Genomic DNA, 144,179 nt, shown 5'->3' on the forward strand with positions numbered 1-144,179 from the left:
TATGCTCACAGCCACCCCAGTGTCGACCTGCTGGGCTCCAGCCATCCTTCCACCTCAGACTTCCAAGTAGCCGGAACTACAGGTGTGCGCTACCATGCCTGTCTAATTTTTTGATTTATTGTAGAGACACGGTCTTGCCAAGTTGCCCGGGCAGGTCTTGAACTCACAGGCTCAGGCAATCCACTTGCCTCAGCCTCCCAAAGCACTGGGATTGCAGGCTGAGTTACCAATCTGGCCTCTCACAACTTTTTATCAGTAACACCTGGGAGAAGCATGAATCAATCTTGCCATAGAGTTAAGAGAATTAACAGGGCCTAAGATATCATATTAACATCATATTAATAATTAACATTGTTACATTGTTATATGAAAAAGCTATACAAATGACAAGACTTATGATTACACTGATACAAAAGTCATTCAAATCACAAGACTTATGACTACATTGATACAAAAGTCATACAAATCACAAAACTTATATTATCTTGGTATTGTGTTATTCAAACCTATGACTCCTAAGGAAAGGGAGTAAATAGGATTTTACATCTCTCAATTATTTTGGTACAGTCTGCAGGGAAGTTAAGTGTTCTTTGAAGTTACTTACTAGGAATGCACAGGAGACAGGGGAAGGCACTTTTGTTAGCTCTCAGGAATGCACAGGAATGCTTGAACCCTTGCCATACCTTTCTCTAGGGGCTGTGGCAATATGGACAGACATTAGTGGATCTCTATATCATGCCCAAAGTTCAGCTCTGGGCATTTACCCTGAAAGCGACTTCCTCTTTTTACTGCTCACGGCTGAAGTTTCAGTTCAAAATTTAAAAACGAAAGGCAAAAAATTCCATATATTTATGTCATTCATTCTCACAAAATCTCTGTGAAGTAGAAATAATCACCTGCCTCCTCCCATCAGCCAAAGGAGGAAATAAGGCATTAAAGGATGCAAACTGCTTCAAAGTTACAGCCCCAGTTAAGTGATGGAGTCAACCTTAGCTGCCTCAGTCCAAAGTGAATGGTTTTTAACCACTGTACTTTCCTGCCAAGTCCTCTCTTCAACAGGGCATCAAATCTTCATAATGAAATGCCTAGGAGTTTACAGATAATACGATGAGATTTAAATTGACTGTCAGTATGAAATAAGCTATGTATGAATTGATATATGTGTTCTAACCTATCTACTAACTGAAGACAAAAGTGGATCGAATTCACAAGCTGTATAGTCTCTGGGGTGGACTATAGCTGTGCACTGCTGTTTCTCTTCATTTTAATTCACTCTTTGGGCTCCCAACCATCTCTTTAAAACATGACTGTCTAAGATGGCATAAAGCTAGCCATCCTTGATACACCATTGCCCTATTTCTCACCAAACTGTGGAAAAACACATTTTGCCACAGTACTGGGAATTAAGGATGTCAACAGACCATCTGCCAGTGTCTGGGAAATTTTCCACTAGGTAAAAGGTTAAAATGAGTTACATGGGTTTTAGGTTTCAAAGACATACTTATGAAGAATCTGCCTCCTTTCTCTCTCCAACTCCATTTCTTTTTTCTGCAGCTCTTTTGTCTCTGCCCCTCAGGCTTTTTCTTTCTTTCTCTCTCTTCTTTCTTCTCCTTTACTTGCCCTCCCTCCCTCTGTGATTTATTTTTCCTTTATCCCTTTCAGTTTAGGTAGTCCTTGCTAAGGATGACATGGTTGACAACCTTAAGTCTTCCCCTTGTTCTTCATTCCATGTCATGGAGGGAGTGGTGGGGTCTGTAGTTATAGGCCCTCTCAGCTGCTGACCCTCCTGAGGGAAATCTCTCTTCATATGGCTTCCTCCCTTGCAGCATTTGAGTTTGTGTCTTACATCAGCATTCCCTTGGCTCCATGTTCACCTGTTGAGGCTTGTTTAAGAAGGTGAAGTGCACCAGTTGTTTAGCAGTGAAGCCACCCTTTGTTGCATCAAAAGTTGCCCTTGGTTGAGTTTCCTGGAAACAGACTCTAGGATGATAAGTTGCATGCAAAGTTCCTGGGAAGTACTCTTGGGGGTTACACACGTAGGGAGGTGAAGAAGGCGCAGACAAGAAATCGACATACATAATGGCTGCAACTGAGCCTCAGTGTATCTTGTGGGCAGTTTGGGAACTGAGATAGTCCTTCAGAATTGTCCCAAGTCAAGATGAAGGGACAGGTCTTTGAATCCGTCAGTCATCGTGATGGGGAATTCTCAGGGAGTCATTAGCAGCCAGTATTCCCAGCTGAGGGATGAAGGCATTGATAGAACAGAGGGGATCTAGGTGACATTTGGAGTGATATCCAGAGGGTATGCATAATATGAGTGTTATGTCTTCACCCACCTAGTATATTTGTTCCTTTGCAGCCATGATGATGAATGAGACACAGGTTAATCAGACATGAATTTGGCCTTCATACAAGATACAAAGAGATAATGATCAAAATAATAAATAAATAAATAAAAACACAAGAAAGGAGGGAAATCATCCTTAGTGGACAATCTAGGAAGCTTCCCTAAGTAGGTAACTGAGCTGGATCTGAAGGAGAGATCAGAGTTTGAAGGGTAGAGATTAGGGGCAGGGCAGCAATATAGACAGAGGTCATCTTTGTGAAGTACAGTTGACCCTCTATAGATGATCATAGATGGGTTTCACATCTATGGATTCAATCAACCTTGGGTAAAATATGTAGTTAAGTCTACAATGTTTGGTCTGTACTGAAAGCATAGAGAGTTTTTCCCTGTTATTATTCCCTAAGCAATACATATAATAACTATTTACATGATACTTGCATTGTGTTAGGTATTATGAATAATCTAGAGATAATTTAAAGTATACAAGAGAATGTGTGTAGGTGATACACAAATACTACACCATTCTATTTCAGAGATTTGAGTGTCTGCAGATTTTGATATCGGCAGAGGGTCCTGGAACAAATTCCTCATGAATATTAAGGGATAACTGTCCTCTGAAGTCTGTACAGGCCTCCGAGCTCCAGAGTATTGCGATTCCTTAAAATAAATATTCCTTGAAGGCCTAGATTAAAGCATAGAGAGTGTAGAATGGAGTGGAATTAAAACCCAAATGACCTTGCCCTGATGGTGTTTTCATGTGTTAATACCTCAAAGATGGTGGGAAGCTGCTGGTGTGGAAGCATTCCCTGGAGACATTTCTACTTTCCCCCATGACTTTAGCATCTTGTATTTAATGGAAGTTTGGTTACAGAGTCATTTTCTGAGTCTTATGTTTTCAGATGAGGCTGAAAAAGTTCTAAGGATTGTAACAGCGGTTGCCTTTAAATATCTGAAGGGTGCCATGAAGTTAGAGAGTTGATAACATTTAGTCAATGTGGGTCCAAAAAGCAAACCAAGTCACTGAATAGATGAAATAGAAAAATAGGTGGCTCACCTCATTGAAAGAAAGAACTGAATGAAAGACAGTGCTTTGTCAAAATCCAGGAGGTTATGAAATACTAAGTAATTATAGGAGGAGGTATTCAAGCATAAGCTGGAAATGTGGAGAAGATTATAGAAGATTCCTTCATTGGAATGAGTAGTTGACCTAGATAATCTTTAAAGCTCATTTTAGGTCAGAAATAATATAATAACTACTAACATTTATTCAACATTTACTATAGTAAATATTAGTCTAAGAACTCTGACATACTACACCATTTAATCCCTATAGGTTTATAAAGTGGCTACCATTAATTTCACAGATGGGAAATTGAGACCTAGAAAAATAAGTCATTTGGTCAATTGTTACACAATCAGTTAGCAGTGAAGCCAGGATTTGAATGCTGACAGGCTGATTCCAGAATTCACTGTCTTCATCTCTCTTGTAAGATCAGTGTCCAAACCTGTGTCATCATGGCACAACAGATGTGATACCAAGATAATCAGTGGAAAAAGCCCAGGAAAAACAGTGATGGACTCATGCGTTAGCAAATTTTCCCTCCACTTGGTGAATTACTTAGTTCACTACTCTATGAAATGTCTGCAAATATCATTACCCAAGGGACACATCACTGCCTTTTTCCACAGAGTGAGAATGAGATAATCATGCCCTTGACAGTCAGTTTCTAAGTAGCAGGTTACTTAGCATGTAGAGAGTAAATTTGGAGATGTGCCCCTTTGCTTCTTTTGTGAAGTTAGAGGGCATGATGAACATGTGACATAGTTTTCCAATCTGATTGCAGGGTTCCTGAGGGCAGGACGTATAGCTGTGCTTCTTAGGGTACAACAGATCTCTCCGTGCCCCCTGCAAGTCACCCTGGGTTCACAAGCAGCAGCACTAAGTCCATGCAGTTCTGGCAGACACATTCCCTGCTCTTAAGGAGCTTGTGAACCAAGGAATTGTTGTCACAGTCACAACTTACTCATTCACAAAATATATGGCAAATGTAATAGAAGTACCAGAAAGGGTTTTTAGTGGCCTAGAAGAGAGAGTGTATTCCTACAGGATCAGCGGAAGAATCTTCCCAGTGTAGGGAGGATTTTATTTCATTCATTCAACTTCAACTTTCTTTGATGCTTTACTTGATGCTGGGATTGTATCAGTGAGTAAACCAGATGTGGGCCTCTGAGAGCTTACCTTTTCTTAGGGTAGACAAATAATTAATCCTGCCATTACATTGCCTATTGGTTAAGAGAGTGGATGCTGCCATCAGGCTGCCAAGGTTCAAATCCTCCTTTTAATCTCTTGCTGGCCAGGTGACCCAGGGCAAGTTATTGAATTACTTCAAGGTTTATTTGAGTCACACATGAAAGGTGGGAAAACAAGAAACTATTTCACAGAGTTGATATGAGAAGACAATAAAAACTCTTAGCATATATAGGCAGGGGAACATAGTACCTCTTAATCATACTAGATGCCAGTTCCTTTCAGAAGCATGGGTCTCAGAAGTCTGAAATACAATTCAGTCAAACAATGACAAGAAGTTCAAAGAAAATAGTAAAGGTATTGCCTAAACTGTAAAGGGTGCCAAAGTTCTTAGACAGTCAGCCATGGGTTAGCTGCCCTGGAAGGCAACACTGGGGTTTGTATGACTCAGTCATTGACTCTGGTGCAGATTTGGCCTGTCTGGGCTGGAGTGTTTATCTGATTGGGCTTTCTGAACTCATTCCCCTTGGGGACTCAGATAAGGGGGCTTTATGTCCCTTGGCCTTCTACTTGGTGTGAAAGCCATTTCCCTCCGTGCAGGGTTTACCAGGTCTCCCTGAGCAGAGGCTTGGCTCCTAGAAGTTGACATAGGGGAAGTGCAGCTCTTGGTGCTGCTGTGCTAGAAAACCTGTAGTAAGACTGACCTCACACTTCACCTGCTGGCTGGTCTCCCTGTCCAGGGACATTGCCAGTTCTAGCCTTGGGACTTACTTTCCTATATCTCTTCCAGGTTGTGTCTGGCATCTTGCCACCCTAGTCTTGAAGTAGGTGGGGCCTATACCTATCTCAAGGGAAGAACCTGCCTCCGGGGTGAGTAGATGGGGGTTCTCTCTCCATGGAGCTTCTCTCCCTCATTTGTACAAAAGTTAATCTTGGGTCCCAGGACAGAAAATATCTGCTCTGGGACATCAAAGAGACAAAGTGGAGTTTGAGGAGTCCTTTACCTCTCTTCTCCTGAATCACTTAGATCCTTGAAAGGTCAACATGGGATTCCAAGATAAAGTGAGAGCAGTTTTTGGTAAAGCAGTGGACTCAACAACGAATGTGAGTACAGTGAAGGATGCACCTGGTTGTTCCACTATCTTTTGTCCTGTTTGCATGCTGTACATGACCCTCTGATTTCATTCACTTATGTCAAATATTGCAACCCAAACATTACATAAAAGCTTCCAAATTACCCTCCAAACAAAAGCCAGTCAAAAGTCAGGCCTTGGAAATATGAAAATGGGAGGGTAAATCTTCCCTATTTTTTTTTCACTACATTCAAAAGCCACCTTTCAATAATTAATTTCTTGTTGAGAAGTTGGACAATAGATCATACTATCCAACAATGCACTTGCTCTTTAGTCATTCAACAAACATTTATTGAACATTTACTACATGTCAGCAATAGTCTAGATGTTGGAAATCACTGTGGTCTTTTATTTTTATCAACACTATAAAATTTAGAGACCATTATCCTAAGGGAAGTAATGGAAGGATGAAAAACCAAATACGGCATGTTCTTACTTATAAATGAGAGCTGAGCCAAAGGTCTGCAAAGGCATCTAGAATGGTTTAATGGACACTGAAGACTCAAAGGGGGAGTGTGGGAAGGGGGGCAGGTATGACAAACCATCTATTGGGTACAGTGTGCACTAGTGGGAGTCATGAGTAAACTTAAAGCCCAGACTTCTTCGCCACTATGCAATATATCCATGTAACCAAAAATCACTTGTGACTCCTAAAGCTATCAAAATAAGGTGTTAAATTAAAAATAAAAAGGAAGCTTACCTGAACATTGGTGTGAGAGAGCAAAGTGAAGTGCAGTTTGTCCCGTGTCTCCACAGCCTGTAAGCATTCAGCACATAGGACCTACTCAATGGATGGATGTTATGCAAATGGAATTTATTTAACTTTTAAACTTTTAAAAACTTTTATTTAGCTTTATAGTTCACCAGGATTGTCAAATTTCTTTAATAGAATATATTTTTGGTCTGAGAAGCTAGGCTCCTGGTTAATAGACCCATTTCCTATGCTAATTACCTACTTATATGTGTGCTGTGTTTTTCACATATAGACATATGCTGGTAAGTATACGTGAGGCTGTAAGAGGGGCATGTTTGAACTATTTTATATTTATGGTTATCATTACAGTAAAAGGAACATATATGGAAAAATTGAAACTATAAAAGATTTAACTAGAAGCCCACAGCTACTAGGAACAAGAATATGGCTTGTTTTGAAAGTAAAAAACTTAGAAGAGGATGATGATGGCTAGCTTTATGTGTCAACTTGACAGGGCTGTGGGGGTACCCTGATAATTGGTCAAACATTATTTTTCAGTGTGTCTGAGGTGTTTCTGGATGAGATTAGCATTTGAATCTGTAGATTGAATAAATTAGATTGCCCTCCTCAGTGTGGGGTGGGCATTATCCAGTCTGCTGAGGGACAGAATAGAACAAAACGGTAGAAGAAGGGAGAATTTACTGTCTTGGCTGACTACCTGAACTGGGACATTCTTTGGACTGGAATTTAGACTAGTAGTGCTCTTGATTCTCAAACTTTAGGACTTGAACTATAACTACTACCAGCCTTCCTGAGTCTCCAGCTTAATTGCAGGACTTCATAAACATGTCTTCATAATCATGTGAGCTAATTCTTCTTTATAATAATCTCTCTCTCTCTCTTCCTCCCCCCCGCTTCTCTCCTCTCTCTTCTCTCTCTCTCTCTTTATGTCTCTCTATCTCCTTCCTATTTGTTCCATGTCTCTGGAAAACTTCGACTAATAAAATAAACAAAAGAAAAAATGCTTATTTATTTATTTGCTCTCTATTCTGGAAAGTTTCAACATGCCAAAGTAGAGAGAATAGTATAATAAACACCCATGTGTCTACTATTCAGCCTTAACAGTTATCAACTCATGATGTTATATTTCATCTATACCCCTACCCTTATTATTTGAAAGAAATCTCAGACATTATGGTAAATAAAATGATTTAGAATGGAAGATGACTAATAGTTATTAAAGCTGGGTGATGGGTATGTGGAGCTTCATTGTTTGTTTTGCTTTTTTTATATGCTTGAAAATTTCCATGGTACTCAGATTAACAAATAGAGACCAGCTTTGCCATTATAGAAAATTATGTCAAAGAATGGAATAAATAATACTCTGTCTTTTTGTGAAGTTGTGTTTCAGTTACATATTTATAATAAAAGCTTCATGTTTAAAGAATACAATCAGAAGTGGTGTTCTGGAAATACAGATTTTGAAAATTTAAACAGAGGCTTCTAATAAAATAAAATCCTATAACATCCTTTTTACCCCTCTGAAAGTAGTTAATATTTGTTGCTGGCTTACTCTGGGCTGGCACTTTAAGTGCTCTGTAATAGCAAAACACAAAGAAGAGCTTTCTAACACCCAGAGGTTAGATAGAGCTGCTACCTCTGGAGCAAGAACTCCACATGACTGGAGGTATTCATGTTCAGACTGGATAATCCCTTGACTCTCAATGGGCATCGGCGACTACTTGGACTTCAGTAGTAATTCTAAACTGAGATTGTTGGATCTGCCTGAAGATAGATAGTGAAGTCTCCTCATTCTAAATAAAGAGTCCTCTTCATATTAAATTAAAAGCTGATCATCTTAATGCCTATCTAAGGCTTCATGTGAGATGTCTCAGAATTACTGGCATATCTGTTCAGGATTGGATTAAGTAATTTCCAAGACCCCTTTTATTTTTTAGTGCTGTTCTATACATCTTTGTATTTCCAGGCCATGTGACAGAGACTCACTCAAATTAATCAAATTAATCCAGGATTCAGGATTATCCTGTGGCTACTGTGAAATGCACATCTGCAGTCCAGAGAAGTTCCTCCTCATTTCCAAAGCAGATAACCAAGCTTTCTTGTTTTATTGGTCTTCTTGGAAAGGTCATGTTCAAGTGCCAGTGTACACTGGTATGCAGTTTTCCTTCTCCTCTATCTTGTACTTTTTTTCTTCTCTCTCTCCTAGTGACCAGAGGGTTTTGATATAATAGAGCAAAGGGACAGGAACTTTGTTAGCACAGTAACAAATGGCAGTTGTGAGGTGGTCATTATTAGTGGGAGGAAAGGTATTAGCTTGTAGATGGTCCACTCTGATAGTTGAAGCAGGGACCTGAAGAGAAAGCGAAGAGCTCAAAAAGGAGAAGACTGAAAGGAGAACAGAAAATGGAGGGAAAATTCTGAACATGCATTCTAGACAGATTATCCATGGACTGATGGGAGACTTGATGGAGAAATAAAGGAAAATTGTACCGTTTTCTTTGAACTCTGTGAGTATGACATTCAATCACAATAAGATTTTCTGATAATGTACTGCACCTTCATTTTTCACTAGACATTCCATGAAAAACCAGGTTGTTAGAGTTGAACAGTTGCATACTGAAACCTGGAAGCCAATCTCTAGGGGACACAATCTGATCTTTCCACGGCAGTGACTGCCAGGCAACAGGAACGTGTCATAGGTCATAAAAGGCTCTGGGTTAGTCTGGGTCACCTGGCTATTTATGTTCACTGGACATGAAATGGGTGAGACTAATTCATCTTTATATCCAATGTGCCTAGTATAGAACCTGGCACAGAGTAGTTGAGAATTGAGAGTTTTTAAAAATAAATAAATGAATAAAATTGCTGCTTCCTCCTATAATATGTTGCCTTGTCTCTTCTTCAGAATAAGGGGAAGGAAATTGTCTTTTATTCTGAATAAAGTATTCTGACAATGGGGAAATTAGTTCTTGAGGACTTGGTAATGTCTCTCGAGTATACTCTTTTTTACCTGCTGGATCATGGCACTGTACCCTTGGTAAAAGTTACAGAACACTTTCTGATAAATGTCCTTTTCAAGGACAAGATCATCATTTAAAAGTAAGCAGAGTTTTATGGGGATAAGAGTTCAAGAGAATGAAGACTAAGGGAGTTTATGTTTTGGGCTGTGTAGTTCTGAAGGGCCTGTCTGATGGTAGGCTCCTAGGCCTCACAAAGTTGAATGAGAGCTTTTAAGAGAAGCTCAATAGCTATAGTGGGTGAAGGAGGGGAAGGAGTGGAAGAGATTCCTGCACCTCATGACTGGACACGCAGGGGTGGATGGTAGTACCTGTAATGCTTTCCTTTGTTGTGTTCCACAGAGTGCAACCCTACTGTTCCTTTCTGGTTATTTTTTGGGATTGGGCTTGCTGAATTAATTTACTCTTTGGCTACTTTGCCTTTCTGATCCTTAGTTTACTTTATGAAGAATAATGTCAGTCTCTACTTACATCATAACATTTGATGCAGTTTTCTCAAGCACTAAACTTTTTGAAGGATGAAGAAAAGTAATCAAGCACTGTGATTAAGAGTCTGCAAAGATGGCTGCCACCAATTTCTTCCCTTCCAGTAGGCACAGGCATTTCCCATCAGGCTGGTCCTGTGATTGCTTTGATCAATAGAACATGACAAGAGAATGATGTTCTAGAATTTCTGAATATCTTGAAGAGGACAGGAAGCTTCCATTTTCTTCCTCTGAGAAGACACCTTCTTGGAAACTAACCACCACACAATGAGGAAGTCTAAGCAGCAAAAGGGGAGGTGGAGAGGTCCAGGTGGAGGCATACCATAATAATGAGTAAAGTATTATGAAAGTTTCACAAATGGCAGCAGCACTGTGAAGGAAGGAAAGTTAATATCCATGGGAATTGTCTATTTTGGTGAAAACAAAACTCTGCTGCTTCTCTGATGAAAATAGCCCAGTGTAATCAACCTACCAACAGGTGGTTGACTGGTTCCCTATAGACTTATACCCTAATCAAGGGTTCATTATTGATCTCTGCTGTTGGCATCAGGGCACTCAACCAGTGGACTTGGAGAACACCTTATTTACCAATGTGCTATTCCATACAGCATTACTTCTGGCTGACAACCCAGTTTAAAGTCAATGAAATCTGGCAATGGGCTCATTCTCGTGGAATTCATTAATCTTATCATATTGCCCATTACCCTGAAGCAGTTGGCCTGACTGAACAATGGGACGTTCTTTGGAATGTTTTCCAAAATGTGGCATATGCTTTGAATTAGCAACCGCTGCTGTTTTTCCCAGTTCCAAGAATTAAAAGGCAGAAAAGGGAATGATTATCAAAATTATCCTTAGTGGTAGACTGGTAACTTTGTTGTTGTTTTGGTTTTGGGGTCTCACTCTGTCACCAGGCTGCAGTGGCATGATCACAGCTCAGTGAAACCTCGAACTCAAGCAATTTTCTGGCCTCAGCCTCCAGAGTAGCTAGGACTAAAGATGCACACAACTACACCTGGATAATGTATTTGTTTAGTAGAGACAGGGGTCACGCAAGGGTTGCCCAGGCTTTCTTGAACTCCTGGTCTCAAGTGATCCTCCCGTCTTGACCTTCCAAAACATTGAGATTACAGTTGTAAGCCACAACACCTGGACTTTTTTTTCTATACCTACAACTTTGGACTTTGCTGATTTAGAGATCTTGGTTCCCAAGGAAGGGTCATTTCCATCAGGAAAGAAAATCATGGTTCCTTTAAACTGAAAGTTGAACCTACTACCTAGGTTTTTCATACCATTAAACCAACAGATTATGGGGGGGCTTACCGTTCTCGCTTAGCAAGAGTATGGAAATTTTGAGAGGGAAGTTTTTTGTTGGGACAATCAGGCACATTTAGATCCTTGGTCCCTAGGCAACAGAGAATCAGTAGCAACTTCGAGTGATTGGTCCAGTCCCAAAACACATTCCTTCCCCTTCCAAAATGCCACTTATTTGTAGGGAACTGCCCCTAGCTGAGAATATTTTTCATTAGTGCATCATTTCAAGAGTGACAATGTTTATTTTAATACAATTTAGATAGTAGTAGAAAAATAAGCTTTATAAAATATTTTCTATGACACCAAATAACAAATTAGAGGCATAGTTTTCTTTCTTTTCTTTTCATTACTCGTTTTTTCTGGTTGGAAAACTAGTTTTAAATCATTTTATGCACTTAAACTATGATCACAAACTTTAAGACATGGACCAAAAGTGAGCCCAACAAGGTAACATCTACATTGGCAATCTCTATACTGTGGATACCATGGCATCAGAGGTCATTTGATAGAAAGTGGCAATATCACAGTGTTGTTTCTTTTTTGGCTTGATAGAAATACTTTATTAGAGAAAACACTCTGCCACACAGAAGGATGCATTACATTGGCTATGCATAGCAAGCTCAGGTTCTAAACTAAACTTAATTTGTGCCAATGGGGATTGCATCAGCTGGTTACACACACACACACACACACACACACACACACCCCTCTAGTGATTCTTACTTTCTGTCTTCTTGTTTTCATCATATTGTTTATTGTAGCAACAACTGAAAAGTACTCGTAGAGGCCTTGTTCCGGGTGTTGGGTAACACTCTATTATAAGCTCCTCTCAACTTCACATATTGGCTGGGAAGGTCGCCAGCCTCTGTTCTTACCTTGGCCAGTGGGTCCCACCTGAGGCAACTCCCATGATACCTCTGAGGTTGGATAAGTTAGTTTACTTATTTGGGTGTCAACTGTCTTAATTCAGAAGCAAGAATGTTGACTTCCTTCTTTCATCCAGTGGCCTCCATCCTATCTCTTGCACTTCCAGGATTCAGGTTTCTAAGTATAAAGCTATAGTCAGAGGAGAACTTACAGTTGTCATCTGCTCTAATTCTTCATTGAACACATGGAGAAACTGAGGCCAAGAGAAGGGAATGACTTTCCCAAGGTCACAAAGCCACCCAGTAGCAGAGCTGGGGTAGTATTTGTGTCTCAACTCCCAGTTCAGTGCTCATTCCATTGAGCCAGGTGACCGGCATCAAATGATTGTGGCTTTACAGGATTGGTGTGCCCAGAGATGACTTTCCATACTATATTTTCTTTGGTAAGAGTTCAGGTTGAATGTTTCTTTCAGCTCTAAAACATTTACATTGAGCATCAGGGGTCTGTTGACACTATTGTTTTATTAAATTCCGCAGCAGCGGCAGCATCCCCAGCAGTAACAGAGAGCCTGGTAGGTCAAGTGCGACTCATTCCTTCCCGGGGTAGAGAATGAGGGAATGGGGGATGTGGCCTCAGTGTGGCCTAGTGAACCATTTGTAACTACTGGAGTCTGGAATGGCCACATTTAGTGATGAGAAGAAACACACATTTATTTTTTATTTTCATTTTTTGAAGACATGCACACAAATATTTATAGAAGTATTTAGCACAATAACTAAAAGCTAGAAACAATCATAGCAGCTTTATGCACAATGAGCAAAACTTGGAAACAATTCAGATGTTCACTAACAGGTGATGAATTTTTTAAAAGTGGTACATTCATACAATGGAGTATTATTCAATAAAAATTACTCATATACACAACACAAATGAATGAATGACAAAATTATTGTGTTGAGTGTTTGAAACCAGCAATAAGAATATGATCACATGGCTGTGCGTGTTGGCTCACATCTATAATCCCAGTACTTTGGAAGGCCGAGGTGAGAGGACTGCCTGAGCCCACAGATTCGAGACCAGCCTGGGCAACTTGGCAAGGCCTCATCTTTACAATAAATCAAAAAATTAGCTGGATGTGGTGGCATGTACCTGTATTTCCAGCTACTTGGAAGGCTGAGGCAGAAGGATCACCTGAGCTCAGCAAGTTGAGGCTATGGTGGCCATGAGGGCAGAGTGAAACTCCAACTCAAAAAAAAAAAAAAAAATGATTGCATTTATAGAAAATTCTAGACAATGAAAAAAGTTGTGACAAAAAAGCAAATAAGAATTGACTGGAGCCAAGGGTAGAAAGAGGGTTGGACAGAAAAGGAACAAGAAGAAACTTTGGAGGGTGATAGAAATATCCTCTATCTTGATTGTAGCAGTTGTTTCATAGTTCTATACACTGAATTGGAAACACATTTAAACAGAAGATGTTATGTTTTATATTCCATGCTAGGCATCAAAACAGCTAAAGCTGGGGTTATGTAGACAATCGTGTAGGTTTAAATCCCAGTTCAACTAATGATTAGCTGTTGAATCTTGGGCAAGTCATCTAACCTCTTTGCTTTAGATTTCATAGCTGTAAAATGGAACTGTTGGTGATATTATCTACCTATAAAGGTTTCTATTAGAATGAAATAATATTTACAAAGCTCTTAGAACAATGCCTAGCACCTAGTAAGTACTTATAGTAATTGCTGTCACTATACAAATTAAAAATAGATTCACATAAACATAAATGCATGTTTTTACCAAAATGATAAGATGTACATTAAATGTAGCAGAACGGCTATCTATGAAATTTAAAAAAACCCCAAAACCAAAAACTAAGCAAGCCATTCCAGATCCCTGCTTTTAATCCCTATAGATACTGCTTTGTTGTTATCCCACTGCCAAGATGAATAAACTGAGGTTAAAATAAAGTAAATCAAGGCATCAAGCTTTTATGAAGAGGCAAAAGGAGCATTGAAAAGATGACCTCTGGCATCTTACGGGAGATTTGATTTTCAGGTCCTTCTTTTTAATCCCTGAACTTCAGGATCTGCAGGCTATTCAAATTCATAGTGTTGTGAAGAGCCTCCTCAGATTCTGCCGGCCACACAAAGCTTTTTCAGAGTGTGGAGTCAAGAGATGTGTTTTCCAGCTGCAGAAAATATCATCTACCGCTGCCTGGAATGCAGGCCTGTGAGTTTCACCAAATTTTATACAAATAGGTGGCAAGAGTGTAATGTGACAAAATGAAATAAAACCATAATACCCCCAAATACAGGATTGGCTAAACAAATTATGTCCTTTCATATAACAGAATATAGGTAGCCGACAAGGTGACACTATGAAATAATATCAATAACCTAAAAAAATTCATGATATTTGCTATTAAAAATATGTCATAATGTGGTATGTACAATACGTGTGTATATACCCACATACATGCACAGAATATGTATATCATACTATTAACAGAAGTCATCTTGGGTAAGGTATTATTCAAGAGTCATAGTTTTGTTTTATTTAACCTATATTTTAAAATTTTTCTATAATAAATCCATATGACTGTTTAAAAGAAAAAGTAGTTTATTAAAAAAAAATAGGATAGGGACCTTCAGCTGTTTTACCTGAGGCTAGTGCTCCTCTTCTGCTTTTCTATAATCAGCTTGGAAATCATCTTGTCTACTCCTGGCTGGCTGATGCAATGACTCTTACCTTTGTGCATAGCTGTCTGCTTTCTTGTATATGACCATTACATCATGGATCCCACTGCATTATGGTTATTGGGACACATTCAATTACCTGCACTGGCATAGAACCTGGCACATTCCTGCAAAGCCTACCTACATGGCTGGGTATGTTTGCAATGAGAGAATTAATGTACTGGTCTGGGGTCAACAGCCTGGATTTGGATACAGGCTCTGCCATGCATAGATTAGGTGAGTCCCAGGCTCTATACTGTGGCAATAGTAATCATAGTTTAAGGGACCTCCAATTGCGTTTTAAAAATGGCAAAAGTGCTGGTCACAAGATGGGTAGGGATGCCTAGGGAGAGCTGATTATTTACTATTTATGTAGTCCGTCTACTACATCCCCATCTCCCCATCCCTTTTTTCTCCTTGGCTCCATAGAGCATCATGGTTACCATAGCAGCCAGATGCTGATGATGCCTCAAGGGGGCAGCTAGGTGAAACTGAGCCAGCTTCCAAGTCCTTGCTTCCCCATACCCTTTGCGGGCCAGGGTGAGATGGTCTGAAGTTCAGCCTCCACTCAGGTTCCCCAACCCTATCTCGAATCATTTAGACCCACAAACCCTGCCTCCGCAGTCTCAGTTCAAGGCCCTGAAACCCCCTTCAGAGACTCCCTCCTCCCCAGGCTCTGTCTTCTGGCACCCTGCCGGGTTGCCGTGGAAACAGGTTCCACTGCGGACAAAGGAGGGAGCTGGGTCCTGCTTCCTCCTGGTCCTGTCGATGAGGATTTTTAGACCGTGGAGACTGCGCTGCCCTGCCCTGCATCTGCCCTCGCTCTCCGTGTTCTCACTAAGGTGGAGCTTGCCTTCTCTCACCACTGAGGCGACCATGTGTAAAAGCGTGACCACTGATGAGTGGAAGAAAATCTTCTATGAGAAGATGGAGGAGGCAAAGCCGGCTGACAGCTGGGACCTCATCATGGACCCCAACCTCAAGCACAATGTACTGGCCCCTGGCTGGAAGCAGTATCTGGAGTTGCATGCTTCAGGCAGGTGAGTAGTCCAGGAAGCAGGGGCCCTGTATCCAGCCCCTGAGTCCCTAGCCCTGAGATACCTTCCAAGGAGAGGTGGGACACACAGAACCCAGGTGTTCACTTCAGACTCAATGCTAGGCTAGTGTAGAGTTGGAGACAGAGAAAGAATTCCAATCTGGAAGTTGGGACACTTGATTCCAGCTCTTCCACTGATCACCTGTGTAACTCTTCTGAGTCACAGTTTCCCCATCTGGAAAATAAAGAGGAAGAATAATAATTATGAGTTCTAAACTCTGACATTTTACATATTTTCAGATTTTAATAATCTCTTAAAAAGTAGTGGAAAAACAAGGCCAGGAGAGGTGGCTCATTGCCTGTAATCTCAGCACTTTGGGAGGCTGAGGCAAGAAGACTGCTTTGGCCCAGGAGTTTGAGACCAGCCTAGGAAACATAACAAAACCTCATTTTTACGAAAAATTTAAAAAATTAGCCAGGCGTGGTGGTATGCACTTATAGTTCCAGCTACTTAGGAGGGTGAGGTGAAAGGCTTGCTTGAGCCTAGGAGGCTGAGACTGCGGTGTGCCATCAACTTGCTGCTGCATTCCAGCCTGGGTGACAGAGTGAGATCTTGACTCAAAAACAAAAAAAAGAAAAGAAAGAAAAGGTAGTTGAAAACCAGAGAAGGAGAGTTTGAAGTCTATTGGAGGTCAAGAGGTTTGTGCTCTGGTCGTGGGATAGCTCAGTTTAAATCTATTTAATTTAAAATATTGAACACATGCCATGTGCTAGAAACTGCCTCTATTATTAGCTCCATGGCCCTTGAACAATTCAGTTTTCTTCTTGGACCCCACTTTTTCCATTTATAAAATCAGAGATTAGCCTGTGGTTCACAGAACAGCATCAGCATCACCTGGAACTTGTTAGAAAGGCAGACTCTTGGGCCCCATTTTGGACTTGAATCAGAATTTGATTTTAAGAAGATCCCTAGGTGATCTGTATGTACAATAATATTTGAGATGATTTCGTAGCGCGATTGTCCATTGGTCTATAGTATAAAGACTAATCTTTGGGATACAAAATGGGGAGACTGAGTGGTGCAGTTTGGGGATTAGAAGCAAGGCCTTCCTGCCTGCCCTGGTACAGTCCATTCAATTTGATTCAATTCAAGAAACATTACTGGGCAACCGCTTTGTGTTGGGCCCTGGTTCTGCCTCCAACTAACTGTATGTACATGGATGCCTCTCTCACTCTCTGTCTCAGAGTAAAGCAGAGGATTAATTAGGTGATTTCTAGGTCCCTCTAATTCTGACATTTTTTAATCCAAGTTTTGTAGTCTGGTCTGAGAGGAAGAACAAGTCCCCAAAAGATGTGAATAAACAAGGAGAGAATGAAAATGTGAAGTTCCTTAATCAGCTAACAGGCAAGGTGCCATGGGCTGGACACTTGCTGGAGAGACTCAGGGACTTCTCAAAGACCTAGAAGGCTTGTGGGACTGTGTGGTTAGGGCTTGCTGCTCCCCCATACTCAGTGGCTGTGATTCTCAGCTGGTCCCAGTCAGGCCTGGGAGACTATGGACCTTGGAGACATTTTAGGCATAGACGATCTCCTCTTCCAGGCCTTGGGATGCATTAACTCTGGAACTAGCCTAGAGGCTGATAGGTGGTAATGGTGTCATTTTCTCCCAGTTGGGCTGGAGTCTGTTCACAGTCGGGGATGACAGATAAGAATGTGCAATGGGTTATGTATTTCTTGTCTGGTGTGGGCCATCCCCGCTGTCAACTCACAGGAGGACTGAGCCAAGGAATAACTCATTTAGTGCACCATGTGCATTTTACAGATGAGGAATAGGAATGGCGCTCAGTGAGAAATGGCCAGGGGGGAGGCCTGAAGGCACTAGGCTGGAGGGAACTGAGGCCTTGGAAAGCACTGAGGAGGCGGAGTACTGCTGGATGCCAGGTGGGGCCCGGGAGCCCTCTCTAGTCCCAGGGGCACTCACTAGGGGACAGCCTGGGCAGCCTCCTGGGGAAAGCTAATGAACCGAGGGAGCCAGCAACACACCGCCTCCACCTCCAGGCTCTGCCCAAGCCTTAAATCCCCTCACCTTCTTCCTGGGGTAGTTTCCACCACCTCCACACCGTCCTCTCCTCCTTCCTCTTCCCATCCCCACAGGTTCCACTGCTCCTGGTGCTGGCACACCTGGCAGTCGCCCCACGTGGTCATCCTCTTCCACATGTACCTGGACCGCGCCCAGCGGGCGGGATCGGTGCGCATGCGCGTCTTCAAGCAGCTGTGCTACGAGTGCGGCACGGCGCGGCTGGACGAGTCGAGCATGCTGGAGGAGAACATCGAGAGCCTGGTGGACAACCTCATCACCAGCTTGCGCGAGCAGTGCTACGGCGAGCGCGGAGGCCAGTACCGCATCCACGTGGCCAGCCGCCAGGACACTCGGCGGCACCGCGGTGAGTTCTGCGAGGCCTGCCAGGAGGGCATCGTGCACTGGAAGCCCAGCGAGAAGCTGCTGGAGGAGGAGGCGACCACTTACACCTTCACCCGGGCGCCCAGCCCCACCAAGCCGCAGGCCGAGACCGGCTCAGGCTGCAACTTCTGCTCTGTCCCTTGGTGTCTGTTTTGGGCCACGGTCCTGCTGCTGATCATCTACCTGCAGTTCTCCTTCCGCAGCTCTGTCTAAGGTTCCCTTGGTGGGCCCGAGGACCGTGGGTGGTGCCAGTCAGTTGGTGGGAGGGGTGGAGAACTGGGTTGGGAGTGAGCTCAAGTTCCACTGATTCAGTGACGACCCTGGACAGATTTACCAGTTTTTCCATCTGTAAAAAGTTTAGCCGGGCGCAGTGGCTCACGCCTGTAATCCCAGCACTTTAGGAGACGGAAGCGAGAGGATTGCCTGAGCCCACAGGTTCGAGACCAGCCCGGGCAACTTGCGAGACCTCTTCTCTACAACAAATAAAACAAAATTAGCCGGGTATGGTGGCACACACTCGTAGTTCCAGCTACTTGAAAGACTGAGGTGGAAGGATCACCTGAGCCCAGCAGGTCGAGGCTGTGGCGACTGTGAGTGTGCCACTACACTCCAGCCTGGGCAACAGAGTGAGACTCCTATTCCAAGAAAAAAAGAAAAGAAAATTTGGGCTAGGTCACTGGTTTTTCAAATGAAAGCCTGAATCTCAAAGTTATACGTAGGTGCCTTGAGGGTTTTTGGAATTGGAAGGTAGACTAAGTGAGTGAGTGTCCAGCTCATGGTCCAACTCCCACCCCAAATCCTGCTTCCTCCTCTTGCTTCAATCAGAACAGTTCTACCTTAGATGAAGTTCCATTTAAGGTTTTTATATAAAAAAAAGTTTAACTGCTTTAAAAAAAAAGTTTGAAATATAGAGGATTAGGTGATCTCAGAAAGCCTTTCCACAGCAGTGAGCTTGACCTTGCTCTCTTATTAATTTCTCTCCTCTACCCTTCATTATCTCCCACATCCTGTAGCTGTAGCCTTAAATTAACCTCTTTGCCTACTGTGTGAGCCTCATCCACAGCTCTGCCTTCACACACACAGCAGAGGTTTCATGTGAAGGGAGAGAGGTGAGGGCACCAGGCTTTTCCTTTGTCACTGGGTGCACAAGGTCCCTTGCTTGTTTCCCAGCTTGCGGCTTGTCTCAAGGTGGATTCTGGGGTCTGACTGGCTGAAAGATGATGGTTGGGATGGGGCCCCGTAGTGCTGGGCTTCCCATCCACTGAATATGAACTGGCAGAGAATTTAGGTGAGGTTTAGAAGACAGAGTTTTAGAAGCAAAGCACAAAATACCTGGGAAACAAATATAACGCAGCCATACAAAAGAATGAAATTGTGTCCTTTGCAGTAACATGGATGGAGCTGGAGATCATCATCCTAAGTAAACTGACTCAGAAACAGAAAATCAAACACCTCATGCTCTTACTCATATGTGGGAGCTAAACCGTCTCAAAGATGGAAATAATAGATACTGGGGGCACCAGTAAGGGGAGAAGGGGAAGGAAGTTAGGGCTCAGAAACTACCTATGGACACAGCGTTCACTATCTAGGGAATGGGTGGCCTGAGACCCAATCGTCAACACTACACAATATGTCCATGTAGCAAACATGCTTGTGTACCCTCTGAATCTAAAACAAAAACAAAAAACAAATATAATGATTCTCCATTAAAATGGAAGGCCTTCAGAGTTCTGGGACCAGAGTGTAAGAACCAAGTCCAACAGATTCTCAGGAGTACTCATGGCCAGAACACAAGAGCAGGGGCCTGACCTCCTGGGTTCTTCGCTGAAGTTGTAGTTGAGTGTCTTTCCCTCACTGGCCAAGCGTGAACCCTCTTGACAGAGATCAGTTGCCCATCTGCAACCAAAGGGATGGGGTGTTCAGAAAAAGAGGGGGGCATTAAAGATGTGAAGTTCAGGGTTGCATGGAAGGTTGAGTTGCAGATTGTTTAGGAATCACCACACTGTTCTCCATGAAGCCATAAAGAAAAAGTTATAGACTTCACAGCAACTTGGACGGATTTAAAGTCTATAACACTCAGTTACCCATTACAGATACAAAGGTCTAAGTACCATATGTACTCACTTATAAGAGGACCCCAAATATTTATTATAATACTATAAGAAAGGGATTGGCAGTAGTGGGAAATTGCCAGTGGGGGGAAGCACACAGCATCAATAAGGGTACCCGATCTCAAACCAGGCGAAGTGGGGAAAGGGAGGCCCAACTTTACCTGTACAATGACCACATGTGTATCTAACCCTGAACTGTACCCCACATCTTTAAAATATATATTTATGTATACACACACACACACACACACACACACACACACACACACACAAAGTGCTTTGCTCATGAGAAGTGCATAGATACGTGGAAGAATCTTACATCACTTAAAATGGGTGTAATATATGGTGAGGAGAGAAGTCTTTCTGATAGTAGGGCTATGGAATGGGGGTGGTGGGGAGAGGCAGCTTCTCTCAGTAAATTCTGGGGTCTGCCTGGCCGAAAGATGGTGGTTGGGTTTTAGTTCTCACTTTTGTGTTCCCTAATTTACTCCATCTTGTTTAATAACTTGATTCCCTCTCCTCCTTCTCCCACTACTCTACTCTTTAATAGAAAGTCACTAGGGTCTGTAGTGGTGGAGGGAGGAGGGCCATTAACATAAAGATGAGACACTTTAATAAAGACGGGATATCTCCAATCAAGCTTAGTAGTCATTAATGTGTGTTTGAAATTCTGCGCACAGTCCCTGATCTGTAATGGACTGTTGATCCCCTCCATCCCACCACCCTGTCTTCCCTCTCTTCTTCACGGGGTCCTCAATGAGGCTGTATTTCGCTCCAGCTCTGGGCCAATCCTGTCCATAGTCAGGAGGGATGGAGGTCAGGAGATCAGCATCAGGTCAGTCTCACTCCTACCCTGGCTAGAATTCTAGTAACCAGCTGTGACTTCCTTTAGTTCACTTACACATTATTCATTTCTTCATCCAGACCACGTATCCTGAGCACCTTCTCCCTAGCCAGTTCTGATGGGATGGTGCTGGGATGCCATGGGTGTTCAGGTATAGGTCTCTCAGAGGTCTCTGCTTACTACAGGGTTTCTCCACCCTGGCTGTACTTGATACATCCTGGGGAACTTTTAAAGAAATATCAGTGCTCAGCCTCTACCCCAGACCAATGGGATTGGAATTGGGATCGGGGATTGGCGGGGTGGGGAGATGAGGCCTAATCATCTGAGTTAGAATTAAGCACCCAGGTGATCCACCTGTGCTGCTTGGTATCATATCTTCTGACTGATAAATTGACTTTCTTTTGCATCTAATTTGATAGCACCAAGCCCTAAGATTCTCCTTGATGATCTGCCCTGGTTTCTGTAGAAGTAGGGTTTAGTATCCCTCCTTCCAGCTGCCCTACTCAACCTCTCACCCTGTGCCCTAGAGACCCTACCTTCTTCACAATCCCCCTGCTCCTGCAGGTCTGCTACTACAATGACTTTATTCTGCTCTGGGGGTCTCTGCTACTGAGCTCTGGGACACACAGGAAACTGTTACAATTACTCATCTATGGCTAGACTCCCTGCTAGAATGTAAGAGCACAGACTCCACAAATTTCACTCATATCTGCTGAGCGTATAACAAATGCTCAATAAAAATTTGTTAAATGAATAAATGAGCCAATGAACTAAGCCATCTCCAGCCAGATCCTCGTTTCTCTAGCATCCTATATTTTTGACAATATTTGGAGTTTACCTCTTATTCCAACACTCATTCTTCTTAGACCCATCCCAGCACCTGAATCAGGACTGGCTAGGGAGAAGGTGCTCAGGATACGTGGACTGGATGACAAAATGAATACTGTGTAGATGAAGTAAAGGAAGGCACAGCTGGTTACTAGCATTCTAGCCAGGGAAGAAGTGAGACATATATTCCATATCAAATCAGTTTACATTAAAGTAATTATAGTAAGAGTTAATTTTTTTTAAAGATGGTAGCATAGGGTCATATAAAGGGTTCTGAATCTTACATTGGGGAGCTGTGGGCCTTCGTTAATTTTGGACTGATTCCCCTGGGATTTCAGCTGGTCATTATCTTTCCTTTTTAGCCTTCCTCAAAAGGGTTTGCACTTTTTATTTACTAGTTCTAGTTCTCACAGGGGGATCCCACAGGGAGGCTGTTCCCTTTTCCTTAGTAAGCCTTTTCTCAACACCACAGCCAGGGCAGTTCTTTTAACCTAAGTCAAATTCCACCATTCTTTTGCTCCCTTTTTTCATTCTGCAAAAGTCAAGTCCTACTTGATGTGGCTCTAGCTGTCTTACTAACACCTTTTTTTGTAATTATAATTTTTTGTGATTATAATCTCCCTGCGTGGCCAGGTGCAGTGGCTCAAGTCTATAATCGCAGCACTTTGGGAGGCTGAGGCAAGAGGATTGCCTAAGTCCACAGGTTCGAGACTAGCCTGAGCAACATGGTGAGACCTCGTCGCTACAATAAATCAAAAAATTAGCTGGGCGTGGTAGCACGTGCCTGTAGTTCCAGTTACTTGGAAGGCTGAGGTGGAAGGATCCCCTGAGCCCAGCAGGTCGAGGCTTCAGTGGCTGTGAACGTGCCACTGCACTCCAGCCTCGATGACAGAGTGAGACTCCAACTCAAAAAAAAAATCTTCCTGTGTTTTATTAATTTTAATTTTAGACTTATGGGGTTCATGTGTGAATTTGTTAAAGTATATTGCATGAAAACAAGGTTTGGGCTTCTGACCAGCCCTCCCTGCACTCGCCCCCAGGAGTGGGCATGCTATCCAGTGGGTGGTTATGTATCCCTTATCCCACCCCCGCCTCCTTCCTTTAACAGTATCCAGTGTCTGTCGTTCCTGCCTTTGTGCCCATGTGCCCAGTGTTTAGAGCCCACTTATGAGTGAGAACATGTGGCATTCTGTTTTTTGTTTTTGTGATAATTCACTTAAAATAATGGTCTCCAGCTGCATCCATGTTGCTACAAAGGACATAGTTTTGATTTGTTCATCTTTATGGCTGAGTAGTATTCCTTAGTGTATATGTAACACATTTTCTTTATCCAGTGCATTTTCAACAGGCATCTGGGTTGGTTCCATGTTTTTGCTATTGTGAATAGCACTACAATAAACATGCAAGTGCAGACGTCTTTTTGTGAACCATCAAACCAGAGCAATTTGTGTTCCTAAGAGTATATCCCAAGAAGTAGGATTGCTGTGTTGAATGGCAGCTCTATTTCTAATTATTTGAGGAATCTCCATACAGATTTCCACAGAGGTCGAACTAGCTTATATTCCCACCAACAGTGTTACAAGCATTCCCTTTTCTTTTTGACTTTTTAATAATAGCTATTCAGACCAGGGTGAGATGGTATTCTCATTGAAGTTTTGATTTGCATTTCTCTGATGATTAGTGAAGTTGAGCATTTTTCATATATTGGTTTACTGCTCACATATCTTCCTTTGAGAAGTGATGGTTCACGTCCTTTGCTTACTTTTTTTTTTTTTGAGTAGGAGTCTCACTCCACCACCCAGGCTGGAGGGCAGTGCCACCTTCACGGCCACCCCAGTGCCGACCTGCTAGGCTCAGGTGATTCTTCTGCTTCAGACTTCCAAGTAGATGGAACTACAGGCACGTGCTACCACGCCCAGCTAATTTTTGATTTATTGTAGAGATGAGGTCTTGCCAAGTTGCCTGGGTAGGTCTTGAACCTGCAGGCTCAGGTGATCCACTTGCCTCAACCTCCCAAAGTACTGGGATTACAGGTTGAGCCACCAAGCCCAGTCCTTTGCTCACTTTTTAATGAGATTATTTTTTCCCATAAATTCTTTTGAGTTCTTTATAAATTCTGGATGCCAGGGCTTTGTCAAGTGCAGAGTTTGCAAATATTCAGTGGGTTGTCTTTATTCTCTTGTTGGTTTATTTCGCAGCACAGAAGCTTTTTAGCTTGATAAGGTCCTGCCTATCAGTTTTAGTTTTTGCTGCATTTGCTTTTGAGGACTTGGCCATAAATTCATTGCCCAGACCAATGAGCAGGAGGGTGTTCCCTAGATTTTCTTCTAAGATTTCTATAGTTTGAAGTTTCACACTTGAGTTCTTGATCCACTTTGAGTGATTTTTGTAAATGGCGATAGGCAGGGGTCCAATTTCATACTTCTGCATGTGGTTAACCTCTTACTGACATCTTTTAGTACTCTTCACCCCTCATTTCTGGGTTCCAAATACATAGGCATGTGTCTACTTAGGGCCTTATTCTATCTGTTCTCTCTGTCTGGAATAGTCCTTTTGAAGAAATTCACTTGCTTCATTTTCTGGCCACTCTTAAAAAACTGTTCATTCAAATCTCATCTTCTCAGCCAGGCCTACTCTGATGGTCTTTTCAAACTGTAACCCATACCCCCACCCTACTCTCCTACTCCTAATTTCCCTAGCCTGGGTTCCCAGAAGGCAGACGTTGAAGTAGAAGCTTATGTGTTGGCACTTTATTGGGAAGTGTGACTCTGGGAAGCAGGATTGAGGCAGGAAGAGCAGTGTAGCAGGAGGGAAAGCAAAGGATGGAGGGCTTATCAAGTTGGCTGCCTCCACTGGTGATGGGTTGTTCAATCCCACAGAACCATGTACAAAGCCAGATAAAGTGCCTCTCAAGATCATTTGGGGGTGGGGAGTATCTATTCACTGGCTCTTGTCTTCCATTGGCTGAAGGTTTGCCCCATAGGGTGTCAAGTCCTCTGCACTCTGGGTTGTGGATACACTAGCTGAGTGAATACGCAAATGAATAAGTGCTGAAGAGGTATCCAAAAACAAGGTTTGTATCCTGGCTCTGATTTTCTCAGGATAAAAGCTCTAGTTTCTGACTTTTTGCCATCCTGTTTGGGTGTATTCCTTTCTGGGACCCAACATTACTTTACATCCTTTAGTAATAGCACTGACTTCCTTTTCCAGGAATTATTAATACCTCTTCTCCATGGAAGATAATCTAGTGGAATACCAAGGAACTATGCATCTCCTCCCATTCCCAACCAAGGACCACATAGCTTAAGAGAGGTTGATTGGAATTTCAATGATGAGCAAAGTGATAAAAACACTGAAAACAGAATGTATTAATTCCAGTGGTAGCCCCCTGGAAGGATTATAAAATAGTTCCTGCTATTCATATTCCCAGCATGGCCTAATTTTGTTTTTTACTGCATCTTCCTCTTTTTGATTCTGTGAACTTCCCTCATAGTTTTCCAGTATATCCCTTTTATGTTTAAATCAGCTGCCACCTTTGTGCGTTTTAACCAAAGCTTTCCAACTGATACACTGGGCCTTTCCCCTCCGGACACAATCCTTGCAGTCAACTCTGCCGATGGGCACCCAGACCTCAGTTCTGTCTGTCCTCTTCCTGAATCTTCAATTTCTCTTTCCTCTGTGCTTAAGCTTCTGCTTCAACCCCTCGTCCTCCTCCAGATCCTACCTTCAACCCCTCGTCCTCCTCCAGATCCTACCTTCTCTTCTTCTGTTCTCAATCAAATGTTTCAAAGATCATCTGCACTGTCTCCACATTTCCACTTCTTGTTAGTTCTGCAGACTAACTTCAGAAACTGTTCTTACCCAGGTCCATAGCAGGCAGCTTATGGTTACATACAATGTACACGTCACTTTTTTTTTTGTTTTGGGTTAGTCTCACTTTGTTACCCAGGCTAGAGTGCAGTGGCATGATCATGGTGCACTGCAGTCTTGTTCTCCTAAAATCAGGCAACCCTTCCTTCCACCTAAGTCTCCTGAGTAGCTGGAACTACAGGCATGTGCCACCATACCTGGTTAATTTTTTGATTTTTTTTGTAGAGACAAGGTCTTGCTATGTTGCCTAGGCTGATCTTGATCTCCTGAGCTTAAGCGATCCTCCCACCTCAGCCTCCCAAAGTTCTGGTATTACAGGAATGAGCCACCACACCTGGCCCAATGTATACTTGGAGTCCCATATACAAAGACAACTTATGTACCTAATCCTGAATTGTACCACACATCTTTAAAATATAAACAAATAACAAATCATGAAAAAAGGTGACTGAAGTTTAAACCTTTAAGGATAAATACACAATTTTAACTAAATATATTCCAGGGTTTTCCCTCATATGTACCACACAAGGATGGCCTTTACTCCAGTTTCCAACACCTTATTTCTCAGTTCTATGTGAAACTCACCAGAGTGGACTTTATACTCCATATTTCTATCAGCATTCTGGTCATGATCACTTAACCAACTTTCTCTAGTCTTCTTCAAAAACCTCACCAGAATCTAGGTTTATTCTAGACTGCTCCTCCCTTGTATGTACCACATTTTGTTTTTCCATTTGTCTTACACCATTTTCCATAGCTTATAATAGAATACTTGAAACTGAGTAATTTATAAAGAAATGTATTTCTTACAGTTATGCAAGCTAAGAAGTCCAAGGCTGAGGGGCCACATCTGGTGAGGGCCTTCTTGCTGGTAGGGACTCTTTGTGGCATCCCAAGGTGACACAGGGCATCACATGGTAAGGGGGTTGAGCCTGCTAATGTGCCATCTCAGGTCTCTCTTCCTTTGCTTATTTATTTGTTTATTTATTCTCTTCCTCTTCTTATAAAACCACCATTTCCTCTCTCATGATAACCCATTAATCCATGAATGAGTTAATCTGTCATGAGGACGGGTTCCTCATGATCCAATCACCTCTTAAAGGCCCCACCTCTCAATATTGACACATACAAATACATTCATTTCATTCCCATAGCCCCAAAGTCTTCACTCATTTCAGCACCAACTCAAACATCCAAAGTCCAACCTGTGAGCCTATGAGATCAAAACAAGTTATTTATTTCTGAGATATAATAACGGGACAAGCATCAAGAACACATTCCTATTCCCAAAGGAGGAAATAGGCAAGAAGAAAGGGGTAACAGGACCAAGCAACTCCAAAACCCAAGACAGTAGACACTGGGTCTTCAGACTCTAGAATAATCTCCATTGACTCCAGGTCTGGCATTCTTTGCATACTAGCATGGGGGTTGGGCCCCAAAGGCCTTGGACAGCCCAACCTTTGTGACTTGGATGGGTTCAGTTTACTCAGTTCTCCTAGACTGGCATTGCACAATGGTAGCTCTACAGTCTGGGGTCTTGGTATGTGTCTCATTCTGAAAGCTCCACTAGGTATTTTCCTTGTGGGGACTCTCCGCAGCAGCTCTGACCTGATATCTCTACTCAGTATTGCTCTAGTGGGGGCTCTCTGTGGTAGCTCCATCCCTGTCACAAGTCTGCCTGTGCTTTCAGATCATTAATGACATCCTTTGAAATCTGTGTGGAAGCTGCTAAGCCTCCTCAGCTCTTGCTTTCTGCAAGCCTGCAGAAATAGCAACATGTGAATACTGCCAAGGTTTTTAACTTGAACCATCCAGAGCTGTAGCATAAGCCACACCTGGGGCCACTTGAGCCTTGGCTGGGATGGCCTCAGAGGCTGCACTAGGATGCAGAAAGCAGAGCCCCAGATGGCTCTGGGCAGTGAGCTCATGGAGAGTGCCCTGAGCCTGTTCCCTGAAACCATTTTGCCCTCCTAGGTGATTTTTGACAAGAATGGCCTTTACTCTAGTTTCCAATACTTTATTTCTCAGTTCTATATGAAACTCATCAGAGTGACCTTTACTGTCCATAGTTATATCAGCATTCTGGTCGTGACCACTTAATCAACTTTTTCTAGTCTTCTTGTCTTCTAAAACCTCACCAGAATCTAGGCTTTTTCTAGACTGCTCCTCCAAAGTCTTCCAGTCTCTGTCCCTTACCCAGTTCCACAGCCATTTCCACATTTTCAGATGTTTGTTGTCTGTAAAATTCCACTTCTTGGTAGCAATTCTCTGCCTTAGTTCATTCTCTGCTGCCTGTAACAGAATACTTAAACTCAATTCATCCATCGAAAAGACTTGAGTTGTTTCTACCTTTTGGCTATCGTGAATAATGCTTCTATGAACACTGGTGTACAAATGTCTGTTTGAATCCTTATTTTCAATTATTTTGATCATTTTGTTATGAAAACAGGACATGTGAAGAAACAGCTACCTCTCCCAATCTTTGCAGACTGGCTTTGTACCTGGGAAGTCCTTCACTAATTAGCTGGGCACGCCTTGTAGAATCTAGCGATCAGCCAGAGGTGAAGGCTTAATTTTTTTTCAGTTTTTTTCTGAGCATGCATCTTGCCTGGGCCTGTGGCTGTTTCAGTTTCCTAGTATTCAGGTTGCATTTGCATGTCTTCATTTTCCAGAGTTTCTCACCCTAGCTTCTCCTCTGGGTCTCAGATGATTTATTGTGTGTCTCCACTTGTAATATCTAGCCCCAGGCATCTGTAGATCTGTAGTCTCCTTGCAGTTTTTGAGAGCAAAGCCCTCTGCTTGAGACCCAAGGTAAGATGGAGATCAGCCCTTCAGGCAGCCCCCAGAAAGAGCATTGCCAATAAGTTCTGTCCTTTGTAAATGAGATCTTATCTGCTCTTTCTGTTCCAAAAGAAGGAAACTGGGCACTGGGATGCTGCCTCTTTTAGACCATGACTGTGGGAAATTACCCACCAGGGAAATTGTGGGTCAGGAATGAATGAAAACACCATGAAGTTTCCTACGGTTCTGAATGTGGCTTTTTCTTGACTAGGTGTTTGCTTGCTTGCTGCAGACCTTTGACCATTTCCCAGAAATCCTATAAGGTCATTGAAAGAGGTACCTATAGAAACCTAGAATAAACTTAGTTTATCGTAGTCTTTCTGCCTCAGTATAACCATTTTTTCTTAGACTTTACCACTGGCATGCTGAATCTAACACAGGTTAGACATAAGATTAATTTCCAGTAGGCAGTTTTTAGGAGGCATTCACCTATTTCGTGGCAGGCCAAGTTGGCAGCCTACTCCATTCCCTCAACAAATTTCTATCCTATGCAAGACAAGGACAGAGTCATAGAAATGATAACAGAACACCTTTTGGTCAAGGAGTTTGTGGATTGCAAACGTCTGACAAGTTTCTTGCAAGAAAACCCCCTCCCCTTGTCTGCTCCCATCTAGCCCACCACCTGAGGGCATGAGATGAAGTCAAGATCTAAGACTAATGTGGCTACAATGAGCATCAAAGACCCACAGCCCTGAACATTCCTCCAGCCCAAATGCCCCTTACCCTAAAGGTCCTTAAATATAGCCAGTTCTTGCCCATTTGATGTCACACTTGCCTCTGAGTGTTGGCTCCTTTCCAATCTGTGAAGTTGAATAATAAGCTTTTCTCCTTTCTACTTTCTTCCTTGTTGCAATCTTGCATTATTCCCACAACCCTGGCCCCAGCCCACATCTCCTCGGTGGACCCTTTCAGTCATTTTAGTTGTAGCCAGTTTCTAGTTGTTTTTTGTTGTTTCCATGGAGAACATGGGCTTGGAGCTTCCTCATCTGCCATTTCACTGCAATGAACCCAACTGTTCTCCCTGTTCTTGACTCCCTGCAGCCCAGCCTCCACATAGGGCCATAATGACACTTCATACATGCTGTTCCATCTGTTCCTCTTTTTCTCTTTGCCAGGCTAATTTCAACTGATTCTTCAGTTTCCAGCCTACTCCCTTTCCTCTCCATTTTGTCTATTCAAGAATAGAATTGATGCTTCTAAGAACTTGTATAGCGCCTTCTGCTTCCCCTTTCATAGCCTTCCCTTCTAACTCTAATGCTTTATGATGCTGAAAGTTTATTTAGGGAAGCAAATATTTGCAGAATAATGGAATGTTATAGTTGAAAGAACCATTAGAGACTCAATCACTTCCCTTTACAAATGACAAACTGTGACCAAAGTGTGAAAGTAATTTACCCCAAGACCTGTTGTAGGTAGTGGCCAAGCAGAGTCCAACTCTCACACAGTTTTAGTACAGAACTCTTTCTCAGGACTCTTTCTATGCTGCAGAAAAGATGTTTGCCATCTACAGAAGCCTCACCTGCCTTTCTTTTTGTTTCTTTTACAATAAGATGGGGAATTCTAGGCTTGCTTGTGGACTTAGCTGCTGTCTTGGCAAAAACTTCTTTGTGATGGTTCTTTCCCTGTGCATGTGCCACATGATGAACTTGTTAGATGCATACTTTGTATTATAAATGAACTCCTTAGGGACATTCCAAGATCCTGGGCCTCTCCCACAGGAGCTTCTGTAAGCTAGTCTTGATGTTCAAGACAGGGGGAGACCTACAGGCACTAAATTGTGGCTCTAGAGGCTGGAATCCTTAGTGCAGTGTCAGCAAGAAGTGCTGCCTTGATAAATTCCCTCAAACCTACCAAGATAGGGGACTAGCTCAATGGGAAGGCTCTTCTTGGAAATCAGGAGCCTTGAAAATGGAGAGGATTGCTAAGGAAAATTCCCAAACATAGTAAGTCCATGGACAATCAGAGCTATAAGACAAATTGATGCCTTGATCTAGAACCTTTATTTTACAGATGAGGAACTGAAGCCTAGAGAGACCAGGGAACTTGAACAGCATTGTACATCATGGGGTAAGTATGAAATTTGGAGTCAGAAAACAATTGAGTCCTGGATCTACTACTTACCAGCTCTATGACCTTAGGCAAGGCTCATTTTGCTCCTCACAAAAACAGAAATAGTATGATCTGCCTCAGAGGGCTATTTTTTTTTTTTTTTAGTTGCAGTCTCACTCTGTCACCCAGACTGGAGGGCAGTGGCATGCTCCCGGCCACTGCAGCCTCGACCTGCTGGGCTCCAGCAATCCTTGCGCCTCAGCCTTCCAAGTAGCTGGAACTACAGGCGCACGCTACCATGCCCGGCTAATTTTTTTAATTTATTGTAGAGACGAGGTCTCGCCAAGTTGTCTGGGTGGGTCTTGAACCCGCGGGCTCAGACAATCCACTCGCCTTGGCCTCCCAAAGTTCTGGGATTATAGGCTGAGCCACTGAGCCTGGAATCCCAGAGGGCTATTATAAAGAATACATATATTGTCAGTGGCAGTGCCTGCTACAGAGCACATGCTTTCTGAAGGTATGCTCTTTTTTTCCCCCCTCTTTCCCTGTAATTTGCAGCTTCCCATTGAGTCCAGAATTTCTCTCTGTGATTTTAGTTAAGCTCTGTTGGTGAGTTCTTTAGAAAAAACATGGAAGGCAAGCATCATGCTTTGCAGCCCAAGGTTTAGAACTGGTTTATCTTCACATATGTGGAGTCATTTCTTTTCTTTCCCTCATATTTATTTCAGAGCAATGACTTCATTTTTCCAGAAGGCTGGTGGTCATTCTTCATTCTTCAAAGACAGCTATTTTTAAAAAATCTCCTCAAACAGAAAACACCAGCAATTTCTGGGCTCCATTCTCATTGGCTGGAGTATCCCAGAAGGAATTTAGTTCTTTTCCAAGTCCCATTCTGGTTCTCTGTGGGACTCCCAGCTAAGGAATTTCCTTTGGAGTCATTTCTGGCATTGCTTGAGTACTGCCACATGTACCAGGGAAATGAAATCCACCTGGTGTATGCCTACTTTATGACAGGGCCTTGTGAGTGTGGGTGGATTCGTGGTTGTGGTTTAAAAGCTTATGGGCCCAGGAGTTGGGCAACCTGGATTTCAGCCATGGTTTAATCATTATCCAGCTGGGTCACCTGGGTTACTTCGTCTTTTCCCTCTCCTAGGTCTCAGTTTCTCCATTTGTAAAGCAAACAGTTAATTTATCTGGAGGATCTCTGCCAGCTTTGACCTTGCTCACAAATGACTGCTTAGCACTATTTGCTTTTAGGCTCTTGACCCTGACTCTTCTGACATGGTCATCTAGTTGTTACCCAGGATGTCAGTCTATTTAGGTTGGTTTGGTGTTTGACCTTCTCAACTGAAACGTTCATTACATCTTCCTTTCCTTTCCTATCTGGAAACATACTTTTATATATCTTATTCTCTAACTTTTCTCTAAAGGCATTCAAGTTTTTAAAGGCAGTTATCTTGAGAGGTATTGCCTTATTCAAGAACTTGGTTGGTAGCGATGAAATTTCAGTTTGTGTCATGATCTCCTGGCTTCGAAAACAAGCTCAATAGTTATTCATTCCTGTCTCAATGGAGTCATAGTGATATTTTGAGACCATAATAGAATATTCCCTATTTTCAAGATTCATTCATCCAACAAATGTTTATTGAGTGCATATTGTGTGCTAGGCATTGCTCTAGGTATTCGTGGATAGAGCAGGGAGCAAAGCTACTATATTTCCTTTATTGAAGATAGTAAAGGAGCTAGATAATAAGCAATATAAGTAAAATGTGTGGCATTTTAAATAGTGTTAAGTACTAAAGAGAAGACTAAAGTAGGTGGGAGGGGATGGGTAGGGGATGAAGTTACAATTTTAGATTGGGTAGCTAGGTAAGGTCTCACTAAGAAGGTATCATTTGAAAAGCAAATGAAGAAGCTAAGAGGAATGGCATGTGTCAAGGCCCTGGGGTAGGAGCAACCTGAAATGTTCAACCATGAGAAGGCCAATGTGACTGCAGTGCAGTAGAGACAGAATGGTAACAGGGATCATAGTATACAAATCATAGGTCATTGTTAGAACATTGGTTTTTAATGTGAATTAAACAGGAATCCACTGAAGGGGTTGAGCATCAGGGTGATGTTAACCAATTTATGATCACCAAGTGGATAATAGACCATAGAGAAATAAGAACGAAAGAGAAACTATTAGCTAGGAGGTGTCTGCAATAATTCAGGCAAGAGGCAATTGTGGCTTGTTCCAGAGTGGTAGTAACTGTGGTTAAGTCTGGATATATTTTAAAGGCGGAGCTGAGAGGATTTGCAGATGACTCAGATGTATGGTTTAAGAGAAAGAAAGGGGTCAAAGAGGACCCAGAATTTTTGAGTTGGGTAACTGAAAGAACAGAGTTTCCACTTTCTGAGAGGACAAAGACTGTAAGAAACAAACTGTGGAGCAAGATCAGGAGCTCAGTTATGGACATAAAAAGTTTAGGATGCTTTTTAGACATTCTGCAAGGCATTAAACATGAGAAATGCCAAGCTGGCAGTTGGATATTCATGCCAGAGGAGAGACCCAGAGGAGAGGCCCAAACTAGAGATAAAACTAGAGCATCATCAGCATTTAGGCACCATTCACTGTCATGAGATGAGATGAAATGACTTAGGAAATGAGGGCAGAGAGAAAAGAGGCTCAACACTTAACCCTGGAGCTTGCCATGTATAGAGATTGGAAAGATAAGGAGAAACCCATAGGGAGACTATGGAAAAGACACATAGGACACAGAAAACAGGATTCGCTTGAGCTTTCAGAGCCTAGGCAGCAGCATGAGGACTGGAACCCAAGCCTTCACAGTGGGGATTCAGACCTATTTCCACTGGCCCAAGGCACCTTCTCTCTCATGGCATCAACTATTCTTTGGACTGGGATCCTGCCGATGTCCCTTGCTTGGGACGTGTTGTGATTCATCAAATCTGAGCAGGAGGTGGATTTTTGTCTATAGTTTTTTCAGAGCGTGTGAAGTATTTCATAATTTTAACATGCACTAAATAAAAAAACTTAGTGGGAGGCCTTAGACAGCCAACATGGATTTGGGCATCAGACGCACAAACTCAGAGCAAAGGGAGATGTTGTCACAGTTGTTTAAAGGAAGGATTTTGTTGTTTTGGATTTCATTGGCAGGCCTGGGCCACATGTGAGTGTTTAACAGGCATGGATTAAATAAACCAAATGGTTCCAGGCAATGGGCAAGATGGGACAATGTCACAGGACAGATAGTCCACAGGGAGATGAGAGTCCTCATTTCCAAGTAGGTCAGCATCTTTTGAGACCTTGGACCTTGTAGACCTTCATCTACACTGTCTGCTTGGGATCCCCAGGGCTCGGTCTTGTTGGTGCTGGCCTTTGTGTATGGATTGGGTTATCATAACCTCTGACTTTGCAGAGGACTTCACTGGGACTGACAGATGCTGGTAGGTGACACATGTTCCAACCCACGCTGATCCACCCTGGGCACCATCCAGGTTCAGCATGCCTTCCCTTCATTTTAACACTACTTTATCTTAACAACTGCTTCCTCAGAGGGTACTCCTTTGAAGCCTTTGTGGTCTGCCTAGGTGTTGAAATGGTCCTGGCTCTTTTTCCCTGTGATCAGAAGCTCATTGCTGGGAATTAAGCCTGTGGTTTTGTATCCAAATGACATTTTTCTTATCTTCTTGAAAAAAAGGCCAAGATAGAAAATTGTTGCAAAGGTTCTGATTGTCTCTTTCCCTCAAGTTCAGAAAACCCACGGCTTCCTTTCTACAGACAAGTGCTGGTGCCAGTGGGTCATACAAAGACCAGGGGCCTGGCAAACCACTTTTGTTTTAGATTTAGTTCCTGCATCCTTTTCTCTCTTTCTACTAATTCACTCTGAAGTGTTAACAGAGGTTGGGAATCTGTTAAAAGTTGCAGCCCAGCCCTAGGTTCTCAGAATCCCCAGAAGCAGATTGCTCTCCTTCCTCTTGGCTGGCCTGCCTTTTTCAGGATCATTGGATCTCTTACCTGACACTGTGAAGTCATCTTGAGTTCACTGCATTAACGCTTCATTTGAAAGGGAAAGCCGATCTCATCTCTGCTTGGTTCAAAATCCTAAATGTCTCCCTATTCCTCAAACCAAGCTGGATATTCAAGGCTTTTCATGACCCTGCATTTGCAGATCTTGCCAAATGGTGTGATGTTGTTTCTCCCAACCTGTCTCTTCAGGCACACCAAGTCACCTATTTTCCTCCAAATACCCAATGTCTCTGCTTTCTCATATGCTATTTCCCGGTGCCTGGGATGCTTTCCCTCTTTTTTTTAGTTTACTACTGCAAAGTAAGAGAACACTGTTCTTTTCAGGTGAACACTAGTGCAGGAATGTCTTAGTGATGGTGCCGCTACTGAGAGTCACCAGAATGTTCTGGATCATGGGTTACAGCATCAGGACATCTGTCTCATCTCTGTCTCTTATCAATTGAGCATCCTAAGTCAAAGATCCAAACTGAAGAAATAGAGGCTCCCAAATTTTTTCAGGGGTTACACACTGCAGGATAGCCTAGAACAGTGGCTCTTAAACTACAATTACATTAGAATCACCTGGGAATCTTTAAAAAAAACACCAATGCTCAGGCCTTACTCCAGAATGATTATATTTGAATTCTGGTGGTTGGGACCCAGGTATCGTTGTGTTTTAAAACTCCCGGGTGATTCCTGTGTGTGGCCTAGTTTGAGAACCACTGATGTGGGGTTAAATGCTTGAACTCCAGAGTCCATCAGAACTGGTTTCAAATCCTGGTTCCTCCATCTCCTAGCTGAGCAATCTGGCATCACATCACATTTTTTTTAAATGACATTTTATTTTTAGAGTAGTTTTAGAAAAATGTGTGAAGAAGGCACAGAAATTTCTGATATGGCTACACCAGTTTCCCCTATTATTAACATCTTATATTATGTGAGTATGGTATATTTCTCACAATTAATGAATCAATATCGATACATGACTATTAAATCAAGTTCATACCCTATTCAGATTTCCTTAGTTCTTACCTAATATCCTTTTTTGTGTTCCAGGCTCTCTTCCAGGATACCAAATTGCGTTCTGTTGTCATATCTTCTTAGGTTCTATCCTAGCATCCTAGGGCTGCCATACAAAGCCCCCAAAACCAGGTGACTTAAAACAAGAGAAATTGGTTGTTGTACAGTTACAGAGGCTAGAAGTCTGAAATCAAGGTGTTCCCTGTGGAACCCATAGAGGAGAATCCTTTCTTGCCTACTCCTAGCTTCTGGTGGTTTGCTGGCAATCCTTGGTGTCTCTTGATTTGTAGCTGTAAGACTTCATTCTCTGCCTTCCTTGTTGCATGATGCTCTCCTCTTGTGCGTCTGTGTCTCTGTATCTCTTTTTTTCTTTTTTCTTTTTTTTGCGATTTTATTGTAGAGATGAGGTCTCACCAAGTTGTTCAGGATGATCTCGAACCTCCAGGCTCAGGCAATCCACTTGCCTCGGTCTCCCGAATTGCTGGAATTACAGGCTAAGCCACTGTGCCCAGCCTCTTCTCTTCTTATAAGGACACCAGTCACATAGGATTAAGCGTAGGAGCTTCTTAACTAATTACATCTGCAGTGATCCTACTTCCAAATTAGACCACATTCAGAGGCACTGGGGGTTAGAACTTCAGCCTACATTTTTGGGGGATACAGTCCAACCCAGTATAGGTTTCTGTTGGTTGTGAAAATTTCTTAGAATGTTTTTGCTTTTGATGACAGTATGTGAGGAGTATTGGTCAGGTACTTTGCAGAATGTTCCTCAGTTGGGATTTGTCCAATGTGTTTCTCATGATTAGACTGGGATTCTGGGATTTGGGGAGGAAGAGCACACAGGTACAGAGCCATTGTCACCAGAGCATATCAAAGTCACATACTATCAGTGTGACTGATCACTGATAATATTAACCTTGGTGCCCGGCTAAGGCTGTTTTCAGGTTTCGCTACTGGAGAATTACTGTCCTCTCCTTCTTTGTTATACTTTTTGAAAGGAAGTAATTGTATGCTGCCAACACTTAAGAGTTGAAGAATCACACTCTATCTCCTGAAGACAGAGTATTTGCATAAACTATTTGGTATTTTTCTCCATGAGAGATCTGTCTATTCTCCCAGTTTATTTGTTCAAGAAATTATTCATGGATTGTTATAGTTTAGATATCATTTGTTTAACTCCTTCAAATTTCATGTTGAAATTTGATTCCTGGTGTTGGAGGTGGGGTCTAAGGGGAGGTGTTTGGGTCATGGAGTAGATCCCTCATGAATGGCATGGTGCTGTCTTCACCGTAATGAGTTAGTTCTTGCTCTATTAGTCTTGAGAGCTGGTTGTTAAAAAAAGCCTGACATCTTCTCACTCTCTCTTGCTTCCTCTCTGCAGGCAGGCTTCTCTTCCCTGTCTGCCATGAGCAGAAGCGGCCTGAGACACTCACCAGAAGCAGATGCTGGTGCCATGCTTCTTATATAGCCAGCAGAACTATCAGACAAATAAACTTCTTTTCTTTATAAATTATTCAGCCTCAGGTATTCCTTTATAGAAACGCAAATGGACTGAGGCATAGATATTTATTTTCTATTTTGGGTTATTATCCAATACTACTTTATTTGTTTTGTTGCTCAAAATTCCATCTTTGGCCATTGGAGCTTTTCCAGCTGGCTCCTGTGTTCCTTTGACATATCCCCACCATTGTGGGGTTCTTTGAGCACTTTCTTACTTTCTGGCCAAGATGCTCCAGGCTGAATTCGAATCTTTCCAGTCTCAGTCATAGAATCAGTTATTTCCTCAAAGAACCCTTGTTACTTTTACTGGATAGTGATATTAGTAACCAGGATCTGGGCACTAGGGATGCTCCTTGCTGCTGGGGTATTTGCGCTTCTAGGCTGGCCCACAGTTTTAACCTCACTGTCCTTCAGTTTGCTCATCTGTAAAATGGGGGATAAGAATAGTACTTTCATCACAGGTTGTTGTGAAGGTTAAATTACAGACTGTGTGTAAGAGCTTAGTGCCATCTCAACCCGATAGTACATGCTCACATGTTTTAATGATTATTATTTCCCTTAGAGCTTTTATATTTAAGTATACTGTTTCCCAAGTTATTTTCTATGTGCTAATTCATCAGATTGAAAAACCCCAGTCAGGGCTAAAACAAAGGTCATGCTGCCAGTTTTTGGATGGGAAAATTAAACATATGCTGCACTAGAATCCAAGGCTCTTGATTTCAAGGCTCATCCTAGACCAGAATTGGCTGCCATCTCTGTCATATGAGTGATCTAGATTCTTCTCTCTGACTCTTATCTACCTGTTACTTAAAGGGTTTTCTGGTGGTGATGCTTCTTTGATTCTTCCCGACCACCCCCCCACCATAGTGAACAAGATTAACTATGACAGTAGGAATGCTTATACTCCAATCCAGAACAGGACACTCATAGACATGGTGGCATAATTTCCAAACCAAAAATTGTACATGTAATTTAAAATTTTTTTTTTTTTTTTTCCTATTCTGGATGTGGGTGGCATTCTGGGATATTTTGATAATTTACAGGAAAAATAATATAATTTTTAAACAGAACTGACTCGAAAACCTTGATTCAAATTTCATGTTGAAGGCATGCTTTTTAAAATCTATAATAAGATCTTCCCATCATAGTCTTTCTCCCTCTCTCTCTCTCTTTTCATGGTACAATGATCTTAATCGCATAGGGCAAAATGTTGATAAATGAAACAACTCACTAAATTCATCAGTGCATGAAAAACATACAAGCCAAACAGGGAGCTTTGACTCAATGCAGATGTTTATTGAAACAAATGTGTAGTTTCCATAGGAGCTACAGCTTCTGTTGCTAATAAAATCTGGGCACGATCATCATCGCCAGTAACAGCATTCATGGTATGAAATTATAGCTTCAGTTACACAAACTGTTTTCTAGGGAGGCAGATCTTGGTTGCATTGAAGGGAACCCTCTTTAAGAGGAAGCACATTTTAAAGTTGGAATGGGCTGTATTTGGAGGTAGTGAGTTTCTCATCACTAGAAATTGCTCAAGAGTGAGGTCATGAAGTTAGATAAGGTAGTCCTAGCAGACACTCCAATCCCCCGTTTTCATGGCTTTATGAGAGATTTTTGCTTAGCACTTAGCAGTAGGGCAGGAACAGGCACATTTAATAAATGCATGTAATCCAAGGGGTAGCCTAAGTTCCATGGTCCATTTAGATTTTTTTTTCAAAATTAGGATGGAATTACAATTGGGGGAGTAAACACAATACACTGGGTACAGCCAGAAGTCAAATTTCATATGCAGGCCTTGAGGCTGTTTCAAGAACTGTTTAGTGTTCTAACTTTGAGGAGAAAGGCTCTTTTCAATGTTTGTTCTGATCTCAGAACACTGGCCTGCTGGTTGTGTCATTTTTGTGAGAGGACCTGGTATTCTCAAGAAAAGCTTGAGTGAACATTTGCTCTTGTTTTCCCTCCATCTGAAATGTCTCCCTCTGTCTTATCTGTGGAAATGTCTACTCTCCTCAACGTTCCACTCTAGCCATCTTCTCCAGGAAACCTTCCTGATGTCCTCTCCCACAACACCTCCATACCAGAATGCCTTTCTTCTTCTTCCGTGCCTCTCCAAAACATAGTGCGTGGCGAGGTTCTTTCTTTTACAGAGTAGTCATCTATGTATGTGTCACATTTTCCACTAGGAGCTCCTGGAAGGCATGAATGATACTCTCCTCACTCAGTAGCCCTCACAACAGTCCCCAGAGCCTTGGACATGGGGTGCGCCCAGTGAAATGAGAAGATATGTTGCCTTAGAATGCATTAGGAAAATTCCAAAACCTTGCATCACAATTCTTTGGCATTTAAAATAGAGCTTGCTTGCTTGACAAGTATCTGATGGAGTTGGGCCCCATGGCCATCTTCCCTTTAAGAATAAATAGGAAGGCACAGAGAGGCAGACCAACTTATTCATAGAACTAGAGGCAGGCTGTGAGTTGCCATCCCTGAGTGTTCAACCTAGAGCTTCATGCCCTTAAATTCTCATTCCCTATTATCTTCCTCCTTCAGCAAGAGATCCAGAATGACTCCAGTAGCTGTAAAGAGGTTGAGAGCTAAAATTCTCCATGAAGACTAATTTTGATAGAACAGAAGACAAAAACTTGGGGCTTCTGATTCTCTGGGGCTTCTGATCCCTTGAAGGGCTTATATCTTCAGGAGATAAAATCTCTAGAAGCTTCCTGAGAGAGGATGGGAGAGACATTCTGCTTGGGAAGAAACATTTATGACTTTACAGAGTGATGGATTTTAGGGTGAGGCATAGGAGTGAGAAGTCAGGGGAAAATGATTGCTTGGGGTCAGCTGTGGATATGGGAAGGGAGAGGGCATGCACCTGAGATCTAGTCTACCAAGGCCCACTTTGTGCAGGTTTCCTCAAAGGGAAGGAGGCCAGGACCCAGAGCAGATCATCTGCTTAGGAATGAGGAGGCATTCCATGGCTAACACTGTGCCTGGGCTAAGTCCCTGGAACCAGTATGTGGTGAAAAGGGTGGGTGCTGTAAGAGCAGCAGCAGCATTTTGCCTATATCAAAGCTCTTTTGAACCTAATGTAAAGTTTTCCTTTTGGTTACATTGGCTTTAACCCATCTTGTCAGGAGAAACATGGCTTCATTGGATCCTAGATTGCCAGAGTTGGGAGGGCCCTTTGAGATAGGGAGAAAGGACTTACATATGGTCACATCGGGAGTTAGGGGCAGAGCTAATTCCAGAACCAGATGTCTGCCTTCCCAGACCACCATTCTAGACTCCCTCCTGCCCTGCTTCTCTCGGGTACTCTCAGAACTTGATATCTAGTGCACGTTCATAACTACATTGCTAAAGGATATGCCATAGGACTAAGAACTCTGTTTTACTTTTAATAGGGTGAAGCTGAGGATTAGGGTTGGGAAAATTGATTGGTGGCAAAGAAGCATGAAGCATTTGGGGGGGTGGGTGAGGGAGATGGTCAAAGGTGAAGGGATGGTTGTGTCATGAATCAGCCCTAAGACTAGCCAGGAGTTTGTAAGATAACCTCGCGTGCCTAGTAGACATGTTGACCCTCTGCTAAGTCACATTTTTGAATGCTCAGTTCATGCTAGGCATTGTGTTCAGTTCTATGTATCTATAAATTAATCTCATCCTCATCAGACTTTTATGAGGTAGGTAAGTTATGCCATTTTCATCTTACAGATGAAGAAACTGAGGTTCAAAGAGATGAAGTTACCTGCCCAACCCTGCAACGCTAGTAAGTGATAGAGGCTGGATTAAGCCTTGTATTCTGACCGCTCCGCTATTCTTCCTCTTTAAAGAGAGTGAAGGGTGCCAAGATATCTCTTCTACTGCCCAGGAATGGATGAGCAGAATGAGGGAGGAGAAGGATGAGAGGAAAGGGAGGAATGGTTGTTTGCATCAGATAATTATCCTCTGCTGCTGACAGCAACACGTGGTGTCGGTGCTGAGGAACTGAACTCAGTTCCTCACCCCGGTGACCTTCTGGATCCAGCCCTTGTTGTGGTGAATGTAGGAATACACTCCGTAGCGGTCCTTCTTCCCACAGTCCTCACCCCAGGACACCGTGCCCACCAGGTACCACTGGCCTCTTTCTCTATCCAGAGTCACCATGGGGCCTCCAGAGTCACCTGCACAGGCATCCTTTCCCCCTAGATGAAAAAAAGATGCAGATGAAGGCAAAACGCCCCTTTTCAAAGCCTAAATCTAAAGGAGGCCTTCTACAACTTCGACTTGTAGTTTAAATAATTGGGCACTAGAGGGCGCAGCAGACCGTTTGACCCAAACCTGGGTTCCCAGCAGTTCTAGGTCAGGCTTCCTCAGCTCTCAGGTGATTCTAGGAAGAGCTGGTTCAGGTCTCTCTCATTTCAGAGGGGAATCTCTGGGCTTGGGAGAGGAATTATGACCTTTCCTTAGCACTCTTCTCTCTGATGCATCCTCTCCTGTGGAATCCCTCCCCCAGTAGGCTTTTTCTCCCTTCCTAGCCCCCGCCCAATGCCCTCCCCACACTGGCAGCTTACCAGACTGGATGGTCTCCAGGCTTTCTTAGCTAGCTCCACACCATTTCCTGGCTAGAGGGACCCTGTTGCATGCCAGCTTCTTAACTCACCTTCCTTCTCCCCTGCACAGATCATGTCCCTGGTCACTTTTTTCTTCAGTGGGGCATAGGCCTCCTGGCAGATCCGGTGGTCAACAATCGGAATTTCAATCTGGAACACAAGGCTGTTATTGATTTCCATTCTGGCAGAAGAACTCCTACTTTTCGGACACCTTTGGAGCTGGCTCTTCCCCACCTCAGACCTGCACGGGCCTCAGTCTACCTGAGATTGTATCTCAGAAACTGCTCTATGCTACAGGCAAAGGAACAATTGAATGGAGAATCGGGAGATCCACATTCTGATGCAGTCTCAGCTGTGTGAACTTGGGCAAGTAACTTGCCCTCTTTGGGCATCAGTTCTCTCATCTGTAAAATGGAGATAATAATACTTGCTTAGGAGATGCAGTATTTCAAATATGACAATGTACACAAAAACCACAATCAGTTTTCTTTTCGCTCCCTCTCTACTGTGGGACATAGGACATGTGGTTTAATCACTGTTTTTCAGATCCCTGAGACTCTATTTCCTCATCTGAAAAATGGAAGTCACAACATCTGACATATTAATCACATACTAATCACTGTACAAAGGGATAATGAATGGACAAGTGCTTTGAAAACGATAAACACTATGTGCATATTAGATGCTGTAGGGTGGCCACTGCTCGCTTTGAAGGTGCTGTAGGGTGCGCACTGCTCGCACTTACTTATGCTTTCTTCCCTCACTGTGGTGTGAGCGTCTAGACACGTGTAGGTCCGTATCCTGCCCCTTTCTACCTTACATAGCTTGGGATATAGTAAGTGCTCAGAAAATATTGTTTTAATAAGGCAATAAATTGATACATTGAAATAAGATATTGTGATTATTGTTGCCCTTGATCCAGCATAGGGGTTAGTGTTGGAGTAGGTGTCTGGAATAAAAAGAGGAAACGTGATTCTCATTCAGCCAAATCAAGAACTGAATGGGCCGTATGCCCCAAACGTACAACTCCTGTCGACCCTTGCTGGGAGGGCACCAGATGCCATCCAGATCCCACTAGGGCCATGGTTTTCCCTGGATAATGGGAGAGGAAGCCAGGGCAGGGTGGTCATGAAGATATGTCCTCGACAACCTGATTAACCTTTATTTGTCTTTCAAGTGTCGTTTCAGTCACTTCTTTTGAGAATCCCTCCTGAACCCCCAAGATGAGATCAGGTGTCCCATTATATATTCCAGAGCATCCCACATTCTCCTCCATCTCCTTCATCACATCCATAAGTACGTTCTGACCATCCCACTTGACTGTAAGCTCAAGGAAATCTCCTTTTGTCTCCAGCACATCTAGTAGCTGGTACAGTGTCTGGTACATGGGAGACATCAATTACACACCTAGGAGTTAATGAATCAAGGGATGAATGGCAGTTGCAAATCCAAGAGCTTAAAGTATGTTAAAATAATATATGTTGAAGGATTTAGAAACTGTGTCAGTCACAGAATGTGGTGGTGTCAGAGCTGGACGGCTCTTAGAGAGCATGTGGCGTTGCCCCTAATTTTGCAGTTTGGACTAGAGAGGCAAAATGAGGTGGTTCAGATCAGCCAGTGAGTCAGTAGGAGCCAGGACCCAGAGCCATGGCTCCTCACTCCTAGTTCAGTGTTCTTTTCTGAAACGATAGGAATGTAAACTTCCAAATGCAGTAGTCAAGTTCATTACTGCAAGGACTGTGGTTCTCAAAAGCCTAGCCCATTCTTGGCTAACTTGGTGTGTGGTCCTCATGGTGTGCAGCTGAATTATGACCTTTCGAAGTGCCCAAGTCTGCTGTTTTTCCGGGAGAATTTCCATGAACTGGGCCTGAGTAAGCTCCCAGGAACACTGAACAGTGTTTAGAGACTAGAGCCCATGACATGTAGAACAAACAAATATAGTTTCTAGGATTCAAAATCTCATTGATCTTTGGTGGTGAGCTCAATGCCTCTTGCGTCTCTCAGCAACCCCTGTCCAAGCCTCCAAATCCCTAGGGGGGCAGTGTTGAGCCGGAAGTTCCAGTGTCAGGCTGCGTTGTCACTGTCTGTAGGGTGTAAGTTGAACTTCACCTCCATCAGGGTCTCTGGGAATCTTTGCAAGAACTGCTTTCCCCAGCCACTGACGATGACCATGGCTCCTGGAGGAGAGAAGACACTGTGAGGACAGAGAGGCTGTCTACAGGGTTTTCAGAGGGTTGCGTCTTGCAGCCCCATGGTCCTGTGCCTGTGGAGGAAGGTCTGAATTGTCCTGCTCGAGAAAGGCAGCATGGGAAGATTGGAAAGGCAGATGGGCTGGAGGTTACCTGCAACAGAGCTGGCATAGAATACTTGTTTCTATGACCCATTACCTGCTTACGTGTTAAGTTGTCTACCCTGTCCCATGCTAAACTCGTAATAGCACAGAATCTAGGCTCCACGAGAGCAGTGATTATCACCTGTCTTGTTCACACTGCTGTATCCCCATCCCTATAGGACTGCTGACACACAGTTGGTGCTCAATCCAGAAGAGTGGATGAATACAAAGCCCAGCCTAAACAACATGCTTTGCTGCCTATTGCAAGCTCTCTCTCCTCTCCTCCCCTTCTAAGCCTCAGTTTTCCTATCTTTAAAATGAAGAGGCTGGACTTAGTAGTCTGTAAAACCCCTTCCAGCTCTGACATTCTAGAAGTCTATGAAGTTGGCAAACTTAGGGGCAATGTGGAAGTGAATGGGGTGAGCACTGACAAGGCGATTATTTTCTCATTTGAAAAAGAACCTGGATACTGAAAACAGCTCTGGGCTTAAAGTCAGAAAACCCGTACTACAGCCCCCGATTTGCTTCTATAAGCTGTATCTGGAGTGAATCACTATATCTTGCTGAGCTTTAGTTTTCTTATCTGTTAAATGAGGCTATGATGCCATGTTGCAAGGTTTTTACGAGTAGTAAGTAAACTAATGAATATAAAGCAAGTGGCACATGGTAAGCACATGCATCCAGTGAGTCAGAGCCAGCTATTCCTGCGTCTTTCCTATTGGCTCAGTTCCCTTAAATGCTTCTCAGATTCCATCTCAGTCATTAAAAAAAAAAAATCTTTGTGCTAAAGGAAGTAAACTATGATATGGCACCACTGAATTTAGAATGAAAAGGAAGCCAGCTGGCACGGGTTGGACTCTTACTCTGTGTTGGATATGTTTTTTTTATTTTTATTTTATTGTATTTTATTTTATGAGTCGGGATTTCACTCTGTTGCCCAGGCTGGAGTGAAGTGGCACAATAATGGCTCGTCACAGCCTCTACTTCTTGAACTCAGGAGATCCTTCTGCCTTAGTCTTCTGAGAATAGCTGGGACTACAGGCACATGCTACCATGCCTGGCTAGTTTTTTTATTTTTATTTTTTGTAACAATAAACTCTCACTATGTTTCCCTGACTAATCTTGAACTCTTGGGCTCAAGCAATCCTCCTGTCTTGTCCTCCCAAAGTGCTGGGATTATATGCGTGAGCCACTGCGCCCAGTGGACTTAAATACATTATTTCATTGAAATATCACAACCTCTCCATGGGATATTACCTCCAGTTTCAAGGTAAAAGTACTGAAGTTTAATGAGGTTAAATAACTTCCTCAGGATCACCCAACTAGGAAATGGCAGCAATGGGGTTTGAGACTTGCTGGTGATTAAATCATTGTCCCTCAGCTTCAGATTTACCCTTCTAGACTCTACTTTGTTCTGCTTTGCTAACTGGTTTCCTGAAAACAGGGGAGCACTCAGGGACACTAGAAAACTTGCTGTGGCTGTTGGTACCACTGTGGTAGTGACTTTTTACCCTAGTAGTTGCAACTGGCTCTTAGCTCACCAGCCTCTTCTGCAGAAATCTAAGCCCTGGCTCCAGAGGGGCCCTTTTGTAAGCTTCTGGGTTTTATTAATTTTAGGATTTATTAACTCTATGTTTCCCAAGCCCTGAGGTTGGTGGTTTCTTCCCGCAGGTACTATCTCTGTCTTCTCAGCTTTTCCATTTGACTTATCTAGTCCTCCAATACCCTGTATTCAATTCTCTCTGTTACAATAAGTAGTCTCATTTTTGTTTTCCTATCCTGACTCTTAGGCCTGCCTGTTAATGAGGTGCTTCCTACTACCTTTTTCCACCTGCAAATCCAGTTCTGACTTGGCTGTTTGAGGGGAGGCAGCTGCTGAGTCATGCAGGTACCATCAGCTGACTCAGTTGGCACCAGAGTTTCACCAGTGCTGGAGAAGAACTTCCTGCTAAGTCACCAGCTGCTCTATAGAGGTGAGATCAGGGTGGGGGGGGGAGGTACCTTCTTCCTGGGGCTCCTCAGGCAGACAGATGGGCATCACAAAGTTGTTCAGCATTGGGTTCTCCAACAGCTCCACCAGAGCCACATCATTCTCAAATGTGTTGGGGTCATACAGGGGATGGAGGATGATGTGCTTGACCCTGAGATGCTGTTCATCTTTATCTGACCGGAGCCTCCAATGCTTGCCTGGGCAAGAAGGCACACGAGGCATGAGGGTGATGGAGGATAAGATTACACCTTGTTCCCTGTCAGTACCCCACCCTGGTCCCATCTAGCCCATGCTTCCAGCCATAAACCTTTACTGGCTTTCACCCTCCTTTTTCCAACTGTTTCACCCTCCTAGCCATTCCCCACATATCCTCATAGGTTTCCACCTCTGTCTTTCTTTATGGGCTGATCCCAATGCCTTATTATGCATATTTTTATGCCCATTGTTACATGTTCATTCCATATAATCACCCTCAGTGACTGAGTCAAATGTGCTTCCTCCACGAAGGCTCTCATGTTCTTCAGTTAGAAATCCTTCCCCCGGGAACTCCCATGGCACTGGATCAGTTCCTCTCCTACAGAATATACTGCTTCCTACTTTCTATTAGAGGTCTCTATACTCATACCTTATTCTGTTACTAGACTGTAAGCTCCCTGTGGGCAGGAACCAGGTCATATTTATGCTGTGTCTTTAGATTCTGGCGTAGTGTCAGTAGGTAAATATGTATTGAACTGAATTGAACCAGCTGGTCATCTTGATTTTATAAAGGAGAGGGAAGGTCTGGATTGTATATCTATGATCCACTTGAAACCATTAATTCATCAAAGCCTGAAGAGTCTTGGGAAGTTATTTAGTCTGATCTCCTCATTTTACCCTTGTGAAAACTGAAGCCTAGACTTCGATAACTTGCTCATGGTCATACCACCTGAAAATTATAGTCTTGAACTTGGATTCAGGTCCCTGGACCTTCATCCCAGGTGTCCTTCCCTGACAAATGAGTGAGCGAGTGGTGGACATGCCTTGGAAAATGGCAGTAATGTTACTCCATTCCCAGAACTACAACTGGCTTCAGGAATCAGCCCACCCTTCACTCACCCATGATGATTTTGAAGTCAGAAGGGCTGAGCAAGTCTGACTCATGTAGGGTTGGGTTCTCTGGATCAAGAGACTGGTGGAGACAGTGAGCGGCAGTCACAATCCAGCTGGAGCCTGAAGAGCAAAATGTATGTGAATGCTGTTCCACACTGCCCCGGTCCTGCCTCCCACTGTTGAGCAGAGGACCTTCAGACCACCCCAGGGCACCCTTTAAGACCCTGCAAATGGCCACACCCTTCTCCACTGTATTTCACAACTCCCAACTCAGGCACTCACATGATAATAATCTGATGATGAGGAGTTAAACTTGTAATTTCAACTGCCTATTCCAACCCAGGCCAGGACTGAACATTTTAAAGAGGGTTTCAGGAATTCCTTAAATCTATGGCATTGGTGAGTACCAGATAGCCCAAGATGGGAGCACGAAGACCCATAATTCACTAGCTGCCTCTCAGGCCTTGCTTCTCAAAGTGTGGTCCATGGACCAGCAGCATCAGTACCACCTGGAAGCTTCTTAGAAATGAAGATCCTTATGTCCCACCTTGGATCCACTGAATCGGAATCTGCATTTTGACAAGATCCCCAACTAATTCCTAGGTAGATTAAAATTTAGAGACAAGGTCTCACCATGTTGCCAAGACTGGTCTCAAACTCCTGGGCTCAAGTGATCCTCCCGCCTCAGCCTCTCAAAGTGTTAGTAGATTGTAGGGACTGAGCTACCTGGGTTAGGAGAGCCTGCCTTACTGTGGGTTCTGAGTTATTTAGATGAACCTAAGGTGTGAGCACCTGTATACACTTCCTGCCTCTTTGGGAGGCTCATTGTGTGAGACTGTTCATCTTTGAACAGTGAGAATAAAAAGATCAACTCCTTGCAGAGTCAGGTTTCACGTATTATCCACGAGGCCCTGACTGTAGCCCTAGCCCAGGCCAGGTAGTTCCTTAAGGGCATCCCTGACCTACAGCTGCCCACTCCAGTTGCAATCTGGAGGTGGGCGAAGCTGAATAAGAAGTGTGCCAGGCAGCCCAGAAGCTGCCACACTGAGGTGAATCTTCCTTAAGGGTGGAATCAGACCTATAACTGGCCTGGGCTTTTGGATTGCTAGTCTTATGAAGTCAGAGCTGGAATGAACCTTAGATCCTAATCCAGACCAAAATGCAGAAAGGGAGAGTTATTAGCTCTTTTCTCACCCTTGCTCCTATTTCCACAAGCATTCCATCCATTACAAAGGCGACAACCCTATTTCCCAATGCTTTTGAATTTGCCTCCTGATTTCCATCCATCATGCCCTGTTCTTATTTGGAGGTTATGAATTCTCTCCCTGCTATTGCAATAGATAGCTTACTGAATTCCTGGTCTCCAGAGTCATCCTGTTTTTGATTCATGCTGCCTCTGAAGAGAACTTTCCAGAACATGCTTATAAAACTACAGCAGCATTCAGGACAAAATCTGAATTTCTAAACAAGGCATTCAAGACCTCTATAAATCTATCTTCCTTGACCCCCCAGGGGTGAGTTTCCTGGTTGCCTCTAACCCCACAACCCTGGTGTACCCTGCTTCGGAGCCCTGTGCAAATGCCTCATGTTATAATTTTTGGCTGAGGGTCTGACTCCTTGACACAGTCCTTCTCTGTGCCAGAGATTGAGCAGGATTAAGTAACTGTTGATCCAAGAAGTAAGAACAGGAGCATAAGTATCCTGGCTCCAGTTAAGGACTCTTTCTACCATATTGTACTTCTGGGCCCTGACACTAGGGTGGACAATGATTCTCAATGAAGAAATCTTGGTCAGTCTCCAGGAAGGGGGCCCAGTCCCTTAACTTCCACCCCTTCCACCTTCCCCTTACCTAGAAGGGAACCCCCACAGAAGGGCTGCCCATTCAGGTGTGACAGCATGGCAATCCAGGGAGTGATGCCCTTTTGGGCTGGGCGTCCATTGAAGATCCTGGCCATCAACTTCCGGGAGAACTTGGGGAGCCCACACACTGCAGCCAAAGGAGGGACAGACAGATCACACACTAGGCTCCATCGTGCCCATTGCCAAAGCTACCAACTCACAACCCTCTTTGGAACATCTGTTCTTTTGATCTCCCAGCATCCATTGCCCATTCAAATAATAGCATCCTAATTTTGCTTTGGGGTTTGCACTTTATTCATCCTTAGTCTATGCAGCTGGAATTGGATTGACCTCACCTCTGATTTCGGGGATAGGAATGTGACTAATCGACTTGATGTAGCTCCTGGTTAGAACAAAAGTTCAGAGATGGGAATGTGACCTTAGCCAGGCCAATGAAAGCCTGGCTTGGGAATTTTGCTAAACCTATTAGAAAATCATTCTCTGCTGGGGTTGCTAAGCTATTGGCGCTAAGCCCAGTTACACCAATAATCATTTCATGAAGAGAATGCAGAGAAAGATGCCACTAACCCAGAGAAAAGTGGAGTTGAAAGATGAGAGGTGAAGCGGGCATGAGAGAGATTGCACCGTGGTATCTGAGCCCTTTGATCTGACCATACCTGAAGCCTTTTGGTATGGCCTTTTCAGTTGCGTGTGCCTATAAATTCTCTCTCTTTTTTTCCTTAAGCTGTTTATACTGATTTCTGTCACTTACAAATGAAAGAGTCCTGACTAATAAAGAATCTTTATGCTCCTTCCACAAGAATCTCATCTTCTAAGAGAAACTCTTCTCAGGGCGTTGAGGGGTTGAAGTTCCCCACAACAAGTGTCTGCCTGCTTTGTCCCCTGTTTTCATTGTCTTGGGGACACACACATACACACACACACACACACACACACACACACACACACACACATTGCTGCTGAATAGTCCTTGGAGACCATGTAGTCTATCACTCTCATCATATACCTAAAGAAACTGAAGTCTAGAGAAAGGAATTGACTTGCCGAAAACTATTCTATAAGTAGTGGCAAGACTATAATTCTGACTTTCTTGACTCCCAACTCTCTGGATCCAGGATGTCATCTGCTACCTTTGTAGTTGTCACCAGGCTGGAGAAAATCATAGATCAATGCATTACAGTTTTAACGTATCTTCAGCTCTCCTGCCATTTTTCTACTTACCCTAGGCCAGCTTCCCCAAGCTGAGGCCCTGTTCCCGTTCCCAGCAGAGGCTCAGAGCCCATTGGGTGGGAACTCCCCCAGCCATCCTTTCCCCTATCTCCTCCTCCTGTAAACTTTCATCTCTTCAGAACTAGTTCTGCACTCTGGATCTCCTCACTTCTAAACCCATAGGGACCTGGCCTTGGGGATTCTTGCTTCTCTCCTTTATTTTCTGTCTCCTTCTCCTATACCTCTAAAACATGGTCAAGACCTATCAGCCTAAAATAAACTTCCATTTCCTTGTTTCCTATTCTTTCCACAGTCTCTCCTTCTCCTCTCTTCCCTAGTAAATCTTCTGCAAAAAGTAGCTCACATTCAGTCCCCACATTCTTCCCTCTCCTTTGGAGGTGGATTCAGAAGAAGGAAGTGCCATACACTGCACGAACTTGGAAATAAGTAGCCATTACTAGACCTACAAGCATAGATGGAGATAAAATGCCTCTGGGACCGTAAATGGAACTTCAGCAGTGATATTTATGTACATTAGGAGGATACTACTTTTGAAATCTCTGATTGTTTTTTCAACCTTAGGAGTTCTCCTTGCCCTGCTGCACTTCAACCCTTGAAGCTGGAGCATCCACTGTTCTAACTGAAGTCTGGATATGGCTTTGACTTTTGAAAAAGCAAAGCAAAAGCCAAAGTTTGGATATATAGACTTTCATTTGAAGAGTCAGGCTTCATGGTAAGAATAACAGATTTGTAGATTTCAAGGAACCAAAACATGGAGAATTGAGCATACAATTTTTACTGTAAGTCACAGGGAAGGGAGGATACAAGGGCAGTTTCCTGCCTCTCAGGAAAGAGCTAAAAGATGCTCTCTGGGAGACTGAGAGTGCTGGAGAGAGAGGGACAAGGGAGAGAGAGGAGACAGAGGAATGGAGAAATGTTAGAGATTTTAAACACTAGCCTGGAGTCTGCTGCCTGTATACTCCCTCAGAGATGACAATGGAAACTTGGTCCCTGTTCTGGGTAACTTTTATATTGGAGTTATTAGACTGAACTCTTAGCAGCAGTGGGGGACACTGTTGGTTATTTCCTCCCTCTTAACAATTTTCCCTCCTTGACTCCTGAAGCACTTTTCTTCTTTTGTTTCTTTTGCTTTTTTCCCCCTTTCTTTTTGGTCTATTTCTTTCTTGACCACTCTTTTCTTCATGCCTTTCATGCTGGTGTTTCCCTCATTCAGCCTTAGACTTTGGCTTCCTTTTCTTTTCTGCAAATTTCTACTAGATGATACCCTCTACCTCCACACATTCATCTCATCCATATGCTGATGAATTTCAGTTTTAAATCTGTCCTGTCCTCTGAAACTCACTATTCTTCACTACCTGCTTATATTTCTAGCTGGATTGCTCATAAACTCTTCAAACATAAAGAAACCAAGCCCAGGTCTCCACCATTCACCAACCTTCTCCCCTTTGTTATTCCAGATGTCTGTTAATGTCTGTGCCAACCACATCCTTGTTGCCTTCCTTTTCTTAAGCCCCACAGTCAATCAGTCACTAAGCTGGGAGTAAGTCACCAGAAGAAGCAGAGGGTATTGTGTCTCCCACACTCCATGTCACAATGTGCTCCCCATGTAACCTCATGATACCTCAGTGTCTCAATATGTCGCAACATAACGTCCAAATGTCTAGAGGAAGATGGAAATGGTTACAAAACTTGAGGCATGACAGTCCTTGAAACCAGCAATATATAAAGCATAATTTAGGCTTTTCAAAATTTTTAATAGTATAAAAAACATGATATTTTTATTGTGATATAAACCAAAAGCATGAGTGCGTCTCATGGTGAGCCCTCACTCTCAGGTTAGCTTATGCTGCCCCCTGCACACCTTTTCAAGAGGTGCCTGTAGGCCAAGCCTTGCTGAATATACCACTTAATTGGATTTAAACCGCCATGCCCCATGTCTGCACTGTCACAGCCTCAGGTCTGGTGGACGGTTGCAGTAGCTTCACAACTACTCTCCCTAGCTTACCCCCTTCCCCTGCACTTTTGTATTATGCTGCCTGCCCTTAGACCTGCTGAATTCAAAATTTCCAGTCAGTGAGGCCCAGCAATCTGCATTTTTAGTAAGCATCCCAGGTGATTCTAATGTACTCCAAACCTAGAGAGTAACTGGTTCAAGGACAGAGTCCAAATGCAGCATGGATTTTAAGACTCTTCCCACTCTTGCAATGCCCACTGTTTCCACTCCAATCATGACTCACTTTCATGCTTTGATTCCTTTATCCCTTTTGCTTCTTCCCTCCAATCTCCCAGTGCATCCTTTGAAGGCTCTGCAAAGCTATTCCATTCCCCTCCAGTTGTGTGAAATCATTCTCTCCTTTAAGTTCCTGTAGTACTTAAATCTCTATTCCTCATTAGCTCCTTTTGCTTCTGTAAGTCCTATATGCACACAACCTTGTCTCGCATGCTAGTTGGAGCCCTTTGAAGTCAAGGACCTAAATGGCAGGCACTTAAATGAAGGAACACACAGCTCTGAGAAGGAGACATATCAATAACCAAGTCCTTTTGTCCTTACTTCTTCTTGGATGATGTCCAGGTACCAAAAACTGTACTTCTTCTGTAACAAAGGAGATTTTTGCTTGATGAAGGGGCCAATTTCTTTTTAAAAAGTCAAAACAAACAAATACACGTCAGCAACAATAACCAAACTCCCAAACCAAGGCTGTTGGTTATCTGCAGAGGGTTTATTTCCACTTTAGACCCCTGACAAGAGAAACAGTGCAGACCCCTTACAAAGCAGTGAAGCAAGTGATATAAAAAAATACAAAATATAGCCTCTTCTACATATGCCATTTATAAACACAGGAGTGTGCTTTGATGAACCAATTGAAAAAGTGGACACTTTCCAATTGTTCTCTTGGAATCCCTCTCGGGGCTTCTCTGGTGTCTTTGTCTGATGAAGATGCCCAGGAGAGCGGGCCCCAGGGAGAAAGGAGGACAACCAGCCCTGAGAGGCCAGAAAGGCTAGGGGCTCTCAGGGAAGCTCTGAGTGCTACAATTAGAAGGACCTTGAGGGGCATTTTATGCCTTCTTTTTACCATTGGGGAAACTGGGGCTCAGGCAAGGAAAACTATCTGTCAAAGGTTATACAGCTAGTTGGGGGAAGAGCTGGGTCTAGAACCCAGGATTCTTGGCATTCCATCTCTTTTCCTGCCTGTCACAAGTGAGACTGCTTCCCTTGATCTCTGGCCCCTAAAAGCTGAAGGAATGGATCCCTCTGAATATCCTACTAGGTGGGTTCTTAGCCCGGCTCAGGCCCCAGGGATGCTGGGCAGCATGGCAGGATTTGGACAACTCCTACTGTCCTGAGCCCACCCTTTCTTCCGTTTTCCTGCTCCAAAGCACAGAGGACACAGAGCGGCTCTTTTCTTTTTCCAAGTAACTGGCCAAGTCTCCACATGTGGCGCTGGGGCTCAGGTATCATTTAGATGATACATTTTGAGGCTGAAAGTTTGCTTTGTGCTTGTCTGGAAGCAGCAAGTGTGGACACCCCATGGTGTCAGCTGGTATTCTAGGGTGGCATATGGACCCAAATGTGTTCTGAGTCTACAGTAGGAATTTAAGACGTGGGGAAGCTCCTGCTGCTATTCTTCTTCTACTCATCACCACAAACCCTCACAACTTTCTCTTTGTCCTTTGAAATTCCTTTAAGGAGGAACACAGGGATAAGTCTTTGACTGCAAGAAGCTTTTGAGAGCAAACCTCCAGGAATGAAAGTGCTCCAAGGCACCACACTAGGAGGGAGGGGCCTCCAGGCTATGAGCCAGCTCCCAAAACTGCATGGTTTTCTCCTAGGGGGATCTACCTAGACTTGGTCTAGTCCCAAAGGGAGAAACTAGGAAAATATATAGATGCAGAGTTGAGTTCACTGTTAAGAAATCATTTTCTAATGATCAAGTCCAAGCTCAGTTGCACCAGTAGTGGAACCAATCAATAGGTGTGACAAGTAGTCAGGAGTGAAGAAAGGCCACTGGGCCACTCAGCTCGGCCTGGAGAGGAGTGCCGGGATTGGCCCAGAGGCCTTGCTCCAGTTCCCTCATCATATTGCTGGGGAGAGGGAGGCCCAGAGAGGGGAAGGGCCTTGGACAAGCTCAGGGACCCAGGTCTCTTGCCAGAGCCTTTTCCCTATCCCCCACTGCTATCTCTCAGGGTCCCGGGGGCTGTCTCAGGAGGATGGGCACCCCACTAGGTCAGCGTGCTCCATCCCATTTGGTCTGGTAGGTAATGTGGAGTGTGCTGTCGGAAGTGTGTGTTGTAGCCTCACTCAGGCTGGGGCAGGGTAGGCAGACCCTGAGGATGTAAGTGAGCTCACCGCTCTACCTGGAGCTCCCCCAGACTTTGTGGAGAGCCCATCTGCTCCCACACCCAGTCAACATAGTTGGAGACCTTAGTGTAGACCCCATAGACCTGCTTGCTGCCACACTCTTCAGGTCCCCCCCAGGACACCAGGCCTTGAGCCACCCAGCGCTGGCTCGAGTCATCAAGGATGACAAAGGCCCCCCCACTATCTCCAAGGCAGGTGTCCTTGCCGCCCTCGTAGTAGCCGGCACAGAACATGTTCTCCGTGACACTGTAGTTGCCCGAGCGGGACTCGTAGCTGGTTTTGCACTCAGCGTGTGGCACCACAGGCAACTTGACATACTGTAGGACATCTGATAAGGTTCGTGTGCCACTGCTGATGATCTCATCCACCGTCACGTTGGGATTGGAGATGCCCCAGCCGGCCACCAGGCCCAGCATGTGAGGAGCCGGGCCTTCAGGTTCCAGCCTTGGCAGACAGATAGGCATGACGTGGGGCCCCAGGGGCACAGGCTCCTGCAGCTGCACCAGAGCTATGTCATGGTTGTAGCTCTGAATGTTGAAATCTGGGTGGAGCACCACACGGGCAGCTGAGCTGTTGACTGCCCCTGATTTGTCCCTTACGTCGTGCAGTCCTAGGTAGACGGTGACATGCTCCTTGGAGACTGGTATTACCGTGTTGTCTCTACGCTGAGAGCACAACACATGAGCTGCTGTGAGTATCCAGGACTCGGAGAGCAGGGCCCCACTCCCAAACCACTTGTCATTGGGTACCCTTGAGGTGTCCTCCACCACTATCAGGGCTTGCCACGGGAAGAGGCCAGGATCAGCATTCCGGCCCCCGATGATCCGCTTGACAAGGTTTGGCAGGGAGCGGGAGGGCTGACCACACACTGCAAGGAGAAGGAGGAAGCAGGGACAAGAGACAGAGACTGGTCAGGTCAGTCATATGAAAGGAGCCACTAAGAGAAATTCATATCTCCCCCAGCATAGATTATGCCACCATGGAACCCTAACCTGCCTGGATCATGCTGGCCTGGGAGAGAGATTCCCGGGCTCTTTTTGGGTCTAAGTCTCTCTAGTCTGGCCTATCTCCAGTCTGCTCCTTCTGTATCTGGGTCTTCTCTGGATCAGACCATTTCATGAGGGGGTCTTCTCCTTCCTGAATCACTTGTGACTAAGATCCCTTTTGTCCTGCATCATCTATAACTAGGCCTATCCCTAGCAGTGGTCATTTTTCTTTTTTCCCTAGAAAGGCAAGTCTTGTCCCAGAAGTGGTTCATGCTTTGGGCACTTAGGAAAAAACAACCTGTGGCTAACTAGGGAACATCTGAAAACTTTTCTCTCCATGTTCATGAGCATGGAGAGATGGAAGGAACCTAAAAAATCACCTAGCAGGTGACAGCCAACACTGGGCTGGAAATGAAGATACCAGGAGCTCTGACCTTGTTTTTTTCTTCTGTTACCCATACAATTCTGAATCAGTAAATCTTTCAATTATTTTATCTGCCAAATGAGACAGTTGGTGAGGAAAGTCTCCAAGAAACCTTCAAATTCCAAATTCCTTTGATTTTTATGTTATTTTTCCTAGCCACTTCATTTTATAGGTGAGTAAAATTCTCCAGAGGTTACATGACTAGCCCAAGGTGACATGCTATGAATAGCAGGGGCTTAACTAGATTCTAAGAAAGATGGATTGCCCTGTATTCCATACTACCTTGTTACGTATCAAGACCATTGTCATGGGTCCTCAAATTTTTTTTGCTCCATCTAAAATGACTCATGCTATCAATTGGTACCCAAAGATTAAGGCCTAGGGCATCCAGCATTGGGGAAAGGTGGCATAATCTATGAGCAATGATGCATGGACCCTGCCCTGCTCTGGGCCACTCATCATTGCACCCAGGAGCCATGTAGTACCTTAAGGGGAGGGAGAAAGGTCTGAGCAAACTTCGTTCCACTGAGTTGCACCCTGAGTGTGAACATGTACCACCAGCCTCCTGCAGCCAAATGCCTCTGGCCCATGAACAGGTCTTCAGTTCCAGCCCCTTGCTGGCTAAGAACAAGCTCCCATGGGCTCTTCCCAGGCTTTCTTGGGCCTGGGAGGTAAACCTTGTGTGAGCATGGACTTCCTCCTAGTTGCAAATGGCCAAGTTACATTCCTTGACCTGGATGTTTTCAATAACTTTTTAGAGACCATGGAGCATTTGTTTTCTCAGCAACCTAATGCTGTTCATATTCTCTTCTTCCTGATTCCAAATACTTCTTGCACGATCCTGGGATATCCTGTAATTCATTCCAGGTCAGATGTGAATTGGCCTTTGTAATTCTCTGTGGCCTGGCCTTTCAAAGCTGAGGGCCAGCATCCCAATTACAAGCAGTAACCAGGTCTGTGACTGGCTGTACACAACAACTCGTTTCATGATGCAAGGCCCTTATCTGGTGAGAGACACGTCTCTGTGGCTCAATCCTTGGTCACAACAAAGCCAGGGCTCAATGGTGCCTTTCTTCAACCAAGGTGCCAGTGACTATACCAGGTCACAGAAGATCAGAGCTGGAGAAATTTTGGAGAACAGCTAATTTACAGATGGAAAAATGAAACTTCAGAGAAGGCAAGTGACTTACTCAAAAGTTGCTAGTGGCAGACCCAGAAGTGGAACCTGTTTCTCTTTACTCTAGCTGTATATCGCCATTAAAATCAGTTTATCTCCTTGATGTGTTCTTGTTCTTTCAAGAGGTTGAATGATGCAGCCAGCCTTTGGAAGAGCGTACTGAAATGGGATTATTCTTACTGGCCACTACCACACTCCCTAGTTTTTCCTGGGACAAAAGAATCTTCTTGAAATGCTATAGTTTTGACTGTACTGAAGCCAGATTTGGGCTATAGAAGACAGTGGGTACTGAGGGAGAGTACTTAAACCAAAAGTATGATACTCTAGGATTCTGGGTTCATGAGGAGGTCATGACACATGACCATCGTCAAAGAATGGCTCAACATCACCTGTGTTTACATCAAAAGTCTTGGGTTCACCATCCAGCCCTGCCCCTAACTTTCCGGGGGCAGCCTTGTACAAATCACTATACCATTCTTATTCGTAGTTTTCTCATTTGTAAAATAAGAGGGCAAATATTTGCCTAGCAGACCCCCTAGAAAGATAGGCATTATGACAGTAGATGAAATGGTTTTCTCTATCCTGGCTTACGTTGGTTTAATCTCAGTGTTATTTAGAAATTTCTGGCTTAGCCCAATGATACACCATTATTCTTCCCAACATTGGGTATTAAAATAATTCCATGTCTCATTATATCCAGGATGTTTTGTACAAACACAGACGATATTGGCCATTAAGTGTCATAGACCAGCAGGTCGAGGCTGCGGTGGCCGGGAGCATGCTACTGCACTCCAGTCTGGGTAACAGAGCAAGACTCCAACTCAAAAAAAAAAGAGATATAGAATGTTGTAGAACTCCCAGTCCTGCTCCCTCACTTCTGAGGAGGGATGAAATCCCAGCTCCTGAGAGGTGAGATTATTTACCACAGATCACAGTTAGGAGATGGCAGCACCAAGATTAGAATCCAAGTGTCTGACTCCCAGTCCACTGCTTCTTCTTCTTCCAGAAGCTGCAACATGGCTTCCCATGATGGAACTCACCCTTAGTTTTCTTTGGCTCACATATTACTTTAACACAATGGGAGTTTGATTTGCTGGTTTGCCACAGTTCCAACATTCCCTTCTTCTTTGAGTCTTCCCTGCCTGAAGTCCTTAGGTGTGCTTATGAGCAAGCCTAATTGAGGTGAGTGGGATCAGCAGAGTGTGGGTGGGATGACATTACCCTTATTTCACCTCCTCATGAGTTTTTTCTTAGCATAAAGACTTCTTTACGTGAAGTCTTCCTGGTCAGTTTTCACCCTTTCACTCATGGACAACCAGCTGTAGTTACTTCCTACTTCTATGAGATCCCATAGTGCCTGTGATAGCTCCAAATGATTCCCAAACACTAAAAAGTTCATCACTTCTTAAGGATTAGTGGTAGAAAACTTGATAGGCTTTCCATTCTACTGTCTAATCTAATATGGCGAAGTCTACTGAGAGAATATGGAGGGTTGCTGAAGTGTACCATTAATATAACACCCTATCTCAGTTTACCCAGTGCTCAAATTCAGTAAAATAAAATACAAATACTGCCCAATTCTTAAGCATACTGCAAAGCTCCTGCTGTTTGTGTAAACATGCAGATGGAATTAGAATGGACACTTAATTTTCCATGTTTCTCAGGGCTATATTGAGTGGTTATGTCATTTAACTGCTGCTATTCTTGCTTTTAAAAAAAGGGTAAATCACTGTGCAAAGATTCCCCACATCTCTATACAGTGACATTTGCTGTTATTACACAATTTCCTTTCCAGTTTAAAGTGGAGTCAGTAGGTAAACCATGGGGAATACAGCGATCAGAAAGACTTGAACACATTGCTCTGTGGAGGAATGTCTTACTCGGTTCTATAATTACTTGTTATTTGTGTTATGTTGTCCCCTCCTTGATTTCCCTCTCCTTTGACTTCCCCAGCACAACTGTAGGTACACACACAAACTGTGTTAGATGAGAAAACCTGGTGGCAAGAGAGCAGAACTGTACAGAGTGGAGACAGGATGGCTCTTGGAAGGAAGAAGAGAGCAGGCAGAATACAGAGGCTGGTTGGTTTGAGAAGGTGTGAAGCAGGACTTTTCTAACCTTTAACTTTTCAAAGATATCTCTTAAAAAACAATCAAAGCATCATCTCTCTGTTAGCAGCCAGAGGACCTGGGGCCCTATGTCCTTGGATGGGAAACCTTGAGGCAGAGCATTTGGAGGGTAAGATACCTGGAAGGCAGGTAGGCAGGCTTCTCTCCAGTGCTTCGTTCATCCAGACTCCTTGGGCAGAACAGGCATATGTACCTGAGTGGGTGAAAGAAGGTTGGAGAAGAGGGAAAGGATCGTTGATTTAGAGAACATGGAAAGTAGGTCTGGGTCCTTAATTCCTCTACTCTGGGTCATTGGAGTAGTCTTCCAAATGGTCTCTCTGATGCCTTTCTCTCTGAGCCAGCCTCTCTGCAACCTGAAGAATCTTTCTAAACTGGAAGTCTGACTGTGTTCCTCCTCAGCTCAGAATTACCAGTGACTACCCATTGTCCTAAAAAATAAATACTGCACTCTTCAGCACAGTGTCAAGGCTCTGTGCAATCTGACTCCTGCCTGTCTAAGGGCTGCTCCCCTGCCTGCCCATGCTGCCCAGGCCCTTGTGGCCGCCTCCTTCTCACTAGTCACAAAGACCTGGGTCCACACCGTTCTCTGTGGCACACATGCCCTTTTCTTTCTTTTCTGATTACCACACTCTTTAATAAGCCACATTTGTGGCCACATCTCATTAGAGTCTTACAGTAGTTCTGAGAGCTCTCTATCACTCTTTCCTCTTTGATTAGTAAGAAGTTGGAGGCTTAGAGAAACCAAGAGAATGTTCTTAGTGCTTGCATGCCACAAAACAGGGTTGATGGGCCTGACCTTCTCCTGCGAGTTTATTCTCTGCCGGGAACGGTGAGTAGATGTGAGAGGGTGTCTGAGTGCCACAATGCAGGGAAAGGTGGGACATGTCTCTAAGTGTTTCTCCTCCCAAGGCAATGGACTGGGTTTTGCTGATTCTTTGCCCTTTGGCCTGTGTGCTGCTTCTCAACCCCTGGGGCTGCTAGGAGTTTCACTGCCAGTGGCATGGATGAGACTTGGAATGGGGACAGCTATGGTTGTGCTTAAGCCTTGGTCAGGTTATGCTGAGCTATCACATGAGGCAGAGGGTCTACTCCTCACTCCCCATCCTTCCTGGACCCTGAGCATATCAGGGGATCAGGTCTTTGAAGAAAGAACTCTTACCTGCTGAATGGGTCTAGTCTGGTCAGATGTTAAACTCAGCCAGGAGCCAAAACAGAGACCAGCTGGAGCAGCAACACTGGCCATTTTGTGAAAATCCCAGCCCAGCTTCAGGCAACTTGAAGGAGTTTATCTTGGAAGACCCCAACTTCGTTGAGGTTCTCATTTCTTCCCTTAGTTGTGTCAATGGATGACGCCTTCACAACTCCAGAGAGCAAGATTATAATCTATCTAAATGGTGCCCCTGGAACTGTGCAGTACACAACCTGGGCAGCTACCATTGGCCCCAATTTGGGGGTCACTCTTATCCATTATGGTAATAAACTGTGGTCAACTCACCTGGCCTGCTATCAATTTCAGAACAGAGGCAGGTCTGCTTAGACTTAAGCAGACTCCAGCAAGATCTACTCTCATTACTAAAATCAGTGCTAGATTTAAAGTTAAAAGCAGAAAATCTTGGATTTTGGACCCAAGGCTCAGTGTTTGCCTCTCCACATAGACACAACAACATGAGCTAACGGGAAATGAGAATCGAATGGGATGCGTGACAGGACATCTTTTGTGTTACAAGGCCCTTGGCACTTGTAAGCAATTATTCCTTTCAGAGCTGTTGCAGCCCCCACCCTCGCTTTGGGGTTCCAGAGAGTATGAGGTGGGGGTGGGGTGGTTTAACATGGAGGACCTACCCGTGATGTTGTGAAGCATCTTGTAATAGGGTTGCTGGCAGGAGTATCTGATCTCAGATTTGTACGTGGTGAGGTTGTTCCTTGTGGAGAAGGTGACCAGCCCGTGTTCCAGCTCTGCTGGGGCTCCACAGTCTACAACTGAGACAGAGGGTGTGAGATCCTTCAACTACCTTTCGCCATTCCTCTTTTGGCTATCTGATGGTACTGTCTCATACAGATGTGCAGGCTGTGCACTGCACACAACTCCAGAGAGCAAAATTACAGTCTATCTAAATGGTGCCTCTGGAATTGTGCAGTGTACAACCTGTGCAACTACCATTGGCCCTTTTACCATTTTATCATTTGGGGGTCACTCCCATCCCTTACAGTAATAAACTGTGGTCAACTTACCTGGCCTGCTATCAATTTCAGAACAGAGGCAGGTCTGCTTAGATTTAAGCAGACTCTAGTCTCTTGTCCACCATGGCCCCCTTTTTTTTACTTCTAGTTCTATTGTGCAATCCTGTCTGCCTTTTCTGTCCAAGCATGAAGCTCTTGGCTCAGTAAGAAAATTCTGACTGACATGAGCCAAAGAATATTCTATTCTTCCAAGTCCCAATCATAGGCTGAGTAAGAGCTGTTCCTGTGTTTACATTTGAGCTTGGCACATCAAAACAAAACCAACCAACCAAAGACACAGCTCCTGCATGAATATACAGCCCCTCCCTGCAAGATGGCTGTTCACTTGACCATGGAAGGCAGGAGGTGGGGCCAGGGATGGACCAGATTCTAGTCTTCACCTGCTTGTTTTCTCCAGTTGTTGGTGGCTGGATGTTGAGGCTGGCTGTAGTCCCAGTATATAGGACATGAGCAAAGATGCCCGCTCCTCAGAGATGGTCTTTGGGGGAGCTTGCCAGTCCAACCAGGTCTTAGGGGAGTTGCCAGCACTGATGGAGTCCAGCGCGAATCAGCCGAGAGTCAGGGCGTCTTTTCATGGCCACATCAGAGACTGAGGACCCAGTGTGTCACTGCCTCCTCTCGCCAGGTGATGCTCATTTCTAAAGAAATCCTAATCTTAGGCATAACAGCCTATACCAGAACCAAAGAATCATAAAGCAGTCATAGAATTTTACAGTTGGAAACAAACCTGAAGTAGGAAATCTAGAATATCTTCTTTATTTCACAGGTGAGCCCAGAGAAGAGACTTGATTAGTCTAAGGTCGCACAGCAAGTTATTGTCAGAGTAAGAACTAGATCTGACTTCAAACTCAGTGCTGTTTTAGTAAATGGAACTAACAACTCTTAAATATCTGTTTTCCAGTTAAATGACCCATACTAGATATTAGCTGTCTAATGGTAAACATCAATTGTCAGTATTTCTAAAGGCCTGGAAGAATTTCCAAAGTTCCACCTCCTTCCAAATTTCACCTGCTCATCTTGGGAAACAGTGAGGGGCAATTTACCCTTGAGGGCTATTCAGACATTGTGTTCTTAACCTTAGGACTCCAAACTCATCTTTTTGATTGACTAGAGAATTATCTAACTTAAAATACAGATAATTCTAAGACACTCCAGATTGGCGGAAAGAGATGAAAGGAGTAAATATAGGAACTTCTTACCCACAAAGAAGTCCAAGGCCAAGAAAATTAGTTTTGTCCTGGCCTCCAATTCCCCTGGACAAATCACCCCGTTTGTTTTGATCACCCAAAAGTAGAGACACTCTTTTACTTTGTGAAGTAAACATGTGAAGTTCAACACTAGGGTAAGAAAAGGCAATAATATTTATTATGTAAAACTATAAACAGTTTTGAATTCATTTTCCTGCTGATACTCAAAGCAGATTTTTCCTCTTTTTTTATTTTTAAGAAAAATATCATTGACTGGTGCCTGGATATTGGTATTACTAGTAGTTCGTTTTGCCTAAAGTGTCCTCAAGGTCTAACTCCCTAGTTTCTAGTGGAGAGGTTCCAGGGTTAGTCTTAGATATGGCCAGACAGCCAGGCAATTGAGAGTCTGTTAATGTGGCTGCTGCTGGCAGGGACATATTTTCTGAATGGAGGAATTGCTTTCACATCACACAAAGGAAGTAACTTTGACCACTGATAAGCTGGTCCTGCAGCCAGGTAGAGGGGGTGATCAACAGTGGAAAATAGAGGATCACATGGCTTAGTTATAGTGACTGGAGAGGGTGCACCTTCTTCCCAAGTCCACCATGGCAGGCAAAAAGTCATGTCGCTCTGAGACCAGGAGGCAGCTTCCCCTTACGAGGGGCCTTGGGTAGCTCTGCCTGGCACAGTCAGCACTTGCTAGACCATACTTCTTCAGCTAGTCTATTATCTTTGCTTTTGGAAGGGTTTCAACCTTTTCTCTAAAGTTTTCTCTGGCCACTCCACACCAGGAATCAAAATGCCCTTCTGTTTTGCCTTCCTTGACCTGCCTTTCTCACCATTCTTTGGGATGGGCTTTACCATCCCACATCCTGCCTTCACTGTCACCTCTTGCTAACTTTTATTTTCCTTCAGGCACACTTTTCTTGACCTGTGGTACTGAGTGTGCTTTGCCATATTAGGGGCTTCCTAGAGAACTACACACAGTCAGCTCACACTGGCACTTGGGTCCCGGGATTGGGCTCCAACCACTCTTCCCAGCTTCAGCTTCTTCCCTCCCCTTGAGGCACCCCTGCTCCAAATTACCAGCCCCTTCAGTATACCATGCTCTTTTCTGTTGACGCCTATTCCCAGGTCTTGCTTGTGCCAGCCCTGCTGCCTGGGCACCCTGTATCCATGCTCTGGCCGCCCTCAAGGCCTTGATTAAACACTACTTCTTGAAAGCATTTCTAATTCTCCTAGCTGGATAGGGCTGTGTCCTTGTCCCAGAACTCTTTATTCATGTCTCTTTGATGGAGTGTATCTTATGTTGCCTGGTATTGCAATTATTTGGGTACATATCAAATCTTCCTCTTAAATTATAATTTCCTCCATTGCACTAAGCATGCTGTCTGTTAATATTGTGTGAGCTTAAATATATTTATCCAACTGACACTTGTCTTTAGTAGCCAGTCCTTTTCTCTCAAGGGCATCTCTACCTGAGAATGGCACCTCAAGTCTGCAGACTGCTCAGAACTCTGCCCTCACTAAGAGGCCATTTAATCACCAAATAGATTGGTAGTCACAATTTAACACAAGGGTTCTCTGACATGTGTGTCCAGATGATGTTCAGGCTGAAGCTGAGATTCTGGCTGCCACTCCACAGTCCTTTCTCTATCATCTTGAGGACACAGTGATGCCACATGGCACCAGAGCACAGGACCACTGCTTTCAAGTGTGATACCTATCTTTTAAAAAATTTTAATCAGTTATTTTTAAGAAACACAGAACTTGTAAGCCCCAGAGAAAAGACCCTCTCATGATAGAATTCTACCCTGTGTTAGGTAGGGGTAGAAAGAATATTTTGTGAATGAGAAGCTGTCCATATTCTCAAAAATCGATGCATATGAGTTATTATTTGTTTTTCCTACTCATGAGGGTTAAGAAAGTAGCAACAATTTTTAAAATCATAAAGCCACAAATTCAGGCCCATTTAAATTTGAAGTGCAGAATGGATTAGAAAACAGGGCCCACTTTGAGACCACATGATTGTATGTTAAATCTTGTGTCTCCAGGACCAAAAGCATATGTCCCTTAGAGAAGAGTACAAGCCACTTAGAGGTGCTAAAAAAACCAAACAAACAATTTTTTTTCATTATTTTCTCGCATCATGTTTGAACAATGGGCAAACTCTCAAGTGCAGAGTTTGTTCTCACGCATGCAGCAGCTTCAGCTGTTAAGACCAAGTTGCCTCCTTCATTGCCCATTTTAATTCTCACTGGAAGGGACAATGGAGTGTTGGTGGGTGGGGAGGAGTGGAGCAGCTCTGGGACCCCAGGGTCTTGTAAGCGATCCATTCCTGGATGTCTGCACTGAGTGGGGTCCAGTCATTCACTCTGGCACTTGCTCTGACTTGAGTTCGCTCTCCAAATCGATTTCACTTTCTGCCACCATGGTGAAGATCAAAGACGGATCAAGAGACACAGAAGAAGGAAGCAGAGAGAGAAAGAGAGAGAGAGAGAGAGAGAGAGAGAGAGAGAGAGAGAGAGAGAGAGAATTAGCAAGCAAAGCAGAAACAGCTTATGCAGGAAATTCAGAAATCACTCCACCAGAATTGATTAAGAATGCATAGCTTAGGTATAGCCAGTGTGAAGAACAGTTTGGGATTGTGGAATTTGTGTCATTCTGAGAATTTGCACAGTCATACATCCTGGCTCATGAGTATTATAAGCTCTGCCCCGGAGGGAGCGTTGTATTTATCTGATCCAAACCCTCATTTGACAGATAGCATTCAGAGTTCAGCAGGACTTGTCCAGGGCACCACAGCAAGGAGGAGGCAGGACCAGAACAACGGCCCATAATTCCCACTTCTTTTTCCGGTGCACATTTCTTTACCACACATTGCATATCTCTCATCTGTTGCCAGCTCCTTACCCTACAATCCTGGGGACTTTCAGCTTTTCAGTCTTGTCTCTGTCTCTTTCCTAGGGCCTAGCACATTACCTGGCATAGAGAGATGCTCAATAAATACTGACTGAGCAAAGATGCTGGGTATGTCTATGTAGGAATTATAATAGCCCTAATCCAGTTTATTATGGGAGAATAGAGTGATATTTGGGAGAGAAAATATTCCCCTTTTCCTTAGTGCAAAATGACAGGGTGTTCTGTTGTGCAAGGGGGAACCCAAAGAAACTGGAATTATCTTTTGGAGGACCCCTTGTAGTGCGGGATTCCCCACTAAGTAAGTGTTCTAAAAACCCACTGGCATCAGTGTATCAGCTAGTGTTGTTGTGAGAGGCTGCGTTTGGCTTCAGTGAATTTTTTTTGGAGATACTTTCAACATGTTAGCCTATTTCATGATGGGTAATTTACGAGTGCATCTGCCCACACTGTGCTGAACATTCAGCAGTTTTTGTGAAAAACGGCATCACCTCTGTGTCCCCACTTCTTATTCACTTGGTCTCACTTCGAGCATCTTTTTTTGTTTGCTTCTCCAGATAAAAACGTCCTCAAAGGGAAATATTTTGCCAATGTGGAAGAGGTGTAACAAGAAATGGCATAAGCACTAAAAGGCATCAAAACTGATGAGTTCAAAAACCATTTTGAGCAGTGGAAAATGTATCTCAGGAGGCGTATTGCATCAAACGGAGAGTACTTTGAAGGTGACTGAAGTGTAAATATGTAAGAATGAATATACATTTTAAAATAAATAAACTCTGGGTTTTTTGGGGGGCCTCCCTTGTATACTAACATAAGTCAGGGATAAATGATCAATCCAGGAAAAAATTATTAACGCTTCCTATGTTCTAAAATTGTGAATGAGAAACTAAACCTGTTCCTAGTGAGGGGACTGGCTGGGGCAGAGGGAAAAATGCGTTTTTATTAAGCTTTTACACATATTCCTTGCTCTCCATGGGTATGGTATGCATATTAACACAGCTGGTCCTTATAACAATCTTGAAGGCAGGAAACTGACGCCACCAGAGTCTGAGTCAGTTGAGAAGGGACACTCAATTGGTAGAGTCTGCATTTGAATCCAGAACTTCCTGACTCCCAAGCTAGATTCTGTCCTGAATACCTCACATCCTCCTTAATCTTCTCTTTGAATACTTTTGCTTGGTCATGCAGAATACTTTGCTTAGAACTTAGTCATAGCACTACATCTGAGCCACGTGTTAGGGGAGGTGGTGCAATGTCTGCCAGCATTTGAGTTCCTTCATGTCTGAACCTTGTCATTTTCCTCTGAATTCCCTATAGAAACTCTGCACAGGCATCCAGGGAACATCTGTTGAAACTTTGTTGAAGCCATAAAATGTTCCCCTTTTCCCACACTGGACTCTGACTCCAACCAAATCATCATATGAAAAAGAAAAACTAAGAATTATCACATTCTGCTTCCAAGGTTTGCCTGGGATTTGCCTTAAGGGAACCCTACTGCCTGAGAGTATCTCCCTAGTGCATTTGTCTGCCTGCTGGATCAGAGTCATTCAGGAGAAAGAGAAGAGGACAGCACTCCAGTTTACACATAAAATCATAACATGAAGGTAGGTGGGACCAACCCTAATCCTTGACTTCTCACCCATCTATTATCAATAAAATCCTCCCCTTTCCCCACCTTCCTCCCTTTTCTGACTCTTTGTCACTCTGCCACCTCTCATCACTGTTGCCATAGATAAGTCTCTAAAATTGGGGTCCTTATGTATAAGTCTTGCACTGAAATCACCTGGGTGGGGGAAAATGCAGGAAAATGACAGGAAAATGACAGGAAAATGGCTGAAAGCTCATATTTTTACGAAGCTTAATGGATGATTTATATGGACTATATTATTTTAGAACTACTGGCATATATTCTAGAATATTAAAACTAGTTCCAAACTCTTTATTTTACAGTTGAGGTGAAGGATCTTGTCCATGGTCACAGAGTGGGTTAGGGGGAGAGCCAAGGTAAGTGCTCTGGGCCCCAGTGAAGAGCTGTGTCCTCTGCTTCACACAGCTCACTGTGCTGACCCCAGCCCTTTCTGCACAGCCTTAAATCATGAGCTGTCACAGAAGATGCAGTGGGTATGGCTGATGTCCATGTTGAAACTTGCAAGGCCACTTAGCTCTGGACACCAGAGCAAAACTTGTTTCCTGAATTAATAATTGTCAGAGCCAGTTTCAAATCTGGAGATATGCTATTCTTTTGGCAAGTTTGGCAACTCATCGGTGGGCTGAAGTAAAATCGGTATTTAGAAAGCAAACTGGGGCTCACATGAGGTTTCTTTTGGAATCCTAAAGTCCTGCAGCTGAGAGGGGATATTAATACTCTTTACTTCCAAACTGTGTGTGTCTGTTGAATGCCTCTCCTGCCACGCTTTCACCTGCTTGGTCTCTGCTTGGATCCCATCAGTGTGGGGACCTCATTATCCTTATAATTCATCCACTGGGCCTCCTTACTTTTACAGGTGGGAATCTTGTTACTCCATGTCCCATCCTTCAAACACTCGATCTGGAATGTGTCCATCTCCACATTATCCTGGAAAGAAACAGGAAGAAGGGAGTGGAAAGAAGGAGGAGGGGTTGGGGTCAGGGGTCGTTTCCCAGCAAAACCAACTCAAAGTTCCAAACCTGGCTATCCTTCACTGGGATTTTCTACCTATGGGCCTCCACGGGCAAGCTTGAAGATAGAAAGATAAATGCTGAATTCATATTCTCTGTTCATACTCTGGAGAGAAGCCGGGGCTGTGTGCAAGGAAGGGTTTAGGCCATTGCCTCTGAAGAGAAAAATATAACCTTGACTTCTTTTTCAGAACAAACTAGAGCAAGTGGTCAGCATCAGTTAGAGGGCTTGTTAAAACACAGACTGTTGGGCCTGTCCCCAGAGTTTCTGATTCAGTGGGTCTGGCCTACCCAAGAGTTTGCATTTCTAGCAATTTCCCAGGTGATGCTGAGCCTGTTAGTTCCAGGGCTTCTCTTTAGAACTATTCCTTGAGAGCAGTGGTCCTGTAGCTTGGCTGCACCATAGACTCACCTGGGTGTTCTCTTTTTAAGGAAAACCAATTGCTTGGTCCCAGCTCCAAAAATTTGGCTTTAATTGATCTCAAGTGAGACTTCAGAGGTGATATTTTTTTCAGAAAGCCTACCAAAATTCCTGGAAGAACCACTGCTTCAGAGGATAGGAGATTGAGGAGTACCCATCTGCCATCTTTAAAATACCTACTTTCTTTCCTGGTACCCTACCCACTCCAACCCATGAGCCTGATGAACTTTGTCATGGTTGTCAGTCCTGATTATAGAACTGGATGCATCTGACTTTTAAAAAACAGCTCACGTTCTGATTATAATAAACAAACAAACAAACAAACAGACTTCCAGAAGTGTGAGACAGTCTGGGACACCTGCTTTGGAATTTCTGGAGCATTTGGAATTTTTATGGGGCACACCTAGGAAATACTATGCTGGAACTATGACAAGCTCTGGCAGCCCATTTGCCCCAGGGTGGGGATGGAGGGGTGGAGGGGCTACAGAGTTTCTCTGGCTTGGTCACTCCCCGTTCCCAGTCAGAGTTCTGCACCTTCAGCACTTTGTAGCCTGTGTCACAGCTGACGAGCACTTGGTCTTTGAAGGAATACTTGGCTTGCAAGGGTTCGATTTTCCCATGAACAGGAGGCCGTAGCTCTGGGCACTCGTTTCCTGGTGGGGAGCAAATGAAAGAACAGAAGGTGAGAAAATGAGGAGAAATCTGGCAGTAAACGGCCAGTCCCTAGAAAGCCAGGCTTGACGGAGGTTGAAAAACATGGAACTGGGTATCTGAGGTCTGGACCTTTCAAACCTGGGAGGAGACTAACTCTGGAGCTGTGAGCAAGTCACTTTCCAACTTGGACCTCCATTTCCTTATTTTTAAAATGAAGTGTTTGGCCAGATTGTTTCATTAAAACTCAGGGCTGTAGCCTGGACAACTTGGCGAGAACAATACATAAAAAAAATTAGCTTGGCCTGTGAGTGCATGCCTGTAGTCCCAGCTACTTGGGTGGCTGAGGCGGAAGGATCACCTGAGCCCAGCAAGTTGAGGCTATGATGACTGTGAATGTGCCACTGCACTCCAGCCTGAGGGACAGAGACTCCAACTCAAAACAAAATAAAACACTCAAGGCTGGAAGGAATTTTAAATGTCATTGAATCCAATCCTTGCCCAACACTTCCTTTATAGTATCCTCCACAGTAGACACCAAATATATATTTGCATTCCCACCACGACAGGGAGCTCAATATCTCCCTAACTTATACCTTCCGGATGTGGACTTTGCTGATTATATGAACAATATTTTCCTATTTAGCTGACATTTGTGCCTTTGAAATTTTTACTCACGGGGCACAGTTTACTCTCTTGGGGGAAGGGCCAAATTGCTCTTTCTTTCCAAAACTCTTCTTCAAAGCATTAGAGAGACTGTCATATGCTTCTGAGTCCTCTCCTTAAAAGGCTAAGTCTGGCAGTGTCCTCAGGCCTGGGTCTCTCCCTGATACTATTTCCTTAACAAATTCTCCTTTGTTAATGTCCTCTCCATTCCTCTTCCCAGACTGGGAACCATATGTGATAATGCAGGCAACACCAGGGCTTCAGTCTGCAAACTGGGGTTAATCATGCTCAGCTATGGTCTTTTGTCACTGGTGTTCACTCTCTCCTCTTCCTTGAGTTATACAGACCAATTGCTACAGATAAGTTAGTAAGCGTTATCATTGACTAAATGATTTCATCTCCACTCTCTCATTTATAACTTGAAATGACCCTCGAAGTAGACAAGGCAGGTTAATAATCCTCTGCTTACAGATAAATGTATTGTGACTAAGAGAAAGGCATAGCTCTGTCTGGTGTGTGAAACTGAGAAGTTACTGCAGGTCAAATGGTTCTATCAAGGTTTGGGGCAGGACTAGCTGCCTTGAGGGACTGGGGAGTGAGAACCATAGACTTTGCCAGTCGGCCTACAGGGAGGCAAAGCACCATCACCATAGTAAAACATTCTCAGCTAAAGGCTCACAACAAAATTCCATCCCCAGAATTGGAGCTGGAAGGGTCCTCTCCAGGTCTAATGAATCACCTAATGAGGAGTGGAGTTCAGGAAACAATATTTCTTTTGATTTAATCTCTTCCATGTGATTCTGAAATGCAGCAAGTTTTGAAAACTTCCAGTCTGGTCCATCCAACATTATTGCTGCTCTTGCCCCTATTTTATAGATGGAACTGAGTAAGAAGAGGGCATATGTCCCGGTCCCAAGTTACTCAGCTGGGAGTCCCACCAGGTCCCTAGGTGAGTTCCAAGCCTGCCACCCTCCTCCCACTGCTGCTGGGAGGGCTGAGCACCATGGCGGGAGAGAGGTTACCTGCAGCCCTGTACGAGAGCCTCCAGCCCCGGTTCTCCCCCGAGTTGTCGCTTCGGAATAGGATCTGGACACTGTGGCTCTGGGTACTGATGGGTTCCGGGGCTTTCTCTCCACAAAAGGGCCCCAAAACTTTTGAACCGACTTTAATCTGCAAGAGGCGAGATAGAGAAAGAAGGGTTCACATCTGAGCGGCCGAAGTGGCCACTCTAGGCAAAATTCTATGCTGCACTCTGGGGTTTTCTGGAAACCTCAATATGAACCCATAGTATTCACTTCTGTTTTTACAGTCAGACCATTGACTAATGGTTTCATCTCTACTTTCTCATATATGATTTACAATAGCCCTCGGAAGGGACAAGACAAATTAATATTCATCTGCTTAAAGATGAACATATGGGCCAGGCACAGTGGCTCACGCCTATAATCCCCGCACTTTGGGAGACCAAGGTGAGAGGATTGCCTGAGCCCACAGGTTCGAGACCAACCTGGGCAACTTGGTGAGACCTCATCTCTACAATAAATCAAAAAATGAACTGGGCGTGCTTGTGCGTGCCTGTAGTTCCAGCTACATGGAAGCCTGAGGTGGAAGGACTGCCTGAGCCCAGCAGGTCAAGGCTGCCATGGCGTGAGCGTTCCACTGCACTCCAGCCTGGGTGACAGACTCCAACTCAAAAACAAAAAACAAAAAACAAAACAGATGAATGCACGTGGCTCAGAGAAAGGCAGGACTCTGTCTGGTGCACAAAATGGACAGGGTCTATGTTCTCAAAGAACCTGCAGTCTAATTGGGGAAGACTAACAATAAATAATAAATGAAAGAATTATAGGTTGTCATAAGGGTTATAAAAAATAATCAGGATGATATTCATCTAGAATAGAATATATATGCCATATATTTATAATTGGTATAGTAAAATCTATGCACCCTATGAAATTCATCATTTACATAATAGAGGATAATTTAATAGATAATAACTTTAATAAGTGATCAAGGAAGGTCTTTCTGAGGAGGTGACATTGGATCTGAGACATGCAGGATAAGTAGGAGCCTGTTTGAAGGGAAGAGAAAAGTACTTCCACTGAAGGAAAAAAGCATCTGTAAAGGTCAAGGTCAAACAAAGGTGGGAAAGAACTTGCCAAGTGTTAGGAACAAGCAGGAAGCCAGGGTGGTGGGCAGAGGTAGTGCCATGGACATGAGGCCAGAAAGCAAGGTCACATCGTGTGCAATAATTTGGGTTTAATTTCAAGTGAATCTTAATCTAGCTTTTATAACGATGCTATGACAGAATAGATTGTGTGGAGGCAGGGGTGAAAGCAAGAAAACCAGTTGGGAAGTTTTACAGTTGAGCAGGAGAGAAATGATGAGGTTTGGACTAAGATAGAGGCAGTGCAGAATAAAAGAAATCAATCGGCACTATTAGCTGATCCGAATTCCCCACCTCTCAGTCCTGGGCTCTTTTTATGCCTTAACCCTGTTTCCTTCCAACTCTGAGGTCCAGGATTCCTTAACCATCATTTGGTGACTTCTACAATCCTGAGTGATATTTTGGTCTTGTCACCATTATTGTGGAGAAGGGAAATAAATAAAGGCCCAAGAGGTTACGTGCCTGAGTGAGCTCTCTCATGTGTAGCTCCTGGGATACTATGAATGGCAAACAGAGTTTATGACAGTCCCCTTGACCTTCACCATTGGTGTTTTTCTGTGATTATGTTATGCTATGAAGCAAAAAGGAGTTTGCAGATGTATTAAAGTTATTTACCAGTTAACCTAAAGTTTGAGAGGTTACCTAAGTGGGGCCAACCCAATAACATGAGTCTGTTAAAAGCAGTGTTTTCTCCTGCTGGTTCCAGCAGCAGAAGGCAGGATGATTAGAAGTGTGAGAGGAATTTGATGCAAGGAACTATCTCTGTAGCTCTAAGGGGAGGGGCAACGTGAAAGAACCTGAGAGCCGCTTCTAGGTCTGAAATCGACCACTGGTCAACAGCCAGCAAGAAGATGGGGATTTCAGCCTTATATCTGCAGGGAAATGAATTCTGCCAACAACTCAAATGATCTTGGAAGTGGATTCTTTCCCAGAGCCTCCTGATAAGAGCTTCATCCAGCTGACTCCTTGATTTCAATCTTGTGAGACCCTAAGCAGAGAACCAAATTGAGCCCACTGGGACTTCTGACCTACAGGGCAGTGGAATAAGAAATGGGTGTTGTTTTAAGCTGTTATGTTAGTGGTGATTTGTTAACACAGTAATAGGAAACCCATGCCCTATGCATCCTCCTATCCCACCTGCAGCCAAATCTCTCAGTCTCTGTATCCAAGTGGAGACAGGTCAGACTCTAAGTTCTTGAGTTTCCTTTCAGAGACTCAGCATTCTCTGCCTCTCCCCACTTGACAGCTCCCTCCTTGGTAGCCTCATCTGGCTCTTTCCAACTTCTTCAGTGGGTTCTTCATCCTTTGTCTAGTACTCAGAATGTATTGTGCTTTGGCTCCTATCATTTTTTTTCTCTAGAACATCCCACCATTTCCATGGCTTAATTCAGCACCTATTTATATACTTGTTGGCACCCATCTTTATCTCCACTTTCATATCTCTTCTGAAATCAGACCCTACTATTCAGCTCCAGTTGGATGTTTTGGCTGATCATTCTCTAAGAATTGCTGATTTTACTTCCCATAGATCTCAAAAGTCCCTCTCTAATTATCCCAGACATGGCTCAAATTCAGGTTGCCTTTGCACCTCACCCATGCTATTGGAATAACCACAAATTGAGTGTTTATTTGCCTGTGGAAGTTCTTCCCCCTTTAATTGTCTTTCACATAACTTCTTCCTCCAAGCAGGATCAGCAGAATAATTTTTGAGGTCCAGTACAGAATAAAAATATGGGGTCCCTTGTTCAAAGCATATGTATAATTTCAAGATGGTGACAAGAGGACATTAAACCAAGCATGAGGCCCCGCTGAGCACAGGGCACTGTGTGATTGCATAAGATGCTCGCCCATGAAGCTGGGCCTGCCCTCAAGAGTTCACTCAAAAATATAGATGTGACCCTGTGACACTTCTCCTCAAACCACCCTAGTGACCAGGGAACTGGTTTTAAATTACAGAAGATCCCTAGACTGGGTCTGATTAAGACGGTAGATGTTATTTTAAATACTGACTTTTGGGGATGCTAGCTATGTGACCCTTTATCTAGGGAGAAGGCAAAGTTCGCAGAATATCCATTTCCCCAATTCAGTCAAGATTTTCCAGCATCCCCAGGACAAGTATCCATTGCAGGCTCACCTTGATGTAGTCATAGGGGCAGGACACCTCAGGATGGTCCTCAATGTCAAAAATGTCCTCAAACTGCAAGCTGACCATGAAACCCTCTTCCAGCTCTATGGTGTAGAAGCACTCTGAACTCTTGGGGTAAGGGTTTGGGAAGTCGGGGCTGGTGATCACTCCGGTCCTCTGGGTAAAGAGGTTGTCGCTGCACTCCACTGTTGGAAACATTGCGGAAAAAATTGACCACAACCATGGCCACAGCAAACCCTTGCTTGTCTGTTACTATATGACTTTCCCAGTGGCTTCATGTGGTAGGTAGGAAAGGAATCAGCATCCTCATTTCATAGATGGGGAAACTGAAGCTCAGTGAAGAAAAGTGTTTTATCCAAGGTCACACGTCTAGTGTTTTGCAAAGTCAGTTCTTAAATGCAAGCTTTCTAGTTCTCTGTGATGGACCCTTCTCATCAGATTCTCTGGTATTGGTCAGGGGCGGGAAGAGTGGTCTGAGATGGGAGGGTTTTTTGATGGAGTGGTCAGGAGGGTGTCTAAACCTCTTTGGTCCTGCCTTCCCTCCACTCAAGACTTCATTTAGGCCTCTGCTCATAGCTGTCCCTGATCCCTCACCTCCTACAAGCCCCTTCCTTACACACACCTCACTTTCAAGTCCCTGCCCTTGCTTTTTTCTTCATCGTGGTATTGCACTCTGTTACATTAAGTTTAGCCTAAAGCTACCTCCTTATGTATTTTAAGTTGTCTAAAGGTTTCTTCATACACAGTGAATTGTAACCTAGCTGGATGTGCAAATGGACTGTAACCTACTCTTGTACCAATTATTGCCTTTTGGCCGGCTACAGGTGGCCAACTGTTAAAACCATGTTCATGCCAGGCAAAAGCTAAACTGTGACCAATATGGCTGTTTCTACACCTCATTTTCATTTTCTGTACATCACTTTCCTTTTTCTGTCTGTAAATATTATCCTGCCATGTGACAGCCTCAGAGTCAATCTGAACTTATTCTGATGGGTAAGTGGGGGACTCAATTCTTGAATTGTTTTTTGTTCATTTAAACTCTATTAAATCTAATTTATTGCCTGGTGTGGTGGCTCAAGCCTGTAATCCCAGCACTTTGGGAGGTGGAGGCAAGAGGATTGCCTGAAACCAGGGGTTCAAGACCAGCCTGGACAACTCGGTGAGACCTTGTCTCTACAATAAATAAAAAAAATAAGCCAGTCGTGGTGGTGCATGCCTGTAGTTCTAGCTACTTGGAAGGCTGAGGCAGAAGGATCGTCTGAGTCCAGCAGGTTGAGGCTGTTGGGTGACAGAGTAAGACTCCAACTAAAAAAAAAATCTAATTTATCTAAAGATCTTCTTTTAATAACTCCCTGACATTATGTCACACATTTATTTGTTGATTTTCTTGCCCCTACAAGCCTGTAAGTTCCAAGAGCTTAGGAATTCGGCTTTGTTCCCCACTGCATTTACTGAAACCAAGAATCTACTGTCCTAGGATCCTGGACATGGCTTGCCCTGCCAAGGCATCTATCTTTATTTGCCGTTTTGGGAAGATCCATCCTAGATCTGGAATGTCAAGCTTTCAAAGCCCTTATTCATTCTGCTCATTTGCAAATGAGAAAACTGTGGCCTGGAAAAGGGGGTATGACTAACGTAAATTTCACAGCCCTGAGCTGCAGAACAAGGTTAAGATTAAAGTCTCTTGAGACCCCATCTGTTTTTATTTTCTACCCCAAGTATTCTCATGAGGTTGATTTCACCCTAAGGGGGCTAAAAATTCCTCCGTGGTGAGGAAGGTCTTACATTTTATGCATGATACACAGATAGATATACAGTACATAAACACACACACACATATATACACAGTAGGGAAACATATAAATATGTATCTTTCAGACACATATCTATATATCTGTAGTATTAAAATTTCACGGAGGAGGGAAAACCATTAAGGAAATAATGCTTAAAAAGGCTTCTGGGGAAAAGGTTAAAATGGAAAAAGTAATTGAGAAAATTTGCTCTACCCTAAGCATTCTTAGCCCCTCCAAACTCAGCATATAGTAGATACTCAGTAAAAACATAAACGAACAAAAAAATATAAAGTATAACCCTTGCAAGAAAACTCCTGTATGTGTCTATTCTTTTGGTTTTATATTGCTTTACACTGATGAGTTATATAGGGGTTTAGTCAGAAGCAACAGCAGTTTTTGAAGAAGGAAGAAAAAGAACTCTTGTCTCAGACTTGCCCTCCAATGATCCCTCACTCAGCTTCCAAGTGAGATCACAAGCACAGGCCGTCACCCTGGATCACACTAACCCACTGGCACTTCCCCAAACATTCCAAGTTCAATCATAGCTCTGAGTATTTGCAGAAGCTGTTTTCTGCCTGGAATGCACTCCTTCCCCTTATTCTTTCATCTTTGTTGAGGATCATCATCTCTCTGGGAAGCATTTGCCTACTTCTCCAGGCCTATTCAGGTAAGACTGTGCAGTGTCCATGCTTCCATTACATACATGCAAATGTAGCATTCACTACGCGTCACCACTTGCATATGTGGCTATTACCCTGCTAGCCCAAAAACTACTCCTGGAAGGTGGCTTAACCTTTCCATTTCTCCCCTAGCCCAAGACTAGCCCTCCATTCCTCTCCTAATTGATGAGAGATGAAAACAAAGAGAAAGATTGGGAAGGTTTCTTGCTGTCTCTGTCTTTGCCTCTCTTCACTCTCTTCTTTCCTTCGAACTGAGGTCTCGTGATTGTAGAGAAACTTAGGGGCCATGGAGAAGAAAAAGGAACTGTTGGGCTAGGCATAGTTCATGCCTCAGAGAGAAAGGACTGGGAAACCCAGGCTTCCCCCTAACTTAGCCAGGACGATTATGTATAATAGGAAAGAAGACAGGAACCTGTACAGCAGAAATGCTGCCTGGGAATAAAGATGACCTAGTATCCTAGAACCTCTGTCATGTGGTCCTTTGAGAACCTGAGTCCAAGATACCAGACTGGATGGGTATTTCTGCATCTTCACCCATGTGGAATCTGAGGTGCATCTCTGATTTCATTCTTTTATTGTTCCTACCACATATTTGTCTTTCCTCCGAGCCTACTCTCACAGGAGATGTGGTATATAGCAGCAGTGTAGAGAATCATCCCTAGGCCCTACCTCGGCAGGTCCTGTTGTCTGTGTGGAGGATGTAGCCAAAGCGGCAGGAACAGTAGTAGCCGCCGATGTAGTTGTGGCAGTAGTGGTCACAGGACAGCTCCTCATCTTCCCTCTCCTTGCACTCGTCCACATCTGCAGGGCAGGTAGAGCCTTTCCATCAATACATGCATGATGATGAAGACACAGCTAACACTTGTAGAATAGTTCATTGCGGTAGCAATTATCTTCATTTTAGGAATGAGGAAATTGGAACTCAGAGAAGTTAAGCAACTTACCCAAGGTCACAGACAGCCAGGTTCAAACCCAGGCAATGTGACTGTTGGTGGGACCACTACCCTCTAACAATTGTGATAATAACTGTGTGTCAGGCAACAACCTTAGATTCAACTTTTTACTACATATTCTTTTGCTATTTGCGTTCTACAGATGGTGAAATGGAGACATAGAGGCATTAAAGAACTTAAAGTTACACAGCTAGCAAGTGGCAGATCCAGGATTTAAATCCAGGTGGGCTAGCTACAGAGCTTGTGTGCTTGACTTCTACCCCATGTTGCCTCTTTCTTTTTTTCTAAGCCCCTAATGTGAGTCAAGCCCTGTCCTAGGTATTGGAATGTACCGTTCTTCAAAAGACACATATGATTGACCAACAAGCACATGAAAAGATGCTCAACACTGCTAGACATCAGGGGAATGCAATTTAAACCATATGAGGTATCACTACACACCCATGAGAATGGTTAAAATTTTTTTTTTGTGAGAAAGCAGAATTTATTGAGAGGACAGAAAACCTCCCACAGCAGGAGAGGACCCAGGGTTTGCCCTAAAATTTTTAAAAATTGACAACAGTTAATGTTGGCAAGGCATTGGAGCATGCAGAACTTTCATACTTTGGTAGACAGGTACAAAAGGTGCGATTGCTTTGGAAAAGGCCTGGAAATTTCTTATAAAACAAAGCACATACCTATACTATGGCCCAGAAATTCTACTCCTATATATGTAGCCAGTAGAAATGAAAGCCTATGCTCACAAAATGACTTGTACAAGAAGTTCGCAGAGACTTTATTAACAAGAGCAAGAAAAATGGGTAGATCCCAGGTGACCATCAATAGGAGAATAAATAAGCAAACTGTAGTATATTAATATAACAGAAAATTACTCTGCCAGGAAAAAGAGCAAATTACTGATGCATGCAACATGTGGATGCATCTCAAAAATGTTATGCTGAGTAAAAGGATCCTCACCCCCAAAAGATATTCTCTGTCTATTCATTTATATGAAGTTTTAGAAGGACAAAAACTGTAGCAGAAAAAAGTTAGAAGAGCTTTTTTCCTGTAAATGAGGTGGAAGCAGGGATTGACTGGGCAGGAGCATGAGGGAATTTTCTGGGCTGATGGTAAAGTTCAATGTCTTGTTAGAGGTTTGGGCTACAAACAAATATAAATTTTTCAAAATTCAACAAATGTATACTTAAGATTTTGCATTTTGTTGTCTATGAATTAAGAAAAAAGACATCTGAACAGATATTGAACTCCAGCAAAATTATATGCAGGCTGAAGTATTTAGGAGGAAGTATACTGATGTCTGCAATTTACTTTGAAGCAGATGAAAAATGATGAATTGCTGAGTAGATAGATGGATCAACATGTGATAGAGCAAATGCTGTAAGACATTAATGGCAGAATCCATGTGGTGAGTTTACAGGTATTCATTGTAAAGGAGAGGGCACGAGATGGTTTTCATCTTTGGAGAGAAAGGGAGACCTGAGTATGAGCCACCCAGTTCTCCAACTTACCCACAGCCATGTAGTGGGCATCAAAGCCCGTGAATCGCTCCTCATTGGAGAAATCTGACCGGAAAGTGATGGACATGAAGGAGCCAGGAGAGAGGACCACCTCCTGGCCAGGGGTCTGTTCTGTGTCTGTGGTCTCCCTGCCACAGAAGGTTGCCAGCACCTGGTCTTCAGTTTCTACCTTAAAGGTTAAAGAGAGAGGGATCAAGATGAGCAGTTTCTCATTTTAGCTTCTCTCCTTATCTTTAGGAAGAAAGCGGAAGGGGCCGTCCAAGAGTAGACTAGACAGCCTGGGAAACCCCAGAGAAAGGGATTAGAGATTCTGAGATTTGAGAAAAGATACATTTACAGGTTAAGTCAACGTGGCCATCTGATCAGTTTCATTCATTTAATTTAGTTCCATTAAGAGTAGCTTGATATGCGTTGTTCCTGTTGACAACCGAGTGGCTTATTTACTAAAAGTAACTCAATGTTAAAAGTTTTAAAAGTTAGATAACCTTGCAGATGGATTCTATGTACAATAGAAACTCACCACATTTTCAAAGAAATGAAACATTATACCCAATAAGTCATTTATTGAGTATCCAGTGTATGCCTGCCACTGAACAAAGCATGAAAGGGGATGACAAGTGATGAGTATGACACAGTGCTGTGCACAGGACAGTGGTGTTGAGACAGATGAAAAAAGACAGAGACTGAGCTATTAAATATGTGACAAGTGCCTTAATAGAAGCAGAGGCACTGCCTAGGTACCCAGAAGAAGGTGAAAGATCCCCAGGGGAACATAAGCTACAGAAAGACCAGAATTTATTTTTCTTTACAGATGTGTCTTCAGTGCATAGAACAGGACCTGGCACAAAGCAGTTATTCAATAAATATTTGTTGACAAGAACTAAAAGTGCAAGACACATTTGGAGAACACTGAGCAGCCAGAGAGTCTGTGGGGATTCAGGAGGAGATGTACTTGGAAGGATACATGGAAAGTAGATTATGGTTGACCTTGAATGCCATTAACACTGTGAGTAAATGGAAAACATAGAAAACTTTTAAACAGAAAAGTCATGCAATCACAACTATATTTAGTAGATAATCTTAATAATATAGAAACACATCCAGAAATAGTCTGCATGTGTTTGTATCTGTGTGTGTGCATTTTTGTGTTAAGACTTAGATGTAAAAAAAAAAAAAGCCTGTTTGCAAAAATAATTCCCTACTTTGAAAGAGCCAGAGGCCCTGTGCAAATTCAGAGACCAAAGCAGAGATCCTAAGCTGGTCACCTGAAAGTGATTTTATGTGAGTGTGGCTTGAAAAGGTTGGTATGGAATGTTTATTTGGCTACAAATACTCGACCTTCACACTACTCTATCATCTTGTACCTAACCCAATTCTTTTAAGCCTATATTTGTGTTTACAGCCTCTGGACTGATGTTTTAGTCAAGATACATGAGAAAATCTCTTACCAAGAATGATTTCTGCTGCCTTTCAAAGTCATTAAAGGAAAGTTTTCAAAGGCTGCCTATCTCTAGTAGCTCTAGTAATGAATCGTTGTTTTGTTCATTAGTTTAGCATGTCAGAAGTATCTTGACATTTGACACTTCTGTTTTGAGACTAATGGTTTATTTATTTAAAATAAGTGAGAGTTTTAAAGAAAAACAATTCGCCCTGGCAACAAAACACAAGGACAATTAATCACTAACTTTGGGAATTGAAGTGTAAACAGAAGATGAGATCATGGCTTTGCTATTTATTCCTCTTCTCTGCAGATACCAGCTGAACTTGCACCAGCCCTATTGCTGTTGAATGTGCCTATCTGCACACAGCCGAAATGTCACTTCCTTGAACATCCCAGCTGTTGTGTTATTTTGGTTGACTGAGTTTTCTAGATAGCTGAAGGTTTACCTAACTATAACTGTAAAACTATTTTTTTGGTGTAATGCTTTTTCTTTTCTTTTCTTTCTTTCTTTCTTTCTTTTAGAAAGTGCTTTAAACAAGTTCTTATTTTCTTAAGTGAAACATGCTAATAACCCTTTCTTGGTGATTCAGGGACATTGTTATAAATGTTAACCATTGTGATACTACATTAAGGTTGATAATCTTGGGGAAACTGAGTTGTATAATGTTGCTTGCCTTGCATCGAACATTTTCAGACTATAAATACCTTGACATTTTTATGTCTTCTTTTAGTAGTGTTTTATTTCTTGTCTTTTAATCAGCCTAACTGTACTTTTCTGTTTGCTTATTTTTAATATGTTGTAAATTAGAAACCAGTTAAACTGTTTTTGTTGGAACTTAATAAAAAGAAGACTAAGTAGATTTAGGGTGAGGGCCTGGGAAAGAGATTCTTCTGAGAGTAGCTGCATGACCTAGAGTGCACTATCTTGGTGACCTCTGCTTTAGAAGAATGTAAGATGTATGAACCTGGCAGTGGGAGGTCCTGGGTCTTATTCCTGACTCTACCATAAACTGTTATATGGCCATCCCTTTTCTAGCTCTCAGTTTTTCACCTATAAACAGGGTTTTGGACTAGCTGAAATAGTAGTCATCATAGTCTAACATAGTTCTAACAAGTCACATAGTCATGCTACATGACTAGAAGATGGTAAGCAGGAGTTTTAACACAAATGTTGCCTGCTGATGAACTTGGACTTGTTTGTGGTTTATAACTATGTAATACAAAATCAGTAACTAATGAATAGTCATGCCTTGAGCATTAACCGTTCCAGCCACATAGTCTCTTTACTGTAACTTGGCATCTTGGATTTTATAGCAACCGGACATGGACACTTTCAAGTGAACCCAATGATCATTTGGATTAGAGAGATACTACTGATTGTCTGTAATAAATAAACTTCCTCCTTATAACTTCTGGGCTTAAAGACCTTTCCATAATGGCAGATAATCAATCATCACCTGCAGAGCCTCACTATTCCAGAGAACAGGTAAGCATGCCCCAGATGAGACCCATGGGAAAATCTGAGCTATATATCACTTTTAGAAGCAGAGAAGGCCAGTAGCTTGGGGCCCTGGGAATTCAGCTGCAGCCCAGAATAGCCTTGGAATATCAGAGCAGAAAGAGAACTTTAAGAGCTATTTCAATCTCCCTTCTTGTAGAGGAAATGAAGGTCAAGAGAGGGGAAAGGACTTACCCCAAGGGTAGAGAGATAGCGTGAGCATTTTCTGATAGTGATTTTACTTTTGGAACTGTTCTGAGACTGGAAAAAGAGCACACCAACCTAGAGAGTATATGACAAAAGACACAGGCACTTGGCCAAACAATTTTTCTGTCTCAGAGGTCTCTTGAAACCTAATCTCGGGTGTATGGACTGTCTCTTGGAGAGGATGTGGCTCAGTGACAGCTCCAGCCACAATCTAAACAGAGGAGTCAATGACTCTGGCTAATATTTGCATATCCTGCTATGGAGTATAAAGTTCTACAAAGATCATTTACTTCTCATAGGAGGATTGAGTCCTAGCTTCTATTTGAACTGCCCCATATTTGGGGTCATCAAATCAACATAATGGAGGAATCTTATCAAGTGAAGACAAAAAATTCATAATAATAGAGACCCATGTGGCTAGGAATCACAGACTCCTCATTTTTCTATTTCGTATTGTGGACTACCAGGTCCTTACAGACTATTGTTATTTAAGTCACCAATATGTGGCTGCATGTCCTCAATTTATTTTCTTTCAACTAAATTCAACAAATATTTATGTACCATTTCTGTTTAGACTGTAATGTGAAGGATTCCAAAAATTATTTATTTGTTGTTTGAGCTTAATAAGCAAGTCCTCCACCTCTGATGATGTAACCTTAATAGGAGAATAAGATAAGTACTCAAATGTGTATGTGTTAGAGTATGGTCAGGGTATGGTAACTGCAATGAAATATGGGCAGCCCCAGAAGTTTAAAGAAGGGAAAAAATTGCATCCAGCTGAGGGAAATCAGAAAACATTTAAGAAGAAAAGAACGGTAACTTTTTTTTTTTTTTTTTTTGAGTTGGAGTCTCACTCTGTCGCCCAGACTGGAGTGAAGTGGCCGCTCCCGGCCACCGCAGCCTCGACCTGCTGGGCTCCGGCGATCCTTCCGCCTCAGCCTTCCGAATAGCTGGAATTACAGGCATGCGCTACCACGCCCGGCTGATTTTTTTTGATTTATTGTAGAAATGAAGTCTCGCTGCCCAGGCGGGTCCTGCGGGCTCAGGCAATCCACTCACCTCAGCCTCCCAAAGGCGTGGGATTACGGGCTGAGCCACCGAGCCCGGGTAGAACGGCAACATTTAAACTGAGTACTACTCACCTTTCAGAACGGCAACCTTTAAGCTGAGTACTGAAAGGTGAGTAGGATTTAGGCAGGTGGAGATAGTGGATGGGGGTTGGGGGTTATGGGAGGAGCATCTAGGCAGAGGTAATAGTGAAGACCTGAGGTATTCAGTGTCAACCTGCTCCACCATCTCCCCCTCAATCACGTGTTGGAAAGGGACTTTGCTGAGGATAGGAAGCCGGAAGGCAGATCTAAGGAGATTATAGATTCTTTGTTTTCCGTGAATTTTCTACATCAGCAGAAATAGCACAAACTTCCCAGGCAAAACTAAGGCAGGGCAGTAGGAAGTTGGCAAATTTCTGTAGAAGGACAGTTACAACTGTTCTCTACGTGTTGGTAGATTCATCACATCAGCTTAACGCATGTATTGACAGTCACCAATTGGCTCCTCAAAGCAATGTATGACGAAAGCAGCTCTGGAGGGATTGTTCTCACTTATAGATGATAAAATTGATGCTAAGATATTTCAATGAATGGGGCAGGTAAGTGGTCAAGCTAGTGAGCAGTGAATGAATCCAATGGTAAATAAATCTAGTGAATGGCGGATCCATGTACACAAATGCAGCATCCTGATTTCCTAGCCAGTGTTCCTTTAAGACATTAGGCAAGCAAACAAAGGTTGTCTTTGTTTTGTTTTTGAGTCAGGGTCTCACTCTGTTGCCTAGGCTTGAGTGCAGTGGCATAATCATGGCTCATTACAGCCTTGACCTTTTGGGCTCAAGGAATCCTTCTGCCTTAGCCTCCCGAGTAGCTGGGACTACAGGTGTGTATCATCATGCCTGGCAAGTTTAAAAAACAATTTTTTTTTTGTATAGATGAGGTCTCACCATGTTGTCTTGAACTACTGGGCTCAAGTGATCCTCTTGCCTTGGCCTCCCAAAGTGCTGGGATTACAGGTGTGAACCACTGCACCTGGCTTTTAAAGGCTGTCTTATAGTCCAAATGCCTTATGGTTCCCAAGCTATATCCTGGAGCTCTTCTGAAATAGACTCTGAGCCCTTGAAGAGAGTTTCAGATTTAATTTAGGTAGACATTCAGGGAGTGTGCTGGGTTATCTTGTTGCCAGTTTAATCTGGGAACTACATTCCTCAGAATCTTCTTCCCTGTATAGTTCCAGATTAGAGTTATCCAAAAGAGGAATTTGTGCAAGTTTGAAAGGTAATAGTCATTACTCTCTGAAGGTCGTTTTGTAATCAGATACAGAGATGAACAGATGTAGATGTGTCAATAGGTTCTAATTTATCCTCGCATTCCTCTACTGTGCATTTAGTTATTTTTTCCTTCCTCTGGCTCTAATGACCAACAGTGACCCATGTCTATCACTAGATGTTTTCAGGTGAATCCGCAGAGGTAGTAGCTCACAGATTCTCAGAGACTTCATTTTGTGATCTAAGTTTGGCCCCTTAGTTGAAATTGACTCATCAGGTTCCCTTGAAGATGCCAACATTTCTACCCATGCCAGGGCTTTAGAAAAACTAATTTATGACCTTTTCTGTGGTCCTCTAACTCCTCATTCTCAATTTTCAGTTGCTTGGCTCCTCCTATAATTACATAAGCTCTAATGCCCCCAAATATTTATTATTCCAAAATACTTTTAAAGACTCTGATTTCCTGATTGAACTCACGACTAATAACAATTATTGGTACAGAAATAAAATGGTGCAGTAACAAAAAAAAAAGAACATGTGGCTTCAAATTCTGTGACTGGATAGCAAGTGAATGTTAGAAAAGTGGTCAGAAGACTATTGCAAGGAGTCTTGAAAAAGGTCACTTGAGTTATGCAGTGGTAAATGCTGGCAAAACTTGTCTGTGGCAACTTAGAAGGTAGAAAAATATAAATAATGAATGATGTTGAAAATGTCTCGGTAGGCCGGGCTCGGTGGCTCAGCCTGTAATCCCGCACCTTTGGGAAGCTGAGGTGAGTGGATTGCCTGAGCCTGAGGGTTGGACACCCGCCTGGGCAGCGAGACCTCATCTCTACAATAAATCAAAAAATCAAGCCGGGCTCGGTGGCTCAACCTGTAATCCTGCGCCTTTGGGAGGCTGAGGTGAGCGGATTGCCTGAGCCCACGGGTTCAAGACCCACCTGGGCAGGCGAGACCTCATCTCTACAATAAGTCAAAAAATCAACTGGGCGTGGTAGCGCATGCCTGTAATTCCGGCTACTTGGAAGGCTGAGGCGGAAGTATCGCCGGAGCCCAGCAGGTTGAGGCTGCGGTGGCCGGGGGCAGCCACTGCACTCCAGTCCAGGCGACAGAATGAGACTCCAACTCAAAAAAAAAAAAAATATCAGCCGGGCGTGGTAGTGCATGCCTGTAATTCCAGCTACTTGGAAGGCTGAGGCAGAAGGATTGCCGGAGCCCAGCAGGTTGAGGCTGCAGTGGCCGGGAGTGACCACTGCACTCCAGTCTGGGCGACAGAGTGAGACTCCAACTCAAAAAATAAAAATAAAAGAAAAAAGAAAATGTCTCAGTGCGCTTATAGCTGTGTATGAGAAGGTACTGTAGGAAGACGTAAGTCTTTAAGCAGAGCTTGGAGGCAATATAGAGGGCCCAGAACTAGCTGGGCTGGAAAATGATCTCTACTAGCAAAAGATTTTAAAAGCAAAAATGACTTTAGGGTAAAATATCAAGCCAGAGGGTCCAAACATGGCTGTAAGGACCCTTTGTTAAGATCTAGAAGATTGAAGGAGGCACCTAGTACTCCCTATCAGCCAGATTACAAGGCATCTAAGAACCCTAAAAGCATTTTTCCATAGCACCCTGACATGCTTTCCAAAATAGAGAGAGCTATTGTGAAAAGAACTATGGGCGTGTTTTTGATTTAGTGAAGTAAACTGTATTCTGCTATAGAAGAGATCCAAAAAATATTTTAAGGGAGATAAATCAGCTTCAAGTAGAAATGACTGAGACAATTCAAAATAAAAAGATGCCTCCAGGTTTTATATTTTTATGTATAGAAAGTGGGCTGAGTAGACTACTCAGCTGCACACATGGACCATTTCTCATAGAAGGGAAAGGAAGTCTCAAAAGGTGAAGCTAAGAAGTCAGAGGCAGAGTCAAGAGCCACAGAGAACAATAGAAGGAGACCCACTCTTACCACTTCCTAGGGAGCAGAACTAGGCTCTAATCAGGAAATATTCCTGTTATCTGCAGTAGGCAACATGTGCCTGGCTGAATTTCAGAATTGCTATGGAGCAGTAATTATTATATGCCTCCCATGCCTCCCAGTATCCAAGTACTAAGCCTGCTTAGCTTCCAAGATCAGAAGAGATCAGACATGTTCAGAGTGGTAAGACTGTAGACACCTCCCAGTTTTCAATAGGAGTTCTATTGTGTTTATCTTACTCTTGTCTCACCAAGACAAAGAGATATTGGGTATGTTGAGGGCAAATAACTTTTCTTTTGGATTCAGAAATTCTTGGATCAAGAGGAGAAGAGTTACATCTTTGGTGTCTCATCTGTCTCTAGACCTGATTTATATCATGAGGTCCTGGAGACCTGCTAATAAGATGAAACTCTGGAGGAAAGGACAAAAGTGTATTTTGTATATGTGAAGAACATGAATTATTTTGTCCAGGGTGGACTGTGGAATATTGTTTGCAAAAATACCAATAACAATCCTTTTCACTTCTATACATAGACACTTTTGCAATGTGACTTTGCTATTCATGAACTGACCTGGCGACATGCTTTGACAAAAGGCATACGATGTGTTAGAAGTGTTATGCCACTTTCAAACTTCAGCCTCAAGGGGCCCTGTAGCTATTGACAAAGATTTTTTGCAGGGCTAAACTTTAGTCAGGCTTCTAAAACATCTCCTGGGCTCATCTGTGTACTTGTAAAATCCAGTTTTAGCAATGAACTCTGCTAAATCAGTATAGCAAGAACTTTTCACTCTTAAAATCTTATCACTCTAGATATCTGATTGGGATCCCCATCCGCCAATGTCCCCAGGTGATGTCTGATCTTCTTGCTGTTTTCAGCAAGAACCCTGTCAGGTTAGTTTAGCCAGATCCTCCTTACTTCTAATGTTTTCTCTTAGAAATTTTATGTCCACTGACCTTTACCCTGCTCCTTAGCTACAAATTCCCACTCAACCATGATATATTCAGAATTGAGTCCAATCTCTCTCCCTCACTGCAAAATTCCATTGCTATGGGCCCTAAACTTATGATGGTCCTGAATAAAGTCTGTTTTACCACACTTTAACAAGTATCATTTAATGATTTTTTTCTTAACACTTTCACATGAGAAATCCTTCCCCGAGCCACTGTGTGAAGAAGCCCTGTGAGGCCTATTGGAGAATCAAAGGCCATATAGGGCAGACATGAGCCATCCAATTGAAGTCTCTAGACCCACCCTCCACTGGATAAACAGCCTGGGCTATCTTTGACTCCAGCTTCAGTCAAGCCTCTGGAAAACTGAAGCTGCGTGAGTGACCCCAGGGAAACCCAGCAAAGAGACCAGCCCATTCAACTCAGCTCAAACTTGTTACAGAATCATGAGCAAACAAAATTAATGCCATTTTTAGCTACTAAATTTTGGAGTGCTTTATTACACAGTAATAGATAATATTTATGGGGAGTAAGAAAGTGACTTGTGACAAAGAATAAGATGGACATTTATAAACTGAAATTTGGAGAATCACAATCTTCTGGGTTCTTGGGCCCTTAAAAGTCTCCTACTCTAAGCTATTATCTTTTTACCATACTCCTGCCCAAAAATCATACCATCTTTTTTTACTATCAGTTGCAGGAAAGAGAGACTCACAGGCCATTTTGGATTATCCTTGACTTAGAAAGCTATCCCTTGGTTCCATATCTGGGAATGTAACCTAAGGGAAAATATTCCAAACTGAGGAAAAAACTTTCATGAACAAAGACATTTATTCCAGTCATATAATAATAGAATATCAGAAACAGTGTAAATATCCAATTATAGAGTAATAGTTAAATTAACATTAATTTGTAAATATTTGGCAGTCACTAATTATCACATTAATGAAGAATTTACAACAATCTGGAAATATTCTTAGCAAGTGATATTAAGTAAAAAGACAGAAAATATTGTATATACAGTATAATTACATCTATGATGAAAGTGTGCATTGAAAATAAAAAGTGAGAGGAGTTGAACTGTCAGCAGTGGCTAGTAGAACTACAGGTAATTTTTCTTTTTCTTGTTTTTACATTAAAAAAAAAACTTTGGCCCAAACCTGCTTCCCTCTAGCTCTTATCCAGTGGTATAAAATAAGTCAGTTCAGGTTGACATACAAGGGGAGCACATGGGAGGGGCAACTAAACCAGCCTGGGCCCCTCATCTCTTATATCCTCCACTGTCCCCAGGTGATGTCTGATCTTCCTGGGCTATCTTTAGCAAGAACCCTATAAGGTTGGCTTAGCCAGATTCCCCTTCCCTTCATTATAGGATATGGCATGGAGATCCCTTAGTACTCTGTTACCTCCTTTCATTCTTTCTAGTCTTTGGGTCCCCATAGAGTTGAAAAGGAGAGTAATATCTTTGCTTTATAAACAATAGGTGAGGACTAAAATTCCAATAAAATAATCAAGAACTCAGAATAACTCAAATTCACATCTAGCAGTATATGGCAAGGAGGGTCTCATGTCAGAGCACAGGTTTTGTGATTGTGAAGCTCAAGAAGTGAGTAGATGGGTGTAAGTGGATGGATATGGAAAGACAGAAGAGTTTCTTAGTTTGGAGTTCATGAAGACTTTAGGGAAAGGAAAGTGGAAGGAGAGAAAGAGAGAATGGTAGAGAAGATCACTACTAGACGTTTAAGAAAGATTGCAGTAAGAACATCTCTGCCCTTTTCTGGTTTCTCAGGAATGAATCAAGATGTGAATTGCTTTCAGTTATAGGTCTTCTGTTTCTTAGGATGCAACCACTTACTGAGACCAGATCACGTATGATCTCATTTTTATATGGGTTGCACATGATCTTCACCAATTATTAGATGTTGGGAACATAACTTAGAAATCCCTATATTATTGGGTGAGTTGTGTCTCCCCAAAACACATGTTCAAGTCTTAACCCCTGGTATCTCTGAACGTGACCTTATATAGAAATAGGTCTTTGCAGATGTAATCAAGTTAAAATGACACCACACCAGGTGAGGGTGGACGTTAATCCAATGGCTGGTGTTTTTATAAGAGGGAAATTTGGACAGAGAGACACATACGGAGAAAAGATGACCATGCAAAGGCAGAAGTGGAGATTAAAGCTATGCAGTCACAAGCCAGAGAACACCAAAGATTACCTACAACTGCCAGAAAGCTAGAAGAGGCAAGAAAGGATTAATTCGCCCCTAGGGCTTTTAGAGGGAACATGGTCCTGCTGACACCTTGATTTCAGACGTCTAGCCTCTAGCACTGTGTGAGAATACATTCCAGTTGTCAAGGAATTTAATTAAGGTGGCTGTTAAGCCACTTAGTTGTAGAAATTCATTACAGCAGCCCTAAAAATCGAATATATTTTGTATATAGGTTATCTCACATATAAAATAGTGAAAATAATAGTAGTTATGTCACAGAACTAATGTGAACCTGAGAGGAGTTGATACATATAAAACATTTTAAAAGGTGCCTGGGATATAGCCAATCCACAGTAAATCAGTAAATAAAACAGGACTGCTGAGATCCATCCACAAATTAAGATTATACCTTCTGGGCTTCCTGCTAAGTGGGGCATGGGTCACTTCATGCATTTGAAGATGCATTAAGAAACTGAATTGTCGTCAGGTGCAGTGGCTCAAGCCTGTTATCCCAGCACTTTGGGAGGCTGAGGTGAGGGGATTGCCTGAGCCCACGGGTTCGAGAACAGCCTGGGCGACTTGGTGAAACCTCATCTTTAAAATAAATCAAAAGATAAGCTGGGCCTGGTGGCACATGCCTGCCATTCTGGCTACTTGGAATGCTGAGGCAGAAGCATCGCCTGAGCCCAGCAGGTTGACACTGGGGTGGCTGTGAGCGTGCCGCTGCACTCCAGCCTGGGTGATGGAGTGAGACTCCAACTTAAAAAAAAAAAAAAGAAATTGTCCCTGGATACCCTCTATTTTCTACATTCCACTCCTTCCTCCCTAATCTCACTGAAGCCATCCGTGGTGGTTTCCTATTTTGCAAAGACCCCAGCTGCCAGGCTGATAGAGCTGGAAGAAAACCTAGAGAGACCTCTGAGTCCTTTCCCCTCCTCTGGCAGGTGGTTTTTTAGGTCTATTTGGCTCTTTGCACTTTATAAAACCTAACAATCCTAGAGGTGGGTGACATCGGAAGGATATTACTCTTATTTTATAAGACCTGACTCTAAATGACTACAACTAGGTGGCTTAACAGTCAGCTGCCTTAAATTGTTTAATTCCTTAACAATAGGAATTTATTTTCACACAGTTCTGGAGGTTGGAAGTCTGAAATCAAGATGTCATGGGACCGTGCTCTCTCTGAAGACCCTAGGGGAGAATCTTTTCTTGCCTCTTCTAGTCTCTGTTGGTTGTAGGTAATCTTTGGGTTCATCAGCTTGTGGCAACATAACTCCAATCCCTCCCTGTGGGGGGTCGCTAAAGGATACTCTCTATGCTAAAGGATACCATCTATAAGAGATAGTATCAAGCCTAGGAATTTCTCTCTCTACTTTCCTGTGTTTCAAAATATTTTTCTAGATATGTGAATGTAGGCCAGTGATTTGTAGACAGCCCTGGGCCAAGGACTCCTGTTGATGGGTGTGTACGCTGCAGTCCTAAGACACCCTCACTGAAAAGTCGATCACTAAGGGCTGCTGGGCCCGTGGTTAATGGCCCAACTTTGCTAGTTTACCAGGTGGCCTCAATTTTGGGTAAAGATCATGAGCAGAAGCAAATCAAAGGTACTGGACACCAGATTAGAACTTGGGCTTAAAAAAAAAAAGGTGGCACTGGTATGGATGTTTGCATATGTGTGCTACATTTCTATGAAAGTCATGTAAGTAAAAACATAACTGGCAGATTTAAGACTCAAGTTTTTACCTCAAATGAGAGAGTGCTAGAGGTTGGATGCTCCATTCTTGGCCCAAGGCATTTGGCCATAAAAAATAAGTAATAATAATATTGATTATAATAATTATTTGCTCTATGTAGGACTTTCCAGTTGACAGTACATGTTCATTCTCTCTATCTTATTTGCTTCTAATGGCAGCTGTATGTAATAAATGCACTTCAGGCAGACATAATTCTGAGCCCAGGGGGGTGATATGACTTCCCCAAGGCCATACAGCCTATGAGTAGCAGATCTGAGATAAAATTCAGATGTTCTGACTTCCAGGTTTGGTTTAGTAACTGGAATCAGACAACTATAGAAACTCAGAGGTGTGAAGGGCATTAAAGAGCCTTAAGTCTATAACTTTTCTTTCTTAGGCAGAGAAACAGACTTGTTCACAGTCACATGGTCAGTCAATGGCCAGGGGCCAGGTGTGCTGCTCTTCCCAGGACAGTATTCTTGTTATTTGTTAACCAGAGAAAAACCTCCTAATAGAGCAGTGTGCACCTCTAAGAAGATATTGTGTACATGCAATTGCTAGGCACCATAAAAAAATGCAGGTCTTTGAGAAACAGCTGGCAGGGGCCTGAGAACCAGCAGGCAGGTCCTAAGAGTCCAAAATCCCACTTCTGCTCATGCTGCCAGGAGGGATTGCCCATTCTCAGGAGGACTCTGAACGGAAAAGGGCAGCATGAGCAGAAGAAGAAAAGGCTGGCAGGGGAGGGGTCCTGCTGAGAGCCTGGGAAGCGGGCATCCCGCAGGTGGGAAACAGGCAGTGCCCCCCATCTCAGAGGGAGCCAGGCTGACGGTGGGGTGGGCGGGAAGAGTCTGGGAATTGTGGCTGGGAAGGAGGGACAGGGAGGATTTACACTCTCTTTGGCCAGAGAATGGCTCTGACTCCCCCACCCCACCCCTTCTGGGACTTCAGAGCTGGGCTCATTCACATGCAAATCCCTTCAGCAACTTGGAGGCTGGGCCCCAAACAGTTCAGGACAGGAAAATAGCCCGAGGACAGGAAAAACAAAGGGTTGTTGTGCTCTTCTGCAGAAGCTGCCTGGCTCAAGGTATGTCACAGTGGAGACCGGGATGAAGCCAGTGATGAGCCAGTGCTGAGTGGGCAGAAGGGACTGCTGGGGCCAGAATCCTCCAACTGAGTTTCCATTGATATGTGAGCTGGTGTGCTCCTCTGCCACTGCCTAGGACCCTGCCCTGACCCAACCTAAATGTACATCTTCAAACCTCACACAGAAATCCTACGAGAGCGTTGAAATACAGATCCGAAGTCCCAGGTTCTGGTCACAGTTCTGCCATTCATATGTCACTGGTCACTGTAACCTCTCCATGCAATGGTGTGCTGGAGCTCAGTAGTTTGCAAAAGCCAAGTGGCAACTTTTCGGGGATTTTGTCACCCTATTGTTAATATAGCCATCATCAAAATTAAGTTTCATAAACTTGCAATTAAGTGCATTCTATTAGAAATAAATTATATGAAGACTCATCACTTCCTAATTATCTTAGCCTTGTTCTAATATGTATGCTCTTGAGGTTAACATCTGTAAGAGCTGAATGGCACCTCCCTTCTTCCCCACTGCCTCCTGCATCCCCTAATCTGGTTGTTAGCACACACACCACTGTCTCCAAATCTTATTTTCCCAAACATAAAAGGTGGACATTGATAGTATCCTCTAAGCATCTGGTCAAATGAGACCTTGGGTGTGAAACAGCCTGTCAGGTCTGATGTTGCCTAACAGCATTTAGCAGTAACCCTATTGCCCAGCCTCCCTTCCTGGTCCCCACCCATACTTCTCTATCTCCACCTCCCAATTCCAACTGAAAGGAGGGATTCCAGAGAAACTTAGAATAAACTTAGTTCAGCCGGGTTCGGTGGCTCAGCCTGTAATCCCGGGCCTTTGGGAGGCTGAGGTGAGTGGATTGCTTGAGCCCGCGGGTTTGAGACCCACCTGGGCAACTTGGCGAGACCTCATCTCTACAATAAATCAAAAAATTAGCCAGGCGTGGTAGCACGCACCTGTAGTTCCAGCTACTTGGAAGGCTGAAGCAGAAGGATTGCCTGAGCCTAGCAAGTTGAGGCTGAGGTGGCCTTAAGCGCGCTGTGGCCATTAACGTTCCACTGCACTCCAACCTGGGCTACAGAGCGAGACTCCAACTCAAAAATAATAATAATAATAATAATAATAATAATAATAATAATAATAATAATAAAAAATAATCTTTAGGAAACTTTCAGGTTCCAAGGCAGAAGGTCAAAGATCACCCGTTGACTGACTGGCAGAAGCCATAGAAATGATAATAAGACCACCTTTTAGTCAAGGAACTTGTGAATTGAAAATGTTGGATGGGTGTCTTGCAAGAAAACCCCCTCTGGGCCCAAATTCCCAAGTTAACCCAACCAGCCCTTCTTGACCTACATGACACAGACAGGACCCTTCCCATCATGACAAAAAATCATGTGACTAACCCACCTGTCTGTCTGCTGTCCCTCACCTGCCTTCAGTACCTGTGCTTACCTGCCCCCTTGTGATGACGTGGAACAGACCAATCACGTTAATAACCTTCCCCCATCAAAGGGAAGGGTTAAAAGGACTCAACCATGAGCAACCAGTCACCATTGCCACTGCCATTGCTAGGACATTGCCTTACTAAGCTACAGTGTGGCCATGTGCTCTTTGAGCTATGACCGGGCCATGTTTCCTGGCTTTCACCCTTTCCCTTACATTGAGGAGGTGAATCTCTTCTTTCTCTCTCTTTAATTTACTTTCTAAATAAAGTATATTTCTAATCTGACTTTTGTGCAATTCTTTGGATCTTTCTTGCAGCATCGGATTGCACACCAGGCACACACATACCCGTGACCCTAACATTTTTGGAGGTTTTGTGGCAGCGAGGGGCTAAAAACAGTTAAAATTATTCCTTTTAAAGATCAAACTGCAAGTTCCAAAACTTGCTAGACATGGGGCTTGAGAAAACCAAATAGCCAAATGTCCCTTTCCTGGAATGCAAGATAGTAACCCATTCACATCCTCTCTTTGTGAAGTTACCAGTTTACAACCCCTGCTTGTCATATGTACCCTGGAGACAATTTGTTCTTTGAAAATCTGGTTTTGCTAAATACCACCTTGTAAAGTATGAAGAAAAATGTATAGACATACAACCCTACACCCTCCCTTGCCTAAACTAACAGATAAAACCCCTCTCTTCTTTCTCTGGGTGGCTCAACCTTGGAGCATTAGCCTGCTGAATTGGGCCGGTGTTAATAAACTGCTACTTCCTTCCTGAGACAGCCTCGGTGTCACAGTATCTCTGTTTTCCCACAATAGTTTCAGTGAGACCTAACACCTTCCCTCCATCCTTGCTGTTCTTCAAACACACCAGGCATTTGCCATTTGGTGGTTTTGCACTGAACGTTCCCTCTAGTTGGAATGCCTCCCACACTCCCAAGCCACGAGGCTAAAGTCTTTAAGTCTTTGCTCAAATGTCACCCTCTCAATGAGGCCCAACCTAACCATCATGTTTAAGTCAGAGCCCCTGCTGAAACTCATGCAGATCCCCTTTACCCTACTCTATTTCGTTTCTTTGCCGATCAACTTATCAATCACGACATAATTTATTTTAAGGGTTATGTTTAGTATTTATTGTCTGTTTACCCTGATTGCAAAGTAAACATCATGTTAGCAGAAATTTCTGTCTATTCTAATTACTGCTGTATCCTAAGCTCTAGTAAATGATTGAATATGTGTTGAATAAATGAATACCTCTCCTTCCTTCCTTTTTTCTTCTATAAGCACACGTTTTGCTTGTATTTTGTGGGGATACAATTCACCCTACAATACAGAGATGTTTACAAGAGAGGTCTGTATACACACAAGCACATAGATGTGCACCCACACCTTGGACACTCCTACCTCACACTCACCCGCATTCTCTGCCCCAGGACTGGAATCTTCCTTCTGTTTCTCATCACCCTGGAGCCTGTGCCATTTGCATTTCCTGCATAAAATGAGGTTTTGTCACACTTTTCTGAAGCTCATTTTCACTTCCTGATTCTTCTGAATCAGCTAGAATTGGTATAGGACTACAATTGAAATTCATGAGAAATGTTTATTCATTTCTCATTTCCTTCTGGGGCCAAGGCCTCCTGTCCACTCCCAGAGAATTAGCAGAGCTGCTGCAGTAGGTAAGGTCAGCACAGTCTGAAGGTCGAGGGCATGTTCTAAGTAAGCAGAGCACTGCACAGAAATTAGGAACTCAGTGGTCAAAAGCGTCCCCCTTGGGGGGGGGACTCACCTTTCAGCAGGACACAGACTGACCCAATATGGCCTGGGGAAAGCACACTGGACTAGGAGTCACAGACCACTGGAAAGGGCTTGGAGAGGCCAGCAGATTTAATTATCTCATAGGACAGATGGGGAAATTGAGACCTCCATTGAAGAGGTGACTTGCCCAAGGTCTAAGCAAGAGTTAGTGACTGTTTTCTAGGCCCTTTCCTTTACACTCACTGCCAGGAGACATGTACCTTTTCCTGTTCTGCCCAGGATTGTGCTCTACTGGGTATAATGAAGATATGGACCCTGAACTCATGGACTAATAGTCTAGTGGAAATGACCTTGAGTTCACCATTAGAACTTGTGCACTGCAAACAGATAAATCAAGCCCTTTCCCATTCATTGTAGCTCAGATTATTTGTTCTCTCAAAGTCAGGATAAAAGAGAAAGTTTTAAAACATAATGTCAACAATGCAGGGATCCTCAAGGACTCTCAAAGGCCTTCTGTTTTACTAACTTTTATGAAGTCACCCTGACAAGCAAAGTATGACTTTAGAAATAATACACGACCAGAAATATATCAAGACTTCTTCTAGAATAGAACTTAGTTTGAGAAAAGTCCCAGAGAGAGGCATAACTATGATTTGGGAGTAAAAGCACCAGGGATTGAGAGCTGGCTTTGCTGTAAAGCAGGGGTCCTCAAACTGCGGCCCGCCGAGGACATTTATCCGCCCACTGGGTGTTTTTGCCGCAGCTGCCTGTCCTGCCTAGCCGCTGACTGGTCTGGCCGCAGTGCGCATGTGTGGAATGTGCCTCGCACTCTCCGACTCCCCTCCTTTTCTGTCTCTCGACTCCTCCTCTCAGTCTTACGACTAGCGGTGATAAATATGGAACCGGACATTGACATCTCATTAGCCAAAAGCAGGCCCATAGTTCCCATTGAAATACTGGTAAGTTTGTTGATTTAACTTCACTTGTTCTTCATTTTAAATATTGTATTTGTTCCTGTTTTGTTTTTTCACTTCAAGGTAAGATATGTGCAGTGTGCATAGGAATTTGTTCATAGTTTTTTTTTTAAACTATAGTCTGCCCCTCCAACAGTCTGAGGGACAGTGAACTGGCCCCCTGTTTTAAAAGTTTGAGGATCCCTGCTGTAAAGACTTGGACAAACTCACTTGTGCATCAATTTTCTTTTTTTTTTGTAAATTAGGTACAATAATCCTTGCTCTTCCTATTCCATGAGACTCAAATGAGGTAATAGATTGGAAACTTCCATAAAATTTGTGTTTCTACAAGGTAAACACAAAGAAGAAGTAAACAACATCCTATATTTAAACAGTCCTTTCCGGCTCAAGCCTATAATCCCAGCACTTTGAGAGGCTGAAGCGAGAGGATTGCCTGAGCCAGTGGGTTTGAGACCAGCCTGGGCAACATGGTGAGACCTCATCTCTATAATAAATAAAAAAATTAGCTGGGCGTGGTAGTGTGCGCCTGTAGTTCCAGCTACCTGGAAGGCTGAGGTGGAAGGATCGCCAGAGCCCAGCGGGTCAAGGCTGCGGTGGCAGGGAGTGTGCCACTGCACTTCAGCCTGGGCGACAGGGTGAGACTCAATAAATAAATAAATAAATAAATAGTCCTTTCAAAGCACTTTTCCATAAATTTCCAGAAAAAAACTGAGTGATATTACTAAGGTCATATATAGCCAGTTAGTGGTAGAATCATTGTAGGTGAGAAAACTGACATTCATGGAACACCTGGTGATACCCCACAGGTACTTTATTACTCACACCTTGCCATTATTACCACAATACATAATATTTGTGAGCTAATGACATAAGTGTTGGACATTTATCATTGATGCATTCACCTCATTTGGCATTCACAGTAAGTCCATAAGATAAGCATCAATATGCTCCCCACTTTACAGATGGAGAAGGAAACTTTAGAGTTGTTAAGCATCTATCTGCTCTAGTAAGAAGTGGAGGCAGGAACTGACCCAGCTCTGAATGGCTCCAAAGTTTGAGCTCCCAACCACTGTGCACAAGTGCCTTTTGCAGCACTGTTTCCATGTACACCATCATGCCATTTAAACTCTCCCACAACCTGTGAGAAAGATATTGCACCCATTATGAACTTCTTTTTCTAACTGATGACAAAACCAGTGCGTAGGAAGATCAAGAAACTTGGCCAAGGTGTTTCACTCAGATGATGGCAGAGACAGGATTTAGTCCTCAATGTGCTGATCCTCTCTCCATCACCATCTCCTTGCTCTCTCCATACCTACCCTAGAGGACTCTATTAAGTCCTGTCTCAAAATTTAGACCAGTGTTTCCTGCAGTATTCCAAACTCAATGCACTTCAACTCACTCTCGTATATCTTTTTAAACTTACTCATCTTCCTCATGTTCCTGATCTCTATTTCTGGGAAAGTAACCACTATGCTGTCATAACCTGAGCTCAAAACTTCCAATTCCATCAGCCTGGGAAACATGGTGAGACTACTCTACAAAAAAATAAAAAAAACTATTTGGGCATGGAGGCACGCATCTGTAGTCTCAGCTACTTGGGAGACTGAGGCGAAATAATCTCCAGAGCCCAGGAGGTCGAGGCTGCAGTGAGCCATAGTTCTGCCAGTATACTCCAGCCTGGGTGATAGAGTGAGACTCCAACTCAACACAATACAAAACAAAAACAACTTCCCAGTTTCTCCTTCTTCCTCTCCCCCACACAACCAGCTCCTGTGGAGTTTACCTCTGTACACCTCTACCCTGGTCTCCCATAGCTGTCCAAGAGGCCTGTGGGCTTCCTTGGGATATACTATGCTTGACATAATCATGTCTAATCTGTTCAGTACAGTCACCTAAATGGCCACATTCAATGACTCCAGTTTGTTTTTATTTTTGTTTTTCTTTGTTGGAATTAACTTCTCCTAACATATATTTTCAGATTAACTGTTCTCCAGCATACCCCTGACTGTCCTGTCCCTGTATCCTCACTTCCCCAAACCCTTCATAGCTTCTAACTGAAGGTCCTGGACTCAAATGCTAAAAGATGCCAGGCAGAAAACATAAATGAGTGAAACTTTGAATTATTTAGACAGAAATACACGTTGCACATTAAATATGGAAGAATATTCTTCACTCTGCAAAGAAATTTTTCACTAATTTTTCTTGAAATATATGTCCTTCTCAGGAAATTTCACCTTTCCTCCTTTTGATAGAAACCCTGGGGAAAAAATTCATTTTCTTCACTGTAAGAAAGCAATGGTACCATTGCTACAAAGCTTTAGCATGGGGGAGACCACAGGGAATAGTGAGGGGGGCACTTCTTTTTTTTTTTTAAGCAAGATTTATTGAGAGAACAGAAAAGCTCCCACAGTGGGAGGGGCACGAAGGGGTTGTCCAAGGGGCTACTTCTACCTAGGGTCAGTTGATTGTTGGCACACAGGAAGTTGTCAGAATTGACAAATTTTATGATCTTCTAAGGGAATTTGGAAATGTGGATTATTGTGTGAGATCAGAAATTTTATATTGACACTAGTTCTTTTTAATTTTTATTCTTCAAAACACAGTGTAAGCCAGTAAAGCCTGGCCAGCAAAATGCATCTGCAGATCACTTGTTGTGACATTAGGTTTGCATGGTTAAACCCAAATTTACCAAACATGTCTCAGTTGATCCCCAGATGATCTTTCTAGGTTGTTCTCTTATATCTCCCTAAAACATGCTAACCCTGATTATTCTTTGTTCTGTACTGTTCCCATCCTTTTCAGTCTCCATGACTTTATGGTAGCTCTGTTGAGACATCCTGCTTAGGGAGCTGCTCTGCTGAATTCCCATTTACCCCTCAGGACTCACTTCAAACATCAACTATTTCCAAAGCCTTTCTTAGCCATCCAGAAATGGCCACTCCCAAACTTACATACTGCCTGATACTGCTTGGGTTACTTTGTCTGGCTTTAATTGATTAATTATGCAACCTGTCTCATTACGTACTATAGAACTGAGAGTTCTTTGAGGACACAGCCTGTCTTCTTTATCTTTGCAAGCCCATTTTTGGCATAGCATCCAGCTTATTGCAGGTTTTTAATAGGAGTCTCAGGCTTCATTCCATAGACATGGGGAGTCATTGACAGATTTTTGAAAGCAGCATAATTAGAGCAATATTTAAGAAGATCCTTTTGGGGGTACACTTAGAGGGTAGATGGAGAGAGACTGATATCTGGTAGATATTTAGGAGGCTATTGCAGTTGACTAGGTAATAGAAACTGAGAAACTAACAGCGGAAAGAATGGAAGAAATGTTGAATACGTAGGATATGGGTTAAGAGGACAGCAGTGGCATCATATTATATAAACATCTAACAGATGCCAATTGAACTATTGCACACAGTGAGAGAAAGAGAAAAAAAGAGAGAATAAAAGTCAAATGCAAGTGATTCTTGCCTCCTTTTCCAGTGAAGAGATGCCACGAAATGAACTTGAAAATGGAGTGTATGAATTGGCTGTTCTCTGTGGTTCTGTTTTCTGAGTAATTATACCTCTTTCCATAACTATAGCTCTATGGTTTAAAAGCACAAGTTGACCACTTCATCTGTGCTTAATCAAGGGAACTGTAATTTGTTGCATTTCTGGGGGAAAACAAAGGTCTCTTCTGGACATCAAAAACATAGTACTCTATAATATTTAAAGGGTTTTTAAAAGAAAGTTTGACTACAGTTAATATTTGCCTTATATTACAAGTTATAAACCTAAGCATTCAGAAGGTGAGACTTCACTGTAGTTTAATCAATTTAAAAGAAGAAAAGGCCAGACTCTGTGGTTCACACCTGTAATCCACGCATTTAGAGAGACCAAGGCAAGAGGATTGCTTGAGTCCAGAATTTGAGACCAGCCTAGGTAACATAGCAAGACCTTGTCTCTACAAAATATCAAAAATTGGACTGAGTGTGATAGCATGTGCCTATAGTCCCAGCCACTCAGGAGGCTGAGGCAGAAGGATCGCCTGAGTCTGGGAGGCTGAGGCTGCTGTGAGCCGTGATAGTGCCACTGCACTACAGCCTGAGTGATAGAGTGAAACTCTGACTCAAAAACCAAAGAAAAACAAAAGACTGAGAGACTTGAGGTATAACTTCTGGTCCAAGTTGGACCAGAATGATTACCCTTCCCTGGGCTCTGGATGTGATAATCATGGAGTTGGACCATGATTTCTGAGGTGTTAGATGCACAGAATATCAGAGCTACATGGACTAAGAGACCATCTGGTTCAACTCTGTGTTTGATTAAGAGGGAAAGTCTTCTCTAAGTGTAGTCACTTGCCCAAGGTTAGTTAGTATGGAATGACAACCAGAACCCAGGCTTCCTGAATCCCTGATCAGCATTTGTGTTTTGCTTTTTGCCCGCAGTATTAACCAGCTATGATTCGTATGCCCCATCCGTGCACTGCAGGAATCCACACATTGCAGCCACATTCCAAGAAAGCAGATGCTGTTGTGCAGATGTACACGCGCCTGGAAAACCAAGAACTGCGGGAAATCAGACTGGAGAGGAATTTTCATAAATATGAGTATCCGGACCACAGCCTCAGGGTCCTGCTCTTCTTCAGGATACTAATGTGCAGTGTCAGCAGTTCCATCATCATCACTCTGATGGGTCTGGGTGGGAAGTACAGTCTGTGTGGGCTTGGCTAGTCTGAAAAGGGTTCCTTTGAGCTGGAAGTTTCTTTAAATTCACTCTTACCTAGGTCTGACAGAGGAATTTGGTCATAGAGCAAAAATGTCTCAAAACAGGGAATGCTATCCTGTCAAAAGGAAATCAGTGATATTTTAAGTTGCCTGGTAAAGGACAGTGTTAGCATGATATGTTTACAAGTTTTGTTCAAATGACATGCCTCTAAGGCATCCCCTACAGACTAGAGGCTCTTACTAAAGTGCTTACAGCTATGGAACTTAGTGAGAAATGACTGTTATAAACATACTATTTCTGTTTTCTGGTATTATTCTGACTAGAATAATGAGGGTTTAATTGGGATCATATGGAAAGTCCTAGCAAGGAAGATTGGGATTAGAATTCTGGAATTTAAGAACATTTAGGGATCATCTCATTCCAATCTCTCATTGAACAATGAAGAAACAAACTTTTTTTGAGTTGGGGGTCTCACTCTGTTGCCCAGGCTGGAGTGCAATGGCATGATCACAGCTCGCTGCACCTCTACCTCCTGGGCTCAGGTGATCATTCCACCTCAGCCTCCCAAGTAGCAGGGACTACAGGCGCATGTCACCACACTTGGCTAATTTTTAATTTTTTTTGTAGAGACAAGGTATCACTGTGTTGCCCTGGCTGGTCTTGAACTCCTATTCTCAAGCAATCCTCTCACCATGGCCTCACAAAGTGCTGGGATTACAGATGTGAGCCACCACACCTGGTGCACAAAACAAAATTTTGGAGAGGACTGTGATTTTACCTGGGGATCTTATAATTCATTCATACTTTTATTCAGATAGAAAGGAAAGAACTAATCTTCCATTCATAGCCAAGAAAAAAAACATACTCTCAGGGCTGGGATTGGAGAGGTAATTAGAAAGAGTAAATAGGCTTCAAGTAAGTGTGGAAGGTTTCTGGGTTTTGGATTTCAGAGACAGAATGCTTGTCTTGTCTCTGAACTCTGACCTTCAGTCTCCTCTTCTGTCCAATGGGAACTTGACCAGAGTGGCAAAATTTAAGCCATATTTCCTCAAGGTGCTTCAGGGTAACCAAGAAAGATGAGCAAACAGAGTCACCTTCAACCAGAGCAACTCAGCTCCACTTCTGTTTTCTCTACGAGCCTAATTGAAGATTTGTTAGAAGAAAACATTCACTGGGGAGAAAATATTTAAAAAATGACTTGAAACTAGATGAGGTTTCAGAGGGTTCCTGCAGCCTGACATTCTGTGAGTTCTCTACTCTAGGAGGGAAACTCACCAGGTGTATGTGGCAAGGACACAGGACTGTTGCCACATGAGCACCAGTTGTGAGGAAACAAGGGTGTGGAGTCCTGCAAAGGGAAGCCTGCTCACGCCCCAGGCTGTTGGAACCTAACCGATGTTAGGATGGCGTTCTAGAAGAGTTGACTGTGCAAGCACAAGTGGAGAAATATATCTCTGCACCCATCATGTTAATCTCTTTTTCCAAAGGAACTGGAAGAATATGTCTGACTCACAGATAGATGTAAGGACTATAGGGCACTTCAGGTAGATAGCTCAAGACCTCCATTGCCTCAAATAGACTGCTTCTTTGTTTTGCCCAGAGGTCACCAATCTACCAGAGAGGGTGGTATAGGATTTTCTTGGCCACTTTCTTTGACACTTGGAAAGTTAGTGACAAATCTGGGACTAGAAAAGGCATTTCCTGAATCCCAGGCAAGAACTCAAGTCCAGGTCTAGAGGACTCAAGTCATCTACTTGGGGTTTCAGGAAGGAGTCTTATCAGACTGGATAGAAACCATCAACCAATTTCCAAAATATTCTCTAGCCAGGAAGACCAATCTTCAGAGAGAAATATATTCCAGTGTCTTTAATTCAGTATCAGAAGAGGTCTTCAGATTTTTTTTTTAGATTAGAAAATATAGTTTATTTAGAAAGCAAATGAGAGAGAGAGAGAAAGAGAGGGAGAGAGAGAAGATTCATCTCTCAAGGTAGGGAAGGGGGCCAAAGCCAGGAAACATGGCCTGGCCATAGCTCAAAGAGCACATGGCCACACGATAGCTTAGCAAGGCAATGGCGGTGATGGTCTGGCAATAGCTGTAATGGCCTGACAATGGCTGGTCTTCAGATTTTATTGTTGCCCTTGAAAAGTACCTTGCCACTGTTTTCCACTGAGAAAATGCTGCTTATGTCAGCTATTTCATCTGCCTTGCCAGGAAATGTGACTTATTTAGGGCACACACAAAAAAAGAGTGTGTTTGTCTCTTGTGTGTTTGCCATCTTGATAAAGACGTCCTAACAGGGTTAAATTTATCTTCTGTCTGAACAAGAGTTGAGCTTATGAGAAAGAATGATTCAATGAGTATGAAGTTGAGAGTCAATTCTTGGGGGTGGAGAGAGAGTAGAATTATGAGAAGTCATTGCTATACCTAAGGAAAAAAGTCTGTAATTTTGGTGATCTTGAGCCTTAGCTACCAATAAAAGCAAGTGTTTGCACTGGCAAAATTTATTGAGCTGGGCGCGGTGGCTCAAGCCTGTAATTCCAGCATTTTGGGAAGCTGAGGCGAGAGGATTGCCTGAGCCCAGAGGTTTGAAACCAGCCTGGGCAACTTGGTGAGACCTCGTCTCTACAATATGCCAAAAAATTAGCGGGGAGTGGTAGCACATGCCTGCAGTTCCGGCTACTTGGAAGGCTGAGGCGGAAGGATTGCCGGAGCCCAGCAGGTCAAGGCTGCGGTGACCGTGAGCATGTCACTGCACTACAGCCTGGGTGACAAAGTGAGACTCCGACTCAAAAAAGAAAACAATTTCTTTATGATTGACATGTTGGAAAGGAGAGAGAAAAAATGGCTAGGAAGTTTATATCTAGCCTTGTGTAAATTTATGGAACTCACTGTCATATTAAACCAATCTTAGATCATTTTCCTTCTGGTTAAAACTACTCTCCAACCCAAATATCAGAGAATTCCATGGTTTTCTGACCACCATAAGTTGGGGAATGGGGTGGCAGATTCTTCTTAACCTAATGACCCATACATATAAATCCATTTTATCCTGGAGTTTGGCTCTTGCAGAGGCTAGATTATATCCTGGAAGGCATAACTAAACTTGTTTTCAGAAAATTCAGTTTAGGATAATACCTACTTAAGGTCTCAGGGAATACCCCCTGACTGATCCTTGTGATCTTGAGACATTGACTCCACTTTTAACAAATCTGTAGAAATTGTATCTTGATTAACAACTCAAATCATCTCTTAGAGCAACCGGTTCTACCTCTCTTCATTCTTTATCTGTCAGTCCTTTATTGTCATTATTCTTTTCTATCTTGCACAATGGATATTTTTCTAGGCTCATGTCTCTTTGCAAGGGACCAGATCTTTTGTATCTTAGCAGTCCCATCATCCCTAGCACAGGACATTCTTCGAGGGGCATCACCCCATTCAACAATGGTTCTGGGATATAGACAGTGTCTGGAGACAATTTTGGTTGTCACAACCGGAGGGGAAGCAGCTACTGGCATCTAGTAGGTAGAAGTTAGGGACATTGCTAAAAATCCTACAATGTTCAAGACAGCTTTTCTCAGCAAAGAGTTATCCAGCACAGAATGTCAGTAGTATTAAGATTAAAAAATCTACCATGGAACACTGATTTCAGAAAAATTTTAGATGCAGGGACCTGTTGTAAATGGGATATTGCCTGCAGACCTAACATATACAATGGCAACATCCTACATTTACAATTAGTTGAATCACAGTAGAGGGCTACAGACTCTCTTACCAGGCCTCTCTCCCCTCTCTCCTCTTCAGGGGTACTTGCAAGCTTCTGCCATATCCTAAGGCTTATGAGCACAGCTTGTGAACTGTTGAGTGCAGCCGAAAGGGCATGGGATTCAAAGTACAAGACATGAGTTTGAGACCTTGATCTATCACTTACCAAATGTACAACCATGGGTGAGTTACTTAACCTTCCTGGGTTTGTTTCTGTGCTTGTGAAAAGCGGTAGTAGTTCTTCTCCCAGGATTGCTTTAAAGCATGGATGAGATTATAATGGGTGTAAAAGCACCTTGTAAACTTCTTTGCTATGGATCAAATATTCTGCTTAATACAAGGTTAACTCTTATTGAATTACTGGCTGTGGACAAATGAGATTACTGTAACATTAAAAATGCATAAACCTACTTAGAGTTGCTTGATGAGGACTGCTTCCAGGAAGCCAGAGAAAGAGCTGGCAAAGGAAGTTCTTAGGTCTCCACATCTTTTTGAATTACATACAACTTTAATGAACTTGATCTTTCAAAAATATTCTGACCTTTCTCAATTCCACTTTAAAAGAACAGGCCAGGTGCAGTGGCTCTTGTAATTCCAGCACTTTTGGAGGCTGAGGCAGGAGGATTGCTTGAGCCCATGGGTTCAAGACTAACCTGGGCAACATAGGGAGACCCTGTCTCTACAAAAAATGAAAAAAAAAAATTAACTGGATGTGGTGGCGTGCACCTGTAGTTCCAGCCACTTGGGATGCTGAGGCAGAGAGATTGCCTGAGCCCAGGAGGAAGAGTCTGCAGTGAGCTGTGATCATGCCATTGCACTCCGGTCTGGGTGACAGACCCCAACACACACACATAAAAAAGAAAAAAGAAAAGAAAAGAAGCAGCTTCCCACCTGGAATTTTGGGAGGTTCTCTTTAAACTTCAGGGTATGTTGTTTGTTGTTATTCTCTCTTGCTCTCCCCCCATGTATTTTTTGCATCCACTTCTGCTAGTGACTTTCCTCTTTCAGCCCGCTTCCTTTGCTGATAAAATGCAAACTCCTTAGCATGACATTCAAGGCTTTTAAGAATCTCACCTCAAGTCACCCTTCCAATCTCATCTCCTACTGTCTTTGGAAAATTGGGCAATGCTTTCTAGTGCCTCAACTTAGCATATAATAATGGCTCAGTCTCTATCTGGTTACTGCTTACTCTGAAGGTTCTGCCCTTTTCTGCTTTTTGAATTGAAGATGACCTTGGAACAGAGGTTAGTAGAAACAATAAAGGCTTATTAAGAACACAAAGGAAGGATGTTGAGTTTGGTTGAGTCACACTTCACCAGCCTCAGTTTCCCTCTTGGACTTTTCAAGTTCTTCCCACTCAGCTGGCACTTAGCATACCGCCCTCGACCTTCATTCGTCACACTGCAACGTGTGTCTCCCTCATTCCACACCACCTGGGAAGGTAAGGATGGTGTCTAATTCATATAGCCTTCTCTAACACCAGCAGGGAGCTGGCCAGTTAGGGAATCTCACCTTCACATAGTCATATTCACAAAGGTAGGAGGATTCCAAGTTGAAGTGCATGAAGTAAAGCTTGATCCGAAACCCGTCTGGGACAGTGATATTCCAAGTCACCTCTGAATCACTCGGATAGGAGTCTGGATAACCAGGTGACTGGATCTGGCCAAACATATCGTTGAGCTCCACAGTGTGGGCTGAAGCCTTTGACAGGGAGAAGCACAGAGCATGATAGAGAAGCAGCCACCTGAAAGACACGAATGTGAATCTACTTATATTCATAAACACAGGCCCCAACATTAATTTAAATCAGCCGTCAGGAGAACAAGTTCTCAACCTGTCTCTGCCCCTAGCCTGTTGCATTTACTTTCCCCCCTCCAGACCTTGTTTACTCAGTCTGGAATATGGGAAGATGGTAAATAGATGACTTCTAAGGTTTCTGTCAGTGTTTCTAATTTCAAAATTAGATAATAGTATTTAACTTTTCCAGAAAATACCGCATTTAATGCTTATCATGTTACTGTTGAGAATGTAATTTTCATAATTAGGTAAAAGCTGATGCTTCTTCAGCTCAACTTCATTTAACTATCATAAATTCCTGATTCCCTTTTCTAAAAAGTAAATAATAATAATAACATGGTAATACTGGTATGAGACTTAAACTCACTGATGGAATCTGAAGTGCCTTAAATAGATTTAACCTGTTGAAAGAGGTATTTCACTGTAGAAGCAAAGTATACAAAATCTTGAAGAAAGAAAGAACAAAAAAAATTTTCTTTCTCTTGGAAGGTGTTCTAATAAAAGGGCTGGAAACCTATAACTCATTTCTGTATGAATCAGAGATAATGCACCCTTAAAGAATTGCAAAAGGAGTAAGGAAAACTCAACAAAACTTACAGAACACACAAGTTTGGCTGATACAATAATGAGGCAGAATGACCAAGGCTGGTCAAAGACCTACTGTTCAGTATGCACCACGCCAGGCATCTGTCTAATAGATCGCTTTGCCTGTAAGATCCAGGGACCTTGAAATTAAACATCCCAAGTTTGGCTTTTACTTCTTTCCTGATTGTTTCCTGCTCTCATTTATGGTTTCTGTTAGTGGTATTACCACCTATCAGTTCCCTAGCCTGAACTTAAACCATTCAGCTTTTCTTTCATACTGTACTCAATAGTCACCAAGTCCTACTTATTCTGAGTCCTATATTTTGGAAATCTGTTTCTCCTCTTCTCCAGCCAATTACTTAAACTTTCTCATCTGGCCTATTGCTGTCACAGCCTAACTGATCTCCCCACCCCTGAACCCCCAGTAAACTACCAAAGTTGATTTTCTAAAGCACAGATGTGACTGGGCATGGTGGCTCATGCCTATATTCCCAGCACTTTGGGAGGCCGAGGAGGGAGGATCACTTGAGCCCTTGAGCCCGCAGATTCGAGACCAGACTGGGCAATATAGCAAGGCCTCGTCTCTACAAAAATAAATAAATTAGTAAATAAGTAAGCAAGTAAATAAATAAAATTAGCTGTATGTGGTGGCGTATGTCTGTATATCTAGCTACTCAGGAGGTTGAGGTGGAAGGATTGCCTGAGTCTAGGAAGTTGAGGCTGCAGTGAACTTTGATTGTGCCACTGCATTCCAGCCTGCATGACAGAGTGAGGCCCTGATTAAAGCAAAACAAAGTAAACAAAACAAAACAAACAAACAAACAAAACACAGAGGTGACCACACTGTTCTACTGTGACTACAGGGTAAAGTTTCTGCTCTCGGGGTGGTGGGTGAGGCCCTTTTTGACCTAGTATTGATCTGCCTCTCTAGTCTCATCTCAGTGCCAGCCTTGTGGACCTTCTGTCATTCCTGGAAACATGCCTCAGCCCTGTTGCACATGCTCTGCTCATTCCTCACCTGCTGATGGCTCACTTGATATCCCCTACCCAACTCAGAGCTGCATAGGTCATGGAGTATCCCTTCACTCTTCCGGATGACACAGCTTCCTGTATACGTCTCTGTGACAGCAACTATTACAGTGCACTGCTTTGGGCCCAGTCCTTGTTATTTATTGATTGATTATTTTTATTTGTAAATATTTATTATTTAATTATTTTAGAGTTGTGGGTACAAATGGGGATTTACTACATAAGTAGTTTGCATGCTGGTGGAGTTTGAGCTTCTAGTTAGCTCTCTCGCCCACAAAAGTGGACCAGGTACCGTGGGGTCCAGCCTTTGAAGTTAAATGTGCTTGGGTTTAAATTCTAATCTTTGACTTACTGGTTGTGAAAATTTGGGCAACTAACCTCTTTGAGCCCTAGTTTTCTTTTCTTTTCTTTTCTTTTTTTTGAGTTGGAGTCTCACTCTGTCACCCAGGCTGGAGTGCAGTGGCCCACCCATGGCCACCACAGCCTCGATCTACTGGGTTCAGGAGATCCTTCTGCCTCAGCCTTCCAAGTAGCTGGAACTACAGGCATGCATCACCTTGCCTGGCTAATTTTTTGATTTGTTGTAGAGATGAGGTCTCACCAAGTTATCCAGGTTGTTCTCAAACCCGTGAGTTCAGGCAATCCCCTCACCTTGGCCTCCCAAAGTGCTGAGAGTATAGGTGTGCCTGGCCTCAGTTTTCTTAAATTTATAGGACTACATGAGCATTAATGATAACCTATGTAAGAGTCCTAGGACAGAGTCTGAGATGTAATAGATTATGAATAAACATACGAAGAAATGAATGAATGAAAGTGGGGTCAAAGTCTTAACCTAAAATGTCAATGCTGGAAAACCATACCAGTATCTTCAGATTAACGGTTATATCATTACTAATCAAGAAGTTGTTTCCCCCCTAACACCTAACCCCTCATGTATTCAAATACATATATGTATATAATATATACATATGAATTTTTGATAGCTATATATATAGATTAACTTGCTATCTCATGTAATATTTACATAAAAGACAAATAGTAAGTACAAAAAGATCTAGAAGGCTATACACTATGGTATTAAAAGTGATTTTTTCCTGAAATAGAAATATAGATGTTTTGTGTATATAAAATGGTTACATTTGTCTAGATGGAGCATATGCTATTTTTTTCAATAAAGAGTTACTTAATTTTTTTCCACAGGCCCTCCAGTAGTAACATGTGATATGCTATTAAGAAAATAAAATGTTTTAATCCAAAAGTCAATGTCAATATATTTTTAAAACCATCTGTGGAAGAAGGGCCTCAGAGGCAGAGAGGAGGAAAGGCGTAGGTACAAGTTTTCCATTGAATTAGTAGGAAAACTGAGTCCAGAAACTCTAACAGGACCCAGGCACCCCCATTTTCAAGTAAGGAAATGTACCAATGTTAACAGGGCTGGAGTTCAGGTTCATTCCTGCCAAAGAGAGGAAACCAATGGTCCTGGGTCAGAAGAGCTAGATTCAACTCCAGGCTTTGACTTTATTTATCCTACCCATTTTAGGAAAGTCATGAGAGGTTTTTTTTTTTCTTCATCTATTAAGTGGTAATAATAATGACTTACCCTAGGGCTGCTATCATAGTAAAGGAAGATTGGAAAATATTTTGTTAACTGAACAGTCCTAGGCAAATATTAGTTATGATTGCCCCATCATGCTGCTTCCCGAAAAGCAAGAGTTAGGAATGAGCCCTGGCTTTCAAGTTGGACTTCCCTGCAATAGCTGCACCCAGATTATGCAAGGCTGAAAGGTCAACGTTCTCTATGTCTGCTTTTTCCAGACCACATGGAAGAGACTCTGAGGCTCCTAAGACTGGTCCTGTCAAGGACTGGCAAGCAGCTCACTGTCCCAGGTAGTCCAGAGGTCCAGTGCCTTGTGCCGTAGGCAACTGGTCAGCGTGGGAAGAAGGCCTGGGCAGCTTTCTGTTCTTTGTGTGCATCTCAAAACGGTTTCAAACATATGAAACAAATAGCTCCTTTCATGTAATGGGCTTGAGCATATGCTTGCCTGCTTGCTTTAGGGCTGTAAATTGAAGAATATAAGTGGCAGCTTTCATTCCTCATCACACTCTCTGAATGTTTTTGGCTTCTTATATACTAGACACCGGCTGTATAGTTCCCGACACCTGCTATCTATTCTCCAGTTAATCAAAAAGTTTAGCTACATTGCTTGAAATGTCAAAAGTAATATATAGAGCTGGGATTTCATAGGCTCTGTGGTAGAAACAGGCTATCAGGAATGCATAAAAATGCCTGCATATATCTGTGATTGTGGAATGAATAGCACTTTCTATCTTCTTCATACACTCGTCTCGTTTCAACCCACACAACACACAACACCAAGACTCCGTTTTTAAATTTAAGAGTTAGAAAGGACTGTATAGATCTCTTCCTTACACAGCACCCTAATTTGACAGATGATGAAAAGGATACCCCAAGAGATGTCACATCATGCGCAATACCATATGGTGAATCAACGTCAACAGAAGAAGGGGATAACAAGAGCTCACAGAAGAAGCTGGGTCCATGCCCATATCATGCCCAGGCATCTGGCCAAAGCAATTAATCTTGTGAAAAATAATTTAAAAATTCATGGCTTTATGTGGAAACTTAAAAAGTACTAATGCCAGAGCCCCTCCCCAAGAGATTCTGGTTTAAATGGCCTGGGGGTAAAGCCGGGCACTGACATTTTTAAAAAGCACCACAAGTCATTCTAATATGCAGCCAGAATTGAGAGTCATCAGTGGTTGAGAGTCTAGTGGAATATAGTAGAAAAATCGTAGACTTGGAGTCAAAAGACTCAAGTTTGAGTCTGGAATTTTTCAAGATCACCAGTGTGGTTTTGGGCAAGTTGCTTAACTGTGTTTATCCTTGCTTATCCATAAATTCTTACCTCATCTAAAATCTGAAAACCAGATGAGACAGTGCCTACAAAAGTGCTTTAAAACTCTGAAATACCGTATCCATGTGAGGCAAGACCCACTGGAAATGTTTCTAGTGAGGTACTTTTCTAATCATTTCTTGGGGTATTCAACAATTTAATTCAGTTCAATCAATATTTATTGAAAGTCTGGTAGGAAATAGACATTATGCTAGGTGCTAGAAATGCAAAGATGAAGACAGATTATGTGCCTTAACCAGCGCTCAGACATGTAAAGGGAGGGGAAATTTAAACATGGAGCTATTACTAAGACAATAAGAGATGTAGCTCTGAGGGACAGAGAACAAAGGAGGGGATGCTCAGTTTGGAAGATGGTGGTCAGGGAAGAGAAGGCCATATTTGAGCCAGTTTGCACAATCAAGTTTTCCAGGTAGAAAATAAAGGGGAAGGGTGCTCCAGGTTGAGGGATGAGCACATGAAAAGATGCAGATCTGTTATTCAGTCCTGTATTTTGGCATGGCTAGAGCATTGAGTGGTAGGATGGGATTCAGATCGCTGACAGGTAAATCAGATTATTATTCCATATAGATGAGCATAAGTATAAATTCCTTTTTTTTTGAGTCGGAGTCTCACTCTGCGCCCAGGCTGGAGTGCGGTGGTACGCTCACGGTCACCACAGCCTCAACCTGCTGGGCTCAAGTGATCCCTCCACCTCAGCTTTCCAAGTAGCTGGGACCACAGGTATGCACTACTACGCTAATTTTGGTACTCAGCTAATTTTTTGAGGTCTCGTCAAGTTGCCCAGACTGGTCTCAAACCCATGGGCTCAGGCAATCATCTCACCTCGGTCTCCCAAAGTGCTGGGATTATGGACATGACCACTGCTCCCGGCCTAAATTCCATTTTTTTAAGAGAAAAAAATTAACTTTGATGGCAGGTTTTAAATTACAATGAATTTAAAAGAAACAGAATGACTGAATTAACTTTAAGGACCGGATTATCTTTCTGAACCACAGGTAACCAGAGGTCAGAGAAAACACAGCCTGAAGCCCCTCATTGGCCACAGACCCAGCAAAGTTGCTAGGTAACTTTGTAAAAGTAAAACAAATAAAAACATATTCCCAATTAAAAAGAAAAGTAATGGGAAAAGAGGTGTTTAGGGACTTTACACATCTACAGAGTGTTTTTTGTCTTTTTGTATGTGTTTTTAATGGCATTAACACTTACAAGTAATAAAAAATTACTAGGGTGTTTGGATTTTCAGACTTGCAGAAGAAATTTGTAAGAAATATCTGGTAAGGAACATCAAGTAAGATGAGGAATAAAAAAAAGTTGAGCACTTAAAGCCAATTAGAATTTAAAGTCTTAGGTTTCAGAACTCCAAAAGATCCTTAAAAAAAAATTGTGGTGTCCCTTTAAAAGCCATTTGGTGCAATTCATAGCCTGATTCATGCCACCAGCTGCCTCTGATTTCAGTGAAAAATGCAGAAATTTATAGGGAACTATAAAATGGGGACAGGTTTTTAGTTTTCTAAATTGAGGTTTAACTGGCAAAGTTGTGAAGGTTTAAGCAACCACAGAGCCGAGCTGTGGGAAGCTGGTTTTTCTTCTGGTCAGAGCAAATAAACACACAAACACATAGCTAACTCACAAAGTGTTGGAAGAGAGAAATCAATGCTTTTTTGCAGAGAAGGAAAATGAAAACTCAGCCTTGTGGGCAACAGGAGGAGAGTCACATTCGCCAGCAGGCAGCACCCTGCGCTGGCAGAGGGAGAAATCTGAGCTTCAGTTGTGTCTGGAGCAGGATTTGCACAAAGTCTCCCGTTTCAAGTTGCATGTCTCCGGAGTCCCAGGGAAGGCGCCCCGCTTGCTCATGACTCCCTTCTCAAAGCTCCAAGAACTGATGAGAAACCCCCCTCATCACCACCCACAGCACATCAGGTGAGTCTTCCCAGAGACAAGGTCAGCCCCTCCCTGCTACTTGACACCGTCCCCAAAAGGGCATGGTGCCCTCTCCTTCCCTGGCACTCACCTCATTTTTCTGCCTAGGGTGCTCCTGGCCGCCTGGTCTTGGTCCTCCTGGCCCGACTTGTCTGTGAGCTCGTCCCCGGTGTGGTGTCAGCGATGCCTTATCTTTGTTCTGAGGTCCCTGTGTGTCTCTGGAATTGGCTGGCATTCTCCATTCAGGTCACGCCTTCCCCTGCCTGCAACAGATCCCCTCTCCCCCTCTCTCCCTCTGGCTTTTCCTCTCTCCTCTCTCTCTGCTTTGACTTGCTCTTACATACACTCAAAGGAACCTGACAGAACAGAATCTGTCTTCTTCCTTAAAAGATCTGCTCCGTCAGTTCCTGTCTTTATCCTGTGTGCCTGACTCCAGTCCTTGAGAGAAAATAACTAAGAGGCTCAGATAGGTATTTGCATCACTCTGTGTGTGTGTGTGTGTGTGTGTGTGTGTGTGTGTGTGTGTGTGTGTGTGTGTGGAGAGAGAGAGAGAGAGAGAGAGAGAGAAGAGGGGGACAAAGTCTAATTTCTCTTGTCTCCCTTGCCTGATGACTATAATTTTCTGCTCTTCTTCAGGACACCAGCAAAAGAACAGCAATTAAATAGAGACAATAGAAAGGAAAAGGAATTCTAGGTCTAAATCCCAAAGCCTCTGCAGACAACTACAGGTTTTTCTGTGAACAGAGCTGCTGGCCCAGAATGGGAGGGAGCACTGTCCTGTAGTTGGCTAGTTGTTCTTCCCCACTTAAAAGCAGTACTTGTGGCACCGTTTACCAACTCAGAGGTGCAGGGGTCTCATCCTGCCTAGAAAGGGCCCATCACAGCAAGAAATGCCTGTACTCCTTGGTTGTAGAAAGACCTTGGCCTATATATGTGTCTATACCTATGGTTTATGGAGAACCCAACACTGGATCCAAGTTGAGCTGAAGAATAAGAAAATTACCCCCTCCACACAATAACAACCAATGCTGAATAGGGAGAGAAATGTCTAGATGTAAAATATGGGCTTGACTGTGCACTTTTTCTGTGTTAGACACAGTGCTAGGCACAAATAACATCTCAATTACTTTCACAAACTTGTGAGGGTCCTGCTATTACACTCATTTTGCAGACGAGGAAACTGAGGCTCAGAGAGATTATACCAACCTGTCAAAATTATCCAGCTATTTATCACTCCCTACTGCTACTACCAATAGTAGCTAATAGTTATTGAGCACTATGTCAGGCACTATTCTAAGCACTTAACTTATTAATAATTCTCTTCAGTCATCTTTATATTTTCTACAGATGAGTAGTAATATTATCCCTATTTTCCAGATGAGGAAGCTGCTCAGAAATATTAAGTAACTTTCCCCAATTTGCACAGCTGGAAAATAATGGAGGGAGAATTTGTGGTCTTAGCCACTGTATTACACTACTTCTCATTAATGAATTCTAATGCATATGGAATTTCCAACATGCACACACACAAGGTATAGAGAAACTCAATTTGAGTCATTTCGAAAAAAGCAGTAGACTCAGAATCAGAATATAGCCATATTCTTTCCTTTCTGCTTAAGCCAGCTGTGCATTTGGGGCATAATACATAGCTTGTCTGATCCTGTTCCCTCATTTGGAGAATGGGAGTACTGTGAGGCTTAAATGAGACTATGCTTTTGGAAATACTTTTTTGACTGTCCAGTGGAGTACCAGCGAGGGGGCCAACAGAGCAGCAAACTCACATTTTCCACCTTCAGATAACCTCCTTTGGCACATTTTGGAGAGCAGTGGTGTGATTCCGCTCCATTTTCTCTTTTACCACTTTCAAAAATCAGCCTTACCAAGCTTGGTATTGTCAAGAGGCTGTGGTTGATCATGTGGGTGCAAGTATACGAAGATTAGAGGATATGTTTAAACTCAGGCACTGTTTTAGCAAAATGTTGTTTTCTGTTTCAGTCACGGCAGGGAAAAAAAAGCCTTTAAAACTCCCATTAGGAAGACTCACAGACTCCTCACACATCAAATAACTCTCACAGAACAACATTTTAATGATTTAAGTGTAAATGAATCAGAAACACATGGACCACATTTCTCTTGGAATACACAAAGGTTTTAAAACCAAAGGAGAAAGAACTTGGCAAAATGCACAGTGTGCTGGGAAGAGGGCCCTGCCCAGTAAAGGCATTCCCTCGATTCATGCTGCCACTGAGCCTGCCCTCTCCTAATTTAGAGCATATACTGGGAAATGCAATCATTTTTCTGGGCACAGAGGGAAGAGCTTGGGCGAGAAAGCCATCCGCTTCTCCTTGTAAAGTGCCACCGAGCAATTAGGCATCCTGGAATAATTTCCTGGCCATGTTTCTTCAAGGCTGCCAATGTTCAATGGGAGGCATTTGAGATATGTTCTAAGCCAAAGTTCTGCCAATATACAGCAGATCTGATATGTGTGCTTCCCTGGGAGTTAGCCAAGGCTCAGACAAAATCTGCATAAAAACAGGAACTGTGTGGCTCAGTGAATGATCTGGGTGCGATTCAGGGCAGTTTTCCATTGGGTGGGACATGTTGTCCTCCGTTTTTGATAAAGACTCCTCGACGTGTCATTAACAGACTGTGAGATCATGAGGAGTGGGAGGGATGAGAGGCGGAAGGGACGGTGATATGGGAATAGAACAGGCTCAGCATCCATAGGCTAACTTGTACGTGACCTTGGGCAAGTCACCTGCTTTCTTGAGGGTGAGGGTGAAGGGGTAGCACATAAGTTTATTCAGCTGAGATCAGGGGATTGGACTCGGTTGAGCTCATGGAGCGTATAAATGTGGATGTGAAGCCTATGGAATGAGGCGGTGGAGGTGGTAGTTAGGTGGAATGCTAGACCTGTAAAGAAGTCCAGAGCAGTGGCTGGGCTCAGTGGCTCAGCCTGTAATCCCAGCACTTTGGAAGGCCGAAGCAAGAGGACTGCCCGAGCCCGTGGGTTAGAGATCCACCTGGGCAACTTGGCGAGATCTCATCTGTACAATAAATTAAGAATTAGCCAGGCGTGGTAACGTGCGCCTATAGTTCTGGCTACTTGGAAGACTGAGGCGGAAGGATTGCAGGTCAAGGCTGCAGTGACCGGGAGCGTGCCACTGCACTCCAGCCTGGGTGACAGAGTTAGACTCCGACTCAAAAAAAAAAAAAAGAAGTCCAGAGTAGCTCTCACGATCTTGACACATTGTCCTGTTAATAATGGCGTTACTACTACTCAGAATTCAATCATAGATATTCAGAAAAATAATTTTTAAAAGGATTCAACTAGATTTTTACAAAAGTTTGACAAAAATGGTTTAAAATGCATGCAAGGAGTTGACAGTGTATTTAGAATCTCCAAAACATACATGACAGAGGTGGACTCGACATCCTGGGGTGATGGTCTGGGAAAGGAATCAGAGAGCTGACTACCAAGACAGAAAATGCTACAACATTCCCACCACTAGAACAGGTTTTGGTTTACATGTTCTACAAAATTATTTATTTTATACAATGCTCAAGATAGATTTTCTGGAATTCAATGAATGTGCTAGAAAATGTAAAGAATTTAGACAATGAGTTTTCATTGGCAAAGGCTGAAATCCAGGCTTCCTATAGAATATGTAAGAAACTGATAAATAGCTCCAAAGATTGTAGCTTAGAATTAAAATCTGGGTTGTTCCAGCACATTGACTGACAGCATGCTGAAATTCCTGGCTTCTGAGCCTATCACAACCTCAGAACAAAGTGGGAAATTTAAAAAGTGACAGTCTTTGAGCTTCATTCCAGGAGATTCAAATTCAATGAATCTGGGGGTAGACCTCCTTAATCAGTAATTTTAAAAGCTCCCCTGGCATGGTTTTGCCTTTTTTGGTGCAAATAACACAGTGACTCACCTTATAATTTAGTGCATGCTCGATTTGATAAGATGTACTTAGTATATGCCAGATATGCAGTATCTATTATTGCACATAATATTCATATCTTTTTACAAATGAGGACTCTGAGGTTCAGAGAAACTAAATGTGCCCTTAAGTGAATGACTCATGTGTGGAGCTCAGGCCCTCCTGATTCCAAATCCAGGGCTCTTTCCCTTCAACTGAAGATTTCTGATAATTCTTATGTACTCTGAACATTTATGAGCTGTGCCGTCATGTGATTACCAGGTATCAGAGAAGGAAAAAAGAATAGCTTCTGTTAAAACAAAACAAAACTACCAGACTTTATACGGACTAAATTGCATTCCCCCTAAACTCATATGTAAAAGTCCTAACCTCAGTTTTTGGAGAAAGGGCTTTTTTTTTTAAAGATATAATGAAGTTAAAATGGGTTCCTTAGAATTGGTCCTAATCCAATATGATTTGTCTTTTTAAGAGGAGTTTAAGACACAGACACAAAAGGACAACAAAGTGAAGACACAAGAAGAAGGCAGCCATCTTCAGGCCAAAAAGAGAAACCTCGGAAGAAACCAAACTTGCCAACACTTTATCTTGGATGGGTTTAGATTATAATCCCCAAAGACACAATCCTGGACATCATAATCCCAAATGTTGAAATCCTGAAAGATCAAAATCTCCAAAGTCTAAAATCCAGAAAATCACAATCATAAGACAGTTGTATCATGTTAGGAGAGCTGTTTGTTCTTTACTTTGTTATTGTCTTTATTCAGAAGAAAGTAAATTTCAATTGAATCCCCAAACCATAATGACAGGTTTGGAAATAGGTGTGATCAAGGCTTCTGAAAGTGAATTTCAAGGTGCTACCAGTAACATTTGTTTTTTCATCCAGTCCAATGCACTTGGCAGAAAATTCGGATAAGTGGATCGGTTGCACAATATTGATGGTGGCTTAGCCTGTAATCCCAGCACTTCGGGAGACGGAGGCGAGGGGATTGCCTGAGCCCAGGGGTTCGAGATCAGTCTGGGCAACCTGGTGAGACCTTGTCTGTATAATAAATCACAAAAATTAGCTGGGCTTGGTGACGTGCGTCTGTAGTTCCAGCTACTTTGAAGTCTGAGAAAGAAGATTGCCTAAGCCCAACAGGTCAACGCTGGGGTGGCCGTGATCATGCCACTGCATACCAGCCTGGGTGACAGAGTGAGACTCCAACTTAAAAAAAAAAAATGCATTATTTGCCTGCATTGGCATTCCTTCCAGCTGGTGACATTCCAGGAGCTTTTAATGAATGAAAGCTGCATTTGCCTGAAGAAGCCAGTGAAGTTACTGACCAGTTCAAAAATAATTATGCGCATGGTGGGATAAGAAGACATTTATTTATTCAATAGTGTTGCTGTTTGATCACCAGTATTGTTTCTGCCACATTTTGTGGTCTATATATGGGTGCCTGTGGAGTGGATTTCTATGTACGCAAAACATCAGACAAACAAGGCACAGAAGATGGGAACATTGAACAGGGAATGCTCATGTTGTTGAAAATTTAAAAAACAGCAGTGCCATATAGAAAATGAATGTGAAAGTATTCTCCAAGGAGAGTCATGCTGATGCAAGACTTCAAAATACAGCTAACCATTGTGATAGGCCAGCTCTTAGGGACTTATAATTGCTCATAATCTATCCCTCTAATATACTTTTTTATGTGTTGCATTCTCTTTTAAACTTTTAGTATTTTAAAGTTTTTTTCACTATTTTAAATTGTCAGCATTTTTTTACAATTGACTATGCTGTATATTTCATCTTCACATCATTTCCAATACTGGAGGTATAAATTGTATAAGGACTTTTGGAGAGTTCTAATTCATTTCATGCATTTTTCGCAAATGTGACTTCATGGAAGTACATTATCACAATGTTGACTTTCTGTGGAAGCATTGTGTGTGCACTTTAAAATGTTGAAGCTTCCTCAGTTAATGAAGCGATGTCCTTTTTGTACATTTGAGTTTGTGAAAGATAAGATTTCATGAGATCCTGGCTGTTTGGGTGGCTTATGAAGTTGGTGACCCATGGAGGTTTTTGATCAGTTCCCTTAAAAAACTTAGATTGTCTATACGGAATTTCAGATGATTGAGGTTGTAAAGCTAGGTGCACACAATGACCAGTCATAGTGATATGCATTTACACAATTTGCCTTTTGACCTATTTATGAATACGGTTCCTCTGCTCATAACTGTTATACTCATGAGGATGTTGTTAGTATAACTGATTGTTTATGCTTGCAAAAATATATATGTTATTATTACCTATTTTATTGTGTAAAGAGACCAATAAAGTGTTCTATTATGTTTTTAAGTTTCTCAAATAAATCTCCTTCTAAAAATGTATATTTAAACATTAAAAAGATTTTTTTCCAGAATAATATTTTTGGGACTTGTATTTTTTGGAATTTCAACCTTTGGAATTATGGTGTTTGGGATTATGTCTTTTGGGATTCTGATCAGTTCCCATCTTGAACTTCAAGCCTCTAGAATTGTGAGAAAATAAATATCTGCTGTTGAAGTCACTCAGTTCGCGGTATTTTGTTATTGTGGCCGTAGTACATTCTAACAAAGTTTTTCCTGCAGAGGGTCTCCCAAAGCATGAGACACATACCACCATACCACCAGGGATGTCACACTGACTCACATCACACACATGGAATTAACAAACACTGGGTCAGTTGAGGTTTTGTCTGGCAGGAAATAAGATAAATCTGGATTAATGTGAAAGCATATAGAGTTTCTTTTCCTCACATTGCAAGAAGTATAGAGATAGGTAGGGTTGGGGCAACTGTTGAAGATTGTTTTCTTTCTGCTTTGCCAGCCTTAGGATGAGGCTTTGATTTTCATGCTTGTCACCTCATGGTCACAAAAAGGCTGCTGTAACTTCAGATGTTATGTCTACATACTAAGTAGGAAAAAAGGAGAACAAGGAGGAGATGGCACTGGAAGATTTCTGCTTTTGTCTCAAAGGCTAGTGCTGGGTTATACAGGTACAGGCAGCAGCACGGGGTCCTGCAAAGTCAAGTTTTTACTTTGGTGGGGGCGGGGTGCACAAAACATCAATAAGAGTACCTGATCTCAAACAGACAAAGTGGGGACCACAGGGTGACTCAAATGTACCGGCGCAGTGACCACTTGTATGCCGAATTCTGAATTATACCCTACATCTGTAAAATGAAAAAAAAAATATTTGAGTCGGAGTCTCAGCTTTCCAAGTAGTCAGAACTATGGGTGTGTGCTACCATGCCCGGTTTATTTTTTGATTTATTGTAGTGACCAGTTCTCACCAAGTTGCCCAGGCTGGTCTCGAACTCCTGAGCTCAGGTAATCCTCTCACCTCAGCCCCCCGAAGTGCTGGGATTACAGGCTTGAGCCACCACACCTGGCCTAAAATTAAAAAAAAAAATTTCAAAGTTTTTACTTTTACAGCTTATATAGCAAGGCAAGTGGCAAGTTATACAGGGACTGGAAATGGACATTGCATATGAGTCAACTCTCAATACCTGTCACTATTATGTGCCAAAAAGTTCTGCATTTTTCAGTTCTTTTTCATTCCTGATATTATTAAGGAGAAAGTCTTGACTGGGTGCGGTGGCTCACATCTGTAATCCCAGCCATTTGGGAGGCCTAGGCAGGAGGATTACTTGAACCCAGGAGACTGAGACCAACTTATGCAACATAGTGAGAACTTGACTCTATTAAAAAAATAATAAAAAGAAAAAAAATTAGCCAGGTGTGGTGGCATGTGCCTGTAGTCCCAGCTACTCAGGAGGCTGAGCAGGAGGATCAACTAAGCCCAGAAGGTTGAGGCTGCAGTGAGCCATGCTTTTGCCACTTGACCCACTGCATTCCAGCCTGGGTGACAGAGTTAGTTTCCGACTAAAAAAAAAAAGGAAAAAGAAAAAAGGGAAGTCCCAAGGTGCCATTCACCATTAACACTAACATGCATTTTTATTTTTTATTTTTTAAGCCGGAGTCTCAATCTGTTGCCCAGCCTCGACCTGCTGGGCTCAGGTAATCCTTCAGTCTTAGCCTCCCAAGTACCTGGAACTACAGGTGTGTGCCACCATGCCTGGCTAATTTTTCTTGATTTATTGTAGAGACAAGGTCTCAACAAGTTGCCCAGGCTAGTTTCAAACCCTTGGGCTCAGGCGATCCTCTCTCTTCGGCCTCCCAAAGTGCTGAGGTTATAGGCTTGAGCCACCATGCCTGGCCAACACTAACATGCCTCTTAACTAGGAAAGGCAGATCTCAGGTTCAGAGTCTCATGGAGGCACTCATTTTCTAGAATTTGATAATATTTTAAAATTCACTATTATTTATTTATTTATTTTTATTTTTTATTTTACAGATGTGGGATACAATTCAGGGTTAGATATACAAATGTTCGTTATGCAGGTACCCTTGTTGATGAGGTGTGCCCCTTCCTCTCCTGGCAGTTTCCCACTCCTGGGAATCCTTTCTTATAGTATTATGATAATTGTTGAGGGTCTGCTTATGAGTGAGAACATATGGCACACTATTCTTTGTTTCCGTGATAGATCACTGAGCATGATAGACTCTAAATTCATTCAAGTTGCTGTGAAGTCCATATGTTTGTCCTTTTTTATGGCTGCATAATATTCCATTGTGTATATGTACCACTTTTTTTTTTTTTCCAGTCCAGCTTCGATGGACAGCTTGGTTGGTTTCGTGTTTTTGCTCTTGTGAATAGAGCTGCAACAAATATGCATGTGCAGCTATCTTTTTTGTCTGACAGTAAAGTTCCTCTGGGTATATTCCAATAGGGGGGTTGCTGGGTCATATGGAATGTCACTTTCTAGTTCTTTCAGAAATCACCACACTGTCTTCCAAAGAGGTTGTTCTAGTTTGCATTCCCACCAGCAGTGTAGAAGCATTCCTTTTTCTCTGCATCTTTGCCAGCATCTGTTGCTATTTGTTCTATTAATGGTGGCCATTTTTACTGGTGTAAGGTGGTATCTCAATGTGGTTTTGATTTGCATTTCTCTGATGATTACTGAGGCTGAACATTTTTTTCATGTGTCTGTTGGTTGTTTGTATATCTTCTTTTGAGAAATGTCTACTAATGTCTTTTGCCCGCTTTTTAATGGGGCTGTTTGTTTTTGTCCTTTTGGCACATTTGAGTTCCTTGTAGATCCCCAGGTCTTTGTCAGATATACAGTTGGCAAATATTTTTTCCCATTCTGTGGGCTGTCTGCCCGCTTTCTTGATGGTTTTTTTTTTTCCTGTGTAGAAGCTCATCAGTTTGATGAGGTCCCACTTGTCTATCTTATTTCTTTTCTTTTCTTTTTTTTTTTTTTGAGTTGGAGTCTCACTCTGTCACCCAGACTGGAGTGCAGTGGCCGCTCCCGGCCACCGCTGCCTCAATGTGCTGGGCTCCGGCGATCCTTCTGCCTCAGCCTTCCAAGTAGCCAGAATTACAGACATGCGCTACCACGCCCGGCTGATTTTTTGATTTATTATAGAGATGAGGTCTCGCTGCCCAGGCGGGTCTCGAACCCGCGGGCTCAGGCAATCCACTCACCTCAGCCTCCTAAAGGCGCGGGATTACACGCTGAGCCACCGAGCCTGGCTTATCTTATTTCTTATGGTATGGGCACTTGGGGATTTGATCAGGGATTGGTTGCTAGTTCCAATGTCCATAAGGGTGTCTCCTGCGTTTTCTAAGATTCTTACAGTTTGAGATTTTATGTTTAGGTCTTTGATTCATTTAGAGTTAATTTTTGTGAATGGTGATAGGGAGGGGTCCTGTTTCAATCTTCTGCATGCGATCAGTCAGTTTTCCCAGCACCATTTACTGAATAGGCTCTCCTCTCCCCAGTGATTATTGTTGAAAGCTTTGTCAAAAATGAGTTAGTTGAGAAATTGAGGCTTTACTTCCGGAATCTCTATCCTGTTCCATTGTTGTACATGCCTGTACTTGTACCAATACTAGGCTGTTTTGATTATTGTAGCCTTATCGTAAAGTTTGAAGTTTGGAAGTGAGACACCTTCTGCTTTGTTTTGCTAAGGATTGTTTTGGCTCTTCGTGGTTTTTTATGTTTCCACATGAATTTCTGTATTGTCATTTCCAGATCTAAGAAGAATGATGCTGGTAATTTAATGGGTACTGTGATGAATCTGTAGATTGCCTTAGGTAGGATGGACATCTTAACAATGTTGATTTTTCCTATCCATGATCATGAAATATTTTTCCATTTGTTTGTGTCTTCTCGGATTTCTTTGAGTAGTGTTTTGTAGTTCTCATTGTAAAGGTCTTTTACGTCTCTGGTTAGGAAGATGCCGAGGTATTTCATTTTTGTGTGGCTATTGTGAATGGGATTGTGCTTTTTATTTGGTTCTCTGCCTGCTTGTTGTTGATATATAAGAATGCAACTCTCTTTTGCACATTTATTTTGTACCCTGAGACTTTACCAAAGTCCTTTATCAGTGCAAGTAGGTTTTTGACAGATTCTTTCGAATTTTCTGAGGATCATATTGTCAGCAAAGAGGGATAACTTGACTTCCTCTTTTTCTATTTGGATACCTCTGATTTCTTTCTCTTGTCTAATTGCCCTAGCTAGGACTTCCAACACAATATTGAACAAGAGGGGTGAGAGTGGGCAGCCTTGTCTTGTTCCAGTTTTCAGGGGAAATATTTCCAGTTTCTATCCATTTAGCAATATGCTAGATATGGGTTCATTGTAGATGGCAGTTACTATTTTGATGTATAGTTCTTCTATATCTAGGTGTTTGAGGGTTTTTATCAATAAGGGATGTTGAATTTTATCAAAAGCTTTTTCTGCATCTATTGATATAATCATGTGGTTCTTGTTTCTACATCTGCTGATGTATTTAATTGCATTTATGGTCTGGCAAATGTTGAACCAGCCCTGCATCCTGGGGATGAAGCCTACTTGGTCATGGTGGATGATTTTTGAGATGTGTTTTTAGATCCAATTTGCTAGAATCTTGTTGAGGATTTTTGCATCTATGTTCATAAGGGATAGTGGCCGTTCTCTTTTTTTGTTGAATCTTTACCTGGTTTGGGTATCAGTGTGATATTAGCTTCGTAAAATGATTTGGGGAGAATTCCATCTTTCTCAATTGCCTGGAATACTTTCAATAAGATTGGTATCAGCTCCTCCTTGTACATTTTGTAGAATTCTGCTGGAAAGTCATCTGGTCCAGGACTTTTTTTTGTAGATAGTTTTCTTACAACAGAGTCAATTTCCTGGTTATTGGTCTATTTAGTGTCTCAATGTCTTCTTGTTTCAACCTAGGGAGGTTGTGTGATGTCAGAAAGTCCTCCATTTCATTTAGGCTATCAAGTTTGTTTCCATATAGGTATACATAGTAAGCTCTGATAATCTTTTGTGTTGTGATTTGGTCTTTTGTATTTCTGATTGTGTTTATTTAGGCTTTTTTTCTCTTTTTCTTGGTCATTCTGGCTAGGGGTCCATCAATCTTTGTTAATTCTTTCAAAGAACCAGCTTTTTGTTTTGTTGATGTTTTCTATGATATTTTTATCTTCTATGTCCTGTATTTGGGTTCTTATTTTGGTGATTTGTATTCTTTTGCTAAAGTTAGGGTTTTTGTGGTCTTCTCTTTCTAGTGCCAGCACCCCTGCTGCCACCCTGGGAAGAGAGGAGCAGCAGGACTGACATACCCGTGGTGGCCACCATCTCGCAACTAAATTCACTATTTTTATTTTTACTTTTATGGCAGTGACATACTTTCAAATATGTAGATTTCAGTTAAAAAGAGTCAGAATAGATTTAAGTAAATATATAAAATAAGTAATGATATGGATGGTATTCAAACATATGAAAGATAAAACTGTAAAGATAAAGGACTAAATGTTTGAAACTGTGATGATTGATTTTGTACATCAACTTGACTGGATTAAAGGATACCCAGGTAGCTGGTAAAATGCTTCTGGGTGTGCCTGTGAGGGCATTTTAGGAAGAGATTGGCATTTGAATCAGTATATAGAGTAAAGAAGATCTGCCCTTACCAATGTGGGTGAGTGTCATCCAATCCCCTGAGGTCCTGGATGGAACAAAAAGGCAGAGGAAGAGTGAGTTCACCTCTCCTGACTTCAGACATCAGAGTTCCTGGTTCTGGGGTCTTTAAACTGCAGGGTTTAGAACAGTGGTCCCAGGCCCCACCACCGCCTGCCAAGTTCTCAAAGCTTTAGCCTCAGACTTAGAGTTTCAAATTTCATCATTGGCTCTCCGGGTTCTCAAGCCTTTGGATCAGACTCAATTACACAATAGGCACGTCCTCCACCTTGCAGATTGCATATCCTGGGACTTCTCATCCTCCATTATCGCGTGAAACAATTTTCATACTAAATATTTTCTTATATATTTATATGCATTCTACTGGTTCTGTTTCTCTGGAGAACCTTACTGATACAGAAACACTGCTCTAAGAGTAGATTCAGTAAAAGGAGTCCAGCATGATGGAAGAGGACTGGCTTGTGAGTCTCAGTGCCTGGGGCAGAGGCCAACTTTTGTCGCAACCCAGTGTGAAACCTTGAATCTTTTGTCAGTCTTCCTTGGGCTTTGGATTTCTAATACACTATGTTCAGTGGGAATGAGTGTTTGATGCTGTTTTTTAAAGCACATTCCTAGTCAGTTTATGACATCTCTGTTTCAGTGTGTGGAACTATACCTTTTACATAACCATAGAAACTGGATTAAAGTTTTAGAGAATCTCAAAGTAGTTTCAAAAAGAGGGTGTACTCTGGGATGAAACAGAAGCAGCTATTCCCAAGAAGAAAACTTCCCTTCTATTACTATCTCATACTCAAAACAACCAAAAAAGGCCATACATTATCATCTTTATTTTACATATTGAAGTAGTTATGTTGAGATGAGGTAATTGAGTCCCAGAGAAGGGAAATGACTTATTCAGTATCACATAGAAAGGGGTTGGTCAGACTGAGACCATGAAACTAGATTTCCCTATTCTTATGCTCTTTTCTTCTTTTTGAACATGAGTTTATTTAAATTGATAAAAATTGTATGTATGTATTGTGTACATTCATTGTAGAATAGCTAAATCAAGCTAATTAACCTATGCATTTCTTCACGTTTCATTTTTTTTTAAATTGATTCCCTGAGCTTATTCTGTTAGTGATTTTCAAAGATCTAATATTGTTACTAACTATAGTCTTGAACTTATTTCCTCTGTCAAACTAAAATGTTGTGACCTTTTGATCAAGCTCTTTTCACGCCAGTTCCTCCCCCACACTCTGGGAGCCACCATTCTACTCTTTACTTCTATGAGTTCAACTTTTTTTGGGTTCCACATAGCTATGGTTTGGATATTTGTCCTTCTAAACCTCATGCTGAAATTCGACCCCAATGTTGGAGATAGGCTTAATGGGAGGTGTTTGAGCTATGAGGACAGATCTCTCATATATAGGTTAGTGCCTTCCCTTGGGGGTGAGTGAGTTCTTGCTCTATTAGTTCCCCTGAGAGCTGGTTGTTAAAAAAGAACCTGACACTCCCCCCCACCCGCAACTTCCTCTCTCACCATGTGATCTCTGCACACAAGCTTCCCTTCACCTTTTACCATGAGTGGAAACAGACTGAGGCCCTCTCCAGATGCTCCATTTTGAACTTTTCCAGACATCAGAATAGTGAGTCAAATAAATATTTTGAATGTTTAAATTACCAAATCTCAGATGTTCCTTCATAGCAACACTAAATAAAGACTTACATATAAGTGAGATAATGTGATATTTGTTTTTTTATGCCTGTCTTATTTTACTTAACACAATTTCCTCCATGTTCATTCACATTGTCCCAAATGACAGGATTCCGTTTTTTAAAAAGGTGAAATAGTATTTCACTGTGTATATATACCATACTTTCTTTATCCATTCATCTGTTGATGGATATTTAGTTTGATTTCCATATCTTAGCAATTCTCATGCTCTTTCATTCTAGGTTGTAGGCCATTCTATTTGAGACTGAGTGTCCTAAAAAGAAACTTAATTTTTTTTTGAAGGCACAGAAAAACCATTGCCTGGTCAATACATCATGGCTTTCTACCAACAGTATTATCAAATAACGAGGTACACTGAGATGCTTTGACCACTTTTGAAGAGCAAACTCTTCCCACTTTCTCAGCTGCCATTAGGCTCATCAGTTCTACAATCTACTTCAGTCACTATAGAAGAGGAGATACCTCTCTTCTTTTCCTACCTCTCAGCCTAACCTCATTTCTACTCTCTACTCTTCTCCAAGTCAGAGTCTAAGTTTGTTAGGGGGCAGTGACGGTGTCTACTGGTCATATACATTGCCTTCTCTTACTTTCTGCTTTATTTCATACAGTGACAAGACAACTCAGGATCAGTTTCCTTTAGGTCATTCTGATTTTCTGTTTGACTTTCTTTTGCCATGCACTTGGTCAGGATGTGGTAGGAGATCAAGACTAGGATCAAAGCTCTGGCAGAGGGTGCACTTAAACTTCTGACCAAAGATCTCATCCTCTAATCCAGGTTTACTGAAGACCCCAGTGCTATGGAGTCAGAGAGTAGCCTAGTTGGTTACACAGGGCATCTGGTTTCCTGTTTGTTTTCCTTGTGGAAATTTTACAGGAAGATATGTTGGTGTGTTAGGAAGAATTCTGATGTTCTTAAGTACTTGATATTATATATAATCTGTTATGAATTGAATTATTTTCTCTCTAAATTCATATGCCAAAGTACTAACACCCACTACCTCAGAATGTGACTGTATGTGAAGATGGGACCTTTAAAGAGATGATTAAGTTCAAATGGAGTTGTGTGAGTAGATTCTAATTTAATATGACTGTTGTCTTTGTACAATGAGATGATCAAGACACAAACACACACAAAGGGAAGACCAGGTGAAGACACGGAGAAGATGGCCGCCCACAGGCCAAGGAGAGAAGCCTCAAAAGAAACCAAACTTGCCACCATCTTGATCTTAGATTTTTAGACTCCAGAAGTGTAAGAAAATAAATGTTATAAATTTATGTTTTTTCAGTCATTCAGTCTGTAGAATTTTGTTATGGCAGCCCTAGCAAATTAATATACCTATCCATACCTATTTTATCTTTTCTCACCTAAGTTTATTTTATACCAGTTATAGTTTTTTTTCCTGTCTCTTTCTTTTTCTGTTTTTTAGAGATGGAGTCTTGCTATACTTCCCAGGTGGGACTCAGACTCCTGGACTCAAGTGATCTTCTTGCCTCAGCCTCTCTAGAAGCTAGGACTATAGGCATGTAACACTACACCCAACCTAATTATACTTCTCTCCACTTATATTGTCTCTTGTCTCCTAGAGATTTTCCAGATGCTAGGGCCGCATGAATCAAGCAGGAGAAAGTAGGCCATCTGAAGCACAGGGACCACACACTGGGACCCCACCATCAGGTGGGCAGGACTCAGATCATGGAAGAGGCAGGATCCTCACTTTCCTAACTCCTTTACTGCTGTTTCATGACCATTACTTTCCCACTCTCCTTCCAAAATCTTCTGCTCTTCTCCTGCTCTGGCTATTCCATGCTTACTTATCTCAGTTACTGTCATCTTCTAGCCTCTTAGTCCTGTTCTTCATTCCTTTCGTTAAGTGCTTAGTCCTGTGTCACCATTGCTTACCTCTCCTCAATTCCCTCTGGCATACTGGGGACACTGGGCTCTCAGTTCCTTGACCTCTTCACCTTCTATGATAACTTCTTTCACTTCACCTCAGTCATCTAACCCAGAGATATATCTAATTCTGAAAACTTAAACTCCTATATCCCATTCTCTGACCTCTCTTTCTAGGTCTTTTACTCTTTTGATGATCTTCTATCTATACTTCAACTTCATCTACTTTTTGGTCACCACTTCATTTTCTACCAGTCTATCAGACTCTTTTTTTTCTTTCTATCTTCCCTGAATTCCAAAACCAATCACCAGCACTCCTTTGTAGATTATTCTTTCTCTACCTGTTTTCTGGTTCTCTTCTTATAGAGGAGTGGTACTTCATATTCCTAATGAATTATTGATAATCTAATGAAAGCTAGATACCCTCTCTCTGGAACATCCAAAATAAAGCCTCATAGTTCACTCCCTCACCTCCTTCATTCTTTCCAAATATTGTTTACTTCTCAGTAAGGTCCTTCCTGACCACTCTGTTTAAAGTTGTAGCTTCTCCCCCCATCCTCACTCACTATCCCCATACCTATTTTATTTTTCTTCACAGCATTAACCATCAGATAGGAGACTATTTATTTTAATTATGTATTGGTTTATGGCTTGCTTTCCATTCCACTAGAATAATATAATTTCCAAGCATTTTTGTATTTTTTTTCCTACCGTGTGCCATGTTCACTGATATTTTTGTACTTTTTGCTCACTGTTGTTTCCTTAGTACCAAAAATAGTTCCTTTGTTTTGCACATAGTTGGACTTCAGTAAACATTTGTGGAATGGGCTTTCGTCCAAGAAAAACTTAAATATAAACATATTCTCAAAGCTTAACATATAATTTCGGGAGCTTGATGGCCCTCCTGAAGACATGAAGCTCTGAAGTACAGTTTTAATTATTCTTCCTGAATATTTCTCACACACTTCACCACTATAGATGTAAATACTGTTACCTATTGATTATTTACAAATCTGTTTCTTTTGATCTCATTTTATTATTATTTTTATGCCTATGTTTACCCTGCAGTATAAAAATCTATTTCCTAAGTTTAAATATCTCCACATAGTTCTCCACCCACAAATCAAGTGACTATTCACACCTCACTCTAAATGCTTTTTTTTGAGTTGGAGTCTCACTCTGATGCCCAGGCTGGAGTGCAGTGGACTGCTCACGGCCATCCTGGCATTGACCAGCTGGGCTCAGGCGATTCTTCCTCCTCAGCCTTCCAAGTAGCTGGAACTACAGGCATGCACTACCATGCCCGGGTAAATTTTTGATTTATTGTAGAGATGAGGTCTTGCCAAATTGCCCAGGCTGTTCTTGAACTTGTGGACTCTGGCAACCCCCTCACCTCGACCTCCCAAACACTCTAAATGTTTACACATAAATAGTTATTCATATGGAGGGTGCATCAAAAGAGGCTTTATTCTTATCTATAATACAACAAAGCCTTGAGGACCAGGCCTTGTAGGCTTGGTTAGAGATCTGGGTGTATTCTTTGTTCAACAGGAAATCACTGATACATTTTAAGCAAGGGTGTGGCACAATACAATTTTCAATTATAAAAGGTCCTTCTCAGTATTGAGTAGAATGGATTTGAAGAACAGAGGCAGGGAAACCAGCTTGGAGGCTGTGGTCATAGTCAGGACCCAAATTCACTAAATTCACTAAATTTACTAATGCAACAGGCACAATGGGCACAGAGCCTAGGGTTATAGGATCTTTAGGGGTCCATGAAAATCTCTTAATTTTAAGTTCTTTTGATATCAGAATGAAAAAGGATAAACCCAGTTTGAATTATATCTGCCTTTATACCAACACAGGATTACATGTATAATTTTTTTTTTTTTTGAGTTGGAGTCTCACTCTGTCACCCAGACTGGAGTGCAGAGGCCGCTCCCGGCCAGCGTAGCCTCGACCTGCTGGGCTCTGGTGATCCTTCCGCCTCAGCCTTCCAAGTAGCTGGAACTACAGGCGCGCGGTACCATTTTTGATTTATTGTAGAGATGAGGTCTTGCCAAGTTGCCCAGGCGGGTCTCGAACCCGCGCGGCTCAGGCAATCCACTCACCTCAGCCTCCCAAAGGCGCAGGATTACAGGCTGAGCCACCTCGCCCGGCTACATGTATAATTTTTAACTTGTTGTTGTGTTGTTGTTGTTGTGGATGAGGGGGCCCACGAAAGTCATGAAACAGTCCTGTATGACTTGGATGGATCAGAGTGGAGACGGACTCAAGAGAACAAAGGCAAAGGTAAAACGTATTTTGTAAGAAGAAAAGCCTGAACTTGGCTATAGATTGAGAGTGAGGAATGAGGGAGAGGAAGATAGCAAAAATAAGTCCCAGAATTCTGACTTAAAATGGTGTTGGTCCCATTTATTGAGATGGGGAAGGGAGGTGGAAGGGGTAACTAGGGGTCAGAGTGTAAAGAGGCTTGCATACCTAGGTTCGTGTTAAAAATTTACTACATAGACCAGTGGTTCTCAACTCTGGCTGGAGTCATGTGAAGAACTTTAAAAATTCAAATTTCTGCCATGGCCCCCAGAACAACTGATTCAGAATTTTAAAAGTGGGCCAGGATTAAAGATCATTTTTAGGTAATGGGGATACAGAAAAGTTTTAAACAGAAAGTGGCAAGTCCAGATGGTGTTTTTAAAAATCCACCCATTTGGTGGCAGTGTGGAATGGGAAGGATTCAAGATGGAAAGGAGAGACTGGAGGATAAGTAGGGAGTGAGCAATATCTGAGTCCCCAGGCCTTTCAGTTCCCATGCACTCCCGAGACTCAGGAAAAAGGTCATGCAACTGAAGTTACTTGGAAAAGAACTGAAAGACCTCCTGGCCACTCAGGGCATGTGGAGCACGGGGGCGGGTGGCCCATCAGCATTCCCTTGCCAAACCACAAGGCAAATTTAAACACTTCAGTTGTTACAACACAGCAATTCTGAAGGACAGTGGCTTTATTAAAAGCAGGATTTTAAAAACAAGAAAACGTCACAAAAAAGCATCCCAGGAAAGCTATTTCTTAGACAACCTTTTTTTTATGTTTAAGTATTTATTTATTTTTAATTAATCACTTTTTTAATTGACAAAAATTATATATACTTATCATGTATAACATGTTTTGAAATATGTATACATTGTGGAATAGCTAAATCAAACTAGTTAACATACATATGTATTATCTTACCTACTTATTTTATTGTTGTGAGAACATTTAAAACTTACTCTTAGTAATGTTCCAAAATGCAAAACATTGTTAGTAACTATGGTCACCATATGTACAATGGATCTCTTGAACTTATTCCTCCTGTTTGACTCAAATTGCGAACCTTTTGATCAACATTTCTGCACCCCTGTTCCCTAGCTCCCATCTGCCAGTCCCTGGTAACCAACATTCATTCTACTCTCAACTTCTATTAGTTCAACGTTTTTAGATTCCACATGTAAGTTCCATCATGTGCTATTTATCTTTCTGTGCATGACTTTTTTCACTTAATACAATGCCCTTTCGGCTCATCTATGTTATCACAAATAGATGGATTTCCTTCATCTTAAAGCTGAATAATATTACATTTTAATGATATACCACATTTTCCTTATCCATTCTGTTGACAATGGACACTTAGACTGTTTCCTTATCGTGGCTATTGTGAATCATGCTACAATGAATGTGAGAGTACAGATATCTCTTTGAGATACTAATTTTGTTTCCTTTGAATATATACCCAGAAGTGGGATTTTCTGAAACATATGGTGGTTATAGCTAGTTCAGTTTTTTGAGGAATCTTCATAATAGCTATTGTGTACAAAGCTATACACCAATAGTGTGCAAAGTTTCTCTTTTTTCCATGTCTTCAACAACACTTGTTATCTCTTGTCTTTTTGGTAGTAGCCATCCTAATATGTTTGAGGTAATAACTCATTGGAGTTTTGATTTGCTTTTTCGTGATGATTAGTGATGTTGAACACCTTTTATATACATCTTGGTCATTTGTATGTATTTTTTGGAAAAATGTTTATTCAGTTTCTTTGTCTATTTTAAAATCATGTGGGATTTTTTGCTTGTTTCTGCCTTTGAGTTGTATGAATTTCTTATATACATCTTGGATATTAGTGTATTATCAGATACATGATTTACAAATATTTTCTCCCAATCTGTAGGTTGCCTTTTCATTTTGTTGATTGTTTATTTTGCTGTGCAGGAGTTTTAAAGACTGATATAGGCACACTTGCTTATTTTTGTTGGCTATGCTTTCAGTATTGTATCCAATGTTAAAAAGTTTTTTTCCTGTATTTTCTTCTAGGAGTTTTACAGGTTCAAGTCTTATATTTAAGCCTTTAATCTATTTCAAATGTTGTATATGGTGTAAATAAGGGTCCAACTTCATTGTTTTATGTGTGGATATACAGTTTCCTTAATGACATTTATTGAATAGGCTATTGCTTCCCCATTGTGGATTCTTGAAAACCTTGTCAAAGACCAGTTGACTACATATGCATGGGTTCATTTCTGGGTTCTCTATTCTGTTCCAATGGTCTCTGTGTCTGTTTTAATCCAATATCATGCTGTTTTGATTACCATAGCTATAATTATTTACTTTTACTATAGCTTGAAACCAGGAAGTGTGATGCCTCCATCTTCATTCTTTTTTTCTCAAGATTACTCTGTCTATTTGGGGTCTTTTGTGGTTCCATATGAATTTTAGAATTTTTTTTTCTCTTTTTGTGGAAAATGCCAATGGGATTTTCATAGGAATTGCATTGAATATGTAGATAACGATGGACATGCGCATTTTAACCATATTAATTCTTCCAATCCATGAACACAAGAAATCTTTTTCATTTATCTGTGTCTTAAATGTCTTTTACCAATGATTTGTAGTTTTCAGTGTACAGATCTTTCACATCACTGATTAAATGTATTAAATACAAAGGGGGACCCAGATAACTCCCACAATTATTGTAGTACAGGATTCCCCTGCTAGGTAAGAATTCTAAGAACCCATTGGTATCAGTGTGCCAGCTAGTGCTGTAAGAGGCTGCACTCAGCTTCAGTGATTTCTTTTTTAGAGATTCTTTCAGTGCCTTCATCCATTTCATGATGGGTGATTTGCACGAACAATCTGTTCACACTGTGCTGTTTTTAGCAGTTTTTGACCAAAAATGGCTCTCTATTCACCTGATCTCACCTCAAGAGACATTTTTATTTTTGTTTCCCTGATGAAAAAGTCCTCAGAGGGAAAGATTTTTGCCAATGTGGAAGAGGTGAAACAAAAAATGGCAGAAGCACTAAAAGGCATCAAAATTGATGAGCTCTAAACTGTTTTGAGCAGTGGAAAAGCATAGACAGATGTATTGCATCAAATGGAGAATACTTTGAAGGTGACTGAAGTTTAAACATATAAGAATAAATACACAATTTTTTTTTTTTTGAGTTGGAGTCTCACTCTGTCGCCCAGACTGGAGTGCAGTGGCCGCTCCCAGCCACCGCAGCCTTGACCTGCTGGGCTCCGGCAATCCTTGTGCCTCAGCCTTCCAAGGAGCTGGAACTACAGGCGCGCGCTACCACTCCTGGCTAATTTTTTGATTTATTGTAGAGATGAGGTCTCGCTGCCCAGGCGGGTCTCGAACCCGCGGGCTCAGGCAATCCACTCACCTCAGCCTCCCAAGGCGCGGGATTACAGGCTGAGCCACTGAGTCCGGCTAATACACAATTTTTAATAAATAAATTCCATTTCTTTGGGTCCTCCCTTGGACAGTCATGCACTGCATAGCAACATTTCAGTCAATAATAGACCACATATACGTTGGTGGTGCCATAAGATCATAATGGAGTGAGAAATTCTTATCACCTAATGTCATCTTAGCTATTACAATGTTGTAGCACTACACATTGCCTTTTCTATGTTTGGATACACAAATACCGTTGTGTTACAGTTGTCTATAACATTCAGTATGGCATTATGCTGTATAGGGCTTGCAGCCTAGAAGTACTAGGTATACCATATAGCCAAGGTGTGTCACAGAGTATACCAGCTGGTTTTGTAAAAGTACACTCTGTGATACTTGTACAATGAGAAAATGGCCTAATGACCCATCTCTCAGAATAAATCCCTGTCAATAAGTAGCACATGACTACATTTTAATCTTTTTGATGGTACTGTAAATGGGATTGTTTTCTTAATTTCTTTTTTGGCTAGTTTATTTTTGGTGGCTCAAGCCTATAATCCCCACACTTTGGGAGGCTGAGGCAAGAGGATTACCTGAGACCAGGGGTTCAAGACCAGCCTGGGCCACTTGGTGAGACCTCATCTCTACAATAAATCAAAAATTAGCCAGGTATGGTAGCATGTGTCTGTAATTTTTACCATTAAGAGCTATTTTAATTTTCGATTACACATTCTCCCAAAATCATTATTTTACCCCATGTTTAACTGAATTATAAGAGATAATATTAGCATTAGGAAAACTAGGGAAAAAGATAAATGTAGGTAATTAATTAAACTTACATAAAAAGGAAAATTATAACAAAGGACTAAGAGCTTTATAAATTTAAATTAATATGAGATTATAATTTGAAAACTACATCTCAAAGGAAACTTTGATTATTTTTAATAACAATATTTTATGATGCTAATATGCTGATTTTTTTCAAGACTGAAGCCTATTTTAAAAATAAGTCTGTGTCCAACTACAGATACTTCCCCCCAAGCCCCATTCATACTTATTTTATTTTGATTTAGGAAGAAAATACTGTTTTTGATGACATAAAATGCAAAATTTTGAAGTTTTTTTATAACCCTTAGACAAAATTTTAAGAACTATTAATGAGAAATTGATTAAGGTCATTGAGTGTACAACACTAATTACTAGCCAGCTATTGGTATTGTTTCTTCACTAGTTCTCCCAAGGAAAAATCTTAAATTGAATCTCTAGCAGAATAATCCTCAAATGTACTATATAAGCAAAACAAGAACTTTTGCTTACATAGTTTTTTGGACTTTATTCTTTCTAATTTTATTCCAAAAATTAATTGTATCTCAAACCAGAATTACCCGATTAACTTTAGAATGCACAGTTGCATGCAATTCAGCAAAGCAGTGGTACACCATCAGGCTCTCTTCCCTCAGAGCTTAGAAGACAAGGATAGGTCATGCCCATTTAAAAGTAAATCTATCTCGTGCTGTTTGTCAATGTGTAGTTTTAGTCTCAGTTTGGACAATGAAACATATGGTTATATATCTATAAATATCATTTGATTTTCTTTTCTTTTTTTCTTTTTTAACTTTAAAGATGTGGGGTACAATTTAGGGTTAGGTATACAAATGTTCATTATGCAGGTACCATTGTTGATGAAGTGTGCCCCCCTTCCCTGGCAGTTTCCCACTACTGCCAATCCTTTTCTTATAGTAATATGATAATTGCTCAAGGTCCGCTTATGAGTGAGAACATGTGATACTCAGTTCTTTGTTTCTGTGATACATCATTCAGTATTATAGATGCTAAGTCCATCCAGATTGCTGCGAAGTTCATGATTTTGTTCTTCTTTATGACTGTGTAATATTCCATTGTGTATATGTACCACATTTTTTTTATCCAGTCCTCTTTTTATGGGCAGCACTGTTGATTCCATGTTCTTGCTATTGTGAACAATGCTGCAATAAACATACGAGTGGACATACCTTATTTATACAATGATTTGAGTTCTTCCGGGTATATTCCCAGTGGGGGGATTGTGGGGTAGTATGGAAGGTCAATTTTAGATCTTTCAGGAATCGCCACACTGTTTTCCACAGAGACTGTACTAGTTTACCCTCCCACCGGCAGTGTAAAAGTGTTCCCTTTTCACAGCATCCTCTCTAGCATTTGTTGTTTTTTGAGTTATTGATGATGGTCATCCTGACTGAAGTTAGGTAGTATTTCAGTGTAGTTTTAATTTGTATTTCTTTGATGACTAGTGAGGCTGAGCATTTTTTCATGTATCTGTTGACTGCTCGTATGTCTTCTTTTGAGAAGTTTCTATTTATATTTTTTGCCCACTTTTTTTTTTTTGAGTTGGAGTCTCACTCCATCGTCAAGGCTGGAGTGCAGTGACATGCTCCCGGCCACTGCAGCTTGGATCTGCTGGGCTCAGACGATCCTTCTGCTTCAGCCTTCCAAGGAACCGGAACTACAGGCATGTGCTATCACACCCGGCTATTTTTTGTGTGATTTATTGTAGAGATGAAGTCTCACCATGCTGCCGAGACTAGTCTCAAACTTGAGGGCTCAGGCAACCCTCTCACCTCAGCCTCCCAAAGTGCTGGGATTATAGGCTTGAGCCACCGCGTCAGGTCTCTTTTGCCCACTTTGTAATGGGACTGTTTGTTTTTTTCTTTCTGACCCATTTGAGTTTCTTGTAGATACTAGATGGTAGACCTTTTTCAGACAATGGGAAATATTTTTTCCCATTCTGTGGACTGTCTCCTTGCTCTGTGGATGGTTTCTTTGGCTTTGTAGAAGCTTGTCAGGTTGATGAGATCCCACTTGTCTATTTTATCTCTTATGGCATGGGCACTTGGAGTTTTGATCAGGAATTGGTTGCCAGTTCCAATTTCCATAAGGGTGTCACCTGCATTTTCTAAGGTTCTTATAGTTTGAGGTTTTATGTTTAGGTCTTTGATCCATTTAGAGTTAATTTTTGTGTATTGGAATAGGTAGGAGTCTTGTTTTAATCTTCTGCATGTGGTCAGCCAGTTTTCCTGGCACCATTTACTGGATAGGTTCTCCTCTCCCCAGTGGTTGGTGGTGTAGGCTTTGTCGAAGATGAATTGGTTGAAAATTGAGATTTTGCTTCTGGAATCTCAATCCTGTTCCATTGATCTATATGCCTGTTTTTGTACCAATACCTGTTTGTTTTGATTATTGTAGCTTTATAATAAAGTTTAAAGTTTGGGAGTGTGATACCTCCTGCTTTGGGTTTTTTGTTGTTTTTGTTGAGGATTGTTTTGGCTATTTGTAGTTGTTTATGTTTCCATATGAATTCCTGTATTGTTGTTTTCAGGTCTGAGAAGAATGCTGCTGGTAATTTAGTGGGTACTGAGTTAAATCTGTAGATTGCCGTAGGTAGGATAGACATCATAACAATGTTGATTCTTCCAATCCATGAGCATGGAATATTTTTCCATTTGTTTGTGTCATCTTTGATTTCTTTGAGCAGTGTTTTGCAGTTTTCATTGTCAAGGTCTTTCACATCTCTGGTTAGAAAGATGCCAAGATATTTCCATTTTTTGTGTGGCTATCGTGATTGGGATTGTGCTTTTTATTTGGATTTCTGTTTGTTCATTATTGGTGTATAGAAATGCGACTGTCTTTTGCACATTTATTTTATATCCTGAGACTTTGCCAAAATCCTTTATCAGTGCAAGGAGGTTTTTTTGACAGATTCTCTTGGGTTTTCAAGATATAGAAATATGTCATCTGCAAAGAGGGATAACTTGACTTCCTCTTTTCCTACTTGGATACTCCTGATCTCCTTCCCTTGCGTGATTGCTCTAGCTAGGACTTCCAAAACTATATTGAAAAGGAGGCGTGAGAGTGGGCATCCTGTTCTAGTTTTTAGGGGTAATGGTTCCAATTTCTGTCTGCTTAGCAGTATACTGACTGTGGATTTCTTGTAGATGGCTCTTACTATTTTGAGATATGTTCCGTCTATGCCTAGATGTCGAGGGTTTTTATCAAGAAGTGGTGCTGAATTTTATCAAAAGCTTTTCCACGTCTAATGATATATTCATGTGGTTTTGTTTTTACATCTGTTGATGTATTTAATTACGTTTATGGTCTTAAGAATGTTGAACCAGCCCCGAATCCCAGGGATGAAGCCTACTTGGTCACGGTGGATGATATTTGAGATGTGCTGTTGCTAGGCTCTTGTTGAGAATTTTTAGCATCTGTGTTCATCAAGGATATTAGCCTGTATCTTTGATGGATCTTTACCTGGTTTAAGTATCAATGTGATGTTAGCTTCATAAATGATTTTGGGAGAGTTCCATCTTTCTCAATTGTCTGGAATACTTTCAATTGGATTGGTATCAGTTCCTCACAAATTTTGTAGAATTCTGCTGGAAAGACATCTGGTACAGGGCTTTTTTTTGTAGGTAGTTTTCTTATGACAGAGTCAATTTCCTGGGTTGCTATTGGTCTATATAGGGTCTCAATTTCTTCTTGTTTCAACCTGGGGAGGTTATATGATGTCAGAAAGTCCTCCATTTCCTTTGGGCTTTCAAGTTTGTTTCCATACAAGTGTACATAGTGGTCTCTGATAATCTTTCTTATTTCTTTGGGGTTAGTTGTGACTTCATCTTTTGTGTTTCTGATTGTGCTTATTTGGACTTTTTCTCTCTTTTTCTTGGTCAGTCTAGCTAGGGAACCATCAATTTTGTTTATCCTTTCAATGATCCAGCTTTTTGTTTTGTTGACTTTTTGTTTTATTTTTTTGTCTTCTATGTCCCGGATTTGGGCTTTTATTTTGGTGATCTGGATTCTTCTGCTGAAGTTAGGGTTTTGGTGGTCTTGCTTTTCCAACTTCCTTAGATTATTTGTTAGGCTATTAACTTGTGATCTTTCCATTTTCTTCATGTCTTCATAGAGATATGAATTCCCCTCTTAGTACTATTTTCATGGCATCCCAGAGATTCTGGTAAGATGTTTCTTCACTTTCATTTCTTTTAATCTCTGTTTTGATTTCCATGTTGAACCAGGAGTTGCTTAGCATTATGTGTTTGTTGTCCATGTCTTTGTAGGTTTTGGGAGAACTTTGTTGGTGTTGATATTTATTTTTATTCAACTGTGGTCTTAGAAGGTGCATGGCAGAATTTCAATCTTATGAAATTTGTATGCTTGATTTATGGTCAAGGATGTGGTTGATCTTAGAGTACATTCCATTTGGCGATGGGCAGAATGTATATTCCGTGGTCACTGAGTGGAGTGTTCTGTAGGTATCAATTAAGTCCATTTGGTCAAACGTCATGTTGAGGTTCTGGATGTCCTTGTTGATTTTTTGTCTTTGATGATCTGTCTAGGGTAGTGAGTGGTATATTTAAGTCCCCAGCTATGGCAGTATTAGAGTTAATATCTTTTTTAAGTTTGCCTAGATGCTGCTTTATGAAAGTTTGTTCTCCTATGTTGGGTGCATATATGTTTAGGATAGATATTTCTTGTTGGTAGATTAAACCTTTTATCATTATGTAGTGACCTTCTATATCTTTTTAAATTTTTAATAGCTTAAAGAGTATTTTGTCTGATATTAAGATCTTGACTCCTGCTTTCTTTTGTTTCCACTTACCTGAAATTTTGCTTCCCATCCTCTTACTTTGAGTCTGTGACTGTCCTTTCTGGTGAGATGAGTCTCTTGGAGACAATATATTGTTGCCTCATGATATTTTATCCATTTTGCCATTCTATGTCTTTTCATTGGTGCATTTAGTCCATTCACATTCAGGCTAATTATTGAGATATGAAAGTTTATCCCTGTCATGAGGTTCTTATAGAGTTTGTTGTTGTTGCTGCTGTTTGTTTGTTGTCCTTCTTTTGATTTTTGGGCTGATTCATGTGTGTTTTCAATCTTTTTCCTACATTCTTGTGAAGGGCATTGTCATTCTTTTTTTCCCTTTCTTCTGTGTTTAATGCTTTCTTTTTTTATAATCAATATTTTTTATTATGATATTGTGGGGTACAGTTAAGAGTTAGGTATACAAATATGGTTTGTTCAGGCACCCTTGTTGATAAGAGGTGTCTCCCCATCCCCTGACAGATATTTACTTAAATGTTTCTTGTAGAGCTGGTCTGGAGGCAGCATAAGTTCTTAGGGATTGAATGTCTGGGAAAGATTCTAATTCTCTATCACTGATAAAGCTTAGCTTATCTGGGTAGGTAATTCTTGGTTGAAATTGTTTATCTTTGAGAACTTTGAAGATTGGGCTCCAAGCTCTCCTAGCCTGAAGTGTTTCTGTAGATAAATCTGCTGCTATTCTAATTGGTCTTCCCTGGTAGGTAGTCTGACCTTTTTCTCTTACTGCCTTTAGGACTTTTTCTTTTATACCTACTTTGTGTAGATGAATTACTATGTGTTCAGGAGTTGGTCTTCTCATTTTTTGTTTTGCAATGATTCTCTGAATTGCTTGTGTTTGAATGGTTACGTTTTCTTGGATAATTTCATGGAATGTTTCTTCCAGGGTAATCTCTGTCTCTCTTTCTGCCTCCGGAAGTTCAATTACTCTTAGGTTCAGCTTCTTGAAATAATCGCTTATTTCTTGAAGATTTTATTCTGTCTTTTTAAGCTTCTTTTCTATGTTTTTGATAGTTTGGGTTATTTCCATTTTTTTGTCCTCAAGCTCTGAGATTCTTCTGCTTGGCTAATTCTGCTTTCCATACTTATCAGTTTGTTATTTATTTCATTCACTGTATTCTTTACTGCTGTTATCTCAGTTATCAATTCCTTCATTCTTTCCTCTTGGCTCTCCTCAATTCTATTTATTCTTTCTATTAATGTCTTGATATCTAGGTTTGTGTCATTCTGGGGGTTCTTCACTGTTTGCATTCCAAAATCTGTATTCTCAGTGTCTGACCTTCTATGTCTCTGTGTGAGACCATATTCTTCTTTTGGCTTTGCTTAGTTTGTGTAGATTCCCCCCCCCCCTTTTTTTAACCTCTTCTTTAATTCTGTTGTTCAGGGATGGGGGGTTAGCTTTTATTTATGTTTGCTCAATCTCCTATTCTTCCTTATGTGTATCCTCTGACTTTGTTCAGTTCTAAAGCAGGACTGTGGGTTGGGGGCTGTACTTTCTGCAGTTTTGAGATTTAATTGAGGGGGAAGCTGTGATTCAGAATCTATCTGCAGATCCTAGTATCTACTGACAGGTGTGTGGGTCCCCTGGAACCCACTTCCCACTGCCTTACAATCTGTCCATGCAGTGGGTGTATAGGTTTGCCCCCTGAAAGCAAAATGACGTAAGAAACAGGAAGGTAATGTAAAAGGAAGGAGGGTGAGGGTGGGAGGAAGGTGGAGAGAGAGAGAAGAATAAGAGGGAAAATAGACAGACGTACCAACTAACAAGTGAAAAGAGAGACAAAAAAAGGTAGAAGAGTAAAGAAAAACTAAAACACATAGACAATCATGCAAACACAGAAACCAACAACCCCCCCCCTTTGATGTGCTCTCCCTCAAAAATACTCATATACTTACAGGAAGTCTAAAAAAAAGCACTAAAATATCAGAAACAAAGCAAGTATGAAAGCGTTATCAAAAACAAAGAAAGAGAGAAAATCAAAACAAAAAACAAACTGACAAACACAAATGACCAAAACAGATTTAAAAAAACCTCACTCTGAGGTCATTCCTATAAGTCCAACTTCCATTCATTTCTGATCTCCAGCCTCTACTCTCTCCTCTCAGCCTAGGCCGATATGGTTGCTTTCAGCCTGTGTCAGATGCCCAAGGCCTACTGTGGGAGGAGGGTGGATCAGATCTGAACTCACCTGGCTTGCTGCCTGTCAAGTCTCCCACTCATATCTGACCTGTCTGTGCCTTATCCAGTGTGGGAGAGGGACTTCTGTCTCTCAGAGTTTGATGAGATTACCTTAGGTACCAAGTTGGAGGCTAGGTAGAGCTGGGTGGGACAATGTAGGTTTCTGCCTGGTCCCCGGACAGAGAAAATAACTGCGCTTGGAATTTCCTCATGGGGGTGGGCTTCTCTCCAACTCTCCCCCATCTTCCCTCTCCATGGATTAGATCCAGGGCTCCAGCCACTTTGCTGTCACAGGTGATGGTGTGGGCCAGGTGCCAGGCAATGAGAATCAACTGTATTCGGCAGGCTTTTCTCAGCACAGTCCCAAGAACAGCAAATGATCCTGCAAGCTGGCGGCTCCAATCTCAGAGTGGTGGAGTATTGCAGTCACCTCTGAAGGAGACCCCTGGGCGCATAAACCTGAGTCTCCCCTCAGACAGACCTTCACTCACCTACCGGCACACGCTTACTCACGCAGAGTCTTTATGGACACTCGCTTTTATGGAGACTTTCACAGTCCGACCTGTCCCATCAACATCTTGCCAGAAGTCCTTATTTTGATTTTCAAAAGTAGCCATAGGGAGTTCTTCACAGCTTACATTTACCCTGCTGAAGCTGAAGATTTTTTAACTTCATCACCATATTTATGTTGCCTGTGATTTTCAATTTGGAAAAAGGCTCACTGAAGATTCATTTAACCAGACCTAAAAGCCAGTAAATCCGAGTCAGCCATTGTGATTGTGCCGTCAACCTTCTTATCTGAGTTCGGAAGCACCGATCCTTTGCCATTTTTCACATCCACCAGCCAGGTGGCTTCTTTTATTATTATTATTATTGTTGTTGTTGTTATTATTTTATTTTAAAGATGTGGGGTACAATTCAGGATTAGGTATATAAGTGGTCATCATCCAGGTAAAGTTTGGTCAGGTGACTTCTTTACCCTCAGTGCTATTCTTCACCACTGATTTTCTTCACAAACTGGTCACTTCCTCTTCAAGTTTTTTCTCAATTTCCTTAAAGACAAGATTTGCCTTAAATCCATCATCAACAGAGCTGGTAGG

The 144,179-nt window shown here is 42.3% G+C and overlaps 2 protein-coding genes across 5 annotated transcripts; one reads left to right on the top strand and one right to left on the bottom strand.

Annotated features, from left to right (window-relative positions):
* The first annotated feature begins 15,575 nt into the window (after window positions 1-15,575).
* On the top strand, window positions 15,576-18,619 carry RTP1 (receptor transporter protein 1). The gene is made up of 2 exons (XM_008056371.1): window positions 15,576-15,895; window positions 18,046-18,619. Exons 1-2 carry the CDS (start codon window positions 15,624-15,626, stop codon window positions 18,563-18,565), a joined length of 792 nt encoding a protein of 263 aa, XP_008054562.1. The 5' UTR covers window positions 15,576-15,623; the 3' UTR covers window positions 18,566-18,619.
* Window positions 18,620-41,414: 22,795 nt separating this feature from the next.
* MASP1 (mannan binding lectin serine peptidase 1) lies at window positions 41,415-114,587 on the bottom strand. 4 transcript variants are annotated; one of them, XM_021711515.1, is made up of 16 exons: window positions 114,013-114,371; window positions 107,167-107,419; window positions 79,581-79,758; window positions 77,789-77,920; window positions 74,635-74,831; window positions 71,356-71,503; window positions 69,551-69,669; window positions 68,434-68,512; window positions 61,433-61,570; window positions 59,709-59,783; window positions 49,274-49,411; window positions 47,431-47,544; window positions 46,347-46,532; window positions 44,123-44,190; window positions 42,064-42,163; window positions 41,415-41,605 (listed from the first exon to the last, which is right to left on the bottom strand). In XM_021711515.1, exons 1-16 carry the CDS (start codon window positions 114,015-114,017, stop codon window positions 41,415-41,417), a joined length of 2,121 nt encoding a protein of 706 aa, XP_021567190.1. In that variant the 5' UTR covers window positions 114,018-114,371. The 4 variants fall into 4 exon arrangements, with proteins under 4 accessions (XP_021567190.1, XP_008054566.2, XP_008054563.1 ...); XM_008056372.1 differs by lacking the exons at window positions 41,415-41,605; window positions 42,064-42,163; window positions 44,123-44,190; ... (1 more) ...; window positions 47,431-47,544; window positions 49,274-49,411 and adding an exon at window positions 53,216-55,742 and having other exon boundaries at window positions 107,167-107,398; window positions 114,013-114,413; XM_008056375.2 differs by lacking the exons at window positions 41,415-41,605; window positions 42,064-42,163; window positions 44,123-44,190; ... (2 more) ...; window positions 49,274-49,411; window positions 107,167-107,419 and adding an exon at window positions 53,214-55,742 and having other exon boundaries at window positions 114,013-114,587.
* Between the last annotated feature and the right edge of the window lie 29,592 nt (window positions 114,588-144,179).

The sequence above is a fragment of the Carlito syrichta genome, unplaced genomic scaffold (assembly GCF_000164805.1).
Source record: "Carlito syrichta isolate Samal-C Ts95f unplaced genomic scaffold, Tarsius_syrichta-2.0.1 Scaffold302333, whole genome shotgun sequence".
Lineage (NCBI taxonomy): Eukaryota > Metazoa > Chordata > Mammalia > Primates > Tarsiidae > Carlito > Carlito syrichta.

Bases quoted from the DNA above. Each gene is read 5' to 3' on its own strand.
- MASP1 (XM_008056372.1), bottom strand. The intron at 71,504-74,634 runs GTGAGCCTGCAA...CGCCTCTTGCAG, and splicing joins GCCCCTATGACTACATCAAG to ATTAAAGTCGGTTCAAAAGT. The intron at 68,513-69,550 runs GTGCAGAACTCT...GTTTCTTTCCAG, and splicing joins CAGGCTACAAAGTGCTGAAG to GATAATGTGGAGATGGACAC.
- RTP1 (XM_008056371.1), top strand. From the start codon at position 15,624: ATGAGGATTTTTAGACCGTGGAGACTGCGCTGCCCTGCCCTGCATCTG. The intron at 15,896-18,045 runs GTGAGTAGTCCA...CCATCCCCACAG, and splicing joins GAGTTGCATGCTTCAGGCAG to GTTCCACTGCTCCTGGTGCT.